Below are 144,179 nucleotides of genomic sequence, written 5' to 3' on the forward strand. Positions count from 1 at the left end.
CAGGATGATAACTACTTTTTCCAATGAAGCCAACAATTTAAGACAAATTATGAAAAAGAACTGGCATATACTCAAAACTGATAATGTGATCGGCTCAGACATTCCAGCCGGCCCTTTAATAACATACAGGAAGGCGAGATCATTGAGGGATATTCTAGTCCAAAGCCACTTCTATACTAGACCTAGTACTAGTGGGACCCTAAGGGAGCTTAGGGGTTTTTATCCTTGCGGCAGATGTAAGGCCTGTATAGGAAGTAGAAGAACTCTTACATATGAAGTTACAGACTCAAAGATATCTAGAACCATAAAGAAATTTATCACATGCAATGCTACCTATGTGGTATATTGCTTGGAATGTCCTTGCGGATTGAAATACATTGGCAGCACCATACACCCTATAAAGATAAGGGTGTTGGAACATATGAGGGCGATAGCCAAAAAAGATAAGACCTACCCAGTCGCGAGGCATTATGCGGAAAAGCACAACAGTAACAGGGATCTGTTGCGGTATTATGGCTTAGATATGATCGTCGCCAGTATTAGAGGTGGGGACAGGATTAGAAGGTTGCGCAGACTTGAATCTAGGTACATTATCAACCTAGAAACCAAGACCCCCAAGGGAATGAATATAGGGGAAGAATTAGCTGTACATTTGGGTGATTAGATCTGAGACCTTATGTTATCAGGAATTCTAAGGTTTTCTGGGTATGATTTGAAAGAAAGACATTTGCAACTGTAATTTTAATTCATTTTGTGTAGTCTTGCAAACATGCTATGTGATTTCTTGATTTGACGGCCTTTGTGATGCATGTAATAATTAAGCGTAGAAGGGACTTTGCCGATACACGGCATGATTGTACTATAGACACGCCCTGGTCTTGGAGATTAAAGGAGATGTTTGCGCAAAGATGCCGATATACGGCTAAATTGTAACTAGCTCAATCTGTTTAAATCATGTCAATGTCCTGATTTCATTACACAATATGTCTAATGACAATCATTGAAAGTACTATATAGTACTTACATCAGAAGGCTTACCCTGTGTTGGACATTTGGATTTAACCTCCCGATATATGTTCCAAGATGGCGCCTGTATTAGAACAGTGAGTGTATGGTCCTATGTCGATTTTGATTTTGATCTTGCCATGACTCGCATCATGTGACCGGACATTGACGATTTCTTTTAAAGTGTCGGTGTTTGGCGCGTAATTTTGTAACATTGGAAAAAGGCAGTAGCCGAAACGCGTCATGTTATTTATGGATTGCATGAATTAAAAACTCTGCCAAACTAAAGACCCCTGTGAGTGCTTTTCCTGATTGAGAAAGGGAAGAAGGAATGAGCATTCATATATATATATATATATATATATATATATGTATATATATATATATATATATATATATATATATTCACTTAAAAAACCATAGGTTTCACACATGTTATATTTAGCTGGACATTTCACTCGTAAAAAACCAATGAAATTCCCCCGTTATAGTTAGTGCAGGCAACTATAACTCACGCGACCGCAATCCTCTGCTGATGACGTCAGATATTACATCACTGTATTTAGACACCTATTTACCCATGTCTTCTTCCATTAATCTTTAGCTATACATATATTACAAATATTTATTTTTCAGAAAGACACATATTTAATCAGTGATGTAATATCTGACGTCATCAGCAGTCAATTGTAGTTTGTTGTTCCGTGCGACAACGAACTACAATTACTGTTGTCCGTCTTCACTGACCTCGCTCCTCATACCCAATGGGGAAGCATAAATGGATATTTAAACGGAGGCAAGGTGACTAACAAACACTAGAGGCATTGATAAAGGCGTAATGCTGAAACCGGTCTGCCTGAAATAAATCCTTGAAGCATGTACAATCCAAGGAGTGCGTTGATTATTCCTGTGGAATTTTGGTGAAGAATATTTACGTGAAAGCCACTTTCACGACAACGGCACCCGCCCGTGAGCTGTTCGGCAGTGAGTGGCATTTGATGAAGAATATATATATATATATATATATATATATATATATATATATATATATATATATATATATGTGTGTATGTGTATATATGTGTATATTTTATAGAATTTTGAAATTAGAAATTCAATTTAAATTACTAGTTTATTGTTTTAATGTAAATATGTATATATATATATATATATATATACATATATAATGATTATTATGTATCTGATGAAGTCAGCAGCAGAGGATTGCGGTCGCGTGAGTTATAGTTGCCTGCACTAACTATAACGGGGGAATTTCATTGGTTTTTTACGAGTGAAATGTCCAGCTAACTATAACATGTGTGAAACCTATGGTTTTTTAAGTGAATTTGCAAGGTTTTTTAAAAGCTAATTCCTAACTATAACGTGTGTGAAACCTATGGTTTTTTCAGTGAATTTGTACGGTTTTTTAAATGCTAAGTTATGGTTTTTTTTTTTGTTTTTTTTTCAGGTTTAACACCGTCCCCCAAGGGAAAAAAAAACATTTTTTTTTTTTTAAATCACGAGGTGCGCGCACCCAGCGCGCACTGCGAACCGTGTGCACTCTGTGGGCACTCGGTGTGCTTCGCGCACCGAGCACCCACTTTTCGCAGTGCACGCTGGGTGCGCGCACCTCGCGATTTAAAAAAAAAATAATAATTGTTTTTTTTTCCCTTGGGGGTCCTTCTGTGACCCCCTGACAAAGGCAAGGGGGTCAGGAACTGTCCACTCTGCCCCATTTTCACGTTCTCCACCTTTGATTTTCACCCCCTCAGACTGCGAGAGACAAAATGGCGGCCGACACTTCCTGGTTTCGACCGATTCGAATGTTTACCGACATCTAACAACCAATCAGAATTGCGCTCGCGCACGGCAGGGTGCGCGCACGGGGCTTGCACAGTGCGCGCACGGAGCGCGCGTATAGATATTGATATGCTTTTAAATGCTATTTTCTCAGGAAATACTGAACAGATTTACACCAGACCTGCAAAAGGCACTTCCTTGACCTTATGGCTACCTCTCTGCCAAATTCCAAGTATTTCTGTTCAGCCGTTCGGGCTGTAGCTGTGTCTAAAGGTCCTATGGAAAAATGCATGGGGAAAACACATTTTGGGACCCCCCTTTTTTCTCGGCCCCCGCTTGACAAATCACCCCGAGACTTTCAGGGTAGGAGCTGAACGGAGCGCCCCATTAGTTTTGAAAATTTCGCGAGGATTCGTCAACCGGCGCCAAAGTTATTCAAAATAGAATTTTGAGATTTCCTATGGAAACACGGTCCTAACTATAACTATCTACTGGCGACCGCCAGTAGATAATATATATATATATGTATATATATATATATATATATATATTCACTGAAAAAACCATAGGTTTCACACATGTTATAGTTAGCGGAAATTTTACTGATAAAAAACCAATGAAATTCCCCCGTTATAGTTAGTGCAGGCAACTATAACTCACGCGACCGCAATCCTCTGCTGATGCTAATACTGTATTTAGACACTTATTTGCCCATGTCTTCTTCCATACATTTTTAGCTATACATATATTACAAATATTTTTTTTTTCATAAAGACACATATGTCATCAGCAGAAGATTGCGGTCGCGTGAGTTATAGTTGCCTGCACTAACTATAACGGGGGAATTTCATTGGTTTTTTATCAGTAAAATTTCCGCTAACTATAACATGTGTGAAACCTATGGTTTTTTCAGTGAATTTGCAAGGTTTTTTAAATGCTAATTCCTAACTATAACGTGTGTGAAACCTATGGTTTTTTCAGTGAATTTGTACGTTTTTTTAAATGCTAAGTTACTTTACGCCATTCGTGGCGTGCGCGCCCACTTAACGCAGTTCGTTCCGTGCGCGCACGGTGCGCTTCGCGCACCGTGCGCGCACAGTAAGCACGCGGTGCGCTTCGCGCACCGCGCGCCCACTTTACGCAGTTAGTGCCGTGCACGCACGGTGGGCACGCGGTGCGCTACGCGCACCGCGTGCCCACGTTACGCTAGATGGGCCATGTACGCACGATGCGCTTCGCGCACCGTGCGCACATGAAGGACATATGATGCACTTCATTTTGAAAGGTAATATTTTAATTTTTCGTAATTTTTATAAGCCATGCACAAATTTGCACACGGGGTGGAGAGAGTGTGGATAATTTTTTTTTTAATTATTTTTAATTTAAATATTATAGTTTATCTCCGGTATAATAAGCCATGCACAATTGGTGGCCTTCAGCCACCAATTGCACACGGGGTGGGGAGAGTGTGGATAATTTTTTTTTTTTTATAATTTTTTACCGTACGCGTACGGTAAGCGTAATCGGCGAAATTAGTGAAAAAATAAAAATTCCATTTTTGGCCTTGGGGGATCTTTGGGGACTCCCTCAACATGGCTATGTGTGTGGGAGCTGTCTAAACAGCCCCTTTACATGTTTTTGTGCTTTATATTTTAAACATCTCTCTCAGTGCGAGAGAGAAAATGGCGGCCGCCGCTTCCTGGTTTCGGCCGATTCGAATGTTTACTAAGATCTAAGAGCCAATCGGAATCGCGCTCGCGCACGCCACCGTACGCGTACGGTAAGCGTACCGTAAGCGCACCGTAAGCTGGCTCAGATATATATATTGATTTAAAGGCTATTTTCTCAGAATCTACTGAACAGATTTACACCAAACCTACAAAAGGCACTTCCTTGACCTGAGGACTACCTCTCTGCCAAATTTCTAGTAATTCTGTTCAGCCGTTCGGGCTGTAGCCCTGTCTAAAGGTCCTATGGAAAAATGCATGGGAAAAACGCGTTTTGGGACCCCCTTTTATCTCAGCCCCCGCTTGACGAATCCCCCCGAGACTTTCAGGGTAGGAGCGGAGCGTAGCGCCCCACCTATTTTGAAAAATTCGCGAGGATTCGTCGACCGGCGCCAAAGTTATTCAAAATAGAATGTTGCGGATTTCCTATGGAAACGTGGTCCTAACTATAACTACCTACTGGCGACCGCCAGTAGGTAATATATATATATATATATATATATATATATATATATATATATATATATATATATATATGCAAAAAAGAAGCAGAGAACTCTGGGTAGTTCTCAAGTTTAGGTGGAAAGCAGTTCCTGTATGGAGCACTCTCAACACCAGCGACCCTCTAAATCTGCTCACCTCAAATGTCTGTATTTCTATCAAAATCTTTAAGCATAGGATTAGCACAGTGCCATCCACGCCGAGATAGAAAAGGACAAAGTCTTTTGCCATTTGTACAGCAAAGTCTTTAACCATAGGACTAGCACAGTGCTGTCCTTGCCGAGCTGTAAAATGACAAAAGCCAATTACCACTCCAGGCACAGTATTACAACTTTGAATTGATAAAAGACCAATCAAGCCGACCTGAAATGATTAAAAGCAACCCCTGACACAGTGTTTCGCTCTAATTAGAGCTCTTCAGGGAGGTATAGCTTTGTCCAGACATAAGGGAGCACCCAGTATAAGTCAAAGAAATACCCTTTCAGGCATAGAGTGACGAATAAATTATGCAAAAAGAAGCAGAGAACTCTGGGTAGTTCTCAAGTTTAGGTGGAAAGCAGTTCCTGTATGGAGCACTCTCAACACCAGCGACACTCTAAATCTGCTCACCTCAAATGTCTGTTTTTCTATCAAAATCTTTAAGCATAGGATTAGCACAGTGCCATGAAAGGGTATTTCTTTGATACATATATATATTCACTGAAAAAACCATAGGTTTCACACAAGTTATAGTTAGCTGTACATTTCACTCGTAAAAAACCAATGAAATTCCCCCGTTATAGTTAGTGTAGGCAACTATAACTCACGCGACCGCAATCCTCTGCTGATGCTAATACTGTATTTAGACACTTATTTGCCCATGTCTTCTTCCATTAAATTTTAGCTATACATATATTACAAATATTTTTTTTTCATAAAGACACATATGTCATCAGCAGAAGATTGCGGTCGCGTGAGTTATAGTTGCCTGCACTAACTATAACGGGGAAATTTCATTGGTTTTTTACGAGTGAAATGTACAGCTAACTATAACTTGTGTGAAACCTATGGTTTTTTCAGTGAATTTGCAAGGTTTTTTAAATGCTAATTCCTAACTATAACGTGTGTGAAACCTATGGTTTTTTCAGTGAATTTGTACGGTTTTTTAAATGCTAAGTTACTTTACGCCATTCGTGGCGTGCGCGCCCAGTTAACGCAGTTCGATCCGCACCGCGCGCCCACTTTACGCAGTTAGTGCCGTGCACGCGCGGTGGTCACGCGGTGCGCGCAGCGCACTGCGTGCCCACGTTATGCGGGATGGGCCATGTACGCACGATGCGCTTCGCGCACCGTGCGCACATGGGGGACATATTATGCGCATCGTTGTGAAATGTATTCTTTATTATTTTCATAAAGTTTATATGCCATGCAGAAATGGTGCTCTTCGGGCACCATTTGCACACGGGGTGGGGAGAGTGTGGATAATTTTGGTTTTTTTTTAAATTTTTACCGTACGCGTACGGTAAGCGTAATCGGCGATTTTTCGAAAAAAAAACCCATTTTTTTTTGGCCTTGGGGGTTGTTTGGGGACCCGTATATCACTGCTGGGTGCTTATGATCTCAATATACTGCCCCTTTAGACATTTTTTGGCTTCATTTATGCTGCCCCACTCAGAGTGCGAGAGAGGAAATGGCGGCCGCCGCTTCCTGGTTTCGGCCGATTTGAATGTTTACTAAGATCTAAGAGCCAATCAGAATCGCGCTCGCGCACGTCACCGTAAGCTCAGATATATATATTGATTTAAAGGCTATTTTCTCGGAATCTACTGAACAGATTTACACCAAACCTACAAAAGGCACTTCCTTGACCTGAGGACTACCTCTCTGCCAAATTTCATTTAATTGTGTTCAGCCGTTCGGGCTGTAGCTCTGTCTAAAGGTCCTATGGAAAAATGCATGGGAAAAATGCGTTTTGGGAACCCCCTTTTATCTCAGCCCCCGCTTGACGAATCCCCCCGAGACTTTCAGGGTAGGAGCGGAGCTCAACGCCCCACCTATTTTGAAAATTGCGCGAGGATTCGTCGACCGGCGCCAAAGTTATTCAAAATAGAATGTTGCGGATTTCCTATCGTAAGAGGGTCCTAACTATAACTACCTACTGGCGACCGCCAGTAGTTAATATATATATATATATATATATATATATATATATATATCCGCCTTATATACATGTATTAAGAATAAGGACGGAATGGGGGCGGTTGAATATTTTTTGATGAATAGGCCAATTGTATTCTCTCAGCACACTAATATGCTTCTCAAGATGTTATCATTCTGCTTGGAAAAAAATTAATTTTTGTTTGATGGAAAAATGTATCAGCAGACTCAGGGGGTTGCTATGGGGGCCAGCTTCTCTCCCAGCTACGCCTGTTTGTTCATGGGGTGGTGGGAGGAGCTGGTCCTCATGCAACAACATGAGCAGATTTTTAATAAGAGTGTGGTAACTTTGCTCCGCTATATCGATGACTTGTTTATAGTATGGGATGGAGATGCTGAAAGTGCAACTGCTTTTTTCTTATTGAGTTATTGAATAACAATACAGTTACCTACATTTTACGTCTGAGATAAGTAAGGATATGGTCACATTTCTGGATGTACGAGTCCAGGTAATTAACAATAGGCTATCTATTACCCACTATAGAAAACCTACGGCAGGCAATACACTACTTCACGCCTCCAGCGCGCATCCGCCTCATATTATTGAAAGCATCCCATATGGGGAGATGCTCCGCATCAGACGGATATGCAGCGAGGAGGTGGATTGCAATATAAAACAGAAGGAAAGTCAAAATAGGTTCCTTGATAGGGGTTACAGCTCAGATGTGATAGAGTCAGCAATTGCCAAGTCCAAGTCTTTGGCTAGACAAGATCTGTTAAAATACAAGGAAAAACAGACTGGCCAAGGTTGGGGAGAGGAACCCATATGGTTGATTCTCGGATTTTCGCGCCAGGAAAAACAAATTAGGGCAATAGTGAGGACGAACTGGCCCATTGTAAAGGATGACCCAGTGATTGGGGGGTCATTACCCAATAATGACCCCCAATAATCCATCAGTAACCGTTAGGAAAGCCAACAGTATGGGTATGTCACTAGTCAGAAGCAACCTCGAAGTGAAAGGAAAGGGTTCATGGCTTATGGCAAGGAAAGGGTTCTTTAAATGTTCTGCATGCAAGGCGTGCCAATATGGTGTTAACACCACGACCTATACAACAGCATTTGGCTCCAGAATTTGCAAAATAAGTCAACATTTTACATGCAAATCTGACTTTGGAACTACGAATCCCACAATGCTGTGATTACTATAATCCTATCAAGCCTAGCCCACTGGCGGCGTGTTTGTCAATTAAAACCTGCTTATGGGAGTGACTTTTCAATGCCGGTTTTCCTTCAGAGCCCATGAAGAAGAGGCGTCCTAGCCTCAAAACGCGTCGGCGACATGATGAAAGTTAAGGCAGTTGATGAGCAAGCTGCAACGAGGCCTACACTTACCTGGTGGTACAAGAACGCCGGTGAGTGCTCTTTCAATGCTGGGGCATCTTTGTTGAACATATATGTATATATATATATATATATATATATATATATATATATCCATACACACAAAGGTTTCCCTCGTTGAATACGCCTGCACACCTTGAAGCGAACCTCCTTTATTGTGGCCAGCAATGAAAAGTGCTCTCAATTGAAAGAGTTTGCCATACGCGTTTCGGGCTCAGAACGCCCTTGTTCACTGGCTGAGCAACTGTAGATCTTGGCAGCATGTGAGGAACACTTAAATACTTAATGGACACGCCTCAGTGGGCTTCCCCTGCCCCGTTGCATCTTGGTTCTTGTGGTTCCTTCATTACCATCAGTGGGTGCCGCCAGAATCTCAACGTGCATAAATATATCCCAAGTGGGTTCTCCTCAATGGAAACATCGTTGTCACTGCCAAATCAGACCCCACAATATTCGGGCTTCAAGGTCCTCGCAGCAATATTTAATGTCAGTGCTGCAGGTCCGCTAACGTCCGCGGCGGGGCATATTCGCGGCGAGGCGCGCCGCTATATTATCCATACACACAAAGGTTGCCCTCGTTGAATACGCCTGCACACCTTGAAGTGAACCTCCTTTATTGTGGCCAGCAATGAAAAGTGCTCTCAATTGAAAGAGTTCGCCATACGCGTTTCGGGCTCAGAACTAGGCCTGGGCAAAAATTTCGTTCCGTTCGCGGAAATTGCGATAATTTGACATTTTTGCGTTCCGCGGAGAGCGCGAAAATGTCAAAAATTCCGGTTTCCGCAGCTTGGCGATAATTTGTTTCTTGCTCGCGCTGTAAAATGATACATTCTCGCGCGCGCGCGATGGCCTTACCTGAATCCCTGCGTTCGCCGACAAGTTTTCTTGATCCGGTCGCGTTCTCCATGAGATGTTGTATTGTTTTTAGCCATTTGCGCTGTCTCGCGACAGTTCGCGCCCGCAGTGACGTCATGCGTCGCGCGATCACGTCTTTCTTCTCGCGATCATGCACCGCGAGAACAACTCAAAACAAGATGGCCGCGCCCGCAAGCAACCACATGGGTAAGTTGGCGACCCGCAACCATGCAGAAAATCTCGCGAACATGCCGGAAAAAAACTTCCGCATCTTCGCGATATTTCTGCTTGTTTGCGATAATTTTAAACATTCTCGCGATAATTTGCGAAGGTTAATTCCGCAAATTCCGCCCACCCCTACTCAGAACGCCCTTGTTCACTGGCTGAGCACTTGTAGATCTTGGCAGCATGTGAGGAACACTTAAATACTTAATGGACACTCCTCAGTGGGCTTCCCCTGCCCCGTTGCGGTTGCCAGTAGGTAATTATAATTAGGACCGAGTTACTATAGGAAAATGGCAACATTCTATTCGCAATAACTTTGGCACCGATTGATGAATCTTCGTGAAATTATCAAAACTAATTCTTTGTTGAGATCAGCTCGTATGTTGAAAGTTTGGGGGTGATTCGTCAAGGGGGGGCTGAGAAAAAAGGGGGTCCCAAAACATGTTTTTTCAATGTTAATTTCCATAGGAAACTTTAGACAAGGCTACAGGTCGAACAGGTGAACGGAATTACCCCAAATTTGGCAGGGAGAAGGGTCTTGGTCTAGAAAGCACGCTTTTGTTTATTTGGTGTAAATCCGTTCAGTAGTTTTTGAGAAATATCAAAATTTACAAATATCGATATTTGGGAATTCTGCCATCTGATTGGCTGAGGCGTTACGAGCATGAGCTTGCTGCTTATTGGCTGCGAGCGCTGCAAGCGTTTGCAACTAGGAAGTGTTGGCCGCCATTTTGTGATTCCGTTGAAGCGAGTAAGGGGGAAAAAGGGCAAAAAATGTGGGAAAGGGGAGAGCAGGAGCACTGTAACCTTTGTGGGGTGTTTAGGGTGTGCTATAGTGGGGGTGCGAAGTGAACTAATCATACCTACCAGTGTGAAAGTTCTAGGCTATGAAAATTAAGTGAGGTATTGGCTAGTGTGTGATGTGTCTAAGGTGAGCTTGTGCGCGACTCGAGGATTAAAGCGTGAGCCCACACTGTGTGTCTTATGCTGTGAAGTCATGTGCCCTGGCCGCTGCAGTACAGTTGTGGAAGTAGTGTCAGCATGTATTTATACCTACTAGGATGAACTACTGACCTGTAGTGGTGTGAAAGTCCTGGGTATGGAAAATATATGAGGTATTGTCTAGAGTAAAGCAAAGTTCCTTCACCAGTGGAAGGTATATCCCAATCAGCACTCCTCTAAACTTCACACTTTAATAACACATAGTCAAGTGTATATATTCAATTGCAACTGTTTTAATTTCACAGTAGTAGATTCAGTATGTTAATTCAACGAATATTGTCATTTTGCGCAGTATATGCTTTTCAATGTTGATAACATAGTACTCGGGTCACAGGGTTTAATCCCAATGCATTTCGGGGTCCGCCCTTCCTCAGGGGAGACTCCCTATAAACAAAAATGTAATCTCTTAGTAGTATCAGCGCCAGAATGTACGTAATAGAGAAAATAACGAAAATTCCGAAAACCAAAAGTGTATTTGTCATGCCGTTAATGAATTGCTCCATGCAACGTATTAGAATCTCTTCTGTTATACTGGCTGTGCGTGATTCGTAAGTAACGCTGTGAATGAATAAACCGAAAAGACTGTGATTTCTTGTTATGGTGACGTGATAGTGTGATTCCATCTAGTTATACAAAAATAACTTGTGTGAATTTGCTTTAAAAAGAGTGCCAAATGAATAGAAGAAAATTAACCAAACTTGAAACACGATACTCGGTTTTACGTGAACACCCCGGTACTGCTAAATCGGTTCCCCGTCAATCGTTACTAAGCTAAAATGGTGCGAAGTGCATAACATCAGTGGTAACAATTAGACTAAGGTGCATACCTGCTTAAACCCGCCATTCGGCCATAACCCTTCCGCGTTCTGTGTTCGCCGGAATCGGAAATGATAATAGTGTGCCCCGGAAGTAAATAAAGGAACGTGCGTGAACTTTACTCATGGCTATGGAAAAAAGACTCTAACCCAAAAAATGTGTTGCTACGTACATCGGCATGAGATAGTATGCTAGTATTGATGGTATACATTGTAACAGCATATTCATTAACTCTTTTTGTTAAATAAATAATTGAAATATGATAAATAAATGTTGCATAAAATACATGACAGAAAAAGACCCCCAAAAATTTTTTTTAAACAAGTCAACAGATAATTATGTCTTGGTTGCTGTACAAGCACATAGATGCTAGGTAATATGGAAGTCGGTTTACAAGTAACAATTATACTCCACCCGATCATTCAGCCCTTTTGGGTGTAGAGAGTCCAATTTGAAAATCCAATAAAGTTCTCTTTGTAAAAGGAATTTTTTGTTGTCACGCCCATTTTGTGGTTGAATTTGTTCAAGGATGAGAAATCGAAGTTGACTGATGTTGTGTGAAAATTTATTGAAATGTGTGGCGATGACAGATTTAGGATTGTTTATTCTTATGTTGCTCTTATGTTCTGTCATTCGAATTTTCATCTTTCGTTCTGTTTTGCCCACGTAAGTGAGTCCACATGGGCACTTGAGGAGGTACACCATGAAACTGGAATCGCAGGTCGCTGTGACACGTAATTTGATTGAGGTGCCCTGGGTTGGGTGTGTCAATGTAGTACCTTTAATGACGTTGTTACAGCTTCCACAGTTAAGGCAGGGCATGGTGCCCTTATATGTATCTGTTGCGGTTTCCTTGTTTTGTTTCAACAGTTGTTGCAAATTCGTTGTGCGTTGGTATGCGAATATAGGACTTTGGTTGAAAATGCCGTTGAACTCCGTTTCAGCCTGTAACATTGGCCAAGCCTGGCTGTAAAAAGCTTGGGGATTCGGTTGGACGCTGACCTATCGATGGCGCCTCAGATCGCGTCGGTGGTAGGCAGCTGTACTAATATCATCCGGCCACTGCGGAAGCTATCCCCTATCCTTTCAGAGCCCATGATGCGCTCAATAGTAACTGCCACTATCATTTTCAGAATTGACTATGGGAATGCCCTCTATCTTGGCCTACCGAAAACCCTTACTAATAGGCTTCAGATTCTAATGAATGATGCTGCCCGACTGATTTTTAGACTCCCTAGGAGGTCTAGAGCCACTCCTCTACTACAAAACCTACATTGGCTTCCAATAAAAGAGAGAGTGGAATTCAAGAGTCTGTGTATAGCCCATAAGGTCATCTACGGTAAGGCTCCGGCCTATATCAAGGAGCGCCTACAACTGTACCGCCCGACGAGATCACTTCGGTCCTCGGACCTGCAGTTGCTGACTTGCTCTCGGTACAGGCTAGTGACGAAGGGAGGCAGAGCCTTCTCGGTATTGGTTCCCCAGCTGTGGAACAACTTGCCTGGAGGGCTACGTGAGGAAGGAAACCTCTTAAAATTTCGAAAGAGCCTGAAAACGCTACTGTTCAGGAGAAGCCTGAGCATGGCTTAATCCAATGCGATCTTTTGTTCTGACCTGTTGTGTTATTGTCCTATTCCATCTTTCCGGGCGCTTAGAGGCCTGCAGGTGATTAGGCGCGGTATAAAATTAAAATAACAATAACAATAACAATAACAATATTTTTTGCTGGTTTGTTTTATTTTTTTACTTTTGGTTGAGTATTTTGATACGAATACATTGTGTTCGTGTCGTGCTCCCGAGTTTTTCACCATTAGTAGTTCCTGTCTGCTTTTTTTGTTCACTCTTTCACTAGCTTGGTGTAACACGGACTCAGGGTATGCTCTTTGTTTGAATTTCATCATCATCTTGTCTTTGTTTACCTGGTACTGAAGTTACCAATTCATGATCCATTATCGTCACTTCAACGTCTAGAAAAGAGATTTTTTGTTAATCAATGGTGTGTGTGAATTGAATGCGGTCGTCGACTTTATTCAACTCTTGTATTGCATTCAGTAATTCCGCTTCTACGCCTTTCCAGATAAGAAAGATGTCATCAATATATCGAGCAAATAAGATGGTATTGTCCGTCCATTGTTTTTGCGATAGAATATGGGTGAGTTCAAAATGGTGCATGAACAAATTTGCATACGCAGGAGCTGCGCAATTGCCCATTGAAGTTCCGTTCAATTGAGTGTAGAATTGATCTTTCCATGTGAAGTAGCTATGGTATAACGTAAAGTGCATTAATTCCATTAAAAAAGCATTGAGATTGTTATCTTTGTCACTTCTTAGAAGAAAATATTCAAGTGCCTCAAGCCCTGAGTTGTGTGGAATCGAAGTGTATAATGCCTGTACGTCCATAGTGCATAGAATGTATTCGATGTTTTCTGCCAATTTGATTTTCTCTAGCTTTATTAGGAAATCAGTTGTATCCTGAATATATGTTGTCATTTGTCGTACAATTGGTTGAAGATGTCGATCTATGTATTTTCCAATTGGTTCGTGAATGGAATTCCGGGTACTCACGATTGGTCTAAATGGGGGATGTCGTACATTTTTGTGGATTTTCGGTATCATGTACAGATAGGGTGTGCTGGGATTTTGTTTGATGAGAAATTTTTTGTCTCTCTCGTTGATGGTTCCCAATTGTAAAGCTTTATCGATGATACATATCAAAACTTGTTTGAAAGATGAGGTCGGATCGGATAGCAATTGCATGTATACATTATCATCCGAAACATGTGAATCAACACTGTTTACATAAAATGATGTATCCAAAATTACTAACGCTCCTCCTTTGTCAGCTTTGCAGCATGTAATTGCCTGATTGTTGGCAAGTGTAGAAATTGCAGTTCTTTCCTTGGTTGTCAAGTTGCTAACTTTTGATGTTTTTGATTTAAATATATCATGCAGTTCTTTACGTACGATTGTCTCAAAGGTGTCAAGTATTTTGTGGCTCACAGGTGCTTGGAACGTACTATCTGGCTTGAGATCCATTAGAGTGCCTTGATTAACTGGTTCTGTGAATGTGCTGACATTCTTAAAAAAATGTTTTATGCGTAGATTCCTCATGAATCTGAACAAACTGACTTGTGACTCCAATTAATTGCTTTGGTAGGTAGTTACGTATGATGTGCCCTTTTGGAGTGTCTTGGTTTGAAAGTTAGATAATTCAGTTGTAGAGATGTTAATTACTAAGTTTTCTGGCTCCTGGTTGATTTGGCAATCGGTATGGTGTTTTGTCCGCCTGGATCTCCGGGTGGGACTTGGCTTCTTCCTAAAAAAGAACTGGGAGTTGAAGATGTTGTGCCCCCATCCCTTGATGTGGTTGGTCGTTTATCCTAGTTACTTACTGTAACGTTTTTGGATTGTAAGTTGGGTTATGATCTCTGTTGAGAATCCTCTGACGATGAAGTATCTTCCGTGGATCGGTTGTCAAATTGTCGTCGCTGTCTACGTATTGCGTATTCTTCTGCCCAGCTGTACACTTCACACAACTTGTAATCTACAGTGTCTCTCTTGAATTTCCGTAATTTTCTCTCATTTATTTCCGTTGTGTGTTTGTCAAGTTGAATGTTGATATCCTCTAAAGTCTTCTGCCAATCTTCTGCAGACATTTTTTCACTTATGTCCTGTTTAAGTTGAGTAACTTCTTTTTCGAGTTCTTCTAATGCTTTTGAGAGCTCCTCGATAATCAATAATATAAGGTCCAATGAACATTTGTTGAGAATACCATACCATCGTTCTGTAAACCGTGCGTTGTTCTTGCACAGTGTGGATTTGAGTGGTATTCTTAAACCTCTTGGTATTCTTTGAACTTTGTGGCAGCGTATCAATGTGCTGGCGTGCAACCTTTGATTAATTTCTCTTTTAGCGGCAAATAATAATTGTTTTATGTTGGATTGTATCGATCCTGTACTTGTCGAAATACATTCTGGCTCCTGAATTCACACACACCATTGACAAACAAAACATCTCTTTTCTAGACGTTGAAGTGACGATAATGGATCATGAATTGGTAACTTCAGTACACATCAAAAGCACAGACAGAAACAACCTGTTACACTTCTCAAGTTTCCACCAAATGAGTCTGAAACAACATTTACCATATTCTCAACTGCTTAGAATCAAGAGAATATCATCGACTGAAGAACTGTACCAGGTAAACAAAGACAAGATGATGATGAAATTCAAACAAAGAGCATACCCTGAGTCCGTGTTACACCAAGCTAGTGAAAGAGCGAACAAAAAAAGCAGACAGGAACTACTAATGGTGAAAAACTCGGGAGCACGACACGAACACAATGTATTCGTATCAAAATACTCAACCAAAAGTCAAAAAATAAAACAAACCAGCAAAAAATATTGGCCAATGTTACAAGCTGAAACGGAGTTCAACGGCATTTTCAACCAAAGTCCTATATTCGCATACCAACGCACAACGAATTTGCAACAACTGTTGAAACAAAACAAGGAAACCGCAACAGATACATATAAGGGCACCATGCCCTGCCTTAACTGTGGAAGCTGTAACAACGTCATTAAAGGTACTACATTGACACACCCAACCCAGGGCACCTCAATCAAATTACATGTCACAGCGACCTGCGATTCCAGTTTCGTGGTGTACCTCCTCAAGTGCCCATGTGGACTCACTTACGTGGGCAAAACAGAAGGAAAGATGAAAATTCGAATGACAGAACATAAGAGCAACATAAGAATAAACAATCCTAAATCTGTCATCGCCACATATTTCAATACATTTTCACACAACATCAGTCAACTTTGATTTCTCATCCTTGAACAAATTCAACCACAAAATGGGCGTGACAACAAAAAATTCCTTTTACAAAGAGAACTTTATTGGATTTTCAAATTTGACTCTCTACACCCAAAAGGGCTGAATGATCGGGTGGAGTATAATTGTTACTTGTAAACCGACTTCCATATTACCTAGCATCTATGTGCTTGTACAGCAACCAAGACATAATTATGTGTTGACTTGTTTAAAAAAAATTTTTTTTGGGTCTTTTTCTGTCATGTATTTCATGCAACATTTATTTATCATATTTCAATTATTTATTTAACAAAAAGAGTTAATGAATATGCTGTTACAATGTATACCATCAATACTAGCATACTATCTCATGCCGATGTTCGTAGCAACACATTTTTTGGGTTAGAGTCTTTTTTCCATAGCCATGAGTGAAGTTCACGCACGTTCCTTTATTTACTTCCGGGGCACACTATTATCATTTCCGATTCCGGCGAACACAGAACGCGAAGGGTTATGGCCGAATGGCGGGTTTAAGCAGGTATGCACCTTAGTCTAATTGTTACCACTGATGTTATGCACTTCGCACCATTTTAGCTTAGTAACGATTGACGGGGAACCGATTTAGCAGTACCTGGGTGTTCACGTAAAACCGAGTATCGTGTTTCAAGTTTGGTTAATTTTCTTCTATTCATTTGGCACTCTTTTTAAAGCAAATTCACACAAGTTATTTTTGTATAACTAGATGGAATCACACTATCACGTCACCATAACAAGAAATCACAGTCTTTTCGGTTTATTCATTCACAGCGTTACTTACGAATCACGCACAGCCAGTATAACAGAAGAGATTCTAATACGTTGCATGGAGCAATTCATTAACGGCATGACTAATACACTTTTGGTTTTCGGAATTTTCGTTATTTTCTCTATTACGTACATTCTGGCGCTGATACTACTAAGAGATTACATTTTTGTTTATAGGGAGTCTCCCCTGAGGAAGGGCGGACCCCGAAATGCATTGGGATTAAACCCTGTGACCCGAGTACTATGTTATCAACATTGAAAAGCATATACTGCGCAAAATGACAATATTCGTTGAATTAACATACTGAATCTACTACTGTGAAATTAAAAAAGTTGCAATTGAAAATATACACTTGACTACGTGTTATTAAAGTGTGAAGTTTAGAGGAGTGCTGATTGGGATATACCTTCCACTGGTGAAGGAACTTTGCTTTATTCATACGCCACATCCCTTTGGACAGGGGACAAGATCCCATAGCACCCAAAGTACGCTAAGAAGGACTACATTCGGATTTATGAGATTAACAAGGAGTGCGACCGACACACAACATTATCCATTTTCCGTATTGTCTAGAGTATCATGGAAGGAGGAAGCGTTGGCCGCCATTTTGTGATTCCGTTGAAGCGAGTAAGGGGAGAAAAGGGTGAAAAAAGTGGGAAATAGGAGGGTAGGAGCACTGTAACCTCTGTGGGATGTTTAGGGTGTGCTATAGAGGGGGAGCGAAGTGAACTAATCATACCTACCGGTGTGAAAGTGCTAGGCTACGAAAATTAAGTGAGGTATTGCCTAGAGTGTGATGCTGCTAAGGTGAGGTGTTGCGGGACTCGGGGATTATGTGTGTGTCTTATGCTGTGAAGTCATGTGCCGTGGCTGCTGCAGTACAGCTGTGGAAGTAGTGTCAGCATTTTTTATAACTACTAAGACGAACTACTGACCCATACTGGTCTGAAAGTTCTGGAGTATGGAAAATATGTGAGGTAGTGTGTAGAGTCTCATGCTGCTAAGCTGAGCTGCTGCCGGACTCGGAGATGAAAGCGTGAGCCCAAACTGTGTGTCATATGCGGTGAAGTCATGTGCTGTGGCCGCTGTGCCACATCTGTGCAAGTAGTGTCAGCATGCAGTTATAGATACTTGGAAGAACCTTTATTTCGAACATTGTAACTTGTGTATGGTGCTTAGGGGGTGTTATATAGGGAGTGCGAAGGTAAATTTGTGTGGATGAAATGAATTTGGTATTTGGAAAGTGGAAAGCACTGATTCCTACGGGTCTAATGGCGCTGGGGGCGTAAGGTGAGGTGCTGCTGGAGTTGGGAATAAAGCTGAACTACTGACCCCTATTGTGAATTTTTAACGTGCACGTGCCGTTGAATGTTCGATAAAATGTTGCAAAAGTTTATCGTTAGGTTAAAAATAAATGATGAACTTTTAACCTGCAGGTGTCCTAGAAGGTCCCAGAAAGTGTGGTGATAAAATAGGTTGAACTTGTGACCTGTATGTGGCGCAGAATAATAAGTAGCTTTTCAGAAGGAAAATTCAAATTAACCAATGGAGGTAGGTTTTGGAATGTCATTGAAGGAATGGAGTATTCTGATTTGTTCTTTACATGTATTTATGTGTGGAGCGACACAGAGAAATTGTGCCATTCCTGGTTTCATTCTTGATGAAGTCGGAGCTTTACATGTACTATGTAAGAAAGAGAGAATTGTATGCGTGTGTCATTTGAAATCTGGATAACAACTTTAAAGATGAGTTAGAAATGAACAAGGTGTGTTATGTGTTTTATAGTATTTGAGGTGATGTTTTTAATTTTGAAAGTGTTTTTTATTTCAAAGTAATATAGTGTTAGTAAAGTGTGGTGTTTGATATTGGTTATGAAATATACATAACATTTGAGCTGTTGTTATATAAGTATTTTATATATGTTTAGGAATTTTTCACAGAGAAGAAGTGTAGTTTGTTTTGAAAATGAGGTACAGTGTTAATTTGAGTTTGTAATGTATTTGGGGAGATAAAGAAAATGTCGTATGTTTGCAATTGATACTTTTTGTGGAAATAGTGGGGTGGGGGGGTGGTAGGAGACATATGTGTTATTAAGTTGAAAGCGATAAAACGAAATGCCGAAATGTTATGTGGGCAGGTTGTGGTCTTATTTTTGATGGTAGGTTTGAATGTAAGTCAGGGTAGGTTGTTGTACAGTGGGGCCGTGTACAGTATTTGGAGATTACATGGAGAGGAGATGGAGATAGGAAAAGTGATACGTTCCTTTTATATGTACGCATAGTTTGAATCAAGTGATCCTAAATTGATATAAATATGAATATGGTTTCTGGTTTGTATTTGGGTAAAGTGAATAGTTTTTGTAGTTTCTGACTCGTGAATAATAAAAAGGTAGATACACTAAAATATATGGTAATAAACATATTAATTATTGTCTGTTCTTATATGTAAATTGATACTTGTATAGCGCACTACTCACCCGCAATAGAAGTAGTTGGGGAGTGCTTCTTTAGAAGAGATGTTTTATAAATGTGTGATAGATAAAAAAATGTAACTGTGCGGTATATTTTCAGTATGAGTTTGTTGACATTAGAGAACTACATGTGATTATAAGTGATACTATTTGTCAGGCTGTGTCGCTGTGGCAGATATATGTAGGTGTTTAAGTGGTTCATGTTTTACTGATGGTGAGCTTCACTATTCCTTTTGAGACACTCGTCAATTTATTCATTCCATTTAATATCTTTAATATAGATACAGTAAAGGGACTGTATATCAAAAGTTTGGGAATTAGAATGTTGTTTACTCTCCCCATGCCCTGCTATACACTCTACAGAGTGTTTAAACGACTTTCGTAACATATAGATGTCTAGCTAGTAAAGGTGGTGCAGTTCGACTGGACCCATTTATAAACCGTGCTACGGGATGGTTTATGTTTTACCCACCAATTTGCATGTTTGAATAGTTTTTGCTGATAAGTGTTCCGGTAGACACATGTTAAAATTCAGCCTGTGTATGGGTATAGTGGCACTACTTGCGGGGTTTCTGTTTGATTTCGTACTGTTAACCAAGGGCGGGTGTGGGTGTAGGGGAGGTAGTTATGTTGCTGTTTGAAATACAGAATATAGTAACGTGCATATGTCGAGCTACTAAAGGTGATCTAGTACCACTAGGAGCACTTATAAAGTGCCCTATGGCATGGTGTATGTTTTACCCGCAAATTTGCATGTTTCAATACGGTTTGCTGATGAGCTTTTCAGGAGACATCTGTTGAAGTTAAGGCTGTGTATGGCTATAGTGGCACTTCTACGTTTGCTTGGGCTCTTTCTTTTCTTGAGTAAAGTTAAGCAAGGGCGGGTGTTGAGGTGGTGTAGTGGTACAGTAACTATTTATAAACCGTCTTATGATATGGTGTATGTTTGAGTTGCAAAATTGTAAGTTTTAATAGCTTTTGCTGATGAGCGTTTCTGCAGACACCTGTTGACATTAAGTCTATCTATGGCTATAGTGGTGGTAACGGGAGTGCAGGAGCTCGTTGTTTGATTTCGTAAGATTAAGCATGGGTATGGGTGGGGGATGTGCATATGTTGCTGATTATAAGACGGACATTTGTAACGTGGGCATGTGTAGTTAGTAAAGGTAATGTACTTTGAGTGGGCCTATTTATTAACCGTGCTATGGTATTGTTTATGTTTTTCCTGTGAATTTGCATGTTTGAATACTTTTTGTTGATAAGTGTTCCGGCACACACCTGTTAAAATTAAGCCTGTGTATGGGTATAGTGGCGCTACTAGGAATGGTGGGGGTTCCTATTTGATTTCGTATGGTTAAGGAAGGGCGGGGGTGGGTGTGGGGGAGGTGGGTATGTTTTTGATTAAAACACAGAATTTAGTAATGTGCAGATGTCGAGCTACTGAAGGTGATGTAGTACCACTGGGAGCACTTATAAAGTGCCCTATGGCATGGTATATGTTTTACCCGCAAATTTGTATGTTTTAATACGCTTTGCTCATGAGCGTTCCGGTAGAAGGTTGTTGAAGTTAAGTTCTTGTATTGGTATAGTGTGTTTACTAGGTTTGGTGTGGCTCTTTCTTTAATTTTGTTTAGTTAAGGAAGGATGGGGAAGAGGCTGGTGCAGTGACAGTGTGCCCATTTATGAATCGCTTTATGGTATGGTATATGTTTTTCTGGCAAATTCCCATGTTTTAAATCGTTTTGGTGATGAGTGTTCCAGCCGACATGTACAGAAATTGCACAACATTTTTGTGGATAAGACATCTTCGTGCTGATAGACACTCTTGTACTGTGGTAGAAGGCTGATAGCGTTGATGGAAAATTATGAAACTTGTTGCATTGTAGATTTTAATGGAAGATAACACTGTTTGTTTGTTACTATGGTGTAGTTAGGGTTCTAAGTGGGAGAAAAAAAGTGGGGTGCTCTAAAAGAGGGGACAAAGCTCTTAAAGGGGTGTGGGCTATGCAAGTTGGGGCGTGGTCTAAATCAAGATAAGTATCATTGTGTGCTTTAGAAAATCCTCTCCAATTATCGTAGGTTCGGAAAAAAACATTATTTAAAGAATGTCCCTTTCTTCAACAACGTGGCTAACCTAGCGTGATGTCTCCAATTCTCAGTAGTGAGCAAAATAAGCATGCGTACATCGATGTGCATGCTGACACTGCAGTGTAATAAATAAAAAATATTGACTATCTTTGAGAGGGCCGAAAATAGAGCCTGGTAGAGAGTCGTTTGAAGGCTGCCTGAAAATAAGTGCCGGTCCCCAGACCCGGCCCAATAAAGCGCAGTATTTATGCATCCTAAGTACTGCGCCATTCAATCATCTTTTAATTGATGGATATATTCCTACTTATATATATACATAAATCTGTTCATCCGCTTATCTTAAGCATCTATGAGCGCACTCGCCTATTGTGAGCACTGTGCCATTCATGCAACGATACGCCTATATATGCATAGATATATCTGTCCCAGAATCAATCTTAAGCATTTATCAGCCCACCCGTCTATCGTAAGTACAGGTCTTTGCATTCATTCATCCTTCCATTCATCCATACATTGATACATTGATCTATGTATCTATCCATTGATGCATCTGGCCATGCATCCACTCGCCGTTTATTCAACTATACGTTCTTATTTACGTGCATCGTCCGCCCCGATCTTAAATTCGACGTATTATACTCATCCAGCTACCCTCTTAAGGTGTTGTAAAGGTTTACAAAAGGCATTGACAGGCAGATTTTTTAATAGAGAATTACAAAGCTTTGAATTACTATTTGTGGAGCATACTTCAACACCCTTCTCTGGTGGTGTTTTAAACAAAGGTACATCTAGCGAAAGAAATGTAAAGGAGCTTTTAAGTGTAATACGTTAATTTAGAAACATAACATTTTGTCAGGTTGTTTATAGGTACACTGTTTTAAAGTGGCTGTGACTGACAGATACTAAATACCTGTACTTCTTATATTTGAGAAAGTATACTAGAGAGCTAATTTGGGGTGGTGAGAACCTTGAGTTCTATATTTCCATGTGAAGTACAGTACAGGAATATAAAAGTAATTGGAAAGCTTTTATGTTCATATTAAAGAGGGGGTGTGAGAACGTAGTGAGACAGGCAAAATGTGTGTTTTTGTAGCACTAAAACAAGAGTGTGTAAGGGGAGAGCAGGTTCGTGCTGGAGTTGCCTTGTTGTGGTTGTTTGCAGAGGTGCAACCAGAGGGAAATTTCGGGGGAGCCTAATTCTTTCAGCAATAGGCAGAGTGGGCATGTAGGGGTTGTAAAAAGGGGTGAAAAAAAACAGAGTCTCCTTTACAAAAAATGATGTTTTGAAGACCGGTGAAGTACTCGGGTGCGGCTCTGTGTGTGCGCCCGGGAAGCTGTGTAAGAGAGTCCGGGGCAATTGGTGTTGCACGCCTGGTGGCCTGTCTGCTAATCACCCCACGATGATGTTGCTGGTGCGTTGCAAAAAGAGAAGGGAAATACTGAGAGAACATGGCTCTCTTTAAAGGATTTCCCTTCTCCTACAATGCGAGTCACTTGGCATGATCTCTGCACTTCTAAGTAGTGAGCAATGTGCATGCAATCACAGTGTCACTGCAGTGCAATAAAGAAAAAGAAAACGGATTACGTTTGTGAGGTCGGAAAATAGAGCCCTATAAAGACCCCTTTCGCGGCTCTCAAAAATAAAGTGCTGCTGGTCACATCTCCACAGTCATTTCCTCCAGTTAAAGCCCTGGGTGCAGCTTTATGTTTGTGAAGTTGTTGATAAAATTGTTATGTAATAATGGACATTTTTATGTGTGCTGTTTGGTTGATAATATCATTTTAAGTACATAGATTAAAATTTTAAAAATTTATAAAGTTGTGTGCGGTGGGTTGCAGAGAAAGTGGTGTGGGGTAGTGGGGTGTGGCGGAGAGGGGAAAAGTATGAGGTAGTGCAGTTATATATAAATTGTAATGGAGTATGTAAATAATGAAATAAATACTTGCTGTATGTTCTATGGCACTACTTGTCATCCTAGTGCTCATCTGTCGTGCTCCATCAAGTTGCAGCACTGGGTCTGGAAGTTGTTAGTGGAAGTTTTGCAATTGTATGTTATTATTTTAACATAGTGAAGAAATGTGAAAAATAATTGAATCTATTTTTTGTTTTTCAGAAAATTATTTCGTTTGGATTGAAATTTGGAAATGCCTAGAAGAAGTGGAAAAAAAGAAAAGAGAAGAAAAATATATATTTGTCAAAAAGGAAAGATCTTGAAGAAGAAAAAAATGCGAGTAGTAGAGAAACTGTTTGTTTGAGTAAAAACATTTTCTTAAATTTTTTTAATATTTTAATTTTTTCATACATGAAGACAATAGTTATGACACATTATACAGCTAACAGTGTGCATTAACTTGACCAACGCCTCTGGTGCAGTAAAAGAAAAAGAAAACCAACACATACGACATTGGAGAACAGAGTCAACATACAGACATTTAGAAGATAAGGAAGAGAGAGGAAATAAAAATATATTCTTCAATCCATTTGGTCAATGGTGCCCACAGCTTCTTACCCCATTCTTGTTTCATACGACCTTTAAGTCTATACACAGCTAGATCCATACTGTATATGGCCAATAATCTTGCTCTCCAGTTGATGAACGTTGGAGGGTCGGGGCTGATCCATTGGGATATAATATTGGCTCCTAAAATAGCCATTGCTACAAATATATATAAACCAGTATCTGACCTGGTCAATCCCAGCATATTTTGGGTTTGATCAGTCCCCAAGATCACTAAACCGCCTGTGATTGACAAAGACTTGCCAAGGACCTGGGTCAGGAAAGCCTCAATATCTCGTAGATATTCGACCAGCTTAGGGCAGCTAAAAAACATGTGTATCGTATCAGCTGCTAAGAGCCCACACCTACTACATGACTTACCCCATGGCCCGACCTTTTAGCAATTTTCCCCGGGTGTAATAAAGGTCAAAGATAGACATGTAATGTTGTGCTCTCAAACTGCCGGTTATTAAAATTTGATTAGCTAATTCAATAGAGCCTTCCATGTCCGTACTCCCCTGTGCCAACTTACTCTCCCATCTCAAAGTCTGAGTGGCTAAGTCGTCGGGAAGCGTAGAGAGTAAAGTTTGATAAATTTTCCCAAGTCTAGATTTAGATACTAGAATATCCAACAGCGGAATCTTAACGTAGTTACCCCTCCCCTGTGTCATAGTTTTTGTCAGGAAGCTTCTAATTTGTAAGAACTTGAAAAAATGTCTTGTGGGGAGTCCATATTTTTCTTGCAGTTCGGAAAACGAAATAATTTGGCCCTCACAAAAAAAGTCTCCCAGAAACTTAACTCCCAAGGCACCCCACCCCCTGGCTGATGGATCCTGAAAAATCGGTGGCATTAAGCCATAAGAAAGCAAGGGGGTATATGCATTTAAATTCGATACAGCTAACTGTCGCCTCATTTTCCTCCATATTGAAAATGCTGATTGAATTATCTTGAATTTTGTTTTCTTGTAATAGCTCGGTTCAATGATTCTAACCAAACAATTGGGCGCTTCCTCACCTAATAAAAGCTCATATATTGTAGGTGTAATTGGTTCAGGGACTACCACCTTGCTTCCGGCCAGCAATGTCCCTATGTGCTGTAACAAAGCTGCCCAATGGTACAATCGGAGAGACGGGAATCTCCAGCCCCCCCTTGATTTTGGAAGGATTAGCCATTTAGCTGCCCTTATAGCTTTATGGTAACTCCACAAAAATCATATGGGTAACATGTTCAGCTCAGGGATTCGCTCAACCACGTTAGTAATCTTTATACCCAGATAAGTTGCCACTGATACTGCTGGGATCTCCTGCGGTCTAGCAGTATCAGAATGTATGACCTGAGTTTTATCGGCATATCGTTTATAGCCTGATGCAAGACCGAATTGTTTCGCTATATCATAAACCGCAGGCAAGGCAGATCTTATATTTTTTGTAAATATAGCTACATCGTCAGCGTATGCTAATGTTTTATTTGAGGTCCCATTTACCATAACCGCTTCGATCCGTTGATCAGAGTCCAACTTACTGAGCAACGGATCAATATACAGGGCAAACAATAGTGGTGAGCAGGGGCACCCCTGGCGAGTTCCTCTGCTGATGAACAATACACTAGATTCCCGCCCAGAGATCCGAACACGGGCCTTAGGCAAGACATATAAAGGCTGCACAGCTGTGACAAATTTCAGCTGGAATCCTTTAGTCCTCAACATCCGCCAATGAAAACCCCAGGAGACCCTGTTGAATGCTTTCTCTGCATCCAACAGGATCATCCCCAGGGTTATCTTCGAGGCCTGGGCCCAGTCAAACAGTGCTATTGCCCGCCTATCATGGTCCGATGTGTCACACCCAGGGATAAAACCGTGTTGCTGTATGGAAACAAGAGGGGCAATAAACCTTCCCAGCCTCAATGCTATTATTTTAGAGTAAATCTTACTGTCAGCACAGATTAAGGAAATAGGGCGATATGAAGAGGGGCTGAGTTCCGGCTTATCCTTTTTTTTTAAACTACAATAGTAGTGTAGTGCCAAGAATCAGGAGTATGGCCACTCTGAGCTTTTAGAAATAACAGCTCAAGTTCCCCAAGTAGAACTTGTCTAAAAGTGCGATAAAATTCCAGGGCCAATGCGTCAGGGCCTGCAGCCTTACCTGCAGCCAGTGATAATATGGCAGATTCAATTTCTTCCCCTGAGATTGGGGCAGAAAGCGTATCCCTCTGTTCAGGAGTAATCTGAGCCGCACCATAGTCAGACAGAAAGTCCTCGCCTGCAGCTGCTACACCTTCTTTTTCTGTAGTATAAAGTCCCTGGTAAAACTCCTGAAAAACCACCAGGACTTTATCCAGGAGATCCTGATCTGTCCCCCTGAGTTTTTTATGCGGCATATTCTATTTGAAACTGCTCTTTGCTGAATTCGTTTACCTAACAGTCTGCCGGTGTTCTCTCCATATTCATATATATCAGCCTTAAATTGCTTAAATTTTATGGCTAGATCTTCCCCAAAATGCTGATGTATAATAGTTTTGGCTATTGCTTTTTTTTTACATCCCTCACTCTTCTGTAAATCCCCCTGTATAAACTCTTCTTCAGCTTCCCTGAGCTGATCTATCCAACCATTAACCATCTCTCTTGTTTTCCTCTGTTGACGCAGAGAATAGCTCAGAGTCTCGCCCCTCACTGCAGCCTTAAAAGTGTCCCAGACTATCAGCACCGAGGCAGTCCCCTGTTCCTCTCAAAAAATTTGACAATCCATTTTGATATATATAGGCAGTATTCTACGTCAAGTAATAACTTTCTATCAAAAGTCCACGTTGTCGTTACTTGTGCAGAGTTTTCAATCGGGAGTTGTATCACTAAAGGATTGTGATCGGAGATCACTCTAGGGAAAAGCTCACATGTGATCCTTCCTGCTATTGTATTAGTAACAAAAAAATAGTCTAAACGTACACATTTTTAATGGGGAGCCGAGAAGAACGTATATCCAAATTCCATTTGGTGCTGACTATGCCAAATATCAATTAATCCGTGCTCCTGACATAACTCTTGTAAAGCCTTAAAAATGTTAACCTTCCATCCGAAATAAGGGTCATTGCTTTGAAGATTAAAGCAGGCATTCAAATGAATGTTGAAATCGCCACCAAACACTATCAACGGAGACCATAAAGCTAACTTTAAATAGTCAAGGCTTGTGGGGTCATCTAAGTTGGAGCCATAAAAGTTGCATATGGTGTATAATGTTCGCCTAATGCCTGCCTCAATAATTACCCACCTCCCTAAATTGTCTTCCTTAACTCGATTACAAGTTAAGAGCCCATGCCTTGCCATTATAGCTGTTCCATATCCTTTAACCACATTCTATTGTTCCAACACATGTGGGTCTCCTGTAGACATACTACATCGAGCCTCATATACCTGATAAGTGTTGCCAATATCCCTCTCTTTTTCCTTTCATTGAGGCCACAGCAGTTTAAAGAGCCAATTCTAATATGTCTATTACTTGCTGCCATACCAAGGGGTTGCTTCTAGCAGCCAATAAAGCACAGAGACTTTGCCACACTCTTTCCCATAAAGGCAAAAGAGCTTAATAGTAAGAGATTTGATCTTGTCACGATTACTGTATTTGTCGTAACTATACAATTGAACACATACTTGAGTGCCGCCCCCTTAACCTCCCCCTCCCCTTTCTACCCCCCATAAGCCCTCCCCAGGTCCCAACCCTCCCCCCAACTCACCCCCATCATACGAGGCATGGGGACCTACTGTCCCTGGTGATGCTGAGCTATCCCAACTCATCCCTCCCAGCAGTGGGACCTTAGCCTAATCTGTATGCCTTAATTATTAGAATTACGTGAACATTTTGAACACCCAAAAGAGAAGAAATAAGATCATGTATAAGGGAGAAGGAAAGCAAAGGAAAAAAAATGAAGAAGACACAAAGGGAAAAGTCCAAGGGGAGGAAAATAGGGGGACTATATTTCTGCGACTGAACTTTCATTCAATTATGCTAACAGAATTTTAAGACACATTCATTGACAAAAAAAATTCTTTGTCTTGAATTTCTGACTGGAAGTACTGCGTACGTCCCTGAAAGACCACCTTCAATTTGGCTGGGTAATGAGAAATGCCTGAGCCCCTTTTGCCTGAAATTCAGATATTAGCTGTCGAAGAAGCCAACGCTTCTCAACCGTCTTCTGGCAAAAGTCAGGGCGAACAAAAAGATCACAACCCTTCCCAGTTCTTTTGCGATCAGGTCTAGCAAGGTCGTATAGAGATTCCCTAGCTAAGAAGTTATTTAGAGAGATCATAATAGCGCGTGGGCAGTTATCATATTGTCCTGTTGATCTCCGTTGATTAAAAGGGAAGCGATGTGCTCTTTGAATTTGCATCTTCCAGTACCATTGCGGTAAGTCTGGAAAGGCCTCTTCGAATATGTCTATAACAAATTGACGGACGTCGGACCCTTCTTTCCCCTCAGGGATGCCCAGTATTCGCAAGTTATTCCGTCTTGTGCGATTTTCTAAATCCGTCAGCTTCGTTAAGGTATCATCCCTTAGCATTTGCATTGACTCAGTCTTCTTTTTCTGCGTGTCTAATTCATCCTCCAATTGGGATATCCTGTTTTCTGCCTCCCCAATTCTGATAGCGGAATCCGCGCAGGTCTTAGCGATTCTTCGGATTACGTTTTTCAGCTTTCTACAGGCCCCTTGCGTCCGAGCGCTCTCCGCCCTGGTCTCCTCACGATGGGCCATAATTACTTGATAAATCGTAGCCAATGTTATTTCTTCCGTGCACTGCATCATGCTGCCAGTCTCTACCGAAGTCTCCCCGTTTCTCTCAATGTCTTGATTTACTCCTAAATTTGTCGCGAAGGAGAAGTCCCATATCATGCTTCCGGTGGCCCCATCAGCTCTACTAACAGTCGAGGGGAAAGTAGAAACTTTATTGATCGTGCCAGGATTAGGCAAGAAATTATCTGCCTCTTCTTCCCATTGCAAACTACTCATATCACTTCCTTTACCTGCCGAATCCTTGCCCAGACTTTCGTCTTCTGAGAAATTAGTATGATCAGAAAGTGAAAAAAACTTATCAATGACATCCTCCTCTCGACAGTTAGTATCATTAGCATCTTTCTGAATAGCAAGGTCTTTCTGCATATCCAAATCTGAGTCATCAATATCCTCTCCCATGCTGTTAATTCTTTGGACTTCCTTTCACAAGATGCACTGGGATTGCAATGTTATTGATAGGTTTGAATCATCATTTGGATCATCTGTTTTTGCCATTGATGCTGTTTGGGCAGGAACAGTCATAGATTTCTAAGCTTCAATGCTGAGGCCCCTTGCAGCCTGATCTCCTACCCCAGGGGGTATGAACGCCCTTGCTACTCCCCCTCCATTAGTGCTATTAACCTGGTTCCGGGGACCTTTCGGCGCATTCTCTCCTTGTAGCTCAGAGCCTTGGGTTTCCCTAAGGATGATCTTCCAACATTGCCTGTCATTTTACCTTTAACCATCTGAGCCTTAAACAGCGTTGGTACTGTTTGCTTACCTCAGGTTATTGCTCCGTTCTTTAAGGTTTTCTGCTGCTCGCCTGTATTAATCATCTCTGCTCCAGGGCAGGGGCTCGTAACCCCGGGGTCACCTCCAGCTGAGTTGCTCGTGGTAACTGATTTAGCGGTGTCTTCAGAGCTCAATGCCACTCCGTGTCCTCTCACCCCCTTGCTGTCTGTCTTCGGCAGCATCCTTATGGCCCCCTCCCTCCAGCTGGGAGACACGAACCAGGCACCCGCAGAACAGCTGAGAGCTCGAGAGACCAGCAAGCAGGGAAGCGGAGTCCTTCACACCGCGTTCCGCGTTCCCCAGAGTCTCCACAGCATCCAGACTGGCCGGCTGAACACCGAAGCCTCCAAGCAGTTTAGAGGATCACGCAAATTGCTTTCCCCCTTAAGGTCAGTGCGGTGCTCAAATCGCCATCGGAATAGGTCTCAACTGGAGGGACTAGCCGGTCAGCTCACTCGGCCGAACAATCTGCCGCCATCTTGCCTCATGCTGCTAGTTTGAGTTAAGCAGTACAAAAGGGGGTGGTGATGGACTGAGCATCAGAACCAATCAAACACTCACACCCAGTCAACAGATCTGGGTTTGATCCATCACCGTTCTTTAGCCCACTCTGCCACCCCAGTTCAGACATGGCCATATGCAAATCAGTCTGACCCTGTGCCTCATGGGAACAGTCCAGCTCGAACTGCCAAGCCATGCCTTCCCTGGACCGGAAACAAGCTTCCTAGGACCGGTTTCTGGCATTTCAGCCGTCTTCAACCAGACTTGCTTGAATCCAGTGACAAAGTGAGCAAGGGACTCACGTCTGAGCATACCCTGCCAACTTATGGCGAACAAAGCAGTACAAAAGGGGGTGGTGATGGACTGAGCATCAGAACCAATCAAACACTCACACCCAGTCAACAGATCTGGGTTTGATCCATCACCGTTCTTTAGCCCACTCTGCCACCCCAGTTCAGACATGGCCATATGGCGAACAAATCACCACCCCCTTTTGTACCGCTTTGTTCGCCATAAGTTGGCAGGGTATGCTCAGACGTGAGTCCCTTGCTCACTTTGCCACTGGATTCAAGCAAGCCTGGCTGAAGACGGCTGAAATGCCAGAAACCGGTCCTAGGAAGCTTGTTTCCGGTCCAGGGAAGGCATGGCTTGGCAGTTCGGGCTGGACTGTTCCCATGAGGCACAGGGTCAGACTGATTTGCATATGGCCATGTCTGAACTGGGGTGGCAGAGTGGGCTAAAGAACGGTGATGGATCAAACCCAGATCTGTTGACTGGGTGTGAGTGTTTGATTGGTTCTGATGCTCCGTCCATCACCACCCCCTTTTGTACCGCTAGTTTGAGTTAAAGCAAAAGACAATTTTGGAGAAAATTATTACGAACATTTAATGAGAAAAACATCACACAAAGCAAAAAGAAGAATTTTTCAAGCAAGGTGAAGCAGAGTTCAATTTCAAATACGAGGAAAAGGAAAGATGATAAAGAAATAGTATCTGGTACTCGGAGACAAAAACAATTTCAAGAAATTTGTCAGAGACTTTTTCAATCTAGAGTGATTCATAATTTATTAAAAACATGCTGCAAATATAAAAGAAGAATGTTCCAATTCAAAGCGAAGCAGTGTATTGAAAGTATAGTGGATACTACTTTCAATTTGAAACAGAAGTTGTTCATTTTGATTTTAAAGACATTGAAAGTATTGGATAAAATAGTCAAAGTATTGAAAGACCAAAGTAGAAAAAAAAGACTTGTAAACAGAACCTACTTTTGTAAAATGTTTAGTGGACATTGGAGACATACTTCTAGTACTGAGCCTTTTTTTAATGAGGAAAGTTACTTCCAGGAAAATAGTTTATCATTTGCAGTTGATACTGGAGGTCATTGCTACGAAGTTCAGGATGCTGTTCCTCTTCCAAAGGAGGAAATGGTTGGTAAAAGTGCAGAAGAGTTAATGGCTGAAGAAGTGCAAGGGAAACGTCCACGAGCTCCTGTGTATAGGTGGAGTTGTAGTAGCATTTGTAGTATTCAACAGGAATCCATTGATATAATGAGAAATTTGCTACGAGAATATACTGAGAAAAGTGTAAAACAGAAGATTAAGTTGTTACAAGGACTAGATCCATGTAATGTAAGAAAATATACAGTTCATAGAAAGTGAAAGTTTGACAATTACAGATGTTGGAGGAGATGAGAAAGTGATTAGCACTGATCAGTTTGAAGAAGAAATTGGAAAGTTTAATGTAGTGTGCTCTGAAATACCAAACTATGTTTATGTTTGTTGTCGATGTACTCATTATAAAAGTCAAAGTAGGAATGTTGATTTGTATTTGAAAAGTGAAAAGGAGAACAATGGTAAGTGGGAAGAATTTGCAACTTACTTGTTTGTTGAAGGTCGATTTGAGTTAGGTAGTGATCAATGTATATGTAAATATTGTTATAACAAATTAGAAGAGAACAAAATGCCTGCTAGAGCAGTGCATAGTAAGTTGGAGTTAGTAGCTATTCCACAGGAGCTGGCCAAATTGAATACATATGAGTCGGTTCTAATTCAATCTGTTCATCCTTTAAAAACTATAATTCGGATGGAGCCTAAAACAGGTAAACTGCCACCAACAGACTTGCAAAGAGGGCTGAACGGAAGAGTGGTGTACTTACCTTTGGATTTTAAGAAAAACATTGAAACTATTGCTGGAGAGAAAGAGGAGGATGAGGCAGTAGTTATTTTAGTAAATGGTGTACCCACAAAGAGTCGAAAAATATGGCGAGAATTTGTGGATGTTAATAAAGTTGAAAAGGCTACCTTATATCTTTTAGAGAACAATAATATTACACAAATGTAAATGTGAATGAACAGGTAATACGTTTAGAAGATGATTTTGAAATTTCAAGTGGTCAAATAGAGAAAGTGGACAAGTCAAGGACTGAAGAGATTTATGAACATTATACAATATGTCCTTTGCATTCAAAAGAAGTGACAGGAAGTAGCATTGAGTTATTTCAAATGAAAAAAGCAAAGCACAGGGAACTCCAATGAGTGTATGGGAGAAAAGCTTGAAAGCTCGTGGTTTTCCACAGTTGTTTCCTACTGGGGAAGGTGGATGATATGATGACCGACCTGTACTGATTCCAGCTTCAGAATATCGGTCAACAAAATTATATTCTGAAGATCCTAGATTTCGACAGTGCATTCCATACATAGTTCACCTTTTGTTTGAAAGTAATCTGTCTTCTCTCTCATATGCAGTGAATCATATACTTAAAACTGAAGTTCATGAATCGCTTCTTTCTGCGAAAGAATTTGTGGAGAAAGTTCAAGAAACAGATGAAAATTTAGAAGCACAGTTAATCAATTTGATGGCATGTCAACGTGGAACAAATTAGTATTGGTATCGTCGTCATGGAGAACTCATGTGTATGTTACGGAACTTAGGTACACCAACATGGTTTGTCACATTTAGCTGTGCAGCGTATGCATGGGAAGATATGCTTGAGTTTTTAAGAGAAGCGAATTCTAATATAAAAAAATTTGAAATAAAAACTCCTGGTGAACTGTGTTCATTGGATCCTGTAAATGTGTGCAGATATTTTAATCATAAGTTTCAAGGTATGATGTCTTTTATCTGTAATAAAAAGAATTCACCTCTTGGAGAAGTTACTAATTTCTTTTGGAGAAAGGAGTACCAAGCAAGAGGTGCACCTCATATACATATGCTACTATGGGTCAAGGATGCACCTAAATTTGGAACTGATTCTGATAAAACAGTATTGTCTTTCATCGAACAGTATGTGACATGTGAGATTCCAAGAGAAGGAGGAGATAGAAGCTTGAGACAGCAAGTTTTACGTTTCCAAAGTCAACGTTGTGGAAAGTACTGCAAAAGAAAATACAAGTCTAAAGGAAAAGTTTACACCAAATGTCAGTTTGGTTTTCCCCGTCCAATCATTTGTAGAGGAAGAGTAAATTCTTTTTTTTCTTCTGTGAGGCACACAATAACTCGGAAATCTCCAAAGAATACCTACAACTTAAAAAGAACAGATGTGTCAAAGTATATCAATGACTACAATCCAGTCATTTTAAAAATGTGGAATGCGAACATGGACATTCAGTATGTTGCGGATAACTCAATTGCTGTTGCACGTTATGTTACATCGTACATAACAAAATCTGAAAAAACAGAGATGAAACACATGTGGGAAGAAATTGCACAAGAGAATAGTCTTAGCAAAAAATTGTACAGGTTTAGTTTGAAAATGCTTTCCCACTGAGAAATTGGATCGTATGAATATTCAGACCGCTTGTGTTCTTCAAGTTTATATTCAAAGTCACGAGGAATCATTTGGGTAAGTTTAGGTCTTGCCTGCAAACATAATAGAGTGTTGAAATCATTGGAAGAAATTGAACAATTAGCAGCAAATATGCCAGATAGTACAGACATTCTTAAAACTAATATGTTGGACACATACTATCCGAAAAGGAGTCAACATCTGGAACAGCTATTTTCTGAATGCAGTACTTCAGCATTACAGCTTCAAAAGAAATGTTAAAGAGAATTTAAAAGAAGGAAAGTTTGCAGTAGTTGGATGTCATGGTTGGTTAGTAAAACATGCAAAGGGTAATCTTATAAACCACAAGAAACTTAGCTGTGAAACTCCAGATAAGCGAGAATTTTACTATTGAGCACTTCTGCAGCTGTTTAAACCATGGCGTAGCGAAAGTGAATTACTTGGAGAGTTTGACCGCTATGAAGGTACTTTTAATGCTTGTAAAGATAGCACTTGATGTCCAATTTTCCCTACATATTTAAAAATGTTGAATGATGAAGTTGAACAGGAAAAGACTATTATAGCTGAAATAGCTCATGAAAGTGCTCAAGATAGTCAAAGTAGTGGTCCATGTAGTCAAGATCCTCTTAGACAACCAATGCTGGAAAATGAAGCAGCGATTGCTATGCATGAAGTCGAAATTGCAATGCAACAAGCACACGAGGAGAATATAACATTGGAAAAGTTAGAAGAACAAGTAAATGTTGAACAGAAAGAAATATATGTGCAAGTGAGAGAATGGATAGAACATGGTTTGTTGCATAAAAAAAAGAATGTCTGTGTTCATCTTTTAAACCTCTTCTGATGTACATCAGTGGTCAAGTTGGGACAGGTAAAAGTTTTTTAATTAAAATTTTGGCCAGTTATCTTCAAAAAACTACTGGTTCACATGTATGTTTTGTGGTAACAACTCCAACTGGATTAGCTGCACACAATGTTAAAGGAGTCACTTTGCATTGATTGTTGATGTTACCAGTGGAGCATGATAATAAATTACAATATCAGAAGTTGTCTGGAGAAGCTTCTCATGAAGTGTTAAGAGTGCTGAAGAAAATTAAACTTTTAATTATTGATGAGGTGAGCATGTTCTCAAACATAATGCTTGCTTTTGTACACTTAAGAATGCAACTTGTATTAATGATAGATTACGACGTACTCTTTGGGGGAAAACATTTAATTGTATTTGGAGATCTGCTACAACTAACCCCTGTAAAAGGAGAACCAGTGTTAAAATACTCTTCTACATGAAGACACTAAGAAATCTTTGGGAAGTATTGGAAATGTGAATTTGTGGTTACATTTTGAATATAAAGAACTCACTCAGAATATGCGACAAGCAAGAGATGAAGATTATGGAAATATTCTTAAAGATGTAAGAATTGGTGTTCTAAGCAAATATGGTAAACAAGCTTTTCAAAGTCGTCTACTAAAGAACTTGTTTACAAATGAAAACACACCAGCAGAAGTAATGTACAAGAAAATGAAAGAAAAAAAGTCTATAGTTTGCTTAATGCCTACAGTGGAAGAGTGTTATACATTTAATAGAGACCTTAAGAAATTGGAAAATCCAGAAATAGTTCACATTGACGGTATTGATAAAATAGAGCATCAAGGATTAACAATTGTTCTTTCAGAAAAACTACAGACTAAATTGGAATCTTTGGAAAAGTCTGTAACAAAAACTGCTGGCTTAGACATTTTTTTAGATGTATGTTTAAACTGTCGGGTATATTTGAAGCGTAATCTGAATGTAGAAGAAGGTTTAGTGAATGGAGAAATGGGGAAAGTTGTTGATTTTGTGAAATATCAAAATAGAAATGGAATTGAATTTTTGAAAGTTAAACTTGATCAGATTGCAGAGGTAAGACAGATTGCACGTTCTGCCGCACGTTTTTTGCTAGTAAAAGACTTGTATGTTAGTAGAAAACAGTTTCCCTTCTGTTTTGCATATGCAATAACTATTCACAAATCACAAGGTTTAAGTGTAGATAAAGCTTTGGTAAATGTTGGAAAAACTGTGTTTAAAGAGGGAATGGTATATGTTGCATTATCTCGAGTTAGAACGATGTCTGGTTTGTATTTAATTGATTTTGATGAGAACAAGGTTAGTGCTGATGTTAATTGTGTAAGGGAAGATAATCGTTTGAGAAGGCTTTATGCTCCCCATTTAGGTGAATATCCTATTTATGAGAAACGTGTTGTGTGTTCAAAACACAAATATGTTGAAGAGCTAACTATGGTTGAAAAGCAGAAAGAAAATCAACAGAAAAGAAAAGATGTAAAGAATCAGAAAATACAAACAAGTGATGATGTTGTTGGATACCAATTAGAAAATGCTTCTGGTGTCAACTGCTATGGTAATGTCATTCTAAATGTTATATTTTATTTTGAAGATGTTTGTGGTGAAATTATGGAAAGTCACTTTATTTAAAGAATTGAGAACTGATAGAAGTGAGATTCATTCTGCTTCTGCTATTCGCCAACTGTTGGATACATGTACTGGATCTTTAACGTTCAGTGCTAATATACAGCTAGATGCACAAGAATTTCTGATGGTTATGCTTAGAGTACTAGAAGATGAAGGAAATCAGATTGAGAGTTTATTTGGATTCAGTTACAAATGGGAATATAAATGTGAACAGTGTTCTTTAACTTCAAGCACTATAGTTGACAGAGAACGATTTTTATATTTAACAATACCTGACTGCAAATCTGTACCATTTTCAAAACTAGTAAAAGAAGCTGATCATGAGATGATGTGTTCTCAATGTAAATCAAGAATGCTATCTGCATTATGCCTACAAAGATATGGAAAATATTTGATTATAATGCTGCAACGCTGTCGACCAAATGGAAGAAAAGTGGAAACCAAAATAATTTTTTTTGTTGCTAATCACATATCTATTTCTGGAAGAACTTTTGCAACAGTTGCTATTGTTTTCCATGCTGGAAGTACTACTACAAGTGGACACTGTACAGCTTATTTAAAGTGTAATAATGGTTGGAGTCACTGTAATGACACACACTTGGAAATGAAACTGAGATTGCCTTATGAATTACCCAACTCATAATTAATTTTCCTGAAACAAAGATTTTAGATACACTATTCAGCTGTAATGGGAAGGTGAATAGATCTTTAAGGAATTCATACTGGATGCTTTCAAAGCGAAATTTTTGATACATTATCTGGCGTATTGGGAAAATGTGCAGAGAAACTATGTAAGATCTTTAAGGAATTCATACTGGATGCTTTCAAAGTGAAATTTTTGATACATTATCTGGTGTATTGGGAAAATTGTGCAGAGAAAGGAGGTAAGATCTTTAAGGAATTCATACTGGATGCTTTCAAAGCGCGATTTTTGATACATTATGTGGTGTATTGGAAAAATTGTGCAGAGAAACTACGTTAGATCTTTAAGGAATTCATACTGGATGCTTTCAAAGCAACATTTTTGATATACTATCTGGCGTATTGGAAAAATGTGCAGAGAAACTACGTAAGATCTAGAAGGAATTCATACTGGATGCTTTCAAAGAGAAATTTTTGATACATTATCTGGCGTATTGGGTAAATTTGCAGACAATCTACGAAGTAAAGGTAAGCTTTGAACATTTGAAGTACTACTGGATGTGTTATTTGTGTTGATTTTGTATTATATTTGAGAGAATTAGGGTTTTATTTTTTTTTAACAATCTAGTTGATTGATTTTTTCCCCCTGCTGTTTATGATGAAACTACACTGGCATCACTGTGAATAGTGAAGTTAAGTAGTAGCTGATGACAGCAAAAAAAGGGAGAAAAATTGTTATCTGAATGTTAAATTGTTTTGTATTATTGAAAAACTCATTGTAATTTGTGAAATGTGTTACGTTACATAGTACTTTTGCAGTTTATTTTATGTAATTCAAAAGTTAGAAAAAATAGTATTAATGACAAATACACAATAGTAGTTCGATATTTAAAAAACCTTTGAAATTCATTGAAAAAAACAATAGGTTTCAGAGACGTTATACTTAGAAATTAGCATTTAAAAAACCTTCGAAATTCACTGAAAAAACCATAGGTTTCAGGCACGTTATAGTTAGAAATTAGCATTAAAAAAACCTTTGAAATTCACTGAAAAAACCATAGGTTTCAGGCATGTTATAGTTAGAAATTAGCATTTAAAAAACCTTAGAAATTCACTGAAAAAACCATTGGTTTCAGGGACGTTATAGGTAGGAATTAGCATTTAAAGTAACCTTAAAAACCATAGAAATTCACCTGTTATAGTTAGTTGAGCTAACTATAACTCGCGCCCCCGCAATGCACTTCTGACGACGTCAAATATTACATCACTCAGGACATGGTCAGTGACATCACTCATGACATCACTTATGCCATCTCAAATGACATCACTCATGACATCACTGATGACATCACCCACTTGAAAATCAGATGCACCTGATCAGACCCTAATATAACACTTGATACACGCGTCTAAAATACAGACTATAATTTTCAAAACCGTGAACACACCAATACCAGTTAGTGCATCTCCACTCTCTAATTTGTAGGTCTACACACATCCATTCATTCACCTATTCACTCACTCATACATACAGTCAGCCATCAATGCAGCATTATCATATCCAGTCACATATCTATACAGACACTCACACACTGCCTCTCATTCTTAGAGTTATTCACACACCTAGTCAGTAATGGAAATAATCAATAACACTTTAATTTACTCACCTGTACAGTTATACACATACCACATCACTTATTTAAACATATACTAACACATACTTACACTCTAATACAATAACGAATACACGCACACACTGATCCATACAGACACTCTCACAATCACTCATTCTCACATATAGTCATTTATATAGTCCAACACTCATAGATACTACCTTTCACATATGGAGTTACTCACATGTACCACTGAGGCATCCATTCACTCACAGAGACACTCATACACAAACTCACTCAGCCAAACAGACCTTCACAGATACAGACTTGAACATATATACCTAGTGAATTAGCCACTCACACATCTATGCAGAGTCACACCCCCCACCCACCCACGCAGACACTCAGGTACTCATACAGGTACTCAGACAAGCAATGAATAGCTTGCTAACCAAACCATGGAACTGCTTACACACCAACTAACAACCGAAACTGTGTGAATGTCTATATCAGTCGTTAACACATGCATTAAGCAAGACACAATTAATTAGTCACTTATACAGTTAGTCACACTCCTACTTAATCATCCATCCTGAGTCTTATACACTCTTTCATTCTTCAATACACCTTGGCATATATATATTTATAAAACATATTTAAACTTTACAGAAACACACATTCACTGGATGATGTCATCAGTGATGTCATTTGAGATGTCATCAGTGATGTCATCAGTGATGTCACTGACCATGTAATGAGTGATGTAATATGTGTCGTAATCAGCAGTGCATTGCGGGGGCGTGAGTTATAGTTGGCTCAACTAACTATAACAGGCGTATTTCTCTGGTTTTATATAAGTCAAATGTCCAACTAACTATAACGTCCCTGAAACCTATGTTTTTTGCAGTGAATTTATATGTATATATATATATGTTTTGAAAAGTTACCCCGCAAGGTGGAGGCACACCCAGGATAGCACAGGTCCCCAACTGACAGCCTCTGCAATCTGTTGCTGCTACGCGTTTCAAGCCATAAGCCCTTCCTTAGGCAGCTGTGTTGAAAATGAAATGGCAAAACGACCACCAGCAATTCCCATCATTTATGTTTATTACTCTTTGATTACCCATCATGGAATTCTGGGACTGGTAGTCCACCAACAATCATCCCAAAATCGGGTGCCATAATTTCTTTTCCAATAAAACAATCACATTTTGAGGAAACAAAGTCATGTGGGAAATGCATAAATTCAGCCAGGTATTCCCGTTTCGCAATGCCGCTCGGTGCTCCAGCGGCGGCGAACCCACACTCAATCTGTAGTGGTGCCGTCCGTGACCGGGGGTCGGTCACTAATATGTTTTGAAAAGTTACCCCGCAAGGTGGAGGCACACCCAGGATAGCACAGGTCCCCAAATGACAGCCTCTGCAATCTGTTGCTGCTACGCATTTCAAGCCATAAGCCCTTCCTTAGGCAGCTGTGTTGAAAATGAAATGGCAAAACGACCACCAGCAATTCCCATCATTTATGTTTATTACTCCTTGATTACCCATCATGGAATTCTGGGGCTGGTAGTCCAACAACAATCATCCCAAAATCGGGTGCCATAATTTCTTTTCCAATAAAACAATCACATTTTGAGGAAACAAAGTCATGTGGGAAATGCATAATTTCAGCCAGGCATTCCCGTTTCGCAATGCCGCTCGGTGCTCCAGCGGCGGCGAACCCACACTCAATCTGTGGTGGTGCCGTCCGTGACCGGGGGTCGGTCACTAATATGTTTTGAAAAGTTACCCCGCAAGGTGGAGGCACACCCAGGATAGCACAGGTCCCCAAATGACAGCCTCTGCAATCTGTTGCTGCTACGCGTTTCAAGCCATAAGCCCTTCCTTAGGCAGCTGTGTTGAAAATGAAATGGCAAAACGACCACCAGCAATTCCCATCATTTATGTTTATTACTCCTTGATTACCCATCATGGAATTCTGGGACTGGTAGTCCAACAACAATCATCCCAAAATCGGGTGCCATAATTTCTTTTCCAATAAAACAATCACATTTTGAGGAAACAAAGTCATGTGGGAAATGCATAATTTCAGCCAGGCATTCCCGTTTCGCAATGCCGCTCGGTGCTCCAGCGGCGACGAACCCACACTCAATCTGTGGTGGTGCCGTAATGGGACTGAGCCTACTAAAGGTAACACTGAAAGTAAGACACTTTAAACGTTACTGAAACAACATGAACTTCTTTTACCAGCATGCAACATATTGTTGTAAATTCAATGTGGCCAATTGAAGAGCTTTAAAAAGTCACGTGCTGGACATGCTTGCTTAAATAATCTGCCCCATTACATGTCTATTTGCCTGTGACCAAGGGGATTGGAAGCCCCGAAACGCGTAAGGCTATGGTATTTACCTTGAACATGAATAAATGCAGCTCTGCCTTGTAATTAAGTTGGTGTGCGAGTGCGCTTTCATTCGAGGATGCTTTGGTTTAAAAAATGATTGATGCGGTGACATCCCAGCCGTGGAAGCGCACCACCTCTAATGACTGAGGGCCATCTGGAGACACAGGAAATATTAGAAGTCTCCGGATTGTGGAATACCAGCTGGCTGTGCAAATAAACTGCAATTTATGTCGAGGGCCCACTGGAGGGTTTTTAAATGGATGAAAGATTGTAATGGGACTGAGCCTACTAAAGGTAACACTGAAAGCAAGACACTTTAAACATTACTGAAACAACATGAACTTCTTTTACCAGCATGCAACATATTGTTGTAAATTCAATGTGGCCAATTGAAGATCTTTAAAAAGTCACGTGCTGGAAATGCTTGCTTAAATAATCTGCCCCATTACATGTCTATTTGCATGTGACCAAGGGGATTGGAAGCCCCGAAACGCGTAAGGCTATGGTATTTACCTTGAACATGAATAAATGCAGCTCTGCCTTGTAATTAAGTTGGTGTGCGAGTGCGCTTTCATTCGAGGATGCTTTGGTTTGAAAAAATATATATATATATATATGTAACACCCAATTTTCGATATTTGGAAAAATGCCAGGACACCTTGGAAATGCAGTGCAAATAATACTGACTGCACCAGCAACGCGTTTCAGCTTTTGCCTTGGTCACGCTGAGGGTCACACAGTAGCAGTATCTTTTTTATTTCTTTCGTGCAGTAAACATAGTGAGAGGACAAGTGTATTATACATTGAATTTCACTCTAAAAACATGTCGGCCATCTTAGTACTGTAAAGTATTCATTGGTAATGCTTATAAGTACCTATACTTGTGAATACAAAGCAAGGCAAAACAAAGCAAAACAAAACAAATCACAATTTGGCCCCAGTGGGCTAATATACCTTGTATATATGTTCCTCATATATTAGTTTAACAAACAATTCTGCCCCAATGGGCGTTGAATTCCACAGTACTGTGTCAAATACCTGGCCTGAATTTGAGAACAATACACCTCACCTGTACAAAAATAAATTTTAGTGATAATAAAAAACTGTTAAAAAGCAGACAATTTCAACAATAATTACAGTGACTATAAAAAAGAAGCTTTTCACTTTACAGTACATTAGCAATGTTTAACTACAAATTGAAGATCACCACGTTACTAATTTTAATTTTGATTTAATAACGTAAATGTACCGCTAACTCTTCACTCGAATTTAATCCCAAAGGGGTCATGGCTTCCAGATCAATAATATATCTAGATTCTAACAGGCGTAATGTCAATTGTCTATTTCCACCCCTTATCTTGATTGGAACCGCATCAATGACCACCATTCTCAACAGTTTTTCATTCTGAAAATGATGCTCAAAGAAATGTCGAGCGACTGGATATTTCCTGTTGTTATGTCGTATCGCTCTGACATGTTCCAATACTCGTTTCTTTTCACAATGAATTGTACTTCCGATATTGGCTTATTGCAAGGACAGATCAATGCATAAATGCAATATGTGGTATTACATTTTAGGGCTTTTTTTATTTTAAATTCCCTCTCACTGCTTGCTGTAATAAGTGTAGTGCAGTCAATACTGTTACTGCATGCCTTGCATTTTTTACAACATCGAAAGCCTGATCGACTAGTGCAAATTCTATCATCCTTACTAGTCACATAGTTAGGGCACTTTTCATCTCGAAGTGATTTGCTTTTCTGAAAAGTAATCTGCGGACAACTATTAAGATGTTTCTGGAGATTAACATCAGTTAACAAGACATGCCAATTCTTTTTCAGTATTTGGCAAATATCTTGAGCTTGCTCCGAGTAAGTGGTGATAAACCTCAATGTTTCAGCATCAGTTTGAAGATTTTTTGGATGTAATAGTTCTGTGCGAGTTACTAATTCCACTCTATTGCATGCCTCTGATATAGTTCTATTGTTATACCCTCTTTCTTTAAAACGATGAATCATAGTTTTCTTCTCCTTTGTATAGGAGCTTTCTGAACTACAATTATGTTTAGCACGCACTAGTTCTCCATAAGGGATACTATAAATGAGTTTCCGAGGATGAGCACTTGCAGCATTTAGAATACTGTTCCCTGCAGTAATCTTTCGAAAAAGTCGTGTCTGAATAGAATCATCCACAATTTGTACCATCACATCGAAAAATTCGATTTCAGTCTTGCTCATGTGTTCAGTCAAGGCGATGTTATACTGATTATTATTAAGCTTAATATTAAACCTTTTGGTTGACTCGATATCACCATTCCATATGATGAAAATGTTGTCAATAAACCGGAGCCACAGGGCACAGCGATCAAAATCTGGGATTGATGACACTACCTGCTCCTCCCACCAGCCCATCACCATATTGGCATAGCTGGGGGAGAAGCAGGTTCCCATCGCTGTGCCCTGTGACTGCCGGTAAATGTCATTGTCAAACATGAAAAAATTGTTTGTCCAGCAGAATTGAATCATTGCTAAAATCATTTCAGAGTGTGACCATAATGAAATCGAACGAGTTTTCAGATAGTGTCTAACTGCTTGTAAACCAAATTCATGATGAATGCATGTATATAAATTGCATACATCAAGAGTAACCAAGATGTAATTAGGTTCCCAATGGATGCCATCAATGATTGTCAGAAAGTTGTATCCCTCAGATAAGTTGGTAAACTGACCACAAACGGTCTAAGATAGTGGTCAATAAAATGAGAAGTATTTTCCAATAAGGATCCAATCGAAGAAACAATGGGTATGCAATTTTGGCAAAAGATAGAGTATGAGGATGCAGGAATATGGGCATCTAAGATAATTATACTCCTCCCATTCCAGTAATCCCTGCTCTCTCCAATCCACACGCAATTCTCCATATTCCATATTTGATTTAGCTATGGCTTTCCTGTCTGAGACACTACTTTATTGGTTAGCTGTCTATAAACCTTCCATCAAGTAAGCTTGTTTGTTCTGTAACACAACATTGCCGCCTTTATCAGACTGGTGTATTACTATGTTCTTATCCTGTTTTAAATCCTCTAGTGTTCATCCACTAAGAAGGGGGACCCCTGAGATAGGATGCGGGCAGGTAAACCAGGGGAACTAAGAATTACCAAAAAGAGAGGAGAATACCTGCCACAAATTGATAAAAGAACAAGGCCCTAAACAGGGTCCAGGTAGTTAATAACCAAGGCCAATGGGCAAACCAAGACAAAGAAAAAACAAGTGAAGATATAGATAGATTTATAGATCTTTTAATTATTTTTTTTCATTTTATCATTTTTGTTTATGTAGATACCGTAATAATTTTATTTAATATGGATGTGTTAGTTAACATCAAAAACCAAAGGTGAATATCAAAACAACACAATTCCTATACATAAATATGCTAACAGTCCCACAAAGCTCCTTCAAAACAACACAATCATACTAGCACTCATTCGACAGCGACATCATTGATACACAGGAATAAAAACATATACGTAGTTGAATGGTAGTTCCACAATTCATATTCAGTGAATAGAGTTTAAACAGCCCGGAGGGCTAAAAAGCGCCAATAAGCACAATTTAAGCAGCCAAAAGATCGGCTTAAGAACGCCAACGCGCGTTTCGGTGTACAAGCCCCAGCAGGGGCTGCACCTTCATCAGGGCGAAGGAGGGCAGGAGTGGTGGGACAGGCACACCTGTAGACATAAGAAAAGATAAACAAAATGGGAAACAAATACATGTACAGATATATGTATGTACAAGTTTGAATATTATTAAGGATCAAAACAATGAATGAATGATACAGTATAAGGCTCTGATTCAAAGTCTATCAGGGGGGCATGCCAAAAAGATCAAAAAAGTCTAAATTTAATAGATCAGTTGTCACGGGAGGTTTGCCATCGGTCAATGGGGTTAAATATGAAATTTTGAGAATTAAATCTAAAAATTGGAAAAAGGTGCAGGAACAGGGAGAGGACAGAACACATATCTATGTGTTTTTTTTATAAAAAACAGTGTGCATATATATATAAGTCAACATGCAACCAATGAGTGGGGATTAGGGAAGCTTCTCCCTAGATCAAGGCAATTACGAAAACACAGAATGCAAGAAACAAGATGAACCCAAATAAAGGACTAATCAGGGCCTGGACAACACCCACAGAAATTAGCCATTAGTAGTGCAACCTTATACCCCATCAGGCAGGGAAAAATTAGCATAATCAGTGAGTGAAGATTACTGAATGCTCTCAGGGTAAGGGAGCCAACCAATACCTAACGGTCAAAGGATTTTCCGCCAATCGACAAATAAGGTAGTTCTCAAATGGAGGGCAGGCTTCTAGTAAAGGATGAAGGCCTGGAGAGGTTATGTATCTGAAAAATTACAAAGGCAACATTCACGAGTTCAGCCCGATAATAGTCTATAATGAAGTTACGGTGATGGGCACTGTCAGTCACCAACCCGTGGGTCGTCTGAGGATCAGTCCATATTAGAGCGGGGGCAGACAGAGACTGGTCACCGAAGGATTAAGGCAAGAGGAGGTTTTTCTTTTGTCGGAGGGAAAATCGGGACACAGCAGTCTCCCCGTCAGCTGAGCAAGATCGGAGATTTTAGAAGCGAGTGATAGAAGTGTCGACGCCTGCGGTGATAAAGGAAATCGACATCAAACCCCCTATCAGTGTATGAGGGGCTAAGAATAGAAATAAGGGAGTCCAGATAGGTAGAAGGCCACTTACCTGTATTCGACGGCAGGAACGGCAAATAAGCTCGGGGCAACGGTCTCTCGGGAGCACAGCGGATAAACGGCTTCCGTGGATGGGAGTGTCAGGGGAGACCGTCTTCTCATAAGTCCATGCCGGGAATCGACTAGCCAATGGACGGACAGGAATGATAAACGCAAGGAAATGTGATAGACGTAAAAATAGGACAGAGGGGAAATTAAAGAAAAGCAAGCGCGGCGGCCATGTTGAGCGAGTAAGATACATCCTATGTAGGCAGACGATTTCTAGCTAATCTCAACCGCAAGGAGGGGGGAGGGTTTAGGTTAGAGGATAACAAAGGTAGAAAAAAGGGAGGGGGGGGCGAAGAATAAAAAATAAAAAATGAGGGAAAACTGAACAAAAGGCATAGCGTCCATCTTATAGGAGTAAGATCACCTAGAATCCAGAACTAGAAGAGGGCCAAATAATCTCAATTACAGAACAAACGGATCAGAAAACCTAGTAGGGATTCATGAAACACAGCGATTAAAAATAGTAGGAGGGATCCCGAAATGTAACAGGGAATGGGGCACAAAATGGACATTTGCCAGTGGGGTTATGTAATAGCATTCTCCCAGGGGCAATGTTCATTTAGGTCTTTATTCACTGCGTTAAGGAGGTAGATCCAGAATACCTCTCTTTTTTTGCGGGTTTGAGCGGGGTCTTTTCCGGGGGGGGTTACAATTCTCTCTAGGATCGACCACTTGAGATCCTGTTCAGTGTGGTTCTTTTCAAGCCAATGCTGGACCAACGGGGCAGACAATTTCCTAGTTCGAATATTGGACTTGTGTTCCCCAATTCTGGTCCTGTATTCCCGCCCAGTCTCTCCAACGTAAATCATGCGACAAGGGCACAAAATGAAATACACAATGTTGGAGGTACGGCAGTTCGTCATTTTAGATAGTTTGATTTGGCGTTCCGGAGTGTCAATGGTATCTCCTGTGATAGCATTGGGGCAGGCCTGACAATTGCCACATCGGTGGTTGCCCAAAATAGGTCCCAGGCCGATGATGGCTTGTTGTTGAGGGGAAGGGGGTCCCTGAAGTTTATCTTTGACCAGATGGTTCTTAAGGTTCTTGTTCCTTTTGAATGCAAAGATAGGTTTCGGGAGTGTGTAATCCTCATTGCCCATATTGAGGAGATACCAACAGGAATTTATCGTCTGTCTCAACTTGTGATCAATGTTGGAGTGTTTGGTCACACAGACCAGTTTATCAGCAAGAAGCTTTTCCTTGGGAAGAAACATGGAGTCTCGGTTAAAGTATCTAGCCCTTTTGAGGGAGTCCTTTATAAGTTTCTGGGGATAGCCTCGATGGATAAGTTTACTCCTAAGTACATCAGCTTGGTCAACGAAGTCCTTGATGTTGGAGCAGTTTCTTCGAATTCGAAGAAACTGACTGAAAGGAATGCTATCCCTTTGGCAGCGGGGGTGATAACTGACGTACTGCAAAAGCGTGTTCCTTGCAGTCGCTTTAGTGAATAGGGATACGTAGAGTTTGTTTTCATTGTGTTTAATCCAGACATCAAGGAACTCCAATTGGAGGTTGCTAGAATGGGCCGTGAACTTAAGATTAATATCAGCCGCATTGATCCACAATAAAAAGACATCCAAAGAGGTTTGGTCGCCCTCCCAAACGAAGAAAATATCATCAATGAATCGGACCCATGTGCGAACATTTTCGTAAAATGGGGCCACTTCATTGTAGATATTCATATGTTCAAAATGTCCCATATAGAGACAGGCAAAGCTAGGAGCGCAAGATGCCCCCATGCTGACTCCCTGAATCTGTTGAAAGAAGCAATGGTTAAATTCGAAATAGTTTTCATAGAGAACTATTTTGAGGCATTGGATAATGAAAGGCGCATTGGTGATCTCGGGCTCGGATGCCAGAATCTCTTGTACAACCACTAGGGCCCCCTCCTGAGGGATGTTGGTGTATAAGGATTCAAGATCCAGTGTTACCAACAATTCGCTATCAGCAGAAAAAGACGCTCCCTCAATTCTGGAGATGAAATGGCCAGTATCTTTAACAAAGGACTCCAGTTTGTTAACCAATGGTTGAAGAAAACGGTCAATGTATTTGGAGAGGGGTTCTGTAGCTGATCCGATAGTAGATACTATCGGTCTCAGGGGGGGATCCAAGATGTTCTTATGGGTCTTGGGGGCCCCATAGATAATGGGCATGCGGGTGTAGCTAGGTGTCAGAAACTCCGCTTCTTTAGAACATATATGTCCTTTGTCAACGGCCTCCTCTACCAGGGTAAGGATGCGTTTTTTCAGGATAGATTCCGGATTCTTGCCAATTTGTTTATAGTGCCTGTCATCAGCCAAAAGGGTATTCATCTTGTCGATATATGTGTGGGTGTCGAGGATCACAATACCCCCACACTTATCGCAGGGTTTAATGGTAAGGTTTTGGTTGGATTTGAGAGCTAGCAACGTGTTGGTTTCCTCACTAGAGAGGTTGCTAGGAGGTTTAGGTACGTATTTGATGATTTTACATATCTTTTTAGTGACGACCTTCTCGAAGATGCCAACCTCCGGGCCAACTACTTCCAACGAGGGAGTGAAGTTGGACGGGGGCTTCAGGCCAGATGGATTTTCTTCAGTTTCAAGGGAGGGTCTGTTGAAGAAATATGTTTTTAATCTGATTTTACGGAAAAATAGATAGAGATCTTTCAAGAGTTCAAATTTACTGAAGTTGTTTGTAGGGACAAAGGAGAGACCCCTGGATAAAAGAGTCAGAGCTTCGGGGCCCACACAGGTATTAGACAGGTTGAACACGGGAATGCTTTTTACGTTTTCCAGTATTGTTGTTGAGGTGTCTGGATGTACATTTGTGGCTGGGGTTGATCCTGACGGTAGTTCCTTTGATGTGGGTTTCGCGTTCTAGGGCGGAAATTCCCCCTGCGATTGCCTAAAAAACGATTAGGCATAGTTGGTCTTTCAAAAGTGTCTTGCCTATGTTGATAGTTGGAGTCATAGTTACTAGGGCCCTCACCTTCAGGGTCAGTGGTGTCTGAGAAGGTGGTGACCCGTCTATTGCCCCATCTGGGGGTATTACTGCCAGAGGTGGGATCTTCTGGGGTGTTATAGAAGTTGGTAGTTAGATAGGGGTATGCGCGTTCTTGAGAGAATGCGCGGATGTCTTTCCTAAGCCTGTCTGTTTTTCTCTTCAAGAGATAATCTGTGAAGGAGTCAAGTTCTAGACAGATTTCCTCTAGTTTCTTCTTCCCCATTTCAACTGGGTTGTCTTTTTTCCAGTTCTTCTATCTCTCTGTTGAGGATAGCTATAACTTCTCTGGCAGTTTCCACGATCAACATCATCCAATCTCTGGAACATCTGTTGGATATTAGAGCCCATCTTTCTAAAAATTGTCTGATCTCTATAAAGAGGCCAGGTATATTCCTGACCCTCAATCCAATGGGGATCGTTCCTGCTTTCAGGTATTCCAACATGAATTTAGCATGGAATTCAGTACGTTTGCTCTTTTTCTTCAAATTTAGGAGTTTGGTCCATTCCCCCTCCAACCCTTTATTTAAGGTGAATTGTTGGTCACTGCCAGCGACTAAACCTATCATTTTGGCAAAGTCTTCATCTGAAAATCTGAAAGTCTTAATACTTTCCATGATGAAGAAGAGCAGGGGTCACACCCCAACAACGGGGTACCAAGCAAACTAGTAATCAAAGGGTAGAAATTTGTGCAGAGAAGTAGTCAGACAAACAGAACAGAACAAAGGGGTAACGAACAATTAAAGCACAATTATTCCAATGAGAGGACCAAATAGCCCCCACAGCACAGGGCTGTAACTAAACATCCACTAAGAAGGGGGACCCCTGAGATAGGGTGCGGGCAGGTAAACCAGGGGAACTAAGAATTACCAAAAAGAGAGGAGAATACCTGCCACAAATTGATAAAAGAACAAGGCCCTAAACAGGGTCCAGGTAGTTAATAACCAAGGCCAATGGGCAAACCAAGACAAAGAAAAAACAAGTGAAGATATAGATAGATTTATAGATCTTTTAATTATTTTTTTTATTATATCATTTTTGTTTATGTAGATACCGTAATAATTTTATTTAATATGGATGTGTTAGTTAACATCAAAAACCAAAGGTGAATATCAAAACAACACAATTCCTATACATAAAATTGCTAACAGTCCCACAAAGCTCCTTCAAAACAACACAATCATACTAGCACTCATTCGACAGCGACATCATTGATACACAGGAATAAAAACATATACGTAGTTGAATGGTAGTTCCACAATACATATTCAGTGAATAGAGTTTAAACAGCCCGGAGGGCTAAAAAGCGCCAATAAGCACAATTTAAGCAGCCAAAAGATCGGCTTAAGAACGCCAACGCGCGTTTCGGTGTACAAGCCCCAGCAGGGGCTGCACCTTCATCAGGGCGAAGGAGGGCAGGAGTGGTGGGACAGGCACACCTGTAGACATAAGAAAAGATAAACAAAATGGGAAACAAATACATGTACAGATATATGTATGTACAAGTTCGAATATTATTAAGGATCAAAACAATGAATGAATGATACAGTATAAGGCTCTGATTCAAAGTCTATCAGGGGGGCATGCCAAAAAGATCAAAAAAGTCTAAATTTAATAGATCAGTTGTCACGGGAGGTTTGCCATCGGTCAATGGGGTTAAACATGAAATTTTGAGAATTAAATCTAAAAATTGGAATAAGGTGCAGGAACAGGGAGAGGACAGAACACATAAATGGATGTTTGATTCTTTATTAGCATGAGTGACTATGTTTGTGAGTAACTCTATGGATGAGTGGCATTGTGTAACAGGATGTATAGGTGTATGAGTACATATGATGAGTGAGTACATATATGAGTGACTGTATAGGACTGTTAGTGAATGAGTGGATGTGTATGTAGATCTTAGAATTACTGAATAGGTTGTTGTAACTGGTATTGGTATGTCCATTGTTTTGAAATTTTTAGTTTCTATTTTTGAATGTGTGTATCAAAGGTTATATTAGGGGGAGAGGAGGTCTGCCACTCCATCACAAGGATGATGTCATCAGTGATGTCATGAGTGATGTAACTGACCATATCATGAGTGATGTAATATGTGACGTCATCAGCAGTGCATTGCGGGCGCGCGAGTTATAGTAAGCTGAACTAACTATAACGGGGGAATTTCAATGGTTTTGTATGAGTGAAAAGTCCAGCTAACTATAACGCCCCTGAAACCTATGATTTTTTTTGTGAATTTCTAAGGTATTTTAAATGCTAATTCCTAACTATAACGTGCCTGAAACCTATGCTTTTTTCAGTGAATTGCAAAGGTTTTTTAAATGCTAATTTCTAACTATGCCTACAGAGATAGGACATGTGAAGAAAGAAGAAAAAACGCACAGAAAGAAAAAAAAGAAATGCAGAAAGAAGCAACAGAAGTCCTCAAAGAGGAAGGAAAGTGCAGGAAGAAGGATAACGTGCAGAAAGAACAAACAGAAGAGCAGAAAGAAGCCTTGTTCAAAATCATCCTGTACCCTCAACTTTTTTAGACGGATACTGGTGGTAACTGAGTCTGACTAACCAGTCCTAGAGCCAGTGCTATGCTTAAAGACACTCAGAATACAGTGAAAACACCTACATACACTAGGGAACACTATGTGTTGGGGTCTCCCTGTGATTAGCATGACCTCCTCTGTAAGCCCCTAGTATATAATAGGGCACTCTTAAAATGTGCCACAGGGCGGATTGAAGGGGAATTATTTCCCCAACTTAAAACGCGCCACAGGGCTTTTTTGCACACGTTAACTCAGGCCCCGTCCCCTCCCTTCACCACTGTGTAAACACGCCCTGTGGCCGTTTTTAGTTGGGAGATTAAGTTCATTTGACTCATGAGGGTACCTAGGGTCCAACTAGCCCACTAGGTACCTCCAGTAAGCGCCACAGAGTTGCGTTGCAGAGAGGTGCAAAAAGTGGCACGGCCAGTACCACCTCTCTGCAACGCAGCTCAGTGGCGCTTACTGGAAGCAACTGGTGGGCTAGTTAGCCCCCAGGGGCCATCAGGATTGAACGGGAATTATTTCCCAAACTTAAAAACGCGCCATAGGGCGTGTTTACACACGTCACCTCAGGCCCCGTCCCCTCCCTACCCAACTGTGTAAACACACCCTGTGGCCGTTTTTTAAGTTGGGAGATTAAGTCCCTTTGAATCCTAAGGGTCCCTAGGGTCAAACTAGCCCACTAGGTACCTCCAGTAAGTGCCACAGAGCTGCGTTGCATAGAGGTGTAAAGGTGTAAAGCCTCAGAACACCTGTCTGCAATGCAGCTCCCTGGCGCATACTGGAGATACCTGTTGGGCTAGTTGGCCCTCAGGGACCCTCAGTATTAAAGGGGAATTAATTCCCCAACTTACAACTGGCCGGGGGGCGTGTTTGCTGAGTGCTGGCAGGAGGGGGCATGGCCTCCAGCGCGATGCCGGTCTTTTATTTATTTTATTTTTTTAAGAAGGAGGGCTCTGTAACCCCCCTTCTTTTTCTAATTACTGGCCCTGGGGACCCCATCCCCCAGGGCCTGCACCCTAATTTTTTTTGTTGAAAAAAATTAATTTGGCCCTCCCAAGGCCTTAATTGGCCCCAGGGGACCCCAACCCCCAGGTCAAGGCCTTTTTTTTTTAAATTATTCTTAAATTATTCTTTAGGAGGGGGGCTGCGTTGCCCCCCTCCTCAGGCCCATTATGGCCCCGAGGACCCCATCCCCCAGGGCCGGCCTTAGTTTTTTTTTTATTTAAAAAAAATATATATTTATAGAAACACCTAGGACATGCTGGACAAACCGTATGTACTTATCACCATGACGATTTGCGTGATATTCATTAAAAGGCGACTATGCATACAATAAATCCAAGTGGAATGTATTTACACCGCTAGTGAAGCTCTGACGTGTCTGACGCCCTACCGTGCCTCATCCCGGCGCCCCCGCTGGTGGGTACTCTCCAAGTAGACACCCTTGTCGTTTATTTATACAAACATGGGTAGCTATTGACAGGCACATTTAATACACACGCACACCAAGCCATTCAAAGGGGATTCGACAAAAATTCGACCAAACTATGCAAGAAACCCCCCTCACGGTTAATAAAACACACATCCACCGCCGGATGTGTAATACTTTTTATTTTACTCTCTGGAAAGGAGACGAACCTCACTTGAGAGTCACAGCATGCGCCTGGCTGAACCCAATGCTGCGTTACACCCACCAGTGCCCGCCGAGTGCCACACACCTCTGTGTTGTATTCCACCAGCTAGTGCGTATGCTATGACACTCTCTAGCCCATGTGCACTGTAACACCACCCCTTGAATATGTCATGCCACACTTGCCTTCGCACGCGTTATATTGCCCCATCTAACGTGCCTTCCTCGATGCCTATGTTATAACGCACAGCGCTATGCCATACATATAACAATCTGGGATCCATATCTTTGTCACAGTGCATATGCAACGTTACACTCCCCAGCACATATTTTTGAGACTAGTTAGGTTACACAACACTGCCCTGTGCATATTACACTCCAAGGCGCATATCGCATAGCACGTGCTAGTGCCTTTGCTATCTCACGCTCTCCAATGAATCTGTCATTGCGCACAATGTATTGCATATTATATTTCACGCCCCGGTTCATCTTATATCACACTTTTTGGTGCATAGTTTATCCCATATACTATATCTAGTTTTCACTTTCAATCGTGCTCTCAGGACTATGTTCTATATATCACTGCGTCCACCTACCCTTTTCACGGGCATTGCATTTTGCGATGGGAGGTGGAGGGTCAGGGGGTGTTTCTGCCAAGTGAGCCCGGAGTCACAGTCTAAAACGTCCTCTTCTTCCTGAATAAAAGTGAGATTATGCTGCATACTTGTTCATATTTTAAGTAGTTCGCACAGACACACATTTTAAAAACAATAAAGTTCCTAATACCCACCGTCTCTGAACAGTTAGCTTGCTGCCCCATCCACCTCCTCCCTATCCTCTGTTGTCTGAATCCATGGACTAGCCTCCTCCCTCCTGCCATGCATGGTTTGATGTGCTGCCACTGCCCTCCATTTAGCATGATGTACCAGTTCACTACTCCTGCCCTCCATTGCCTAATTCTATGGCCCATCATTGACCTCCTGCTTAGCCTCTGTGCTTAGCTTGCTGTCCCTATTCTCCTTCCTCCTGCCCTCCGATGTCTTTGTGCATGCCCCTGCTCCATCCTTTTTGCCCACCATGTTCCATGGACCTGCCACTCCTATCTACTCTGAGTGTGGTGCTGAGCTGCCACTCCCCTCCCACCTGCCTAGCATTGTCAGATGACTGTAACCTGTCCCTGCCACCTCCACCCTGCCTGTCCACATGCCATGCCCCTATTCTCTTCCTCCTTTCCTCCATGGTCCATTTTACTGCCACACCCTTCTGCCCTCCCTGGTCTGTTGTGCAGCAACTGCTCCTCCTGTCTGCCCCACACAGTCTGTTGTAAGGCCCCTTCCCCTGAACTCTCTTGTCTGTGCCCAGGTCCTGACCCTCCCTTCTATCCTCCATGGTCCTTTGTGCATGCCCCTGCACCCTCCTTCTTGCCCATCATAGCCATTGTGCTGCCACTAACCCTCCCGCTTGCCATTCATGGTCTTCTGTGCTGCCATGGCCCCTCCCACCTTCCCTGTGTGGTCAGCTAGCTGCCCCAGACCCTCTCCCACCTTCCCTCCATGGTCTGTGTGCCATCATAGTCTCGTTGTTGCTCTCCATGGTGTGTCTTGCCTGACCTCCATCGTCATCTTGCTGCTCCTACCCTGCCCCCTTGCCCCCAGCCCTCTGCAGACCCCTATTCCCTCCCTCCTGGCGTGTCTGTTCCATTGTAATGACTCTGATCCATCCCTCCTGCCCTTTATGGTCTGTTATGCTGCAGCTTTCTCTCCTGTCTGTCCATTATGGTCAGCTAGCTACCATTGCCTCTTTCCCCTCTGTTCTCTGTTGTCCATGTGCAAGGTCCTGTCCCCTCCCTATTGCTTTCTATGGATTGTTGTGCTGCACTCCCGTCCCGCATGCCCTGTGTGGTGTATTGTGCTGCTGCAAACCCTGATGCCTGCCCTGTAGGGTCAGTTTGGTGCACCTCTCCATGTCCCTCCTGTCCTCTGTTATCCGAGTCCATGTCCCTACCCCAATTCCTCCTGCCTACCATGATCCAATGTACCATACTTGCGAACATTTTGAACTTGGTAAGAGGGAGATTTTTTTTTTTTATTTCAAAAGAGTTTATTATTTTAAAGGAGCAGATGAAAAACATAAAATACAAGCAAAAGTGATACAAATGATATCAGCTGGAGCATACAGTATGGAATAAACTGTATATAACAGAAAAATAATTAGATTATAGAAACATCAAATAATAACTGGAGGAAGTAATTATCAAAAGTATCACCATCAGATATTATTTTAGGTAAGGAAGGAAAGAAAAGATGAAAGCAAAGATAGAAAAAATAGAGTAAGGCTGAGGAAAGACAAGAAGAAGTAAAAGGAGAGAGAAGGATTTCCAAAGGATTCACCCAACATCCAAGAGCGTATTAACCAGACAAATCAAAAGGATACTGTTCCACCAACCCCTCCGAGGCCATTTCCATATACGTATCTAGAGCCTTCCACACACCATTAGATATAGAAGGAGAGAGATGAGCATTATCAACTGAAGTATGAGCACATCTTAAAAAGGAAACCCATGCCCACCAAGTATGATAACAAACTGAAGAGAAAGATTTCCACTCCATGAGAATTACTTTAACAGCAATAGTTAGTAAAAGATCCAACAATTGTAATTCCATGGAATCTAAAGGCAAAGGGACCGAGGCCGCCAATGGGCCTAAAAGAATTAATGGGAAAGAGAGTTGAAACTTGATATTAAAGATAATCATTAGGTGTTTGTGAATTAAACCCCAAAAGGGTTGGAGAAGAGAGCAGTCAAAAAACATATGTTGAAAATCGCCTGGTGCAAGATCACAGCTCCAACAACGATTGTCTTCTTTTAAACTTAGCGAATATAAGCGAGTGGGGGTCCAGTGAAGAAGATTAATAGAGAAAAACTTAGATTGCATTAATGAAGGGGCAATTTTATTACGAAGAGAAAATTTTCCAATATCTTGCCAAGTGTCTGAAGAAATATGGTCGGTAACACCATGATCAAAATGATGCAGCCATTTTTGCTGTGCAACAGTCTGGGAAGGAAGTGTAGAAGACGACAAAAATTTATAAATCCTAGATGCCACATGACCAGACCTAATCCATAATTGAAAAAGCGTAAACAAAGAGGAGGAAGGATGCAGGTGTACCTTACCAAGTGCTACCTTTATCTTAAGAAAGGTATAAAAGTCTAGATTAGATAAAGAAAATTGTTGAGCCAAGTTAGAAAAAGGGAGAGGATGATTGTTGGAATCATAAAGATGTTTGACAAGAGAGATACCTTTCCCAGCCCAGTAAGACATCAAGTCTGAATCAATATTGATTTTAATTTTGGAATTCCGCCAAATAGATGACCAAGTGGTTTTATGCAGTGGGACCGCCAATCTCTTATCAACCTTGCGTATCGCAGCAATAGTGTCTAAAATAATGGATCTAGAAAATGGAATAGAGAGGGTATTCGTGGTTAAAAAAGCGGCGGTCGGAAGAGGGGAGGCCAGTTCCTGTTCAATTAGCCACCAAGCTGGAGCATGAGTAGGGGGAGAGGAAAGCCACAGCGCACCCTGAGAGGCCAGAAAAGCAGATTGATATTTCTCCCAATCAGGAAGATTGCATCCTCCCATATCATACGACTTCCGCAAGAATTTATAGGCAATTCTAGCCCTTTTGTTATTCCATAAAAGTTTGGAAGTTAATAGATCAAAATCATGAAAAAACGCATCAGAGAGCTTTACCAGCAGCATAGAAGAAACAAAATTAACAATGGGTGTTATCATCATTTTAAGAGTTTGAAGTCGGCCCCACCACGAAATATGCTTCGGAGACCAATTATCTAAAAGACTTCGTACCTTAAGAATAGTTTGAGATTCGTTATAAGTAACCGTAGCATAAAGGGTGGAACAAAAATAAATACCCAAATATTTTAGTTGCTTGGATTGCCACTTAAAGCCCGCCGAGCCCATGTGAGAGGAGAAACAATAAGCATTTAGGGGGAACATTTCTGTCTTATCTTTGTTCAGGGTATAACCTGAAACTTTTGAGAAACAAGAAATCATATCAGAAATGGCAGGAATGGCCAGAGCAATATCATCCGAGAAGATGAGGACATCATCAGCATACGCAGCTGTTTTTATCTGATGAGATCCAAAAGAGAACCCCTTAATGTCAGGATGTCCGTCGATCATTCTGAGAAGAGGATCAATGGACAACAAAAATAAAAGAGGAGACAAAGGGCACCCTTGTCTAGTCCCCTGGCGAAGATTAAAAAAGGACGACGTAGCTCCATTCACTCTTATGTTAGCTCTAGGTCAGGAGTAAAGAGACATAACCATTCGAATAAAGGATTCACCAAGGTTGTGTGCGCAAAAAACAGCTCGTAAAAAAGGCCAAGAAACCTTATCAAAGGCCTTTTCAGCATCAAGGGCCAAGGCCGCCGCCGGCAGGTTAGATCGTTTAGCTGAACCTAGAATATGACAAAAAGTACGAATATTATCCCGTGCAAGACGCCCCTTTACAAAACCTGTTTGGGAAGGGTGAACTAATTGCGGAATAAAGGACTCTAAGCGCTTAGCCAAGATTTTAGTAAAAATCTTAGCCTCCATGTTAAGAAGGGAAATAGGACGAAAATTCTTGGGGTCTCGATGATCTTTTCCTTCTTTGGGGATTACAACAATAGTAGCATCAGCAGCAGAGCCAGAAACAGAACCTTCTTTAATAAAAGCGTCAAAAACGGATTGAAGTTTCGGCACAAGCACAGATATAAAGGTTTTATAAAACAAAATAGGATAACCATCAGGGCCTGGAGCTTTACCAGAGCGAGTAGGTTTAATTGCAGAAATGATTTCGTCAGATGTAATCGGACCATTCAGCGAGTTATTATCTTCCACCGATACAACTTTCAAAGGGACTGACTTCAAGAACTCCTGGCATTGTTCAAAAGAAGCTTGAGTAGAAGGGGTATATAACTTATTATAGAAATCGCGGAAGACCTCGAGAATTTCCTCAGTTTGAAATTTTTTCTTACCAAACTGGTCAGTAATAGAAGAGATTTGGGAAGATTTACAAGAGGATTCCTGGAACTTTAATGTGGCTGCAAGGATTTTACCCGCACGATTTTTTAACAGCAACTTCTTAGATTTCTGAGCCTGGAGACCAATATGAGCTCTCTTAGTGACTATAGTATTGTACTTATACTTTAAATTCTTAATAGACTGGAGGCAGGCCTTATCCTGAGAATGACGAAAAAGGGATTCCTGACGTTTAATATCATCTGCTAAATCCATGAGCTCCTTTGTAATCGCTGCATTCCTTCTTGACATACACTTAATGACCTGACCACGGAAAGTGCATTTAAAAGAGTCCCAGAGGACCACAGGGGAGCTGACTGAGCCAACATTTTCAAGAAAAAATGTCTCAATATCATTAGAAAACTCTCAAACCTGGGAATCGTCATATAAAATTTCTGTATTTAGTCTCCACGAACGAGATCTTGCCCTAGGAGCAAAAGACACAAGAGTGAAAGTCACCGCGGCATGATCTGAAACCAAGATAGGATGAATAAGCGGAGAAGAAGAAGATTGAACAAGAGAGGAGTGAACCAAAAGATAGTCAATGCATGAAAAGGACGAGTGAGGGGAAGAAAAAAAGGAGAAGTCACTGCCAGTAGGATTATGAAGACGCCAGACATCCTGAAGATGGATCAGAGAAAACATATTAATCAGATGTTTATGTGCTTGAGGGGGTCGAAAATTAAAGGCAGAGTTGCTGTCCAAAATAGGATTCATTGGTAAATTAAAGTCTCCACCTACAATAAGATTGCCAGAAAGAGGTGTGTCATTAAGCTTTTTAGTGATTGCCTTCCAAAAAGACGGGTCATCCTTGTTAGGGGCGTAAATATTCATGACAAAGAGATCGGCATTACCATCGGACATCTTAGATAGCAACCACCGACCCTCTGTATCCTGCTCAGAAGAAACAATAGACAATCCAGAGTGTTTAGAAACTAAAGTAATTACCCCATTTATTTTACCACAAGCATCTGAACAAGCAACATCAGAGACCCATTCTTTCTTCAGAAATAATGCCTCCTTGGCAGAGACCTTTGTCTCTTGAAAGAGGACTAGATCCCAAGAAAGAGATTTGCAATAGTCTAAAATCTTCGACCTTTTAACTGGGTGATTTAACCCTTTAACATTAAGGGAAAGAATATTCAAACCAGCCATAGAATCAAAAATAGAAGAAAAAGATATTTCATGTATGATATATGAACTACAACATCTAGGAAAGCCCGCCACCACACATTAGCAACCACACCGGAATGAAGGGAATCCAAAGAGGAAATCCGAAGAGAAAAGAAGAAAGAAAAAGAAGAAGAAAGCAAGAAAATAAGCAGAGAGAGAAAGAAAAGGGCCCAAAAGGCAGGTCTGAAAAAGACCAAATTCATACAAGGGGGAACATGGAAAAATGAGCAAGGGGACCAACCAGAGGAGTAAGAAACATCAGCATAAATAGCCCCAACACAATACATAGCTGATTATATGTGTATAAAAGGAAGAACTGTCTAAACAATATGAACTATAATTAATTATAGTATCTGGAAGCAGAAAGCATTAAAATCTATAAAGGCATCACATTGAACCAAATAGGGGTGGGCGGAATTTGCGTAATCGCGTTACGCAAATCTCCGCGAAACGGTAAAAAATCTCCGCGAACACGCAGAAATTCCGCGAACACGCGGAATTGCTTGTTCGCGATACTTTTTTCCTGTTCGCGATCGCTGTTTGCATGCTCGGGGTGAAATATCTCGCGAACACGCATATTGAGAACGCAAACAAGCAAAAAATTTCGCGAAGTCGCGGAACGCAGATTTTTGGGCAATTTCGCGTTCTCCGCGGAACGCGAAATTACCCAAATTCCGTAAATTCCGCGAACGGAACGGAATTTACCGCCCAGGCCTAGAACCAAATTGATAAATAAGTAACAGCTAAGACATATCATAAAAATTGGGAAGGCAGAAAAGAAGAGAGAAAGCAAAAACGAAAACAAGAGCTGATGAAAAGTGAGCTAAGAGCTAATAATAGTATTAGGTAGAGCAGAAAAAAAAAACAAAGCAGGCAGCATGAAGAAGAAAAGAGCAAGAATAAGAGATAAGAAAATACATTCCAAAGCATACTATATGGTACATTATGGGAAACAGTAATTGAGACATAGTAGAGAATAGCATGTAATAAACAGCTCAATGCATCAAACAATGAAGCCCTAGGGCAGATAAATAAGAGAATAATACTATATATAAATATATAGAGAATCTATACATAAGCTTATAAATAATTATCAACAAATATATAGAACCGGATATACTCAAATAACTAAAAGAGATAAGAATCACTTAATTATATGAATATAAAAATAGAAAAACATAAGTCTATCAATTACAAAACAACTATAGAAATCCGACCTAGTCGAAAAATATAATCAATAATTTAAAATAAACTAATCAAACAGTGATATAGCAGTGAAAAAAAGTAAACCACACAATATATGGAAGAAACATATTAACTCTAATTTTAGCAGTACATAAACATCCAGTAAGCAACTACAACTCAGAATGTACGCAAACTAAACATCAATACTATAAAAAAACAGTGGTATGTTCCATACAAACAAGACAACAAAAGACTACCATCAGACAAAAAAGACCAAAAACAAGGAGAGATAAAAACCAAGCCTCACATGAAATTTTGGCGACAAGAAAGAAGTCATACAACGGACTAAGAAACAGATCGGCGAAGGACAAACTGGGAAGGAGAGGGGTGCTAAGAACGACACGCGAGCAGAAGAGAAAACAAACCATCAAGAGATGCTATCACAAAATAGTGGAAGAATCACACAATAAAACTAACGACCATAAAGACCACTACACCATAACGATAGGGAGAAAACACCAGAGGACGACAACAACACAACGAAACCCATGGACACTAAGATCACCACACAGATCGAAAAGCAACTAAGCTTAAGAGATCTGGCAAAGAGAAGAAGACATAGCAGAATATAAACCTCATCAGGTGCCGGAAGAACCAGGCACGAGCGAGGCCTCAGTTTGAAGTTCCATCTGTAGTTCCATCTGATTATCTAAAAACGAGGCCAAGTCAGCAGGTTCATCAAAGATTCTGGAACGACCTTTGAAAGTAATGCGGAATTTTGAAGGGCCCGCAAAAGAAAAGGGGATATTCATCTCAGATAAACGCTTCCGAAGACTAAGAAAGCCCTTCCTCCGAATTACAGTGTCCCTGGCAAAGTCTTGAGAAATGGAAATGCGATGGCCATTCCACGAGACAACTCTAACCTTCCGCATATGGGCCAAAATTTGTTCTGTGTGCTGATGGCGCAGAGGTTTAAAAATTATCGCTCTAGGTTGAGTAGCGGACTTAGGGCGAAAGGTAGGGACACGATGTGCACGTTCCAGCTCAAAATCCCTTTGGAAAGAAATTTGTAGCGTAGAGGGAATCCATTGATAAAGGAAATCAATCAAGGAAGATGCATCCTTCTCAACCTCTTCCGGAAGACCAAAAATGCGCAGATTGGATCTGCGGTTACGATCTTCTTGCTCAGTGAGGTCTTTCCGCAATGCCGCCATTGAGCGCTCTAACTGACAGAGAGATCTAGATTGCTTTTGCACGGAATCTTCAGCGCCACTAATACGTGCTTCTGTGTCTGAAACACGAAGGGAAAGGGCCTTGAAATCATTCCTAATGGCTAACACCTCCACTTGCAGTAAATCTGTGTTAGTCTTAGTAGACTGCGCAATTTCATGCACCTCATTAAGGCGCGACAGGATAGTCTCAAGAGTGGAGTTAGGGTCCTTCAGAACAGACTCCGGTGTAGGGGAAACCTGTTTGGACCTCTTGAGGGACGCTTTAGAGTCCTTAGCGTCTTTAGCATTTGGTGACGGGCCCATATTCGCAGCCATAGAGCACACCACCTCAACAGGAGCCAAATACACCCTTCCGGCAAGAATACGGAAAGGAAATGCCCGAGGTTGTATAAAAACACACAAAGGAAAAAGGAAAAGAGCAAAATAATAATTGCGGCTTTCAAAGACAGAAAAAGGAACCACCTATGCAAGTAATATGCCCTGCAGGCACCAATAGGACTCCTTCCGACCTCAAAAAAACAGCTAAGAAGTAATAAAAAAAACAAAGCCAAGAAACCCCTTACACAGGCCTTGGCGGTGTTCTGAGGAGAAGAAAGCCAAAAATATGCTCACAGACGGCAGCAATGCAGCAGGAAGGAAGAAAAAAGCAAAATAGTCTTAGAAACTGTGAAAAAACGTCACCAGCTCATGGTTGTCTTCAGTTTCGACCAGTCCGCTGAGGAGAAGAAATAACTGCGCCAGTGAGGAAACAAAATGGCGGCCGCTCGTAGAAACACCGAGCGCCACCAACAGACGTCCTAAATACGATCACCGGCAGCACCAAAGTTCAGGAAACCTTCTCAAAGCACACACGACAGCATCGTAGGCATGATGCCACCTTCTGGCGTATACGGGGCCATCCGCAGCGGCAGCAAAACCTCCGTCGGCCGTTGCTCAGCGCAGAGCTCAAGCGCAGACCGCCATCTCGCAGCGGCGCGCAAGCCACGCCCCCCGGTAAGAGGGAGATTTTGAAAAAAAACTGGGGTATTGATTTTCCCCTTTGAGTTACATTGAAAAAGAGGAGATTGTAGATAGGAGACAGATCAAATAAAGCCCATTTGAGCTTAAAAACGTGGACGTTTCCTGGCTGAAAAGGGTCTGTTGGCATGCATGGTTGTACTACCACTGCCTCTTCCTTCTGCCCACAATGGTCTATTATATTGCCACAGCATCTCTTGCCAGTCCTGTATTGTTGGTTTGTTGCCCCTGCCCCCCTTTCCACTGCCCTCCATAGTCTGTTGTGCTGCCACTGCCCTTCCTGCCTGCCCAGTGTGGTCAAATTGTTGCCTCTGCACTCTCCTACCTGCCTTCAATTTTCAGAGTCCGTGCCCCTGGCCTCTGCCTCTCAACAGTATCCCAATGAACAACTAGATTGCTAACATTCTATATTTATTACAAAAGTGTGGAACGCCTGACATCATCTTGATGTAATCAAAACTGTAATACCTAGAGCATTTCCTTTAGAAATTACACATATGAGAGGGTCTTATTTGCATCACAATTATGGTTAGTGCTCTAAAAATCTAAAATGAGGACATATTTCCTGAGTTTTCAAATAGCAACAAAGAACTTTTAAATTATTTGTAATCTTTATGTTTTTTTATCCAGTTGACCACTTGATTAAATGTTGCACCTAGGGGAGAGGATGTGGTGTTACTTCCAGAGCTTCACATTTTGCTACTGGGGAACCAGGTTGGAGTTTCTGCTTCAGCTCAACATTCTGTGGTTCTGGTCCAATCACTTAATCTCCCCATGTCTACAACCAAAATGAATTTGATCTTGTGTGATGTAACCAATGCTCATGTAAAGCACTCCAATACCTGACAAGTCTGCACTATATAAAACTGCAAATACACAAAAAATAAGTGTTTCGCACACTTCTGTCATTGGGCTACATGTGGGCTACATCTGGGTGATATTTGTGCTGCATTTGGGCTCTTTTGTCTCTGGTGGCCATCTTGGGAGATTTATTTGTTATGAAGATTCCTAATTTCCTCATTTACTGCAGTCTCCTCAGTAGGAAATGCTTTCAGTTTTTTACTTTGATTCTATCAAGAAGGTATTCAGATATTTCACACATTTGCCAGAAATTCTGAATGTTAGCACTCTAGTTGCTCATTAGATCACTGTAGTAAAGCTACTGCTCACCACGGAAGTCTGCTGCTGGTATTAAAAGTGCATGTTTCAGTCTGCATATCAGAATATTTTAATGAAATAGAAGAGGATTTGAGAAGTCACTCAAAATGTGCCCTAATTTTTCTTTCTTTAGCACTAATTATAATTTCTATGGCAAAATGAACCCCCTCATTGTGTCCCTTTTTAAATTAAATGTTTTAAGTGTTACCAGTTTATTCCAATCAAGATGGCTTCAGGTGTGCCATACTTTTGTCATAAGTAAGACAGTAAGTGCTCTAGTTGTTCTTAAGAACACTCTGGGACATTCTGTCATTGGGCTACACTTGGCCTACATCTGGGTGATATTTGGGCTACATTTGGGCTCTTTTGTCTCTGGTGGCCATCTTGGGAGATTTATTTGTTATGAAGTTTCCTAATTTACTCATTTACTGCAGTCTCCTCAGTAGGAAATACTTTCAGTTTTTTATTTTGGTTCAAGAAGGCATTCAGATGTGTCACACATTTGCCATAAATTCTGAATGTTAGCACTCTAGTTGCTCATTAGATCACTTTAGTAAAGCTACTGCTCACCAGGGAAGTCTGCTGCTGGTATTCAAAGTGCATGTTTCAGTCTGCATGTCAGAATTTTTTTATGTAATAGAAGAGAATTTGAGAAGTCAAAATGTGCCCTAATTTTTCTTTCTGCAGCACTAATCATACTTTCTATGGCAAAATGAACCCCCTCATTTTGTTCCTTTTTAAATTAAATGTTTTAAGAGTTACCACTTTATTCCAATCAAGACGGCTTCAGGTGTGCAATACGTTTGTCATAAGTAGGACTGTTAGCGCTCTAGTTGTTCTTTAGAACACTCTGGGAAGCTGCAGTAGAACACAAAGGAATCAACTGACAGTCTCTGCCCTTGTTGGATGTACATGTTTTACTGAGAATGTCAGACTTCATTCTCACATGACTGAGAAAGATAATGTGAATTTACAGAAAATATGCTCTCAGTTTAGCTTATAGATCACCTTCCAAACCTCTGTGGGAAAAGCATGAGAAAATAGTTTTCTCTCAAACATGGTTCATGATATCAGAGCAGAAGGCTTTTTCACATGGTAAAATCACCTTAGAACACACCACAATTCCTAAAATGAGTATGGTACCGTCAACAAATGATTTATAATGTAACTAAAGTCTTAAAACCTTCTATTAACTGCAATGCGTTTTAATGATATCATGTATATTGGTCCCAAGATGGCTGCCAACACTTCTTGGATGAAGCACTGACAGCCAATCAGATCTCACGATGAGATGTGGGGTTAGGCTCCTCCCACATATATATATGCTTTCTTTTTAACTCTAATTTTCTCAGAAACTACTGAACAGATTTACACCATTTAAGCAAAAGGCACGAGTCTGAACTGAGGACTACCTCTTTGCCAAATTTGGTGTAATTCCGTTCAGCAGTTCGGGTTGTAGCTGCGTCAACAGGTCCTATGGGAAAATGCATGGGGAAAATAGGTAATATATATATATATATTCAGTGAAAAAACCATAGGTTTCAGGGGCGTTATAGTTAGCTGGACATTTCCCTCGTACAAAACCCTAGAAATTCCCCTGTTATAGTTAGTTCAGCTAACTATAACTCGCGCCCCCGCAATGCACTGCTGATCACGTCACATATTACATCACTCATGACATGGTCAGTGACATCACTGATGACATCACTGATGACATCTGAAATGACATCACTGATGACATCACTGATGACGTCATCCAGTGAGTGTGTGTTTTTGTAAATTTTAAATATGTTTAATATATATATAGGGAAAAACCTATGGAAGAATGGGTGGGTGTATAAGTGTGTGAATGGATGATTTAGTAGGTGCATGACTGACTGTATAAGTGAGTCATTAAACGTATCTTACTGCAGACTAGTGACTAAACTGACTAAACTGTGTGAATGTTTGTATCTGTCTGTCTGTTGGTGTATAAGCGGCTGCATGGTTTTGTGAATAGCTATATGAGTGTCTCTATGGGTTATTGATTGGTTGTCTGAGTATCTGTTTGGGTGCCTGAGTGTTTGTGTTGGCGGGGTGTGTGTGACTCTGTGCATACATGTGTGAGCGGGTGATTCTATGGGTGCATGGTTTTAAGAGTGCATCTGTGATGGACTGTATGGTTGGGTGAGTGTATGAAAGGGTGTGTTAGTGATTGAATGTATATCTCAGTGGTACATGTGTGAGTAACTACATATGTGAAAGGCAGTATATATGTGTGTAAGAGTATATAAGTGGGTATATGTGAGAGTGTGTGATTGTGAGAGTGGCTGTATGGATGAGTGTGTGCTTGTATTAGGCCTGGGCGAAGCACTACGCTACGCTCGCGTAGTTTGTGAAGTTCGCGCTACTTCGCACTACGCGAACTGCACGTAGCACAGTGCGAACACGCGTAGCGTAGTGTTGCGTAGTGCTGCGGTCATTTTTTGCTTGCTCGCGTTCCTCAACGTCAAGTTGGCGACCGCGAGCAAGCAAAATGACATCCCGGTGAGACTTTTTCCTTGTTCGCGATCGCGAGCATGGAAAATAAACCTCCCGGCGAGATTCCCAACGCGAGGAGGTCAGGTTTCTCATTGCGAGGGGTCGCGTATGCTCGCGACCGCTCGCGATGAGAAACTACCAGTTCGCGTTGAGAAAGCTGCCGCTCGAGTAAAAATCTACTCGAGCAGCAGAAAACTACAGCTCGCACTGTGCAAGATGCCATTTTCAATGATTGCACAGTGCCGGTTGCTTGTCCGCACTGTGCAATCATTGAAAACAACATCTTGCACAGTGCGAACATGTTACTACGCAGTTCGCGAAGTGCTACGCGTAGCTCGCGTAGTGCGAACTTCACTTTGCCTACCTTCGCGAAGTGCTACTTCGCGAACTACGCCCACCCTTAGCTTGTATCAGTGATTGTATAAGAGCGTAAGAATGTGGTACTATTTTTATGAGTAAGTGAACTTGTGTGTGTATAACTGCATAGGTGAGTAAATGGGAGTGTGATTCATTATTTGCATGACTGACTAGGTGTGAGAGTACCTCTATGGATGATTGGTGGTGTGTGAGTGTCTATGTAGGTGTATAAATGCATATGATAGTCCTGTACTGAGTGACTGTAAGTATGAGTGACTGTACAGGTGAGTGAGTGGATGTGTGTGTAGATCTAAGAGTCAATGAGTGGGTATGTAGTTATTGGTATTGGAGTATCTATGGTTTTGAGAATGGACGTCTGAAATTTTGATTGAGTATATCAAAGGGTGTGAGAAGATGCACTAATTTATCACATGGATAACGTCATCAGTGTGTCAATTTCATTAATTACATTTCTTTAAAACACTTTTTTATCACCATTTCTTTTTTTTTGATAAACAAGTTTTTATTGTTTTGAGTGATACAACATAAAAACTTTGAGCCTTTTGAACCACCACCGTGCCACAACATAGCATGAGAACACGCCACAATCCCGCCCCCCTGACACCCTCCCCCCGACCCCACCCCCCCGAACAGCTCGCTCATGGTACATTGCCCAACCATTTCCCCCAGACCTTTCGGTATTTCTTTGGGCAGCCCCTTGCCTGATAGAGAGTCCGTTCCTGCGTCGCACACCAGTCCACTCTGGTGCTCCATTTGGCCAGGCTAGGCGGCTGCGGTTGCTTCCTTGCCGCAGCAATGTCACGTTTCGCTACCATTAACGCCGTCGTGAGGAATAACCTCTCCGAGCGTGTGCCGTCCAGGCCCTCAGTGACGCCCAGTAGGGTATGTCGAGGGTCATGTGGCACCTCCCACCCCAAGACCTCCGTGAGCTCGGCTTCAATTCTGTCATTGGGCTACACTTGGCCTACATCTGGGTGATATTTGGGCTCTTTTGTCTCTGGTGGCCATCTTGGGAGATTTATTTGTTATGAAGTTTCCTAATTTACTCATTTACTGCAGTCTCCTCAGTAGGAAATACTTTCAGTTTTTTATTTTGGTTCAAGAAGGCATTCAGATGTGTCACACATTTGCCATAAATTCTGAATGTTAGCACTCTAGTTGCTCATTAGATCACTTTAGTAAAGCTACTGCTCACCAGGGAAGTCTGCTGCTGGTATTCAAAGTGCATGTTTCAGTCTGCATGTCAGAATTTTTTTATGTAATAGAAGAGAATTTGAGAAGTCAAAATGTGCCCTAATTTTTCTTTCTGCAGCACTAATCATACTTTCTATGGCAAAATGAACCCCCTCATTTTGTTCCTTTTTAAATTAAATGTTTTAAGAGTTACCACTTTATTCCAATCAAGACGGCTTCAGGTGTGCAATACGTTTGTCATAAGTAGGACTGTTAGCGCTCTAGTTGTTCTTTAGAACACTCTGGGAAGCTGCAGTAGAACACAAAGGAATCAACTGACAGTCTCTGCCCTTGTTGGATGTACATGTTTTACTGAGAATGTCAGACTTCATTCTCACATGACTGAGAAAGATAATGTGAATTTACAGAAAATATGCTCTCAGTTTAGCTTATAGATCACCTTCCAAACCTCTGTGGGAAAAGCATGAGAAAATAGTTTTCTCTCAAACATGGTTCATGATATCAGAGCAGAAGGCTTTTTCACATGGTAAAATCACCTTAGAACACACCACAATTCCTAAAATGAGTATGGTACTGTTGTAAATTAAAACAGCAATGTGATTAAGCATTTACTGAAGACATTAATGCTTTCCCTTTAGGTTATGTTTTCTCCGTTATGTTGACCGAAGTTCGGGATCCATTTTGTATTATCATGTGCCACGTGTTCGCCACGAGGAGAGTCCGACCTTTGTGTTAGTTGCTCTTGTAATCTGCCTAGTAACAGTTTGTAAATAGCTCTCTCTTGTCCATCTGGCGCATGTCCAGACTTGACCACATCTGTTATAATTAGCCTTGCTTGACCATGTGTTTCGCGGGCTCAAGGAGTGCGTTGGCTCCGCCCATGTATTGATTCAGTATCGAGAATGACCATAAATGGTAATGTTCTTCGGCCTCATGTTGTATCCACCCACTTATGAGCCCCTCTGTTGTGTATAAAAGGGGACTGTGTACGCAAGTTCTGTGTGCTACTCCATGCAATACTGAAGGGTGTTGTGTGGATTGTAGGGCCACCCTTAAGGGTTAATAAATGCTGTTTTTGTACTTTGCAGTTTCCGTGCCAACTTCCTTATAGATTCCGTTACAGGAGAGCGAACCCTTCTTGTGCCTTGCGGGCCTAGCTGGGGCCTGTATTCATCAATTGGCGCCCGTCACGTGGGGCTCATCGGCGACTCGGATGCTCGAAGGACTGGTCGCGACGAAGGTGAGGAGTTTGGCCGGGGACGTGATCACTGCCAGCGGCGTCTTAGCCCTGGCATCCCGAGGTTTTTCTTCCTTCCCTTCCGAGCTGACCGTCTGGGTGGCGCCGGTCATCGACTGAGACCTCTTCTGTCGGTCCTGCCGTGAGAGCCGTTTGGGCGATTGTGGAGCTTGGCAGTTGGAATCTGGACTCTTGATTGGTAAGGACCGTTGTACGGTACTTGCTCCGAGTTTTTGAAGCCTGGGTTGGCTATTTGAGTTTGATTGATGATGACTAGTCATATTTTGTATTTGTCTTTGTGAAAATATATGCGTTGCAACACATATAGGCAGGTAATGTGGAGAGATTTCTCCAGAGCTGTGTAACTTTGAACGGCGCAACGATTAAGTGCCATTTTTTTTTTTTTAATATTGCATATTTTGCATTATTTCTGAGCATGCCTGCTTTCAGCGCACTCCGTAAGTGGTGCTGCTGTTTTGGAAACCGGTTGAACCTCGAGGAATCTGCTCCAGCTCCCCCAGAGGGGACGCCTAATAGGGATATGTATGTGAAGCATGGTCTTTCTTCCATAATGTACAGCACAGTATGGAGGAAATACACGAAGAAGGATCCTGAGTTGCGATGGCCTTTGTATGGATCGTTTGATATACGTAAGATTGAGTATGTGGAACAGTGTATGTGTAAGCGACGTGCTCGTCAGGATATGTTTGAGTGTGTGCGATTATGGGTGAAGGAAGTGCGTGAGCGAGAGAAGCGTGAGAAAGCGCTGTATGATAAAGACCAACGGAAGAATGATCATGTGCGAGCACAGGAAGCGAAGCGTCGGGAGGACAAAGAGCAGGCGGACAGACAAGAGAAAGAGCGTAGGCTACAAGTTTCGGGTCAATATGTTGTTCGCCAGCCACTTTATCCTGTCCTTAATAATCCTGATGATGATTTTTATTTGCTAGATCGCTCTCCGCCCCCTTATGTTGGCGCATCTGCTCCGCGGCCGCAAGATTCTGGCCCGGTTTCGGGTAAGGTAGACACACGGTCCATGTTATCGGCCGAGCATATGGCTGAGCTTCGGAAACTTTCCCTCTGTGCACTTAAGGGCAAGATGTCTAAGGAGGAGTTGTTCCATACTTGGGGGTCGTGGCAAGATAGAGAGAGGGTGTATTTTCTGTCTCATTTCGCGGATGAAGTAATTACTGCTTTCCGAAAATATTCTAGTGTCCTTGAGCCTGACGAAGTGTCTTCGGATGCCGGAGCATTACGTAATGGTGTTTTTTCTCCCCCTAAGGCTCCTGAGGCGGCTCGGCGGTTGTTCGCTTTGCGGGACGAGGTGCTGGCCCTTAGAGAGAAAGCACGCCAACAAACGGAGGAGGAGAAGCAGTCGGATTCGTTTGCAGCAGGGGGCCACTCATCCACCTCCCAGTCAGATAAGGACGACGTAGTGCATGCTAAGCCAATGCGAGAGGCGGCGCCTTTGTATGTTCCTCCTAAAGGAGCGGGGACTAGCTCGGACATTAACTCCGCCGATGCTAGGGGATATTTTGTGTATAATTGGGTTTATACTCCATGGCATAGGGCCGATGTTATGGCGTTAAAGAATGCATTGCCTGACCCCCGCAAGAATCCAGCGGCCTCCTATGAAGAAGTCGAGGGGGCCTTAAATTCTTGCATTATGACCTTAGGGGATATAGACCTGTTCTTTGGTCTTATTCTACCACCGGACACGTGGCGGTCTGTCCGAAAGGTGGATGATGCGGTTGCCTTCAAGGCCCGGTGGTCTGAGCTTGAGGATGAAGACAGGGAGAGGAAGCCCGCACAGAAACCACCCCAGAATATTTTAGATCTCCCTGCTGCTATTGTGGCTAAGTTGAAAACAATTATTCCCCCTAAAAAGATTGACTGGAATATGTTAGCTGCATGTAAACAGAAAGTTGACGAGTCAGTTGCAGATTTCTTCACGCGCTTTGAGGAAACGTTTCATGATTTTAGTGGCCAGTCGCTTACTGACGACACGGGCCGCCACCTTTTCGCGGACAAATATGTGGCTAATCTGCTACCGGCAGTTGCGGCCCGTTTAAAAGCGAGCGAGAGTTCCTGGTCCTCCGCGACGCCGACGGCTCTTCTGACTATCGCTCAGTATTACGAGCGTCAGGAGCACGAGGCGAAGGGCCAGGAGGAAAAGAAATCGAAAGATCTTAAGACTAAGGTAATGTTGGCACAAGTATATGGCCCGCCCCGACGGGGTAATAATAGAGGAAGGGGAGGATCTTATGGTCCCCCTTCGGGCCGATCTGATTTGAATAGGAACCAGTGTGCGTATTGTAAGCAATTGGGCCATTGGGCCAGGGATTGCCCAGTGTTGCGTGCTTCGCGTCAGGGGCATACTCCGGGTGGCCCGAGAGGTAGAGGGGGTTCCTCGAACTTTAGAGGGAATTCTAACGATCATGTTCGTTTCGATACCGCTGGGCAGCACCGAGATAGCTCAAATGTTTTCGATCGCCAGCATCAGTATCACGTATCGGAGATTGATCGATCAGGATATCATGATTCTCAGCATGCATAGGAATGCGTTGGATGGGGGTCTGAATCAGTTGAGGTGCCGGTCGATCAGACGGGTCCTTATGTATCGGCTGAGGTTTTAGGTTCTATTGATCAGTTCCTAGTAGATACAGGAGCGACACGTAGTGCATTGTCTAGGTACTTGGTTCCGGGGGCTCCCCCATCCGGCTCAGTAGTTACATCAGTAGGGTTTGACGGTACACTCTCCCGAAGCCCTCTTTCACAGCCCCTTACATTTAAGGTTGATTCTTTTTCTGCGCCCTGTCCGTTTCTGCTTGCTCCGTATACACCGGATAACATTATGGGCCTTGATATGTTAAAGCACTTTAGGGCTACGATCCGCTGCTCCCCTGAGGGTGTGAGGGTGATCTTAAATGACAACTACCCCCGGTCAGGGCGGATGTGTATGATATCAGAGGATGCGTTGTTGGCCACCCTCCCTCGAGCTTTATGGGCGACTTCGGACACAGATGTGGGACAAATGGTGATTCCTCCGGTCCACATTAGTGTCCAGGAGGGGGCGGTGTTACCGCACCTCCCGCAGTATCGTATTTCCCAGGAGGGCGAGGAGGCTCTCATACAGATTGTGCAAGATTTGATCGCAGTGGGAGTAGTGGAAGAAGTTCCCTATAATATCTGTAACAGTCCGATTCTCCCTATTCTGAAAAAGGACACGGATGCAAAGGTCTATCGGTTCATAATTGATTTGAGGGAGGTAAACAAGATCGTGATACCTCAGTACCCGGTGGTTTCCGATATCACGACGTTGCTTACCTTGGTCCCGCCTACGGCGACCATGTTCTCAGTGATTGATTTGAAAAATGCCTTCTTTTCTATTCCCATTCACCCCGATAGCCGATTTCTTTTTGGGTTCACATTAAACAATAGATCTTATCGTTTTTGTAGAATTCCCCAGGGCTACACAGAAAGCCCTAGTATTTACAGTCAGGCTTTGAAACGACAGTTGGATTCCTTTGTTTTACTCGAGGGGGTCACCCTCATTCAATATGTCGATGACATCTTGTTGGCGGCTGACACCCTGGAATTGTGTGAGAAAAGCACGCTATCCTTACTTTCCTTTTTAGCATCCCACAATCATAAGGTGTCTCGGAAGAAATTGCAATTCTGTAGACCAAAGGTGACTTATTTGGGTCACCTTTTGTCTAAGGAGGGACGTGCACTCACACCGGATCGTATCCAAGTAATTTTGGATACACCGAGACCATCCACACAGAAGGATGTCCGTGCATTTTTGGGCCTTGTTTCTTTTTGTAGACAGTGGATATTGGGGTTATCACACATAGCTAAGCCATTGTTAGCCCTTTTGACAAAGGATACGCCTATCCCAATCCCTTGGTCAGATGAGTGTGATGCTGCTTTTCAGCAACTGCGACAGGCCCTTTGTTCAGCACCAGTGTTAGGGACCCCTGATTATGCAAAACCCTTTTCGTTGTATGTGCATGAGAAAGATGGATGTGCATTGTCAGTTTTAGTGCAGATGCACGGCGACAAGCAGCGCCCTTGTGCATATTTTTCGGCTGTACTTGATCCTGTCGCCCGAGCATTACCAGGGTGTTTTCGCTCGGTTGCGGCGACAGCTGTGTCAATACGCCAAAGCGAGGGAATTGTGTTATCTCATAAGCTGTTGGTATTAGTCCCCCATGCTGTTGATGCCCTGCTTAATCAAACAAAGACGCAGCATTTGACCAGTGCCCGTTTGACGGGATATGAGTTGACGCTTTTGGCTCCTCATATTACGTTGAAAAGGTGCGTAACACTAAACCCGGCAACATTGTTGCCATACCCCGAAACTCAGCCTGAGGCGCGGAAAGCGCATGATTGTATTCTTGTGACTGAGGAACAAACAAAGGGTCGTATTGATCTCCAGGATACGCCCTTTCCAGATGTAGATGGAGAACTGTGGGTGGATGGATCCTGTCTGAAGCTACCAGATGGTACGACTTCAGCAGCATATGCAATTACCACATTACAAACGATAGTGGAGACAGCACGCATACCACAGAAGTCAGCTCAAGCAGCGGAACTGATAGCATTAACACGAGCATGTGAGCTCAGTACAGGATTGTGTGTGAATGTTTACACAGATAGCCGCTATGCCTTCGGAGTAGCGCACGACTTCGGCCTACTCTGGAAGGAGAGAGGGTTTCTAACGTCACATGGGGTGCAGATAATGCATGGAGAGTTAGTTCACAATCTTTTAACCGCATTGACATACCCAAAGAAAATTGCCATTGTTAAGTGTAGCGCCCATAGGAAAGTAGTTGATAAAGTTGGAGAAGGGAATGCGCTAGCAGACCGAGTAGCGCGGGAGACTGCGATGCAGCCCGGTGCTACTGCCATGTATGTAGTAAAGTCACAGGTGGAAAGATGGCGTGATGCGAAGGAGGAAGTGCGCGAAATGCAACGGACCGCTTCCGATAAAGAGCGGGAGCAATGGGCTAGCGAGGGAGAGTTGGATGATGAGGGTTGTTGGAGAAATAAGCAGATGGATAGATGGAAATTACCCACGGCTTTCGTACAACCTATGGTTCAGATGGCACATGGGCTAGCACATGTTGGAGCTTCCGCAATTGTGAAATTGCTTACCCAAGTCTGTGAGCATCCAGAGATTGCTAGCACGGCAAAGAGGGTGGTGCAGACCTGTATGATCTGTCTGAAGTATAACCCAGGAAAGGGTACTCGAACTCCAGCAGGAGGATTTGCGACGCCCACTGCACCCTTTGAGGTTCTGCAGATGGACTATATCCAGCTTGAGCGCTGTAACAATTTGAAGTATGTTCTAGTAGTGGTTTGCGCCTTCAGTAAATGGGTTGAGGCGTACCCTACGAAAGACAATACTGCAATGACCACGGCGAAGCTACTGCTAAAAGAGTTTTTCCCTCGATACGGCGTCTGTAGACTTCTGTGGAGTGATAATGGGCCTCACTTTGTAGCGGATGTTATAAAGTACGTCTTGAAGGGCCTGGGCATCACTCAGAAGTTCCACGCCGTGTTCCACCCTCAGTCTGCAGGACTAGTCGAGAAGTATAATGGTACACTGAAGCTTAAGATAGCCAAAATCCAAGCTTCAACGTCTTTGACTTGGCCAGACGCCCTGCCACTGGCGTTATTGTCAATTAGATCAGTGCCACACACTCGAACCGGCCTTACGCCGTATGAAATAGTATTTGGACGTCCAATGAACATTTGGGGTCCACCAAGGCCTAAGGCTGTGTATGATGTACCTTGTGTAATGATGAGCGATTATCTGGCACAGTTAACGGATAACTTGGTTTCTATTCATCAACAGGTCCGAGAGGCGCTCCCTGATCGGTCTACCGGTGAAGGACATGGTCTCCGGCCTGGTGACCATGTCATGGTGAAAGTCTTCGACAGAACGAACAGTTTGGAGCCGAGATGGGTGGGCCCTGAGCAAGTCCTCCTTGCAACGAGGACGGCTGTGCGAGTCTCGAACAGGAAGAATTGGATCCATTCCTTGCACTGTCGAAAGGTACCGCCCGGATTGGTGGAGTCTGCCGTGCTGACCGATCAACGAGAAATCCTGGCAGCAGAGACAGGCCGTGCTGCGGAGCCGGGTGACACTGAGGAGCTCTTTCCGGACCACGCGACTTCTGGAGGAAGACGATATCATCTTCGACCGAGGAAGTGAGGTTTCCAGTACCGGGACATACTGTCAGAACGGCCCTTGGGTTAGTGAAACGGAGAGCCGATGAGGCAAGGGGGGGGGGATCAGCCCTGCATTAGTGTAGTGACACCCGTCTTGGCCCGCTGGTGAAGAAATCAACCGCTGCCCAAGGGGAAGAGTTCTGACAGACTTTTTAGTTTCAGGAAGATATCAGGGTATTGTTTCCTTTGACATGGAGAAGAAGAAAATCCTTTGTGCGTTGGGGTTCATGCTAACAGTAGCTATTGTTGGAATAACAACATGGTTTGTAGAGGAGGTAACTCCTGCTCGGAAAACACTTGTGCTGACGACTCCGGTGCCTGCGGAGCACTACTTCTATACATTGCCGTATCAAGAGTTGAAGCATCGACAGTCTTATTTGAATAACACTTTTATTCAGATGCTGCATCATACCCACGTTGCTACGAACGCTACGAACTGTTGGATATGTGGGATGATGCCGGCCCATCAGAAGAAAGGAGGTACGCCATTCATACCACTTCCTTTCTCTCATAATGGCTCTTGTAGAGCATGGTACACCTTACTGTTTGCCACTCGGAAACCGACGGTGGGGCGATTGCTTTTCAGACTTAATAAAGAATGTCATCAGGATAAAAATGGATATCCGCAAGCGAATGGGACAATTTGGGAATGGGAAGAGTACCGACCAGACAATGAATCCATTCCCTATATCTTCACGAACACCAGAGACACTGTGGGGAAGGACAAATTCGTGATCCAAGTGGCACAGGCTCAAGCGGACCTGTGTGTCCAGAGTGTGGGTTTTATCCCTGTTGGTGTCAGTGATTGCCTAACTGTCTTGAACATTGATGGATTGAATAACAGTACCTTCCTAGCGTCCCATAATACCTATTTTGTGTGCGGAAATAAAGGTTATTACCGTTTGCCGGCTGGGTGGTCTGGGGTATGTTATGTATCCTTCCTATTACCTCCTGTATTCCTAGCACCAGCATCTTACCATAAGGATTTGAAATTGTTGAATAATGTGACTGTAAATAGGTATAAACGTACTTTATCGATTGATGATGTGGATCAGACTGATACCAGCTTGCAGCAGTATATTGATTTTAACTTAGGACTGTTTTTCTTTGTTGGAGCCGCTTTGAATAGTAGGAAGATCCGAAGATTAACAAGAGTGGTAGAAGCTGTGACAAATCAGACTGCTGCTGCTCTTGGGAATCTTACGGAAGAGTTACAAATAACTAGGATTGTTGCATTGCAGAATCGTATGGTATTAGATGTAATGCTAGCTGATCGAGGTGGAGCCTGTAAAATTATTGGAAGTAGTTGCTGTGTGTTTATCCCTGATCATACGCCATCCGTTTATAACGCCATTAACAAGCTGCATAAAATAGCAGCTGAAATCCACACAGAAAACGGCACTTGGTCCTTTTCTGGATGGTTTTGGGCATTGGTTACTGCCTGGGGATGGAAGGTCTTAACTGGTCTCTGTATTATTATAGCAATTCTGTTCTTTTTCTGTATGTGTGTTCAATGTGGACCATTGTTCTGTTCCGTATGCATTTCATTCTGCATCCCGGATAAGAAAGCTATTGCCGATGTTGCTCATCAGAAGCGTCTAGCTAAAGAGGTTAAAGGAATGATGATAATTGACATATATGATGATTTTTGGAAACCGGATGTCTTCAGTAAATGCTGAAAGGGTCGTCTGTTGTAAATTAAAACAGCCATGTGATTAAGCATTTACTGAAGACATTAATGCTTTCCCTTTAGGTTATGTTTTCTCCGTTATGTTGACCGAAGTTCGGGATCCATTTTGTATTATCATGTGCCACGTGTTCGCCACGAGGAGAGTCCGACCTTTGTGTTAGTTGCTCTTGTAATCTGCCTAGTAACAGTTTGTAAATAGCTCTCTCTTGTCCATCTGGCGCATGTCCAGACTTGACCACATCTGTTATAATTAGCCTTGCTTGACCATGTGTTTCGCGGGCTCAAGGAGTGCGTTGGCTCCGCCCATGTATTGATTCAGTATCGAGAATGACCATAAATGGTAATGTTCTTCGGCCTCATGTTGTATCCACCCACTTATGAGCCCCTCTGTTGTGTATAAAAGGGGACTGTGTACGCAAGTTCTGTGTGCTACTCCATGCAATACTGAAGGGTGTTGTGTGGATTGTAGGGCCACCCTTAAGGGTTAATAAATGCTGTTTTTGTACTTTGCAGTTTCCGTGCCAACTTCCTTATAGATTCCGTTACAGGAGAGCGAACCCTTCTTGTGCCTTGCGGGCCTAGCTGGGGCCTGTATTCATCAGTACCGTCAACAAATGATTTATAATGTAACTAAAGTCTTAAAACCTTCTATTAACTGCAATGCGTTTTAATGATATCATGTATATTGGTCCCAAGATGGCTGCCAACACTTCTTGGATGAAGCACTGACAGCCAATCAGATCTCACGATGAGATGTGGGGTTAGGCTCCTCCCACATATATATATGCTTTCTTTTTAACTCTAATTTTCTCAGAAACTACTGAACAGATTTACACCATTTAAGCAAAAGGCACGAGTCTGAACTGAGGACTACCTCTTTGCCAAATTTGGTGTAATTCCGTTCAGCAGTTCGGGTTGTAGCTGCGTCAACAGGTCCTATGGGAAAATGCATGGGGAAAATAGGTAATATATATATATATATACAGTGAAAAAACCATAGGTTTCAGGGGCGTTATAGTTAGCTGGACATTTCCCTCGTACAAAACCCTAGAAATTCCCCTGTTATAGTTAGTTCAGCTAACTATAACTCGCGCCCCCGCAATGCACTGCTGATCACGTCACATATTACATCACTCATGACATGGTCAGTGACATCACTGATGACATCACTGATGACATCTGAAATGACATCACTGATGACATCACTGATGACGTCATCCAGTGAGTGTGTGTTTTTGTAAATTTTAAATATGTTTAATATATATATAGGGAAAAACCTATGGAAGAATGGGTGGGTGTATAAGTGTGTGAATGGATGATTTAGTAGGTGCATGACTGACTGTATAAGTGAGTCATTAAACGTATCTTACTGCAGACTAGTGACTAAACTGACTAAACTGTGTGAATGTTTGTATCTGTCTGTCTGTTGGTGTATAAGCGGCTGCATGGTTTTGTGAATAGCTATATGAGTGTCTCTATGGGTTATTGATTGGTTGTCTGAGTATCTGTTTGGGTGCCTGAGTGTTTGTGTTGGTGGGGTGTGTGTGACTCTGTGCATACATGTGTGAGTGGGTGATTCTATGGGTGCATGGTTTTAAGAGTGCATCTGTGATGGACTGTATGGTTGGGTGAGTGTATGAAAGGGTGTGTTAGTGATTGAATGTATATCTCAGTGGTACATGTGTGAGTAACTACATATGTGAAAGGCAGTATATATGTGTGTAAGAGTATATAAGTGGGTATATGTGAGAGTGTGTGATTGTGAGAGTGGCTGTATGGATGAGTGTGTGCTTGTATTAGGCCTGGGCGAAGCACTACGCTACGCTCGCGTAGTTTGCGAAGTTCGCGCTACTTCGCACTACGCGAACTGCACGTAGCACAGTGCGAACACGCGTAGCGTAGTGTTGCGTAGTGCTGCGGTCATTTTTTGCTTGCTCGCGTTCATCAACGTCAAGTTGGCGACCGCGAGCAAGCAAAATGACATCCCGGTGAGACTTTTTCCTTGTTCGCGATCGCGAGCATGGAAAATAAACCTCCCGGCGAGATTCCCAACGCGAGGAGGTCAGGTTTCTCATTGCGAGGGGGTCGCGTATGCTCGCGACCGCTCGCGATGAGAAACTACTAGTTCGCGTTGAGAAAGCTGCCGCTCGAGTAAAAATCTACTCGAGCAGCAGAAAACTACAGCTCGCACTGTGCAAGATGCCATTTTCAATGATTGCACAGTGCCGGTTGCTTGTCCGCACTGTGCAATCATTGAAAACAACATCTTGCACAGTGCGAACATGTTACTACGCAGTTCGCGAAGTGCTACGCGTAGCTCGCGTAGTGCGAACTTCACTTTGCGTACCTTCGCGAAGTGCTACTTCGCGAACTACGCCCACCCTTAGCTTGTATCAGTGATTGTATAAGAGCGTAAGAATGTGGTACTATTTTTATGAGTAAGTGAACTTGTGTGTGTATAACTGCATAGGTGAGTAAATGGGAGTGTGATTCATTATTTGCATGACTGACTAGGTGTGAGAGTACCTCTATGGATGATTGGTGGTGTGTGAGTGTCTATGTAGGTGTATAAATGCATATGATAGTCCTGTACTGAGTGACTGTAAGTATGAGTGACTGTACAGGTGAGTGAGTGGATGTGTGTGTAGATCTAAGAGTCAATGAGTGGGTATGTAGTTATTGGTATTGGAGTATCTATGGTTTTGAGAATGGACGTCTGAAATTTTGATTGAGTATATCAAAGGGTGTGAGAAGATGCACTAATTTATCACATGGATAACGTCATCAGTGTGTCAATTTCATTAATTACATTTCTTTAAAACACTTTTTTATCACCATTTATTTTTTTTTGATAAACAAGTTTTTATTGTTTTGAGTGATACAACATAAAAACTTTGAGCCTTTTGAACCACCACCGTGCCACAACATAGCATGAGAACACGCCACAATCCCGCCCCCCTGACACCCTCCCCCCGACCCCACCCCCCCGAACAGCTCGCTCATGGTACATTGCCCAACCATTTCCCCCAGACCTTTCGGTATTTCTTTGGGCAGCCCCTTGCCTGATAGAGAGTCCGTTCCTGCGTCGCACACCAGTCCACTCTGGTGCTCCATTTGGCCAGGCTAGGCGGCTGCGGTTGCTTCCTTGCCGCAGCAATGTCACGTTTCGCTACCATTAACGCCGTCGTGAGGAATAACCTCTCCGAGCGTGTGCCGTCCAGGCCCTCAGTGACGCCCAGTAGGGTATGTCGAGGGTCATGTGGCACCTCCCACCCCAAGACCTCCGTGAGCTCGGCTTCAATTCTGTCATTGGGCTACACTTGGCCTACATCTGGGTGATATTTGGGCTACATTTGGGCTCTTTTGTCTCTGGTGGCCATCTTGGGAGATTTATTTGTTATGAAGTTTCCTAATTTACTCATTTACTGCAGTCTCCTCAGTAGGAAATACTTTCAGTTTTTTATTTTGGTTCAAGAAGGCATTCAGATGTGTCACACATTTGCCATAAATTCTGAATGTTAGCACTCTAGTTGCTCATTAGATCACTTTAGTAAAGCTACTGCTCACCAGGGAAGTCTGCTGCTGGTATTCAAAGTGCATGTTTCAGTCTGCATGTCAGAATTTTTTTATGTAATAGAAGAGAATTTGAGAAGTCAAAATGTGCCCTAATTTTTCTTTCTGCAGCACTAATCATACTTTCTATGGCAAAATGAACCCCCTCATTTTGTTCCTTTTTAAATTAAATGTTTTAAGAGTTACCACTTTATTCCAATCAAGACGGCTTCAGGTGTGCAATACGTTTGTCATAAGTAGGACTGTTAGCGCTCTAGTTGTTCTTTAGAACACTCTGGGAAGCTGCAGTAGAACACAAAGGAATCAACTGACAGTCTCTGCCCTTGTTGGATGTACATGTTTTACTGAGAATGTCAGACTTCATTCTCACATGACTGAGAAAGATAATGTGAATTTACAGAAAATATGCTCTCAGTTTAGCTTATAGATCACCTTCCAAACCTCTGTGGGAAAAGCATGAGAAAATAGTTTTCTCTCAAACATGGTTCAAGATATCAGAGCAGAAGGCTTTTTCACATGGTAAAATCACCTTAGAACACACCACAATTCCTAAAATGAGTATGGTACCGTCAACAAATGATTTATAATGTAACTAAAGTCTTAAAACCTTCTATTAACTGCAATGCGTTTTAATGATATCATGTATATTGGTCCCAAGATGGCTGCCAACACTTCTTGGATGAAGCACTGACAGCCAATCAGATCTCACGATGAGATGTGGGGTTAGGCTCCTCCCACATATATATATGCTTTCTTTTTAACTCTAATTTTCTCAGAAACTACTGAACAGATTTACACCATTTAAGCAAAAGGCACGAGTCTGAACTGAGGACTACCTCTTTGCCAAATTTGGTGTAATTCCGTTCAGCAGTTCGGGTTGTAGCTGCGTCAACAGGTCCTATGGGAAAATGCATGGGGAAAATAGGTAATATATATATATATATTCAGTGAAAAAACCATAGGTTTCAGGGGCGTTATAGTTAGCTGGACATTTCCCTCGTACAAAACCCTAGAAATTCCCCTGTTATAGTTAGTTCAGCTAACTATAACTCGCGCCCCGCAATGCACTGCTGATCACGTCACATATTACATCACTCATGACATGGTCAGTGACATCACTGATGACATCACTGATGACATCTGAAATGACATCACTGATGACATCACTGATGACGTCATCCAGTGAGTGTGTGTTTTTGTAAATTTTAAATATGTTTAATATATATATAGGGAAAAACCTATGGAAGAATGGGTGGGTGTATAAGTGTGTGAATGGATGATTTAGTAGGTGCATGACTGACTGTATAAGTGAGTCATTAAACGTATCTTACTGCAGACTAGATCTCACGATGAGATGTGGGGTTAGGCTCCTCCCACATATATATATGCTTTCTTTTTAACTCTAATTTTCTCAGAAACTACTGAACAGATTTACACCATTTAAGCAAAAGGCACGAGTCTGAACTGAGGACTACCTCTTTGCCAAATTTGGTGTAATTCCGTTCAGCAGTTCGGGTTGTAGCTGCGTCAACAGGTCCTATGGGAAAATGCATGGGGAAAATAGGTAATATATATATATATATTCAGTGAAAAAACCATAGGTTTCAGGGGCGTTATAGTTAGCTGGACATTTCCCTCGTACAAAACCCTAGAAATTCCCCTGTTATAGTTAGTTCAGCTAACTATAACTCGCGCCCCCGCAATGCACTGCTGATCACGTCACATATTACATCACTCATGACATGGTCAGTGACATCACTGATGACATCACTGATGACATCTGAAATGACATCACTGATGACATCACTGATGACGTCATCCAGTGAGTGTGTGTTTTTGTAAATTTTAAATATGTTTAATATATATATAGGGAAAAACCTATGGAAGAATGGGTGGGTGTATAAGTGTGTGAATGGATGATTTAGTAGGTGCATGACTGACTGTATAAGTGAGTCATTAAACGTATCTTACTGCAGACTAGTGACTAAACTGACTAAACTGTGTGAATGTTTGTATCTGTCTGTCTGTTGGTGTATAAGCGGCTGCATGGTTTTGTGAATAGCTATATGAGTGTCTCTATGGGTTATTGATTGGTTGTCTGAGTATCTGTTTGGGTGCCTGAGTGTTTGTGTTGGCGGGGTGTGTGTGACTCTGTGCATACATGTGTGAGTGGGTGATTCTATGGGTGCATGGTTTTAAGAGTGCATCTGTGATGGACTGTATTGTGGTAAATATTCTTTTTACCGAAACTGAATTTCATACGGAATCCTTAAAATAAAGTAAAATAGCTCAGAATAACAAGAGGCAGAATCCGTGGTATAAGAGGTTTTCTGAATGGGCTTTATTCCATTCAAAATGGCCGACTCGAGTCGCGGCCTTCAGGTTCCGTCACCACGAGGGTTCAGGAAGTGAAGTACAATACTTTATTGACAAGAAGTAACTTTTATAGGTCATACATTTACAATGAAACAAGTGCAGAAAGGCGTAACAATTGATAAGATAAATTAACATAGTGATACGTAATTGAAACTAGGCGTAATAAGGAGCAAAAAGAAACATGATTGGCTCTCATTATCTTACATAGGTGGATCTATACGATAATACTTAACATGGATGCGTGCGCAGCAGCATGACGTGTGATTGACGTGCAACTAGGGGGTGAAGGGGACTTGACATTTAGCTCTACATGTGGAGACGAGAAGTCTAGGGGGTCATGTCAACCTAATCCCAAATCATATCTAACATCCTATGTTTAGAGAACTATGTTATCCACAAGGAAGGACTCTCGGACAGAATCTATTCTATACTAACTGTATGTGCGTGTACAGGCGTCTAAGTGTCTATATGAGAAGCGAGGGGCAGAAAACTTTCCATGGCAACAGGGCTATGAATCACTTGCAGGAGGACGGAAAGGCTGAGTCCTTTGCTTGTGAGCTAAAGGAAATGTTTACCTAAATCACTAGACAGGAATGCATCGGCTGAAGAGCAAAATAGATAATTCGAAGGTGAAATACAGCTTCTTGGCAGGCAGGCGAAAACTGGCCGAGGCAGGCACCGTTAGCTGCACAGGGAGTAGGACAAAGTTCATGGATACAGATGCGAGCTCAAGCTGAAACTGTCAGAGACAGAGAGCAGGGAAAGGCTTTGAGGAAAGAATCGGGCCTACTTGCCTGAACTGTAAAAATGGAGTACCTTAGCCATATAAAGTCGGTGGCTTTTCATACTTAGGAATTGAATATCCAGCCCATTGATGGCGGATCTGACAGAGAACATGTCGACGGTAGACACACATATGTTTGCGTCTTGGAAACTGGAACTGGAGGGAACATACATGTACTTGTGACATGCACATAGAATCGTTGGGGTCCAAGATAGGGGACATAACTGATCAGGAAAATCCACATTTCCACATTCCCTCCTTGTCCCCTACTTGCCCTTCAAGAGATATCAATCTTCATTATTCCATCGATTTGCTCATGGAGCATCATTTCTTCTTCCTTCTTTTTCCGGCATTTTGAACGAGAACTTTGATATGGAATGCATGATGTGGCACACAGACCACAAATCGCTGGTCCACATTGCAGGCATAAACAACAACTGAAGAGCATAAGAAGGCCAATACCTAGGAAGGATAGAACTCTCCATCCCCAGGCTGATATCACACTCCAAAACCACCCGGACCACGTCCAAGTGCCTGGATTCTCGTGTATCTGGCTTACAATCTTATGAAGGCGTGTTATAGCTTTATATACAGATGGCGAATTTTCTGGTATGAATATGCAGCAGCTGGATCCGATGACCCTGCAAGCTCCGCCCCTATCGGCCAGGATGACGTCAAGGACAAGACGATTCTGGAGAACAACAATTCTCATCACTGATTGTTCCTCTGTCAGATTGCCTAGGGCGGTTATAGTCTCGTTTACTACAGCTTCAAGAGTCTTGGTGAGTCTGCGTATCAGCTTACTATTTGATATTGTACCTATATAGGGAAAGATACCTTTATTGAAATCTACATACTTGTCCCATGCCGTCTCAGTATAATCGACAACTGGGAGATCTCTACGCTCTCTTTTGTGTACTAAATGAACATTTCGATAATAATCAGGGGGAGCTAGGAAAACAGGTGGCAAAAGGAATGCTATGTAACAGGTACCATCCCAATCTAGAGGCAGACGCATATATGCCGTCTGACCACATATAAAGTAAGAATGGCGAGAAGCTCTAAATGAAGATTTCCCTTGATCACTATATTCTACTGTAGTAACGCATTTGCTATGGCCCATGTGTATGGAACCAACTTTTCTCACACATAATTCACCCTTAACTGGAAATACTGACATAGTGGGCAGAATTAATTCAACTTCGGATTTGACGTTCAAAATCATGAGGTTAGGCGTAAAATTACCTAATTTATACACTTCATTTTCTAAATCAGTTCCTGTTCTACTGGGGTGACCCTCCTTATTAGGGTGACAGACTTTGAATAAAACTAGATTCAGATTTCCCCATATCCAATGTTGTTGATAAACTGCTGTGTCTGGGTCTATGGAATTTAGTAAACTAAACCATGCTCCACAGGAGCCATTGTGTGTGAACGGATGTGGAAAGAAAGGCAGAACTCCTTTGTTATTCTGATAGGGAGGGAGTCGGCCACACACCCAACAATTGGTGGCATTACTAGTCTGATGGGAATGATGTAACATACTAATGAAGGTGTTATTGCGCAGCGCAAGTCTATAAGATAATTCATGTGGCGGTAGGTCACTAAAAGAATGTTCAGCAGTAATATTATAAACATGTCTAGAAATAGGATGATATATGTGCAAAATCACACTCGTAATGATTATTAAAACACTCAATAAAAACAGAATTAATAATATCCTCACACAGTAGCTACGCAGTGATTTACAATACGCCTGTCATTTCAACATTTCTCTGGTATTTTCTCTACTCAGGTCCAAGGGATACATGTCAGAGACAATTCAACCGCTTCACCTTGGAGAGGACTTAAACAATCAAATTGCTCGACTGTTTGGGCCTAAGTTTTAATTTATAGTTCTGAGAGTCATTCCTTTCAACAAAGGGAAGTTTTGAATCAGTCTGTGAGGGAGTGCAGGGCACAGTGTCTATATCCGAGGATAGTCCATGAAATTTCTTAACGTGACTGGAATGTATCCATCCTTTGCGGCCCTCCACTTTCACGGCTGTTCTTGTGGTCAGCAGGACTAGCTTCGGTGTTTTCCACCTGGGCTCCAATTGGGTTTTCCGATCGAAATTCCTCACAAACACCAGATCCCCCGGAGCAACGTCATGGGGTTTCACCTCAGTGTTGTCAGGAAAAGCTGCAGCTACCTGTGAACGACAAGATTGTAGTGCAGACATCAAGGAAGCCAGGTAATCTGTCAGCATATTACAATTAACATCAGTTATTTTACGTGGTACAGGCGTCCCCCACATATTTGGTGGCCTTCCGAAGATCACCTCATACGGGGATAGCCCTGTTCGAGAGTGTGCTACCATTCTTATGTAAAATAGTGCAACTGGTAAGGCTACTATCCAGTCAACACCTTTCTCCTTACATATTTTAGACAATCTGATTTTCAAAATTTGATTATGTCGTTCCACGAGACCTGCTGCCTCGGGGTGTCGGACACAGTGGAACTTCCACTGATATCCCAACAAAAGTGAGACATGTTTCATTAATTCGGATGAGAAAGGCTGGCCGTTATCTGAATATACAACACGTGGTAGCCCGTACCGTGGGAAGAATTCTTGAACTAACTGTTTGGCAGTAGTCGGGGCCGTGTAATCTGATACTGGGTACGCCTCAGTCCATCGGGAGAGAGCGCAGACAACTACAAGAACATATTTGAATCCTCGACATCGTTCCATCTGGATATAATCCATTTGGAGCACTTCAAAAGGATGATCAGGAGTCTGGAATCCACCCTGTTCTACGGGAACACTTTTTCCCGGGTTGAACTGACAACATATCATACAGGTACGGACCTTTTGTTTAGCTGCTGCTCGTAAATGTTTATTGAACCAAATGTGTTGAATGCTATCTAGCATAGCTTTTTCTCCTAAATGCGCCGGGCTGTGAATTGTAGCTATAATGGCTTGGACCATAGAGTCAGGAAGAAACCATACAGATTTCTCCTTCGTCATCCATCCCTGATCTGTCTGGATCCCTCCTAGTTCAGTCCATTTCTTTAATTCTTCTGCAGTAGCATGTGTCTGTATGTCAATTACGTCAAGTGCGGGATCCTTAATTGTCATACACTGTGTTGGTGTCTGAACTATTGGCTTTGTCATGTCTAATGTGCGATTCTGAGCAGTCTGTTTAGCTGTTCTGTCAGCTAAATCATTGCCTTGAGAAATGATATCAGTAACCTTCGTGTGTGCTTTACATTTCATAATCGATATAGCAGTGGGTAGATGTATTGCGTCTAACAAGGCATGAATGAGGGGTCCGTGCTGAATGTGGGCACCATGGGAGGTTAAATAACCTCTCTCTCGCCACAGTACGCCGAAGTCGTGTACAACTCCGAATGCATAACGTGAGTCAGTGTATACATTAACTTTCTTATTTGTGGCTTGAATACAGGCTTGTGTTAGAGCAATAAGTTCTGCTGCTTGGGCTGACAAAGTATCTATACAATTTGTCTCAATAACTTCAGTGTCTGTTGTGACTGCATACGCGGCCACTAAATCTCCTGTACTTGTTCTCATGCACGATCCGTCTACATACAACGTCAGGTCTGGATCTAACAATGGAACGTCTGTCAAGTCTTGTCTAGGTTTCGTCTTTATTTCAATGATTTCAACACAATCATGAGCTAGTGGGTCTGTTCCAATTACAGGTAATAGTGTAGCAGGATTCAATGTATTACACCGTCGGATCTCTATGTGTGGTTGAAACAATGTCAGTTCATAACCGGTAAGTCTTGCTATGGTCAAGTGTTGTGTTTGTGTTCGGTTCACAAGAACCTCTACTGCATGTGGTACTTGTACTGTCAATGGATGTCCTAATACTATGGCATCGCTTTGTCTGATTGCTAAAGCTGTCGCCGCCACTGATTTCAGGCATGCAGGCAAAGCCTGAGCTACGGGATCTAATGTACTGGAAAAATAAGCACATGGCTTGCGTGATCCTGCTTGATCCTGAGTGAGTACTGACAAGGCAGTACCTTCACGTTCTGTAACAAAAAGTGTAAAATGTTTGCTATAACATGGTGTTGCTAAAACAGGTGCTTGACATAAAGCTTCCTTTAGGCTTTCAAAAGCTTGTGTATGTTCCTGAGTCCAAGGGAGAACAGTCGATGTGGCTGCCTCCTGTGTGGTTAGCTGAATGAGTGGTTTTGCTAGAAATGCGTACTGAGGGATCCACTGCCTACAATATGAAGTGAGGCCTATAAAAGCCCGCACTTCCTTTTGTGTCTGGGGTATTGACATGTTAGCAATTAACTGGATGCGATCTGGTGTAAGCTGCCTTCCCTCCTTGGACAGCGAGTGACCAAGATAAATAACTCGCTGGACACAGAATTGCAGCTTAGAAGGAGACACCTTGTGCCCCTTGTCGGCTAGAAAATGTAAAACTGTCAGAGAAGCCTTTTCACATTCAGGTTCGCTTCTCGCGGTGATCAGCAGATCATCGACATATTGAAGCAGTGCAGTATTGACTGGCATGTGGATACTGTCAAGTTCTCGTTTCAGTGCTTGGCTGTAGATGCTGGGGCTTTCTGTGAATCCTTGGGGAGCGCGTGAGAATTTAAAGCTGCGCCCATTTAAACTGAATCCGAACAAATATTGGCTTTCCGGATCTATTGGGACGCTGAAAAAGGCATTCTTGAGATCAATTACAGTAAAGAATGTTGCTTCGGAATCAATTGCTGTCAATAATGATGATATATCAGGGACCACAGGAAATTGTGGTACAATGCACTTGTTTAGTTCACGCAAATCAATAACCAATCGGTATACTGGTGGGGCAGTAGGATCAGTTCGTTTAAGAATCGGAATTATCGGTGAATTACATACATTGGAGTCTGTTTCTACAACTACTCCCTGGGCGATTAGCTCATCAATGATTTTCAGCAAAGCCACTACAGCATCATGTGGTAACTTGTATTGTCGCATTCGTGGTAGTACCACTCCTGCTTTCAATGTGACTCGGTATGGTGTAATGTTCATGCAGCCAACATCCGTAGGGCCTTGTGCCCATAGATGTACTGGTAAAGTCTGTAGTCGGGGATCCATGTCCCTAGACACATAGTGACCTTTAAAATCACGTAGAAACAACCTTACTCCTTCCGGAGAACAACATATTATGGCTCCTAGTGCTTTCAGAGTTTTAATTCCTAACAGATTTTCTGGGCATGATTTAGTAAGCAATAAATCTGTAGTTTGTGTCAAAGGTCCTATCGTAAGTGGGAGAGGCTGTGATACTTCATTAACAATAGGTTTTCCTGAAAAACCAAGGGAAACATTTTGAGAGCCTGAGAGGGGTGCCCCTGGAACTTCACTACGTTTTATAGTTGTTCGACTTGCCCCTGTATCGAGTAAGAATTTTCTATCTTGACCTAATAATTCACTATGTACATACGGTCCTTCTTGATCTACAGGAATCTCGATGAGCGGTAAGTCAACTTCCCTCTCTAGGCTTGTTCATGCGTAACGCTGATACTCAGGATATTCATATTGTGCAGTCTGATACATTTGTCGTGTTGTGGTTTGTGTGGCAGTAGCAGGCAACGGTGGTGCAGCTGGCACAAACTGTATGGGCTGCTGTGAGGCTGGCATGGACTGTTGCTGAACTGGCATGGACTGTTGCTGAACTGGCATGGACTGTCCATGCTGCATAGCTCCTTGTTCATTCTGATCTTGTCTAACTAATCGTGGTCTCTCTTTTGCAATACCTGTAGCTATATTACGTTTCAGGACTGGACAATCGTGTACATAATGGCCTAGTTGCTTACAGTAATTGCAGGTTCCTTTTACAGGAGCTGCAGAATCACCAGAATGTGTCACACCCTTTTTGTGACCCTCTGCTGGTACTGTCTGAGAAACTAGCATTTTCATTTTTGTATCCTTCATGCGTCTATGCTCGTGTTCTTGTTCATCCCTAATTCTATTGTGATGATACTGTAACATTTGTAGCATTTGTGACGGAGTGTTACTTTGCCAGGTACTCTCGAATTTCAATATTCTATTCTTCACTGGAGGCAATGCATTTTCCACTAATTTTGTCACAAATAAATGTGGATATGAGTCACTACTTGCTTTTATACCACTGTTTATACCAAAACATTTTTCAAATCGAGCATAATAATCGCTTGTGTCTTCATCTTGCTTTTGTTTGCAGGCTGTGATTGCACCCCAATCTTCCTTTTTTGTAGTTAATAGACGTGGCAGTACCTGTACTAGTAAACCTGGTAACAGTTTAACTTTATCCCCGAGCCCTGAACCTGCAGTTCGGGCCCTTTCTTCCTCTGCTAATGCTGTCCAGTCTATCTTTTGGTCTCCCACTTCCCACTCTTTTTCTTTCAGTTTTTCATAGATGCCAGCAGGCAAAAGCACCTTTAATATCGTCATAATATCAGGAAAGGTGTACTCTCCCATTAGTAACATGTCTTTAATTTCTCGGTGGAAACCCGCTGGGTCTTTGTCATGACTAGGTACTACTTTCTTCATTTCTAATAATTCCATTTTTGATATGGGTGTGTAAACAAATACACGGTGAAACTCATTGTCTTCGCCTTTTATTGGGTGCACTTCTCGTAAAGGATTTTGTCTATCCATATAGTACGGCGTTCTTTCTCTGTGGGGCAGCGAGAGAGAATCCGGATTTACAACAAGGACATACTGTTTACGTGACACTAATATCTCTTTAATTAGCTTGTTACTAGAACCTCTCCATCTGTTCGTGAGTAGTTCCGTTAATATATCAGGTAAAGGACCAGGGTCAGCATGTTGGCTCTTATATAATATAAGGAGTTGCTGAATCATATAGATTCCAGCTAAACGTTGTTCATCTGCACTGAGATTAAAAAACGTGTGTGCTACGGTCTCATCACCGTATTTTTCAGGACTGTCAATCCAGTGAACAGCTGATCTGGCTAATTCTTGCTCATCCATGGAATCGAGGAGGTGGTAACCCCTTCGTTCTCGTAGTATTTTATCTGCGGCTTGAAACAAATGTTCAGGAGACTTCAGATTTATTACAGGCGTCGGATACGTTCTGCTATTATTTGGGCATACAGAGTGTATGGGATCAGAAAAACATCTAGCATTATCACAGGATCTTCCTCTGCCTACATAGGCTATGGTCTCTGACTGTCTTGCGGAATTCCCTGATTCGGACACTTCATCTTGCTCGAACTCGTCTGTTCCCAATCTTTCTTCATGAATACGCTCTATTTCTCTACGGATTTTTCGGCACATGGCTATTATACAATTTTGCTTATCGTGTCTCCCTTCTGATATATTCTGGCTCCATCTTGTAAGAATAAGCATTGCATTCGGGTCTACCCCCGGACGGTCTTGATTTCTGATCACACAGTTTATGAGGAAACGTAACAGTTCCCCCTGTATCTCTACTTTCTGGAATTCCATAGCTCTGTTAATACATCCTGGATCTCGTCCTGTTTGAACAAAATGGTATATGTTATCTAGATGCGTAGTCATTCCTGGTAACCTTGCTAAATACTCTGCGGCTCGCCTGATGCGTAATGATGCCAGGACCATTTCGTCCTCTTTACCAACCACCGGGTCATATCTACAATTTACAAGGAGTTCCTTAAGCGTACGTTCACTTACGAATTTAGGTGTACGTGAATGCGCTGATTCTTGAAAGACAAGTTTATTTATTCTGGGTGGTGTAAAGGTATTGCTAGCACCTCCCGTGGCCCCATCTGGGGCATCGGGTGTGAATGGGTTCGTTGAACGTGACACAGCAACTATGGGTGTCGATACCTCTGTAGAATCGACTGCGGGGACAGATGTGCTTGCCGAAGCTTGTATCGGGACTTGCTGTTGCACGGGGTCGGATACCTGATCCTGACGTTGAACCCCTCCGCCAGACGGTCTATGTAGTGTGGCGTTAGTATACTCGGGAGTTGCGTCGTCTAGATATGAGGAAAGAAAAGCATCTTCTGCGGTTCTGGGATGCCCTTTTTGATGTACCTTAATTGGAAATAACGGGGGTGGCAAGTCTTTTGGCATCCCTGGAACAGCTTTTGGTAGTCCTTCGGCTAGAAGGGGATACATACCATTCATAAGAGCATTTCTTTGTCTATTTACTTGTTCTGACTTCACTCGGATACCTTCCTCAATTAATAGATTTTCTTGAACTTTATTTGAACTTTCTTTACTCCTCTCTTCTTGTCTACGTGCTTTTTCTGTACGTCTATGAGATTCTTTACGCCATAACTCAACAGCGTCTTTCTGTGACTGTCTGACCTTTCTTTTCCATAACTCTTCCTCCACTTTCATGATGCACTCTGCATCCCAGGTTCCCGCTGCGGGCCACCTTTGATTTTCCGGCAATCCCTTGGTATAATCTACCCATAGTTCAAGAAACAATATGGCATCTAAGCCATGCTTGTGGTACATAAAATGCCCTGGAGTGTCCCTAGGAGGAATAGGAACTGCTTCTTCAAGCACCCCTTTTCTGGTAGTAATCTGTCTTAACTTCGAGAAGAGCGGCATATTGACAACTGATCTGATACTTACTCTTGAATTCACTTAATACGAAAAACACAATAATGAACAGTGAACAAAGAACAATCTTTCATACCACAATATGCAAGACATTTGAACACTTTAAACATTGAACATTAATCATTTTAACAATAACCGACAATGATGACAGTCTGCCTAACTAATCACCACGCTGAATTCTTGACAATAACTGAATACTTCGGAATACTTGATATACTGCTAAACAGTACATATACACTGCTAAACAGTGCAGACCGGATTTGTGTACCCAAATCCGTCTTGACCGGCACAACCTATGTGCGCGTCAACACGCCTCCTCGGCGATGGTACTCACCGAGTAGCTCCTTGAAACGGAAGGCCTCCGAGAATGGACAGGACTCGATGACTGCGGATAGCGGACCCTCTGGACATCGGGATTTCGAAAAAACCTGGTGGGCTTCTGTATACCTCGGATCTTGCTCTCTCAGCTAGGCTCTGGTCGGGATACTTCGCACTTCTCACCGCCTCGTCTGGGTTGATCGCAGCCTCAGTCGCCCCCGCTTGACCGGAGGGAGCTTACAGGAAATCCTGCTGGTACGCGTTTATGGTCCGTCCAGCTGTGGCAGGAGACCGGGCCTGCAACGCACCGCCGGCGCGTGAGATGAGAAAGTGTCCCTGTTCGGGCGCCATTATGTGGTAAATATTCTTTTTACCGAAACTGAATTTCATACGGAATCCTTAAAATAAAGTAAAATAGCTCAGAATAACAAGAGGCAGAATCCGTGGTATAAGAGGTTTTCTGAATGGGCTTTATTCCATTCAAAATGGCCGACTCGAGTCGCGGCCTTCAGGTTCCGTCACCACGAGGGTTCAGGAAGTGAAGTACAATACTTTATTGACAAGAAGTAACTTTTATAGGTCATACATTTACAATGAAACAAGTGCAGAAAGGCGTAACAATTGATAAGATAAATTAACATAGTGATACGTAATTGAAACTAGGCGTAATAAGGAGCAAAAAGAAACATGATTGGCTCTCATTATCTTACATAGGTGGATCTATACGATAATACTTAACATGGATGCGTGCGCAGCAGCATGACGTGTGATTGACGTGCAACTAGGGGGTGAAGGGGACTTGACATTTAGCTCTACATGTGGAGACGAGAAGTCTAGGGGGTCATGTCAACCTAATCCCAAATCATATCTAACATCCTATGTTTAGAGAACTATGTTATCCACAAGGAAGGACTCTCGGACAGAATCTATTCTATACTAACTGTATGTGCGTGTACAGGCGTCTAAGTGTCTATATGAGAAGCGAGGGGCAGAAAACTTTCCATGGCAACAGGGCTATGAATCACTTGCAGGAGGACGGAAAGGCTGAGTCCTTTGCTTGTGAGCTAAAGGAAATGTTTACCTAAATCACTAGACAGGAATGCATCGGCTGAAGAGCAAAATAGATAATTCGAAGGTGAAATACAGCTTCTTGGCAGGCAGGCGAAAACTGGCCGAGGCAGGCACCGTTAGCTGCACAGGGAGTAGGACAAAGTTCATGGATACAGATGCGAGCTCAAGCTGAAACTGTCAGAGACAGAGAGCAGGGAAAGGCTTTGAGGAAAGAATCGGGCCTACTTGCCTGAACTGTAAAAATGGAGTACCTTAGCCATATAAAGTCGGTGGCTTTTCATACTTAGGAATTGAATATCCAGCCCATTGATGGCGGATCTGACAGAGAACATGTCGACGGTAGACACACATATGTTTGCGTCTTGGAAACTGGAACTGGAGGGAACATACATGTACTTGTGACATGCACATAGAATCGTTGGGGTCCAAGATAGGGGACATAACTGATCAGGAAAATCCACATTTCCACATTATGGTTGGGTGAGTGTATGAAAGGGTGTGTTAGTGATTGAATGTATATCTCAGTGGTACATGTGTGAGTAACTACATATGTGAAAGGCAGTATATATGTGTGTAAGAGTATATAAGTGGGTATATGTGAGAGTGTGTGATTGTGAGAGTGGCTGTATGGATGAGTGTGTGCTTGTATTAGGCCTGGGCGAAGCACTACGCTACGCACGCGTAGTTTGCGAAGTTCGCGCTACTTCGCACTACGCGAACTGCACGTAGCACAGTGCGAACACGCGTAGCGTAGTGTTGCGTAGTGCTGCGGTCATTTTTTGCTTGCTCGCGTTCCTCAACGTCAAGTTGGCGACCGCGAGCAAGCAAAATGACATCCCGGTGAGACTTTTTCCTTGTTCGCGATCGCGAGCATGGAAAATAAACCTCCCGGTTTTAATTAATTAATTACATTTCTTTAAAACACTTTTTTATCACCATTTCTTTTTTTTTGATAAACAAGTTTTTATTGTTTTGAGTGATACAACATAAAAACTTTGAGCCTTTTGAACCACCACCGTGCCACAACATAGCATGAGAACACGCCACAATCCCGCCCCCCTGACACCCTCCCCCCGACCCCACCCCCCCGAACAGCTCGCTCATGGTACATTGCCCAACCATTTCCCCCAGACCTTTCGGTATTTCTTTGGGCAGCCCCTTGCCTGATAGAGAGTCCGTTCCTGCGTCGCACACCAGTCCACTCTGGTGCTCCATTTGGCCAGGCTAGGCGGCTGCGGTTGCTTCCTTGCCGCAGCAATGTCACGTTTCGCTACCATTAACGCCGTCGTGAGGAATAACCTCTCCGAGCGTGTGCCGTCCAGGCCCTCAGTGACGCCCAGTAGGGTATGTCGAGGGTCATGTGGCACCTCCCACCCCAAGACCTCCGTGAGCTCGGCTTCAATGCCCCTCCAGTACCCCCCCAGGTCCGGACAAGACCACACCATATGGATGAAGTCGGCCGGCTCAAAGCCACACCGGGGGCAGGCTGCATCAGCAGAGAGGCCCGCACGGTGCAGACGAGCCGGTGTGAGGTAGGCAGTGTGGAGGTAATAAATCTGAATAAGCCTCAGTTTGGCGGAGGCCGACACCAGCCTGGGGGCCATAAGGGCATCCCGCCAGTCGGCCTCGTCCAGGGGACCCACCCACCCCTCCCATCGTTCCTTGAGGCCTTCCGGGGACATGGGGGTATTGTTAATAAGAGAACGGTATATCCTGGAAATACACCCCCTCCCCAGGTTGCCCAGCATGACTTGAGCCTGCGGGGGGGCTGTGGTCCGGCAGCCTAATGTCCAGTGGGGTGTAAGTGCGTATGGCGTGTCGCAGTTGGAGGTACTTATAAAATTGGGATGAGTGGAGGGAGAAGTGTGCCTGCAATTCTGGGTATGAGCACATGCGTCCCCCCCGCCAGACATCTCCCAGCTGGGAAATGCCGAGTAGATCCCACGATCGAAAGCCCTCCAGTTCCGCAACGCCCCGCAACCATGTCCCGTGCCAGAGGGGGGTGGCGCGAGTCAGCTTCCCGGTCCACCGGGTGTGGCGAAGCACCGCTCGCCAAGCCAGGAAGATCGCTTTGGTGATGTCTGGGCAGGAGGCGGGGACAGGAGCGCCGTACAGACGGTCCTGAATACGGGAGAAACCCAGGTCCTCTAATTCCACTCTGTAGGCCGGGTCGGACCATCCCCCCCAAACCAATCATGGACAACCAGGAGGCGGGTGGCCAGGTAGTAGAGGTAGAGATTGGTCATGCCCAGAACTCCATCAAAGGTGGGCAGGCAACATACCGACAGGGCCAACCGTGGTCTCCCACCACCCCGGAGAAATCTCGTCGCCATCCCGTCCAGCTCGCGAAACCAAGGCCTTGGAAAGGACAAGGGAGTGTTTTGCAACACATATAGGAACCGGGGGAGAATCATCATTTTGTATAGGGCCACCCTCCCCAGCGGGTTGAGTGGAAGTGATTGCCATCTCGCCAGATCTACCTTGGCTTTCTTGACCAGGGGGGTCACGTTAAGCGCCCAGCTCAATTCTGGGAGAATCACCATTTCTTAAACTTATTATTTTTCAATTAATTCTTTTAAAAATTAAAAAATATTATTTGAACTTAATGGGTTGTTCAAACATATTTTTTAATATTTTTCAAAATATTTTTTTAACTATATGTGCAAAACTTTATTTTATATATTTTTTTCAATGTTTTTGGATCCGCGCACCCTAAGCGCACCGTTCCCGATCCCTACGCGGTAGCATCCGCGTTTGGTATGCGTTGGGTACGTGTTTAGTGCGCGATCGCAATGCGACCGGTACGAGACTCCCAGCATATACGCGACACGTTCGATGTACGTAACGCGACGTTTACACGCTTCCGCGATGCGTCATCTGCATCGATGACGCAGTAGGTGCTCGGATCCCGTGAAATATTTAACATTTAAAAACACATATATATGTATTTCATGTGAATATTAATTGAAGACAAACTCTAAACTAGTCTTAAAACTAATATATTTTTACATCTAACCCTATAATTTTTTTTAATTCAATTTTGCGGATGCGCGCTGGGTGCGTGCTGCGTAAGCGCAGGGTGCGCGGATCCCATGTGACCTGGAAAAAAAGAGATTTGATTGGCTCATTACACTTCCTCTTCTAACTATTGAAAGACCCCACCCATTTCAATCATTCTTCTTTGACCTCCTTTAGAGCACTATCTCTTTGGAGAGAAGAAGATTTTTTAGACAAAGTTTACACTTAGCTCTAACTTTTTTCAACCAAAAATGGCTTCAGGGCAGCAGGCATCACCTGCATCACCTCATACTTCTGAGGATGAATTTTTGGCGGAGGCACCACCGAAAGAATGTTTTTCTTCAGTGGTGTGGAAATTTTTTACTTTTCCCGAGGGGCAGAATAAGACCTTGGTAACGTGCAAGATATGCAAAAGAGTCCTGTCGCGAGGGGATCCTAACAAGAAATACTCTTGCGGCACGGCAAGTATGATGAAGCACATGAGGACCCTTCATCCAAACAATCTTGCACGAGAAGAGTGCCGACAGATGAGAAACACTCCTGCTCCTGCGCCATCCACCTCATCACAGCCGAGCACATGAAGAGTGCATCCATCAGCCCAAACCTTGGACATCCATCCTCAATTTCAATTTTTAAAAGTGCTCTGCACTAAGTGCAATGCGACTTTGTGCTATGGTGAGCAGTCGATCGATCTGATCTGCCGCCGCCAAGAAAGTCACATTTGCTAGTTTTTTGTTTTTTTTTATTGTTCCCTGAAGTTCATTGTTTGGTTTCTCCTGTTTTTGTTTTTTGGGTTTTTTTTTGCAGAAAAACCCCAAAAAATTAAAAATTGTTCAGAAACCCCAAAAAAAATTATAAAAGAAGAAAGAAAAAAAAAAAGTTCTTGTAAGAACTAACTTTCCTGGTTAAAAAAAGAGCTAAATTTCTTTGTTAGTGTTAGTTCAGATGAATGTATGTGTAGTACGTAATTGACTGAATGAATGCATTAGTAACGTATGGTTAATGTATAAGTGCAGAAGTATTAGGAAGTGCTGCAGCATCACACAGTAACCTCTTTAACTGCAGTGTGCTGTAGTACTTCCGAAGCACAGGGATGCAACATATGTACATAAATATGTTGCAAATCTATGCTTCTGTCTGCACGGCTGCTTAAACTTCAGCCATGTGGTGACACAGGCACCCTTGCACCATAGTGCAAGGATATCTGTGTCATGTGCTGTTTGTTTTTCTGCCGGAAGACACACCTTCCTGCACAAAATCAATGAGAAAATGCATTTTTCTCCTTCAATGTATGCTGAACATTTCAGCATGCATTGAAGATATAAAAATGTGGAGAAATGAAAACAATTCTCCTTGTTGTGCTTTCCTACACCAATTTTAGAATGGTGCCCCATTCACACACATATCGAGATTCATGATTTCTGATCAATCTAGACATGTGTCTTGTTCTATGAGTATTCAGTGCAATCTTGCACAACAACACTTATAGAACACCTTTCAAAACAAAGTCTACATGATGAGGTTGTATTTACATGGAGTATAAAAAGTGCACAGAGTGCCTTTTCCTCTCTTTGTAAATATGAAAGAGTATCTTACACATTAACTATGTTACAAAAAGTGACATATTTCCGTTTTTAAAATTCCTTGCGAATGATAAAAGGTAAGCACATAGTTTTGTCTGCAAAGATGTTCAAAGAAGAATGATTGAAATAATTGCGGTCCTTCAATAGCTAAAATAGGAAATATTATGAACCGCTCAAATCTCTTTTTTTGCAGGTCACATGATATCTGATTGGGGTCAGATTTCAAAACTACATAGGTATAAACAGAGTGTTTTTAGAAACATGTTTCCACTTTGTAGCCTCTTGCAGACCTTCTCATTCAGCATATTGAGACTTAGTTAAAGGTACCTTCACAGTAATAGGAATAAAAAAATGGTACACATTACACTAAATTCTTAAAAATTGCTTATTTTAAAATTTGGATCTGTGAAAGAAAAGGAAAAAAAATATATAACATGTAATAATACATTTCTTACAACACAGCATAATTTCCACAAAGTAATTTTTTTGCCTTTTTTGCTGTTCTCAGAATATATTAAATTTCACTAAAAATAGTGATTTCAATCGTACTCATCACTTAACAGCGGGCAAAAAAAACACAATCTCAAAGATTGTTAAAAGAAACCCAACATGCTATTCTCAAAAAAAAACAAGATACAAATCACAGATATATAAAATGCACACAGATAACAACATTTTTTAACTTTAACTTACAAAAACTGTAAATGATGTCACTTTAAAATATTCACCGAATCTAAAGATGAATTTTTGGAGGATGCACCACGCCCACAACGTTTTCCTTCAGTGATGTGGAAATTTTCTACTTTTCTCGAGGGGCAAACAAAAACCAATGCCACCTTTGTCACGCGCAAGATTTTCAAAAAAGTTCTGTTACGAGGGGATCCTAACAAAAAATACTCGTGCGGCACAGCAAGTATGATGAAACACCTAAGGATCCTTCATCCAAACAATCTTGCACAAGAAGAGTGCAAACAGATGAAAAACACTCCTGTTCTGTATCTGTAAAAAAGAATCACAAATAAATGTATATTGATAACTTTCAAATTTATACTATTCCATTACTGTACAAATACATTTTATATAAATACTGACTAAGAAACTATAGCCCTGAACCAAAATTGCTTATTTTAAAATTTGGATCTGTGAAAGAAAAGGAAAAAAAAAATTATAACATGTAATAATACATTTTTTACAACACAGCATAATTTCTACAAAGTAATTATTTTGCCTTTTTTGCTGTTCTCAGAATATATTAAATGTCACTAAAAATAGTGATTTCAATCATACTCATCACTTAACAGCGGGCAAAAAAACCCCAATCTCAAAGATTGTTAAAAAAAAACAACATGGTATTCTCAAAAAAAAAACAAGATACAAATCACAGATATATAAAATTCACACAGATAACAAAGTTTTTTAACTTTAACTTACAAAAACTGTAAATGATGTCGCTTTAAAATATTCACCGAATCTAAAGATTCATTTTTGGAGGATGCACCACGCCCACAACGTTTTCCTTCAGTGATGTGGAAATGTTCTACTTTTCTCGAGGGGCAAACAAAGACCAATGCCACCTTTGTCACGCGCAATATTTTCAAAAGAGTTCTGTTACGAGGGGATCCTAACAAAAAATACTCGTGCGGCACAGCAAGTATGATGAAACACCTATGAACCCTTCATCCAAACAATCTTGCACGAGAAGAGTGCAAACAGACGTAAAACACTCCTGTTCTGTATCTGTATAAAAGAATCACAAATAAATGTATATTAATAACTTTCAAATTTATACTATTCCATTACTGTACAAACACATTTTATATAAATACTGACTAAGAAACTATAGCCCTGAACCAAAATTGCTTATTTTAAAATTTGGATCTGTGAAAGAAAAGGAAAAAAAAAATTATAACATGTAATAATACATTTTTTACAACACAGCATAATTTCTACAAAGTAATTATTTTGCCTTTTTTGCTGTTCTCAGAATATATTAAATGTCACTAAAAATAGTGATTTCAATCATACTCATCACTTAACAGCGGGCAAAAAAACCCCAATCTCAAAGATTGTTAAAAAAAAACAACATGGTATTCTCAAAAAAAAAACAAGATACAAATCACAGATATATAAAATTCACACAGATAACAAAGTTTTTTAACTTTAACTTACAAAAACTGTAAATGATGTCGCTTTAAAATATTCACCGAATCTAAAGATTCATTTTTGGAGGATGCACCACGCCCACAACGTTTTCCTTCAGTGATGTGGAAATGTTCTACTTTTCTCGAGGGGCAAACAAAGACCAATGCCACCTTTGTCACGCGCAATATTTTCAAAAGAGTTCTGTTACGAGGGGATCCTAACAAAAAATACTCGTGCGGCACAGCAAGTATGATGAAACACCTATGAACCCTTCATCCAAACAATCTTGCACGAGAAGAGTGCAAACAGACGTAAAACACTCCTGTTCTGTATCTGTATAAAAGAATCACAAATAAATGTATATTAATAACTTTCAAATTTATACTATTCCATTACTGTACAAACACATTTTATATAAATACTGACTAAGAAACTATAGCCCTGAAACACAAGTGTGACGATGGTTAAAACACTACATGCATAGTGCATACTACTTTGAAGCAGTTCATGCCCTAAAGCCTACCTCACTAAAACACTACATGCTAACTGACTAAACGATTACAGTACTATAAGGAGACACACTGGGTGAGTGACAGGGTGTTTGCTAGAAGTGTATGAATACTAACTAGGGAATTGAAGGTGTGAAACACAACTGTGTAGGTGATTAGAGGACTGCATCCATACTGCATAGGCATTTAAAGCAGTCCATGTGGTAAGGCCTGGCTCACTGCATGACTACTTGGGTTCTGACTGAATGATTAGAGTACAGCAAGGAGAGTGCCTAGGTGAATTTATAAGTGGTAGGCTTTTTGCACAGGGAATGGATTAGTACTTGGTACTGAAGGGGTCACTAGAGGAGTGCAAAGGCAGTGACAGGATGTTTGCTGGACTGTATGGATACTGACTAGGGAATTGAAAGTGTGAAAGACAAGTGTCTAGGTGGTTAGAAGACTGCATACATAGTGGATAGGGGTTTGAAGCAGTCCATGTGCTAAGGCCTGACTCAGTGCATGGATACTTAGGCACTGACTGAATGATTGGAGTACTGCAAAGATAGTATCTTGGTGAATTTATAAGTGTTTGAGTTTTCGCACAGTGAATGGATTAGTACATGATGCTGAATGGGTCACTAGAGGACTGCAAAGGGAGTTACAGGGTGTTTTCTGGAAGTGTATGGATACTGACTAGCGAATTGAAAATGTGAAAGACAAGTGTATAGTATGTTAGAAGACTGCATGCATACTGCATAGACATTTGAAACAATCTATGTGATAATGTATGGTTCACCACATGAGGACTTGGAAACTAACTAAATCATCAGACTACTACTAGGTTACTGCCTGGGTAAAACTTTTAAATTTTCAGTTCTGGCACAGTGAATAGAATAGTACATGGTACTGCACTTTAGTGTCAAACCCTGACTCATTTTATCAATGCATAAGCAAAGAATAGCTTCTAAAGCTACTAAAACTTGACAACATGACCGATTTTAAAACAGTTATCTGTCATCAAATACACTATGTTACCAAATGCTTCTCTCACAATCCTTACCCAAATGTACACAGACTCACAGTGTGATTTTAGACAAGCAACACTATCCCTAGCAGTTTACCAAAACTCATTCACTAGTCTAGAAGAGTTAATGGTACTGCACACAATCTACATATTTAAGTACAGCACATTAGTGTCAAAGCATGACTCATTTAATCAACGCATAAGCATAGACTGGCTTCTAATCCTACTAAAACTTGACAACATGACAGGTTTTAAAACAGTTATCTGTCAGCAAATACATGATGTTACCAAATGCTTCTCTCACAGTGATCCCAAATACACACTAACTCACAGTGTGATTCTAGACAAGCACCACTATCCCTAGGAGTTTACCAAAACTCATTCACTACAGTGCAAGTGGTAAGGGAACTGCACACAATCTACATATTTCAGTACTGCACTTTACTGTCAAAGCAAGACTCATTGTATCAATGCATAACCAAAGACTGGCTTCTAATGCTACTAAAACTTGACAACATGACAGATTATACAAGAGTTATCTGCTAAAAAATACACGATGTTACCAAATTCTTCTCTCACAGTGGTTCCCAAATGCACACAGACTCACAGTGTGATTCTAGACAACAACCACTATACCTAGGACTTTACCAAAAATCATTCACTACTGTGGAACTGATAAGGGAACTGCACACAATCTACATATTTCAGGACTGCACTTTTCTGTCAAAGCCTGACTCATTTAATAAAAGCATAAGCAAAACCTGGCTTCTAATTCTACTAAAACTTGACAACATGACAGGTTTTAAAAAAGTTATCTGTCAGAAAATGCACGATGTTACCAAATTCTTCTCTCACAGTGATCCCAAATACACACTAACTCACTCTACATATTTCAGGACTGCACTTTTCTGTCAAAGCCTGACTCATTTAATAAAAGCATAAGCAAAACCTGCCTTCTAATGCTGCTAAAACTTTAAAACAAGACAGGTTTTAAAACATTTATCTGTCAGCAAATACACAATGTTGCCAAATGCTTCTCTCACAGTGGTTCCCAAATGCACACATACTCACTGTATGATTCTAGACAAACAACACTATCCCTTGCACTATACCGAACCACATTTCCTCATCTAGAAGAAGTACTACATTTTAGTATAGAAACATAACATAACTCATTTCACAAATTCATAAAACATAAAAATATAAAAACTGCACAGTTATCTGTCTGCAAACACATGAAAACACAAATGCTTATCACAGAATGGTTTCTACATGCACACAAACTGTCAATAAGGTTGTAGAGAAAAAAAAGTACTCCCTACACTTTAGCAGGAGAAAAACATTAGTCTGATTAAAATCAAAATAGTCTACATACATCCCCTCACAATTATTAAGAAATATATCAGTCACTCACCATATTTTCTTTTACAGAATCTCTGCACTGTGCACCTCTCAGCAAAAACAAAGAATGGAAAAGATTCCCTTTCATTTTCCACACATATACATGTAAACATCAAATCACAATCCTTCACACATAAACTCAAAAGCAAACACACATTTCTATTGGTTAAACATTTCAACCCTTTCCAACTGAAATACATTTCAACCCTTCCCCCAATCTGCCTTCTGCCTGTTACCATAGAAACAGGTCATGGAACACTGCACTGAGCACACAGGTCAGAAGTTCAGCACATAATGTTGCTAAACAAGAGAGGAAGTGTGCTTCACTTTTCAACATATCAGCTTATCATATATAATGTTCCTTACAATCTGTTTTTGTTAACCAATAAGAATCATACCTTTAAAAACCAGAAATATACACCCTACCTTTCAGTGTACAAAGTAGTCATACAATCAATGATTTCTTGTCTTTTAAAAAAAAATATTCTGTGGATCCGCTCACCCTTTAAAAAAGGGGGCCCCAGGGGGTCCTTCTGGGACCCCCTAAGCACCTCTAGAGGGTCAGAGTATTTCTACTCTGCCCTCTTTATATGTTTTACACACTTATTCCCCTTGCTTCTTCAGCCTCGCTTCTACCGAGGCAGAAAAGGGCCACCAACAGTTCCTGGTTTCGAATGTAGACAGACACTCGACAGCCAATTAGCATTCAGTGCGCGATCGGGAGGGTGCGCGCTCGGTTCGGGGAGGGTGCGCTTACGGTGCGTGTAGGGTCCGCGGAACCTCCCCGGCCATAGATATTTATGTACTTTTAACTCTAATTTTCTCAGGAACTACTAAACGGATTCACACCATTTATGCAAAAGGCACGAGTCGGAACTGAGGACTACCTCTTTGCCAAATTTGGTGTCATTCCGTTCAGCGGTTCGGGCTGTAGCTGCGACAACAGATCCTATGGGAAATTGCATGGGGAAAACACGTTTGAGGACATCCCTTTTTTTTCGGCCCCCGCTTGACGAATCACCACGAAACTTGCAGGGTAGGAGCGGAGCGGAGCTGGCCAAAAGTTTGGAATATTTCACGAGGATTCGTAAACCGGCGCCAGACTTATTGGGAATAGAATGTTGCGGATTTCCTATGGAAAATAGGTCCTAACTATAACTATCTACTGGCGACCGCCAGTAGATAATATATATATATATATATATATATATATTTGCTCCTGAGTTAGCACCAGCCCAGCGCACACATGAACGGTGCTAGTCACGGCGGGGGTGCTCCCGCCTTAAAAATCAGCTCCACACTGCCAATCGGTAATCGTACCGAAACACAGACGACAGCACTCACGGGGGAGAGTTCCAAGAGATAATTTATTTGGGAACTCTGGGCGCTCAAAACAGACGCGTTTCGGCAACTCGCCTTTCTCGATGTTAAGCTCGGAACGCCAACATCGCCATTGTTTTAAATTCATGGTTCGCGCTTGCATTGACAATCAACATAGTAGAAAGACTAACAAAACCCTGAAATCAGGGTGTTAACATTCCGCCATCTTAGAACGTTCCAAATGGTAACATGAAGCAGGGTGTGCGCATAGTGAAAAACCAGAAAAAAAAATAAAAAATAAATACATAACTTAGCATTTAAAAAACCGTACAAATTCACTGAAAAAACCATAGGTTTCACACACGTTATAGTTAGGAATTATCATTTACAAAACCTTGCAAATTCACTTAAAAAACCATAGGTTTCACACATGTTATAGTTAGCTGTACATTTCACTCGTAAAAAACCAATGAAATTCCACGTTATAGTTAGATCAGGTAACTATAACTTGCGCGACCGCAATCCACAATGTGTAATTTCAGATGTCATCATTGATGTCATGAGTGATGTCACTGACCATGTCATGAGTGATGTACTATGTGACGTCATCAGCAGTTTATTGTGGGCGCTCAAGTTATAGTTACCTGATCTAACTATAACGTGGAATTTCATTGGTTTTTTACGAATGAAATGTACAGCTAACTATAACATGTGTGAAACCTATGGTTTTTTAAGTGAATATATATATATATATATATATATATCAAACCAAGCGCTCACCTTTGAAGTTAAGTAAGCGGGACACAGCTCCGGGCACAAACAAAGAATTTATTGCAGAGAATTCACAGAATTCACAGCGCAGACCTTGCATTGCATGTCCCATTCAGGCAGACGCGTTTCTGGCCTCATTGGCCGTCATCAGTGCCGATCTCACACGTTGAAAGGAATGTCTTGGGTTTGACTCGGAGACCACTCCCTCTAAAGCTGTCTCTCGACTCCTCCTCCTTAATGCAGGTGTGTTGTATATATATATATATATATATATGTATATATTTGTTTTTTCACAGAAAAAATCAGAGGTTTCAGTGACATTATAGTTGGAAATTAGCATTTGAAAAACTGCAGAAAATCACTGAGAAAACCACAGGTTTCAGGGACGTTATAGTTAGTTGGACTTTTCAATCGTACAAAACCAGAGAAATTCAGCCGCTATAGTTAGTTGGGCTAACTATAACTCGCGCCCTCGCAATGCACTGCTGATAATGTCACATATTACATCACTCATGACATGGTCCGTGACATCACTGATGACATCTCAAATGACATCACTGATTACATCACTGATGACATCATCCAGTGACTGTGTGTTTTTGTAAAGTATAAATATGTTTTTTATATATGTGTATATATATATATATATATATATATATATATATATATATATATATATATATATATATTCACTTAAAAAACCATAGGTTTCACACATGTTATAGGTAGCTGGACATTTCACTCGTAAAAAACCAATGAAATTCCCCTGTTATAGTTAGTTCAGATAACTATAACTCGCACGCCCGCAAGCCACTGCTCATGACGTCACATATTACATCACTCATGACATGATCAGTGGCATCACTCATGACATCACTGATGACATCATCCTTGTGATAGAGTGGCGGTCGCGCGAGTTATAGTTATCTGAACTAACTATAACGGGGGAATTTCATTGGTTTTCTACGAGTGAAATGTTCAGCTAACTATAACATGTGTGAAACCTATGGTTTTTTTAAGTGAATTTGCAAGGTTTTTTAAATGCTAATTCCTAACTATAACGTGTGTGAAACCTATGGTTTTTTAAGTGAATTTGTACGTTTTTTTAAATGCTAAGTTATGTATTTATACATTTTTATTTTTTTTCAAGGTTTTTCACCGTGCGCGCACCGTGCGTATATATATAAAATCTAAAGATTTGACCACCTTTTGTAGAAGTTACCCGCTGTTTAAGCTACAATCTTCAGATGCATAACACATGGAAGACTACATATACAAGTAGACATATACCTCAGTCATGAGAGCACGCAGACCTTTAAACTTGACAGCTTGCACTTCCCATTTGAGTACAGAAGGAGGCAAGAGAAGTACAGAAACAGGCAAAAGAGGTGCAGAATGAAGCACCTCTATGCCAAGGTGAATTGAAGAATGAGTGGGTGTATGAGTGTCTGAATGGATGATTTATTAGGGGCGTGACTGACTGTATAAGTGAGTAATTAAACGTGTCTTACTGAATTCATAAGTTAGTGACTAAACTGTGTGAATGTCTGTATCAGTCTGTCAGTTGATGTGTAAGCGGCTGCATGGGTTGGTGAGTAGCTACATGAGTGTATATATGGGGTTATAATCAGGTTTTTGTGTGGATTTTCAGAGACACGGTTTTCTATCTTAAAGTGTCTACTTCTAAAGCAGTAGCTGACTCGAAAGATTCTTGCTTCACCCTTATTTAAACCTGTAGACGGAATTTGTCCTTTCAGCGCCGGTTTCCCTGGGGGTGAAGTATTTTTTGAATTTCTGGGGGCTTTTCCGCTTTTCTTGCCCCTCCCCCTACCTCTTACCGGTGTCATACAGAGGCTGCTCTCCTTCTCTTTCCCTGTTTTGCATTGGTTGCCACCACCGTTTTCCCAATCCTTCTTTCCCCTCTCCTTGTCCTCCGTTACTCCCAGCTGGCTCCCAACGCGGACAGCTAATCCTCAATGCCAAATTCTGGCCACATTTCCTCGCGAGGACTTCATCCCCTCTGCTGCCTCTGTCCACAAACTGCAGCGATGTGCATGCACTCGTGTGAGCTCAGCGGACTCGGCGCTCGACTCGCCAGATTGCCGGATGCAGAGACCCGAGCAGAAACCTGAGTTCCACACAACCATTTGACTCCTTTTGCCGTGAAGCCGGGACCGCCACTTCTCCACCGCAGGTCAGTGCAATAATTCCCTCATTCCGATCGTGCCATTTCCCAGCGCTCGGGAACATAATTTAGTATATTTTTGCGGCTCACTCACTCGGACAGGTGAACGCTCGCAGCCGAACACGTCAGTCAGCCGCCATGTTCTTCCGAGCAGTGTAAACTCCAACGATTAGGAGCAGCACGGAGGGGAACAGGAGGGTGAATAGAAGATGGGGGGAATTACTGCAGCACTGCCTAGCCCAACCCCAAGTCAAGGTAAACAGGACAAAGAAGGGGTGAGAATTCAAATTACCCCTTCCCTCCGTACATACTTTAAAATCCAAAATAAACAATCAACACAAAATGTGCTCCCCGGCGAGTCAAAGACGGTGGGAGGGGCTGAGCGAAGCGATACAATAACTAAAATGCAAGGTGATTCCCATAAAGAGGAGCTGACCACTAGTAATAGATTTCAAGCTTTAGCCTCAGTAGATACTGAAGTAGTTACTCCACATGTAAGTAGAGGGCCAATGGAGAGCCCAGTTACAGAAAAAAATTTAGAAGGTGGATTAAGTCAGATTTCAGATCAACCTGCTGAAACAGAGATGATGAAACGTATGGGTACCCTAATTGTGGAAATGAGAGCAAACTTTGCGAAATCTGAAAAAAATCAGGAGAGGATACAGGCAACATGCGATGCTCTCGAATCGAAAGTGAACTCCCTGATGGAACGTGTACAAGCAGTGGAGGATACAGTAGGGAAACTTAAAAGAGATACAATCGAGAACCAAGGGGAGATCCGCATAGTAAAGGCGAATGAGAGGGAGCTGAAAGATAAAATCGAGTCATTAGAAAAGAGCACAAGGCGCAATAACCTTTGAATCTTGAATATAACAGAAGGAGAGGAAGGACAAAATGTCAGGAATTTTGTGATTAATCTCCTCAAAGATTTTATCCTTGGAATGGTTGTCAGGACATTAGAAGAGGACATTCATAGGGTTTATAGAGATCCCTTTAAGCTAGGAAAACCCAGAACAATTCCAAGGAGAATTTTAATTAATTTTAAGACCTACACAATCAAGGAGAAGATTTTGAATGAAGCACTGAAAGTTGGTGCATTCACCAAAGGAGACTATAATGACAGAATTCGCTCTGACATCTCTAAAGCTACCCAGGATAGACACTAAGAACTTGGGAATCACATGCAAGAACTCAGATCGCTGGGGGCAGCAGCTCAGATGAGATTCCCAGTCTCACTTAAAATGATGTGGAGGAACCAAATGCATAATGTTCGGGATCTCAACGAAGTTGTAAAACTGATAGACCAGTTCAAATCACCTCATAAATAATGAGATTGTTAGGGAACACGCAAAATTGATAGACCTCGGCTCAGTTAGGAACGGGTGCATCTCAAATAGGGCAAATCTGATCTGCCCAACAGTAAAAGGGAGGGTTCTTCAGGGAGGGGAGGAGGGGCACGCACATAAATCAACTCAAGTGGTGTGGGAGCATATGGGGAAAAAATGAAGAAAATGAATTTTGTCCATCCTACATCATTGATAAAATCACCGGGTCCGAATTTTTGAACTTGGGAGGTAACAGGATTTTAGCCGGGGTTGTGAAGGGAAGACAAATAATAAAATAAATCAGTTAAACCTCATGTCTTGGAACGTGAATGGCCTCAGAGTAAAGAGGAGATGGGAGGACATTTTAGAATACCTTAAAGTAATAAATTGTGATGTGATAATTTTACAAGAGACACATCTTGTGAAACAAGAATGGGTTAAACATATGAAACCTAAATAATGGATTGATAGTTTTGTTTGTACAAACCAGTCTTGTAGTGTTATGGGAGCGGCAATTATATTAAAAAAAATCAGCAAAAGCTACAATTTTAGAAGAGGTAACAGATTCAGGGGGAAGTTTGGCTATTGTAAAAATCAAGACAGGGAGGAACGTATATACAATTGTGGGATAGTAAAGTCCAAACTCGGATGATCCAACTCCCCTACAAGCTCTATATTCCCAGTTATTGGAGACGTCATCACCAACTATTCTGGGGGGGGACTTTAATATTCTAGTTGGCCCTAGGCAGGATAGATCCCCACTGAGTAAAGGGTTGAACCTCCCAAAAATGAGGGCATGTTTGAAAAGATACATGAAGGACCTGGGGATGGTGGACATATGGAAGACTAAAGAGAAAAATAAGACAGGGAATAGGTTTACCTATAGGAATAAAAAATATAGACATGCATCTAGAATTGATTTTTTCCTGACAGACAACCCTCTTAGTAACAACATAATTAGTGTGGAACATAACCCAGCCCATTTGTCAGACTATTCCCCAGTTACATTGTCATTAAAGATTGATAGGGGCCAGGTAACATCCAGATGGACCTTAGATAGTACACTACTCTTAGATCAGGGGGTGATTGACAAGCTCAAAGTAACTACAGAGGAATATTTTAAGGATAATAGCAATAAGGAAACACCAATTCAGATAGTTTGGGATGCTTACAAGGCAGTAATTAGGGGGAACCTTAATGACCCTGTCGGCCTTTATCAACAAAAGCACAAGAATCAAAATTAATCAAATAGAATCAGAAATTTTGGAATGGACCAATAAATTGGAGGGACGGGAGCCTAACCAAGATCAGGAAAGTATTGAGAGTGAAATACTGACTTGGAAACCTGAATTAATCGATATACTAGCGTCCAAAATTAGGATGAGGTGGGAAGCTAGTGAGCTGTCCAATTACGAATATGGGGAAGGCAGTGGGAAACTGCTTACTTGGAAACTCAAGACCAATCAGAGTAAGAATAGAATAGCAGAAATGCAGTTAGAGAATCAAGCAGAACAGACAGTGGACGAGGATGAGATTGAGAATGCCTTCTCGGAATTCTTCCCGTCTTTATATGCAGAGGATTTAGAGCTGTCAGAGGGTCAGGTAGAATCTTATTTGAGCAAAATAACAGTTCCAAGTTTAGAAGAAGACAAAAGGGAATCGCCTAACACAGAAATAACAATCGAAGAGATAGACTGGGCTCTGTCTAGGTTAAGGAAAGGGAAGGCATCTGGCCCAGATGCTTTTCTGAATGAGCTATATATCCACTTGAAAGATCTATTGGGCCCTGTATTAGTAACGTTACTGAATAAGATTTTCTACAAAGGTTCAAAATTACCTGAATCTTAGAATGACGCTACCATTAACATACTTTTAAAACCATGGAAAGACTCCACGAGATGTGAATCGTACAGACCCATTTCCCTCCTGAACAATGATTATAAAATTTACTCACAAATTTTAGCAACAAGACAGGGGCAGGTGTCAAATAATCTTATCCATACTGATCAAAAGGGCTTTATTAAGGGCAGACAACTACATGAAGCTACACAGGAACTGATAGGAACAATTGATATAGCTACCCAAGAGAATATCCCTCTTGCGATTCTTGCCTATGATGCCGCTAAGGCATTTGACCGAGTGAACTGGGTATTTCTTGGGAAGGTAATCAGCAAATACAACCTAGGTGAAAAATTGTGGATGGCAATCAAGAATATTTATGACTCTCCGGTGGCAAAAATATTGGTAAATGGAGTCCTGACCAAACAAGTCAAGATTGAAAGAGGAACACGTCAAGGCTGCCCACTTTCTCCAATATTATTTAATTTTTATATTGAGCCGTTTGCTTATACATTAAGAACATCACTGGGAGTTGGGCCATTTTGCTATCAAGGATGGGAGAAGAGAGTGGCGTTATACGCTGACGATCTGATGGTTTTTACTAATAACCTCACAACATCTTTACCAATTATCAATAATTTATTAGATGATTTTGGGAGAGTTTCAGGATATCAAGTCAACCATCTAAAAACCAAAAGTATTGAATGGAACTCCCCATTCCCACACCCAGCAGCAAAAAATAGAATCAGATATTTAGGAATAGAAATGCTACATGATATTGATGTAAAGACGAAAGAGGCTATGAAACTCCTGAAAACCTGGAGTGGACTTCCATTGTCATTTATGGGGAGATCGAATGCAATAAAAATGATGATCCTGCCAAAATTCCCTTTTATCTTTAACACTATACCTCTCGAGTTTAAGACAAAATGGTTTAAGAAAATACAAAGCGAGATTAACAGCTTTATCTGGGCATCAAAGGGAGTGCGCATAGCGTGGAAAAAATTATGCAGGGAAAAAGAACATGGGGGCATAGCCAGTCCAGACCTGCTGTTCTACTGAAGAGCGATCCAATTTAAAAGTTTTAGAGTTTTTTTAAAAGAACATCACTCTTATCCCTTTTACTATAAGTCAATATTAATGGATGATTTCTATTTGTATAAATTTGGTCACCCACATTTTTAAAAAAAGTTAAGCTGAGGTCCTATGAGGTGCTTGCCTCATTTGGCACCAGATCACGAAGATATTACAAATGCCTTATTTCAGCACCTTTGCTCCAATCTGAGACTTGCCTGGTACTCCAGAATACCTAAGGGACATGATAGCAATCCCATTAAACAAGCAGGAATAACAAAATGGGGTCAACTGATACAAGCTGGGAGATTGGTCAGTTGGGAATCTCTGGAAAAGAGCATGGATGAGAAACTATCAAGGTTCAAATATTACCAACTGACAAGCTGGGTCAAGAGCATGGGGAAAGCATTAGGTGAAGAAGCGGAAGCAGATGAGGAGATTCAAAGAGATCCACCAAAGAAGGAGATCTCCACATGGTACTAGCTTTTAATTTCGGCAGGAGAAGATGACTTCACACTTCTTCTGAAGCTCTGGGAGAGAGACTTTCCTTCGAGGGATCTGAGTCATTTATGGCAAGTATCTATGACTGCTTTATGGCGTGTTACACAATCTGCACCCCTTAGGAAAAGCCATCTCTTTACATTACACAGGGCTTGCTGGACACCGGGGAAGTTCTCCAAGATAAATAAGCACACGGAGAAAAGTTGCCCGAGATGTGGAGAGTTAAAAGCAGACAATACATACGTTTCGGGAGTGCCCCCAGTTGCAACAATTCTGGTCTGAAGTGGGTAAGGTGTTAAATGAAATAATGGGACAAAATATAGAGGTAAGCGTGGACTTAAATATTTTTGGGGTGACGAATAATAACGGGGGCTCTGTAAATTAAAACAACAGGCAGAAAGATCTTTTGTTTGTATTAATTCTACTTGCCAGACTGGAGATATGCTTAAAATGGATCATAGCAGCCCCCCAACTGTGAACGAGTGGTTGACATCAGTGTGTAGGATTAAGAGGTTGGACTTGAGTAGAAAAGGAAGAAAGCGGAGGAAGTTCTGGGAGGAGTGGGAGAAGAATGATGCTTAGATTAGTCGGTGAATAAGGAAAGGTAGGAAGGGAGTCCGATGATTAGTCATACCGCAATTACAAATTCTGGATTCGGTGCTGTGGTGGTTCCACGAGTGGCCAATTCAAAGAATTTGGAGATTTAAGACAACATTCCACCTCAGCCCAAGAAGGTTTCCACAGTTCCGGGAAAGGTGAGAATGAATCAGGTTGGTAAAGCTTCCGGTTTGGGATCCGGGTCTTTTTTATATCTCATCTTTGCATGATATGAGGACAAAAAAAAATGAGTGTCTATATGGGTTATTGATTGGTTGTCTGAGTATCTGTATGGGTGCCTGAGTGTCTGTGTGGGTGGGTTGGGGATGTGTGACTCTGTGCATAGATGTGTGAGTGGGTGATTCACTGAGTGTACGGGTTCAAGAGTCTATCAGTGAAGGGCTGTATGGGTGGGTGAGTGTTTGTAGGGGTGTGTTGGTGAGTGAATGGGTATGTCAGTGGTACATGTGTGAGTAACTACATATGTGAAAGGTAGTTTATGTGAGTGTTGGACTATATAAATGACTATATGTGAGAGTGAGTGATTGTGAGAATGGCTGTATGGATGAGCGTGTGCTTGTGTCAGTGATTATATAAGAGTAAGTGTGTGTTAGTATCTGTATGAATAAGTGAGGAGGTGTATGTATAACTGTATAGGTGAGTAAATGGGAGTGTGATTAATTTTTTGCAAGACTGACTAGGTGTGTGAGTAACTCTATGGGTAAGTGGCGGTGTGTGAGTATCTGTACAGGTGTATGAGTGCATATTTCAGTGGCTATATTGTTGAGTGACTGCATGTATGAGTGACTCTATGGGTGAGTGGATGTGTGTGTAGACATATGAATCAGTGAGTGGGTATGTACTAACTGGTATAGGTGTGTTAACGGTTTTGAGAATGGTAGTCTGTATTTTAGAGGGGTGTAACAAAGGTTATATTAGGGTTTGAGGAGGTGCATCAGATGATCACGTGGATGATGTCATCAGTGATGTCACTGATCATGTCATGAGTGATGTAATATGTGACGTCATCAGCAGTGCATTGTGGGGGCTTGAGTTATGGTTAGCCCAACTAACTACAAGTCCGAATTTCTCTGGTTTTGTACGAGTGAAATGTCCAACTAACTATAACGTCCCTGAAACCTGCGTTTTTCTTCTGAAGCTCTGGGAGAGAGACTTTCCTTCGAGGGATCTGAGTCATTTATGGCAAGTATCTATGACTGCTTTATGGCGTGTTACACAATCTGCACCCCTTAGGAAAAGCCATCTCTTTACATTACACAGGGCTTGCTGGACACCGGGGAAGTTCTCCAAGATAAATAAGCACACGGAGAAAAGTTGCCCGAGATGTGGAGAGTTAAAAGCAGACAATACATACGTTTCGGGAGTGCCCCCAGTTGCAACAATTCTGGTCTGAAGTGGGTAAGGTGTTAAATGAAATAATGGGACAAAATATAGAGGTAAGCGTGGACTTAAATATTTTTGGGGTGACGAATAATAACGGGGGCTCTGTAAATTAAAACAACAGGCAGAAAGATCTTTTGTTTGTATTAATTCTACTTGCCAGACTGGAGATATGCTTAAAATGGATCATAGCAGCCCCCCAACTGTGAACGAGTGGTTGACATCAGTGTGTAGGATTAAGAGGTTGGACTTGAGTAGAAAAGGAAGAAAGCGGAGGAAGTTCTGGGAGGAGTGGGAGAAGAATGATGCTTAGATTAGTCGGTGAATAAGGAAAGGTAGGAAGGGAATCCGATGATTAGTCATACCGCAATTACAAATTCTGGATTCGGTGCTGTGGTGGTTCCACGAGTGGCCAATTCAAAGAATTTGGAGATTTAAGACAACATTCCACCTCAGCCCAAGAAGGTTTCCACAGTTCCGGGAAAGGTGAGAATGAATCAGGTTGGTAAAGCTTCCGGTTTGGGATCCGGGTCTTTTTTATATCTCATCTTTGCATGATATGAGGACAAAAAAAAATGAGTGTCTATATGGGTTATTGATTGGTTGTCTGAGTATCTGTATGGGTGCCTGAGTGTCTGTGTGGGTGGGTTGGGGATGTGTGACTCTGTGCATAGATGTGTGAGTGGGTGATTCACTGAGTGTACGGGTTCAAGAGTGTATCAGTGAAGGGCTGTATGGGTGGGTGAGTGTTTGTAGGGGTGTGTTGGTGAGTGAATGGGTATGTCAGTGGTACATGTGTGAGTAACTACATATGTGAAAGGTAGTTTATGTGAGTGTTGGACTATATAAATGACTATATGTGAGAGTGAGTGATTGTGAGAATGGCTGTATGGATGAGCGTGTGCTTGTGTCAGTGATTATATAAGAGTAAGTGTGTGTTAGTATCTGTATGAATAAGTGAGGAGGTGTATGTATAACTGTATAGGTGAGTAAATGGGAGTGTGATTAATTTTTTGCAAGACTGACTAGGTGTGTGAGTAACTCTATGGGTGAGTGGCGGTGTGTGAGTATGAGTGCATATTTCAGTGGCTATATTGTTGAGTGACTGCATGTATGAGTGACTCTATGGGTGAGTGGATGTGTGTGTAGACATATGAATCAGTGAGTGGGTATGTACTAACTGGTATAGGTGTGTTAACGGTTTTGAGAATGGTAGTCTGTATTTTAGAGGGGTGTAACAAAGGTTATATTAGGGTTTGAGGAGGTGCATCAGATGATCACGTGGATGATGTCATCAGTGATGTCACTGATCATGTCATGAGTGATGTAATATGTGACGTCATCAGCAGTGCATTGCGGGGGCTTGAGTTATGGTTAGCCCAACTAACTATAAGTCCGAATTTCTCTGGTTTTGTACGAGTGAAATGTCCAACTAACTATAACGTCCCTGAAACCTGAGTTTTTTTCTGAGAATTTCTGAGGTTTTTTAAATGCTAATTTCTAACTATAACGTCCCTGAAACCTCTGATTTTTTCAGTGAATTTCAAAGGTTTTTTAACTGCTAATTCCTAACTATAACGTACGACGTGCAGAAAGATGAAGAAAGGCGCAGAAAGAACCAACAGAGGTGCAGAAAGAGGTCTACTTTGACTATACCTTACAACAGACTCATACAAAGTACCCTAATTGCTAATCCTTCTCCAAAGATGTCTTAAACCTCACTTTTCTCTTGAAGGTTCACTATTAATGGACTGCTCAGAATGTTAGGCCTACCAAATATAAAACAGCAATCCTAAGCATATCAATGTTGTAAGTCTGACCAAGTTTGTAAAGGTACACATGCGTGTATATGCTTTTACCTAGTGACATGTTAAATTAAAATAAACATACAAACACTTAAATACCTGCGTTTCAAACAGCATACTCTGTAAATCTGTGTAAAAGAAGGTGTATGCATTTCTTTCTGCTCACAATACAGGGCACATGGGTATTCAATAGTTTATTTGAGGGGCTCTATAACACATATAAACCTAAGACATGTCTGCCAGTGCAACTGAATGACAGAGCAGAACTGAGAAGATTTGACCACCTGTTGGAGAAGTTACCCGCTGTTTAAGCTACAATCTTCAGATGCATAACACATGGAAGAATACATATACAAGTAGACATATACATCAGTCACTAGAGCAAGCAGACCTTTAAACTTGACAGCTTGCACTTCCCATGTGAGTACAGAAGGAGGCAAGAGAATTACAAAAACAGGCAAAAGAGGTGCAGAAAGAAACAAGAGCAGTGTAGAAAGAACCAACAGAGGTGCAGAAGGAGGCAAGAGGGGTGCAGAAAGAGGCAAGAGGGGTGTCAGAATTTGCAAGAGAGGTGCAGAAAGAAGCAACAGAGGTGAGGAAGGATACAACAGAACTGCAGAAAAAGGGAAGAGAGTTGCATAACAGGCAAAAAGGGTACAGAAAGAGGGAACAGGTGAGCAGACTGAGGCAAGAGAGGTGCAGAAAGAGGGCAGATGTGTGCAGAAAGAGGCAAGAGGGATCCAGAAATTTGGAACAGAGGTGCAAAAAGAAGCAAGAAGGGTGAAGAAAGGGGTAGGAGAGGTGCACAAAGAGGCAAGTGGGGTACAGAAAGAGGCAGGAGGGTGCAGAATGAAGAAAGAGAAGTGCAGAAAGAAGCAATCGAGCTGCTGAAAGGGGTACAAAGGGTACAGAAAGAGGCAAGAGAAGTGCAGAAAGAAGCAACAGAGGTATATAAAGAGACAAGAGTGGTGCAGAAAGAGGGAAGGGAGGTGTAGAAATAGGCAAGAGAATTGCACAAAGAGGGATGAGGGGTGCAGTAAAAGGCAAAAGTGGTGCAGAAAGAAGCAAGTGAGGTACAGAAAGAGGTAGGAAAGGTACAGAAAGAGCCAAGAGAGGTGCAAAAACAGGCAATAGAAGTGCAGAAAGAGGCAAGGGAATTGCTGAAGAAAGCAACAGAGGTGAAGAAAGAAGTAAGAGAAGTGCAGAAAGAGGCAAGTGAGGTGCAGAAAGAAGCAAGAGAGGTGCAGAAAGAGGGAAGACGAATGCAGAAAGAGACAACAGGGGTGCAGAAAGAAGCAAGACAGGTGCAGAAAGAAGCATGAGAAGTGCAGAATGAAGCAACGTGGTGCAGAAAGAGGTAAGAGAAGTGCAGAAAGAAGCAAAAGAGGTGCAGAAGGAGTCAAGATAACTGAAGAAAGAGGCAAGAGACTTGCAGAAACAGGCACAAGATGTACAGAAAGAGGTAAGAGGGGTGCAGAAAGAGGCATGACAGGTGCAACAATTTGCAAGAGAGGTGCAGTAAGAAGCAAGAGCAGTGCAAAAGAACCAACAGAGGTGCAGGAAGAGGCAAGTGAGGTGCAGAAGGAGGCAAGAGAACTACAGGAAGAGGCAAAAGAGTTGTAGAAATAGGGAAAAGGGGTGCGGAAAGAGGGCACAGGTGGGCAGACTGAGGCAAGAAAGGTGCAGACAGAGGGAAGAGGGGTGTAGAAAAAGGCAAGAGGGATGCAGAAATTTGGGACAGAGGTGCAGAAAGAAGTAAGATCAGTGCAGAAAGAACCAACAGAGGTGTAGAAAGAGGCAAGAGAGATACAGAAAGAGGCAAGTGAAGTGCAAAAGAAGTAAAAGTAGTACAGAACGAGGCAAGAGAAGTACAGAAAAAGACAAGAGGGGTGCAGAATGAGGCAGGAGAGGTGCACATAGAGGCAAAAGGTGCACAGAAAGAGGTAAGAGGGGTACAGAAAGAAGCAACAGAGGTGCTGAAAGAAGCAAGAGGGATGCAGAAAGAGGCAAGAGAAGTGCAGAAAGAAGAAACAGAGGTACAGAAAGCATCAAAACAAGTGCAGAAGCAGGCAAGAAAGGTACAGAAAGAGGGTACAGGGGTGCAGGGCTGCAGAAAGAGGCAAGAGGGATACAGAAATTTACAAGAGAGGTGCAGAAAGAAGCAAGAGCAGTTCAGAAAGAAGCACGAGAAGTGCAGAAAGAAGCAAGAGAAGTGGACAAAAAAGGAAGAGGGGTGCAGAAATAGGCAAGAGAGATGCAGAAATTTGCAAAAGAGGTGCAGTGCAGAAAGAACCAACAGAGGTGCAAAAAGAGGATTATGACATATTGATCCATGCAGTACCATTTGGTTCTCTGTAATCTTAGGATTCACTACTGACATGCTTGCTGCAGGGAGTGGAGACATACACTGTGTGGGCACATATGCGCTGTGAAATGCCGGGCTGTCTTCAAGTCCCTTTGACCCATGACGTGAGCCTTGTAAATCATTGCAGAAGACTGTGCTGCGGTACTGTCACTTGCTAAGCATCTACATGCATTGTACCAAACAGCTCGGGGACAAGATGGTATGACTTCACAAATGTTTAGAGTTAGGTACAAAACAAGCGGGAGAATTAGAAAAAAATATATAAAATGAGAATAAAACAGGAACATATAGAAAAGGTAAGGGGGCGTGAGGTGTCTGACAGTTGGAGTGTTCGAAAAAAGGCAAGTAAAGTAGAAAACAGAGATGAGCCACACATGGAAAATGGGAAAAGATGGGCAGCAGGGGAAAAGAGACAGAGTGGTCAACTGTCACAAAAGGCAGGCAGAAAAGATTAAGATAGATAGAAAATGAGAAAACACAGACAGAAACAAAGGTAACAAGGGAAACATGCAGATAAGAAAATTACAATCACAACAAAGAGACAGTTACAGTGAGCTATGGCTAAAGTGGAGGCAGGCAGATAGAAAAAAAGGCAAAAGAATGAACGAATATTCAGACGGACAGGTGCCACACAGCAAAGAGACACAGGAAGGCAGATAAAAGGCAGAGAAAAGCTAGCTATGGAAAAAGTAAAAGCAAATAGAGAATGACCGCAAGGGAGGCAGACTTTTAATTAAGGGATACACACAAGTAGACCAAGAGGGGATAATAAAGAAAGGCAGGATAAGAGACAGATACAAAAAACAGGCAAGTAAAAAAAGCCAAAAAATACGTTTAACCAGGCAGACAGACAAATAAAAAAATTATGAAAGGCAGACTGAAAAGTAAAACAACCATTAAGCAGTAGAACAGAGAATGGGCAAACTGCACACAGATGCAAGAGGGTAAAAAAGAAGTTCGGCAAAAGACAAATGGAATGACAAGTGGATGGGAACTCAGACAGAAAATGGCAACCACACATTCGGGCAGCCATGCACAGCTTGAACATAGGAGGGTGGGGCAGACAGAGAGACACTCATGTACCTATTCACCAACCCATGCAGCCACTTACACCCCAACTGACAGACTGATACAGACATTCACACAGATTAGTCAGTCAGTGATAACTTTATTTCGGCCATAAGACCATAAAAGTGCACATAAGTACATCATCAAGTACAATAAAACAATAAATAATGTTACATTTTAAAAAGAAATTAAACAACAAGTTATCATGAGGAAAGTGGATACAAAAATTAATTTAAAAAGATTCGTCTCCTGCGCCACATGCCATATAAATAGCGAGATACTGCAAATACAATAGGGGGGTGGGTGTCATAAGTTAGAGTCCTAAGGGCCTGCTTAAAGTGACGAAATCCCAAATTCCTACAAATGGGAATTAACCAACATTTTCTAATTGCAGAGTATACAGGGCAGAAGAACAACACATGTGAAACAGTCTCCAATTTGTAATTACATGCGGGACAACTTTCCTGGTTCTGCGTCTGCCACTTAGCTGAAAAGGACCTAACTGGTAAAGTACCATGTCTAAGCTGGATATATAATTTTCAAGCAAGCGGGGGTTCGATTAGGTCCATGAATTCCTCGAATTTTGACTCATATTTAACTGTGAGGAACTCAGAAGTCAATCTACCCACCATTATAGAGCTCGATAATATTTGGAAATTCCGTGTACATATCAGGGAAAATAATTCTTTCTTTGATAGCCCGGTACAAAATATTTCTGGGGAAGCCCAGAGTTCCGGGAGTCCCAGACAGGCACTGGCTCCTTTGATATGTTGGAGCCAGGGGATCTTTTTAGATTGAAGGAGAGACCAGATCTCAATGAATTCAGCTCTGTATGAGGCCAGTTCGGGAACCGACCACAACCTTTTCCAATACAAGATTGGTCTGGCACTTACAATCTCATCTATTGAGACTAGGCCAAAATCAAATTTCAAGGGAGTCAGAGGCGTACTAGAGGGGAGCCCTACCAGTGTTCTTAAGAAGGACTGCTCAACCTTGGTAAGGGTCTCTATTTGCTTATGTCCCCACAAATCAGCCCCATAAGTTACGGCCGCTCTGGCCTGTCGACAAAAAATCTCCAAAACAGGTGACACTGGTTTGTAGGTCGATTTTTTGAAAACTTTATTGAGACCCCCCACCAACTGGGAAAGCTTAAGCGTCGACTTGGCTATCTGCTTATCCCAGTTAAAATTCTCAGTTAGAGTAAGACCCAGGTAGACAAAAGTTTTAACCCTTTCAAGGGGAGTGCCGTATAAAACTGGATTTGGGCGTACCCGCTTAGGGGGGTTGAAAATCATAAATTTTGTTTTCCCCAAGTTGATTTCCAATCCCCGCTGCTCGCAGAACTTTACAAAACCATCAAGTGTGTTTTGAATGCCCGATGATGTTCTAGACAACAACAGAGTGTCGTCTGCGAACATCAGAGCGGGCACTCGACCTGTTGCCAATTTTGGGGCTTCATTGTTTATCACACAATTCAGATGGTCCACAAGACCATTGATGTAGAGACTAAATAGTGTGGGAACCAACACACACCCTTGGCGGACACCTTTGTGGACAGGAAATCGATCAGTAAGGGCACCATGCTTGCCACATCTCACCTGGGCAAAGTTATTTTCATGGAGCCTAAATAAGACTGCTAACAAATAGGACGGAAGGCCCAGATCAGCTAGAACCTGCCACAATTTAGCTCGTGGGACTAAGTCGAAAGCTGCCCGCAGGTCCACAAACACAAGGTAGAGGCTGCCACCCTCCACCTTGGCTGTTTTCCAATACAGGACCTGCAGGCGAAAAATCTGATCGACAGTAGAAATGCCAGCCCTAAAACCTGCCTGGAAGGTAGAAAGGATCCCTTTCTCTTCAATCCACTCCAGGACCCTATCCAACAAAATCCTCCCCATTAATTTTTGGGAAGTATCGATTAGGCTAATGGGCCTGTAGTTGGAAGGGGTCAATGGGCAACCCTTTTTAGGTCTCGCCTGACCCAGCGCATGCGCTGGTCTGGCGAGACTTATTGAGAGGGCTCCAAAAAGTGCTACCAGGCCAGCCTAGAGCTACAGTGCATGTGCGCGGGCACGCGCGCCTCAGTTTACCGAGATTACTTTCACTTTCGCGGCCGCACAGCCGTTTTGATGTTGGATCGCGATTGCGATCACTTTCGCGGCTGCACGGCCGCTTGGCATTGCCAATAGGTCTCGCTTTTGGGACCTTATAAGTATTTAGTTATGCAACTGTTGCATGGCTAAACACTTGTAAGGTCCCAAAGGCGAGACCTATTGGCTATGCCAATGTTTGTTTGATCTTGAGTACGTGTAGTAGACAGAACCTAAAACATGAACATTGTTATGACTACAAGAGTGCGAATGTAGCACAGAACACAGCCGGAAGAAAAATGGTGTATACCCAGAGCGTACTTGGGTGTTAGGCGCATTATTGTTATTTAAACACTAGTTGTGGCATCCAAACTATTAATTTTTTTCTTTTTAGAAGAAGAGTTCATTTTACAGAAGTGCACCTTATTTTGTAACTTTTGTATTTCTTTTTTAAGCGCTGCTGCAGTCGAGGTTTTACAGTGCTGGCAGTGTCCTACGGCTGGGCATCATTAAGCGGTGTCGAGGGGGAAGAAAGTGTCATGTGGCTGCATTAAAACTCGTATGCGTTAAACGCCCCATGATTTGACCTGTCTGACTTGTGTTCTTTTAAAAGAAAGTGTGTGTTTGGCTTCATCTAAGTTAGTATCTGGTTGTCCGTATTATTACTGATTTATTTTTTCTTTTGTTGCTCTGCAGCTCCAGGTTTTCAGTACCCGGGGGATGTATGGCCGAGTACAAACAATCTTTTCCTTTTGAATTTGGTTATTTTTGTTGCCTAGTCTTAGGCGTATGAACCGGGTCTTTATACCTCATTAGAGTATTAAGTGTGGTAGACATTTATCTCTAATATGTTGTGATGACACTTCATACGGTGTTTCAATGAGTGGGTGGCGTCAATCTGCTATTGGAATTTATTTGGTGAAACAAGATCGCTGCTTCTGGAACTGTTTAATTTTAGTACAGTATTGTTGTCGACTGTTCTTGCCCAGTTAAATATTTTTTCTGTCTGGTACCCAGTGAAGGGCCTGTATATGGGATGAAGTACCTCCTGACATACATTATGGGGATATTGCAAGTCACTGAGGAGTTCCTTGATCATGTCGAGGCTGAGGACAGAATTCACATATAAGGTCATTTAATTCCAAAGTGACTTGTAATCTACCTATAATGTATGGTAGGCGATACTTTATTCTGCATAATACACAGTCACACCATCACCTTTACCGCAAACCACTTAAATCCTTGGTGCGATGCTCTTTCAAATGAGAGGCCACATATTTACAAGTATGAGGAATACATGTGGAATCTCTAGTGTCAAATTAAATATACCAAAAAGCAGTTCAATTTTTGTTACGAAAATATATTCGAATCCGTTTAATATCGGTCAGATTTAAAAAAAAAATATTGCACTGTAGTGAAATGTGTAGAAACATGCGAAGAGAGTCTATCTTTTGTACTTATTAACCAAGGGGTGCAAAAAATAAACCTGTTGCCATAAATATCACCTTTCTGCCTACTGTTACAATCGACATGCTCGTAATGTGGATGTTAGACGTTCATTTGATCCATCTAATACGGTTCTGGTGTTCGCAACTTCTAGTAGATTTGAATGAACTTGGGGAAGGTGCTGGCATTGTCTATGAAAAATGAAAATGAGGTCCGACGTGTTGGGCCTGCTCTTTTTCAGTACTTTTGAATGCTGATTTCCAGTGACACTGGATGGTGGTATGTATCAACAAGCATTGGCATAGCCAATAGGTCTCGCCTTTGGGGCCTTATAAGTGTCTAGTTATCCAGCACAATATCCTTGGTGCAACACCATCAAGTGTTGCATGGCTAAACACTTATTAGGTCCCAAAGGCGGGACCTATTGGCTATGCCAATGCTTGTTTAGGATGGGGACAATTTCAGCTCCAAGCCAAGTTGGAGGCACGTTGTCCCCCTGCAAGATGCAGTTAAATAGGGTAAGCAAATAGGGGGCCCAAATCTTTGGATGTGCCCTGAACAGGTCTCCAGGCAATTTATCAAGGCCGGGAGCCTTGTTGGGAAGCATCTTCCCTATCGCTGTTTCCACCTCAGTCAGAGTAAAAAGATCAGCTGAGTCACAACATCCGGAAGGTGGTAAAGGTTCGAGGGTGCCAATAATTAAACCATCCTGATCGGGCATACCGTATAAGTCACCAAAGTGACTTTCCCAGATTGAGGAGGCAATATTAGGTGCAGGAGCGTGGTGTTGCCCACCAACTCCAGTTGCTACAATGGACCAAAAAGATTTGGCATCATTTCGGCTAAGTGCCAAACCCAGTTCTTCCCACATTGAAACCTCCCTTTCCTTCTTCGCATCACTAATTGCTTTTTTATATGGGGAGCGATTTACCCTAATGACTTCTCTGACGTTGGTTTTAATGGCCAGCAACAGAGCTTTTTTGGCCATGCGACAAGTCATATTAAACCAGCGAACAGTTGTGGTCTGAAGCTGAGTTACCTTTTTTACCGGAAACAATGTATCTTTTAAAGCCGTAACCAATTGGCCATGTATATCGATAGGGCTGACCGATGTGCCAGTTCTCCCCATTTCTTCAAGAAATGGTATAATAATCTCGTAAAGTTCCGCAAGTTTACTATCGGACATTAGGAATTCAGACCATTTGACCCTCCTTCTGCAATTTGTAATAATCAGTGGACTAATTACTTTATTTACGTCCGATGAAGGATTTATTAAGCCAAAGCTCCCCGGTTTTAGGGTCAGTGCTAAGGCATTATGGTCACTATCAAACCTCTCAATGACCTCAAATTTATGAATCCTATCCCAATACCTAGCTTCAATAAAAATATAATCAATTATTGAAGTATGATTTAGTCTGTTAAATGTTGCCTTCCCAGGTCTATCTGGATTCACCCTGCCATTGCATGCTCGCAGTGATGCTGCTAGGGCCAGCGACTGCAATTGCAAGACAGGGGGAGTCCAGACTTTAACCAACGGCATCAACGGATCTGGGATATTCCATAATAGATCCACTTCATCAGCATCTCCCAAATTTGGGTCCCAAAGGGGCTCAAAGTGACAATTAAAATCCCCACCCAGTAATATCACAGTGGAGGGGTCAAGTGGCTGCATAAGTTTGGACAGTTCAGCAATAGTCTCAGATTCATGGCCCCGCTTATTTGGCCTTGCATAAACATTAATCAATGCAATTTTAGGGCCATTTACTGGATCCAACAGAACCAGTTGAACATCCCGAGAATTGGTTTGAATTTCCAGTGCCTTTACTCTTAGGCATGTGCCAACCCATATGGACAGACCACCCGAAGGTCTGCCCCTAGTGCTCATACTTGCCAAGATATCATATGTTGCAAAGCCCGAGACCACACTCTCATTAAGCAGCCAAGTTTCCTGGAACAAACAGATATCAAAGGAGGCAATAAACGCACCCCAATCAGCAATAGGAAGCTTGTTTTTAAGGCCCGCCACATTCCTTGAAAGGATTCTGACATGGTCAACAACCATGACGTTCTTAGATGGTAAAAAGTCCAGAGAACCATTGGAATTTTTCAAGGTGGGGATACCAACACCAGCCCCTTGGACAGGTATAGAATTTATGGGGAGACAAGGAGTAAAAAAGGGGATAGAGGGGAATTCAACAGGGGGTTCTAGAATCTGGGTCCCCATACACTGTTCGGATCGTACAATTAGGTCAGGTTTGCCAATATCCATTGGGCTGAAAATATCATTTGGATTAGGTTGGGCAAAAACAGGGGGTGAATTAGTCGGTGACCACATATGTCAGTCGCATCCGTCGAGGCCAGAAAGAGCTTCATATCTATTTACAGCCTCTAGCGGCGTGAATGGTATCAAGTGGTCCATCCTCCTGTTTCTATTCCCATAATTCCTAGGCGGTATAGTATCCCACCTTGAGGCATTATCCAAAACTTTTGGAATAGGATTTGGTTCTAAAAATGTATAGCCATCGTCTGGAGGTGCACATAGGTTGGTCTGGGGGAAGTCACAAACTGCGGGGTACCCAACTCTAATCCCTTGGGTTCTGGGATAGAAATAAGTAAGTTCGAGGGGGACAATAGAATAACCAGGATTCCCTAGTGGCCAATTTAGGATGTGTATAACAGCCTTGGGATCTCTAAAATTTATAACAATTAGGTCCCCCTTGATATCCTTCGCCCTGCTTCCTAGCCAAGGGAGTCGGCGTACATGGAGGATCTCACCATTAATGTTATAAGGAAGGGGACGATACTGTCTCAGCCAGTGTACTGTTTTATTTTTGAGTTGAAAAAACCCTTCCCTCCTGCCATCTGGTAGTTTAGGAACTCCCGCTAGTATAACTACGTAAGGAACCGATTCAGGAGGTAATTCAACTTGGGGCTCCTTACATTTTGTATCCTTAACAGTACTAGAACTCCTATCAACACCCATATTTCCCACACCCTGAATTTTTTCAGCCCCATATGTTTTGCTAAAAGCAGATGGGACTGAATGCCTTACAGGTTTGGGTGATATACGCCTCTGTTGCCTGAGATCTGGAATTGTACTACCTGCAGTTGGGCATTCACTTGAAGCAGGAATAGACAAAGGCGTAATGGCTACAGGAGGATGGGCTAGGACCGGTAGGTCCTTAGCCTGCCCCACTTTACTACAAGTAGCCAGCTCTAAATTCCGTAGCCTTTCCTCGACCCTCTTCAGCCTCTCAATGATTGGTAGAATAAATGACCTTATGAGATGTTCAATATTTGCAAGCTGGTCAATATGCTGTATTTCCTTAGATGGACAGTGTGAGGAAGCGACCAATTCCACCGATGTCGGAACTGTATTAGAGGCGACCTTTATAGTAGGTGTGATTACTATGGGGGCCTTAAGAGTAGATGCATCTAAATTAGTGCCATTAATTTTTTTTTTCCCAAATTCGGTGTGGCTTATCCTAGGTCTGCTTGGGTCTCCCCCCTTTTTCCTCCTTTTGTTTAGTGGTGGACCAGGAACTTTAGAAAACAATAATTTCCTAGTCTTCTTTTTAGCTATCACCGTGTTTGGCAAAGGGGAGTTAGCAATCTCTTCTATGTCCACTAGAGAATTAACATGAGTGGAAATAGAATTCGTATGGGCATTATCATGTGAGTTAGGTGGAAAACTTCGGGGGGAAAACTCCAGCAGAAGTACAGGAACGCTATCTAAAGACAACAAGTCATCACTTTCATTACAGGGGCTGACATCAGGCAAGGTAGCTTGTTGAATTAAGTCTATCAAGGGCCTGTTCTTCAGGTATTCCACTGACTGGCGACGCTCAGCCCGTCGCTCAGCTAGAATATCTTCCTTCCCTCCATCTATGGAAACTTTGCTAAAATAGCGATCTAGTGTACCTTTCGAGGGACCCCCTACCTTACTCAATGTCGCAGAATCGTGACTCTCGGCCATGGTTGATGAGTGGTATAATGTACTGTATATGACCCTCACACAAGACAGAGTATGACCCCAGCCCGGCCTCCTCTGGCCTCTGAGGGCCACAGAGGGCCCGCCCTTTGCCCGGGCTTAGCCCGGCGCCGCCCGCACGCGGTCCCGCGACGCGGGGAGTGTCCTCCAAATTTAAATGCCTCCTGGCGCCAAATCGGTGGTGTCGATGACGGCTTCCTGCCGCAAGGGATCTTGGGGGTGGTAGTCCCTCCCGCTCTGCGGTCGCGCCGATGCAAGGAGACGCGGCGGCGGGGAGAGACCCACAGGGCAGCAGGAGAGCGCGGAACAGCAGTGGGCACAGCAGTCTGGTAGGGTTAAAGTATTTTTCTACAGCACGCCCGCTCTGCCGAGAGTGTCCTCCAAATTTAAATGCCTCCTGGCGCCAAATCGGTGGTGTCGATGACGGCTTCCTGCCGCAAGGGATCTTGGGGGTGGTAGTCCCTCCCGCTCTGCGGTCGCGCCAATGCAAGGAGACGCGGCGGCGGGGAGAGACCCACAGGGCAGCAGGAGAGCGCGGAACAGCAGTGGGCACAGCAGTCTGGTAGGGTTAAAGTATTTTTCTACAGCACGCCCGCTCTGCCGAGAATGTCCTCCAAATTTAAATGCCTCCTGGCGCCAAATCGGTGGTGTCGATGACGGCTTCCTGCCGCAAGGGATCTTGGGGGTGGTAGTCCCTCCCGCTCTGCGGTCGCGCCGATGCAAGGAGACGCGGCGGCGGGGAGAGACCCACAGGGCAGCAGGAGAGCACGGAACAGCAGTGGGCACAGCAGTCTGGTAGGGTTAAAGTATTTTTCTACAGCACGCCCGCTCTGCCGAGAGTGTCCTCCAAATTTAAATGCCTCCTGGCGCCAAATCGGTGGTGTCGATGACGGCTTCCTGCCGCAAGGGATCTTGGGGGTGGTAGTCCCTCCCGCTCTGCGGTCGCGCCGATGCACGGAGACGGGGCGGCGGGGAGAGACCCACAGGGCAGCAGGAGAGCGCGGAACAGCAGTGGGCACAGCAGTCTAGTAGGGTTAAAGTATTTTTCTACAGCACTCACCCACACATTCACCCGGATATGTATAATCACTCACTTATACAGTCAGTCACACACTGACTGAATCATCATATATATAATCACATTCTTAAACCTTTCAGAAACACTCACAGTCACTGGATGATGCTACTCCTGCCCTGCCCTCTGGCCCCCTGCCCTCTGGTTTCAATGTGAAGACCCATATTCCCTCCCTCCTTGCTTGTCTGTTCCATTGTAATACCCCTGATCCCTCCCTCCTGCCCTTTATGGTCCGTTATGCTGCAGCTTTCTCTCCTATCTGTTCATTATGGTCAGCTGGCTGCCATTGCCCCTTTCCCCTCTGTTCTCTGTTGTCCATGTGCATGGTCCTGTCCCCTCCATATTGCTTTCTATGGATTGTTGTGCTGCACTCCCATCCCGCATGCCCTGTGTGGTGTATTGTGCTGCTGCAAACCCTGATGCCTGCCCTGCAAGGTCAGTTTGGTGCACCTCTCCATGTCCCTTCTGTCCTCTGTTATCCGAGTCCATGCCCCTACCCCAATTCCTTCTGCGTTCTATGATAATAATGTATTATACTTGCTAACATTTTGAACTTGGTAAGAGGCAGATTTTGAAAAAAACTGGGGTATTGATTTTCCCCATTGACTTACATTGAAAAAGAGGAGATTGTAGACAGGAGACAGATCAAATAAAGCCCATTTGGGCTTAAAAACATTGGGCGTTTCCTGGCTGAATCGGGACTGGTAGCATGTATGGTTGCACTACCACTACCTCTTCCTTCTGCCCACAATGGTCTATTATAATGCCACAGCCTCTCTTGCCTGTCCTGTATTGTTAGTTTGTTGCCCCTACCCCCCTTTCCACTGCCCTCCGTAGTCCGTTGTGCTGTCAGTGCCCTTCCTGCCTGCCCAGTGTGGTCAAATTGTTGCCTCTGCACCCTCCTACCTGCCTTCAATTGTTCAGAGTCCATGGCCCTGACCTCTGCCTTTCAACAGTATCCTAATCAACAACTAGATTGCTAACATTCTATATTTATTACAAAAGTGTGGCACGCCTGACGTCATCTTGATGTAATCAAAACTGTAATACCTAGAGCATTTCCTTTAGAAATTACATAGACAAGAGGGTCTTATTTGCATCAAAATTATGGTTAGTGCTCTAAAAAACTAAACTGAGGACATATTTTCTGAGTTTTCAAATAGCGACAAAGCACTTTTAAATGATTTGTTATCTTTATGTTTTTTATCCAGTTAACCACTTGATTAAATGTTTCACTTAGGGGAGATGATGTGGTGTTACTTCCAGAGCTGTAGACTTTGCAACTGGGGAACCAGGTTGGAGTTTCTGCTTCAGCTCGACATTCTGATATTCTGGTCAAATCATTTAATCTCCCCATGTCTACAACCAAAATGAATTTGTCCTTGTGTGATGTAACCAATGCTCATGTAAAGCACTCCAATACCTGACCAGTCTGCACTATATAAAACTGCAAAAACACAAAAAATAAAAAGTGTTTTGCACACTTCTGTCATTGGGCTTCACGTGGGCTACATCTGAGTGATATTTGTGCTACATTTGAGCTCTTTTGTCTCTGGCGGCCATCTTGGGAGATTTATTTGTTATAAAGTTTCTTAATATCCTCATTTACTGCAGTCTTATCAGTAGGAAATGCTTTCAGTTTTTTCCTTTGATTCCATCAAGAAGGCATTCAGATGTGTCACACATTTGCCATAAATTCTGAATGTAAGCACTCTAGTTGCTCATTAGATCACTGTAGTAAAGGTACTGCTCACCAGGGAAGTCTGCTGCTGGTATTCAAAGTACATGTTTCAGTCTGCATGTCAGAATTATTTAATGAAATAGAAGAGGATTTGAACAGTCACTCAAAATGTGCCCTAATTTTTCTTTCTTCAGCACTAATCATAATTTCTATGGCAAAATGAACCCCCTCATTGTGTTCCTTTTTAAATCAAATGTGTTAAGTGTTACCAGTTTATTCCAATCAAGATAGCTTCAGGTGTGCCACACTTTTGTCATAAGTAAAACTGTTAGCGTTCTAGTTATTCTTTAGAACACTCTGAGACATTCTGTCATTGGGCTATACGTGGGCTACATCTGGATGATATTTGTGCTGCATTTGGGCTCATTTGTCTCTGGAGGCCATATTGGGAGATTTATTTGTTAAGTTGTTTCCTAATTTCCTCATTTACTGCAGTCTCCTCAGTAGGAAATACTTTCAGTTTTTTACTTTGATTCCATCAAGAAGGCATTCAGATGTGTCACACATTTGCCATAAATTCAAAATGTTAGGACTCTAGTTGCTCATTAGATCACTGTAGTAATGCTACTGCTCACCAGAGAAGTCTGCTGCTGGTATTCAAAATACATGTTTCAGTCTGCATGTCAGAATTTTTCAATGAAATAGAAGAGGATTTGAGAAGTCAAAATGTGCCCTAATTTTTCTTTCTGCAGCACTAATCATATTTTTATGGCCAAATGAACCCCCTCATTTTGTTCCTTTTTAAATTAAATGTTTTAAGTGTTACCACTTCATTCCAATCAAGATGGCTTCAGGTGTGCCATACTTTTGTCATAAGTAAGACTGTTAGCGCTCTAGTTGTTCTTTAGAACACTCTGGGACATTCTGTCATTGAAATATACGTGGGCTACATCTTGGTGATATTTGTGCTACATTTGGGCTCTTTTGTCTCTGATGGCCATCTTGGGAGACTTATTTGTTATGAAGTTTCCTAATTTCATAATTTACTACAGTCTCATCAGTAGGAAATACTTTCAGTTTTTTACTTTGATTCCATCAAGGAGACATTCAGATGTGTCACACATTTGCCATAAATTCAGAAAATAAGCACTCTAGTTGCTCATTAGATCACTGTAGTAAAGCTACCGCTTACCAGGGAAGTCTGCTGCTGGTATTGAAAGTGCATGTTTCAGTCTGCATGTCTGAATTTTTTCATGAAATAGAAGAGGATTTGAGAAGTCACTCAACATGTTCCCTAAGTTTTCTTTCTGCAGCACTAATCATAATTTCTATGGCAAAATGAAACCCCTCATTTTGTTCCTTTTTAAATTAAATGTTTTAAGAGTTACCACTTTATTCCAATCAAGATGGCTTCAGGTGTTCAATACTTTTGTCATAAGTAAGACTGTTAGCGCTCTAGTTGTTCTTTAGAACACTCTGGGAAGCTGCAGTAGAACACAAAGAAATCAAGGACAATCTCTGCCCTTGTTGGATGTACATATTTTACTGAGAATGTCAGACTTAATTCTCACATGACTGAGAAAGATAATATGAATTTATAGAAAATATTCTCTCATTTTAGCTTCTAGATCACCTTCCAAACCTCTGTGGGAAAAGTGTGTGAAAATAGTTTTCTCTCAAACATGATTCATGATATCCCAGCAGAAGGCTTTTTCACAGGGTAAAATCACCTTAGAACACACCACAATTCCTAAAATGTATATGGTACCATCAACAAATGATTTATAATGTAACTAAAGTCTTATCACCCTTTATACATTACTGCAATGCTTTTAAATGAGGTGCTATCATGTATATTGCTCCCAAGGTGGCTGCCAACACTTCTTGGATGAAGTGCTGACACTGACAGCCAATCGGATCTCACAATGAGATGTGTAGTTAGGCTCCGCCCAGATATATACATTTCTTTTTCCTTTAATATTCAAAAAGCTACTGAACGGATTTATACCATTTACCAAAAAGGGCTCTTTCTGAACCAAGAGCTACCTTTCTGCCAAATTTGGTGTAATTTCGTTCAGCAGTTCGGGCTGTAGCTTTGTCTAAAGTTTCCTATGGAAATTTACATGGGGAAAATTTCGCAAAGATTCTTCAAACGAAGCCAAAGATATTGGGAAAACAAAAATGCTTTTTGAATAGGAACGAGGTCCCAACTATAACTACCTACTGGCAATCGGCAGTAGGTTTTATTTTTATATATATATATATATATATATATATATATATATATATATATATATATATATAAATATATATATATATATATATATATATATATATATATTCACAGAAAAAACCATAGGTTTTAGGCACGTTATAGTTAGGAATTAGCATTTAAAAAACCTCAGAAATTCACTGAAAAAACCATAGGTTTCAGGGGTGTTATAGTTAGCTGGACTTTTCACTTGTACAAAACCATTGAAATTCCCCCGTTATAGTTAGTTCAGCTAACTATAACTCGCGCGCCCGCAATGCACTGCTGATGACGTCACATATTACATCACTCATGACATGGTCAGTGACATCACTCATGACATCACTGATGACATCTCAAATGACATCACTGATGACATCACTGATGACATCATCCAGTGAATGTGTGTTTTTCTGAAAATTAAATATGTTTTATATATGTATATCTCAAGGTCGATGGAAGAATAAATGGGTATATAAGTGTCTAAATGGATGATTTGTTTTTGAAAAATTGATTGTGTAACTGACTGATTAAGTGTATCATAGTGAATACATGGCTTAGTGATAATTCATTTGAATCCCTAGCACACGTGAGTAAGTATTTATAACATAATTTAGAAATTAAGAAGTATGCACATTTAGTAAGTAATTGCAGAGGACATGAGTCAGATCTTCATTCTTTCTTTAATATAGACGTGTTCTTTAGAAACTCCACAGCCAACACGTGTTTCGTCGTTACGGGAAGAATGGTCCCACGACTTTCTCAAGGCTATTCTTTCTCGTTTCTCGTTTTCGAAGCGTGGTACAAATTCCGGACCACACGGGGTTCTGTTCGTGGACGATGTAATGAAATAATTTCATGCAGATCCCTCCTTCGTTACGAGGTCTATTGATCGTGCTTTGAGTGCAGATAATTTCTCGTTTTCCAATTACACCGTCCCTTCGACAAATTCCGTGAAGCGAACGAGCTGAGTGCAGCTACCTCTTCCCGAGTGTCGACGGCCAGTGTGTGTTTTCCCGCCAGCCGCAAAAGCCACTCCCTGGGAGTGGCTTTTCATTATATGTATTTCATTACATCGTCCACGAACAGAACCCCGTGTGGTCCGGAATTTGTACCACGCTTCGAAAACGAGAAACGAGAAAGAATAGCCTTGAGAAAGTCGTGGGACCATTCTTCCCGTAACGACGAAACACGTGTTGGCTGTGGAGTTTCTAAAGAACACGTCTATATTAAAGAAAGAATGAAGATCTGACTCATGTCCTCTGCAATTACTTACTAAATGTGCATACTTCTTAATTTCTAAATTATGTTATAAATACTTACTCACGTGTGCTAGGGATTCAAATGAATTATTGTTGGTTTTCTTTGTAGAGTTTGTGGTTCCTCTACACCCAGTAGCACCGTCATAGAATAGCGTACGAAACACAAGTGCCAATCAGATGAGGCGCCAGTACACCTTTCGCCAATACCACATAGTTACCGATTTAACATGGCTTAGTGAGTAATGTTTAAATATGTAAATATCTGTATCAGTCTCTCACTTTGTGTATAAGTGGCTGCATGGGTTGGTGAGTAGCTACATGGGTGTCTATATAGGTTATTAGTTGGTTTTTTGAGTATCAGTCTGAGTGTCTGCATGGTTCGGTGGGGGGTATTACGTAGTGCATAGGTGCATGAATGAGTGACTCACTGTTTTATGTGTTGAAGACAGCATGTGTGCAGGACTGTATGGGTGTATGAGTGTGTGTATGGTGTGTTAGTGAGTGAATGACTGTCTCAATAGTGTCTTTATGAGTAACTACATATGCTTTAAACTAGTATATGTGACTATTGGTGTATATAATTGAGTATATGTGAGAGTGAGAGATTGAAAGAGTTCCTGTATGAATAAGTATGTGTTTCTATAAGTGATTGTTTAAAAGACTAAGTATGTGTAAGTTTCCCTAGAAGTAAGTTTGGTGGTGTGTGTATAACTGTATATGCAAGTAAATGTATGTTTGATTCTTTATTAGCATGAGTGACTATGTGTGTGAGTAACTCTATGGATGAGTGGCATTGTGTAACAGGATGTATAGGTGTATGAGTACATATGATGAGTGAGTACATGTATGAGTGACTGTATAGGACTGTTGGTGAATGAGTGGATGTGTATGTGGATCTTAGAATTACTGAAGAGGTTGTTGTAACTGGTATTGGTATGTCCATTGTTTTGAAAATGTTAGTCTCTATTTTTGAATGTGTGTATCAAAGGTTATATTAGGGTGAGAGGAGGTCTGCCACTCTATCACAAGGATGATGTCATCAGTGATGTCATCAGTGATGTCATTTGAGATGTCATCAGTGATGTCATGAGTGATGTCGCTGACCATGTCATGAGTGATGTAATATGTGACGTCATCAGCAGTGCATTGCGGGCGCGCGAGTTATAGTTAGCTGAACTAACTATAACGGGGGAATTTCAATGGTTTTGTACAAGTGAAAAGTGCAGCTAACTATAACACCCCTGAAACCTATGGTTTTTTCAGTGAATTTCTGAGGTTTTTTAAATGCTAATTCCTAACTATAACGTGCCTAAATTTCTGTGAATTTCAATGGTTTTTTAAATGCTAATTTCTAACTATGCCTACAGAGATAGGACATGTGAAGAAAGAAGAAAAAATGCACAGAAAAAAAAAGAAGTGCAGAAAGAAGCAACAGAAGTCCTCAAAGACGAAGAAAAGTGCAGGAAGAAGGATAACGTGCAGAAAGAACAAAAAGAAGAGCAGAAAGAAGCCTTGTTGCAAAATCATCCTGTACCCTCAACTTTTTCAGACGGATACTGATGGTAACTGAGTCTGACTAACCAGTCCTAGAGCCAGTGATATGTTAAAAGACACTTAGAATACAGTGAAAACACCTACATACACTAGGGAACATTATGCGTTGGGGTCCCCCTGTGATTAGCATGACCTCCTCTGTAAGCCCCTAGTATATAATAGGGCAGGGGGATTAAAACTACCTCTTAAAACAGGCAACAGGGCGTTTTTGCACACGTTAACTCAGGCCCCGTCCCCTCCCTTCAGCACTGTGTAAACACGCCCTGTGTCCATTTTTAGTTGGGAGATTAAGTTCATTTGAATCCTGAGGGTCCCTAGGGTCCAACTAGCCCACTAGGTACCTCCAGTAAGTGCCACAGAGCTGCGTTGCAGAGAGGTGTAAAAAGTGGCACGGCCTGGACCACCTCTCTGCAATGCAGCTCAGTGACGCTTACTGTAAGCACTTGGTGGGCTAGTTAGCCCCCAGGGGCCCTCAGTATTGAAGGGAAATTATATCCCCAATTTAAAACGTGCCATAGTGCGTGTTTGCACACGTCACCTCAGGCCCCGTCCCCTCCCTTCACCACTGTGTAAATGCGCCCTGTTGCTGTTCTAAGTTGAGAGATTAAGTCCCCTTGAATCCTAAGGGTCCCTAGGGTCAAACTAGACCACTAGGTACCTCCAGTAAGCGCCACAGAGCTGCGTTGCAGAGAGGTGTAAAAAGGGGCTTGGCCTCAGAACACCTGTCTGCAGCGCAGCTCCCTGGCGCATACTGGAGATGCCTGTTGGGCTAGTTGGCCCTCAGGGACCCTCAGTATTGAAGAGGAAATAATTCCCCAACTTACAACTCGCCAGGGGGCGCGTTTGCAGAGTGCTGCAAGGAGGGGGCGTGGCCTCCGGCACGATGCCAGTCTTTTATTTATTTTAATTTTTTAAGAAGGGGGGCTGTGTGGTTCCCCTTCTTATTCTAATTTATTGGCCCTGATGACCCCATCCCCCAGGGCCTGTCTCCTAATTATATTTTTTTGACCCCAATCCCCAGGGCCAGCCACTGTTTTTTATTATTTTAAAAAAAATATATATTTATAGACACACCTAGGACATGCTGGACAAACCGTACGTACCTATCACCATGACGATTTGCGTGATATTCATTAAAAGACGACTATGCATACAATGAATCCACGTGGAATGTATTTACACCGCTAGTGAAGCTCTGACATGTCTGATGCCCTACCGTGCCTAATCCCGGTAAACACCCTTGTCGTTTATTTATACAAACATGGGTAGCTATTGACGGGCACATTTAATACACATGCACACCAAGCCATTCAAAGGGGATTCGACAAAAATTCGACCAAAACTATGCAAGAAACCCCCCTCACGGTTAATAAAACACACATCCACTGCCGGATGTGTAATACTTTTTATTTTACTCTCTGGAAAGGGGACGAACATCACTTGAGAGTCACAGCGCGCTCCTGGCAGAGCCCAATGCTGTATTACACCCAACATTGCCTGCTGAGTGCCACACACCTCTGTGTTGTATTCCACTAGCTAGTGCATATGCTATGACACTCTCTAGCCCATGTGCACTGTAACACCACCCCGTGAATATGTCATGCCACACTTGTCTTCGCACAGGTTATATTGCCCCATCTAACGGGCCTTCCTCGATGCCTATGTTATAACGCACAGTGCTATGCCATACATATTACAATCTGGGATCCATATCTTTGTCACAGTGCATATGCAACGTTACACTCCCCAGCACATATTTTATATTACAACTTTAGAGACTAGTTAGGTTACACAACACTGCCCTGTGCATATTACACTCCAAGGCGCATATCGCATAGCACGCGCTAGTGCCTGTGCTATCTCGCGCTCTCCAATGAATCTGTCATTGCACACAATGTATTGCATATTATATTTCACGCCCGGTTCATCTTATATCACACTTTTTGGTGCATAGTTTATATCATACACTATATCTAGTTTTCATTTTCAATCGTGCTCTCAGGACTATGTTCTATATACCACTGTGTTCACCTACCCTTTTCACGGGCATTACATTTTGCGATGGGGCGTGGAGGGTCAGGGGGTGTTTCTGCCGAGTGAGCCCGGAGTCACAGTCACAAACGTCCTCTTCTTCCTGAATAAAAGTGAGATTATGCTGCATACTTGTGCATATTTTAAGTATTTCACACAGACACACATTTTAAAAACAATAAAGTTCCTAATACCCGCCTTCTCTGAACAGTTAGCTTGCTGCCCCATCCACCTCCTCCCTATCCTCCGTTGTGTGAATCCATGGACTAGCCTCCTCCCTCCTGCCATGCATGGTCTGATGTGCTGCCACTGCCCTCAATTTAGTATGATGTACCAGTCCACTCCTCCTGCCCTCCATTGCCCAATTCTATGCCCCATCATTGACCTCCTGCTTAAACTCTGTGCTTAGCTTGCTGCCCCTATTCTCCTTCCCCCTGCCCTCCGATGTCTTTGTGCATACCCTGCTCCATCCTTTTTGCCCACCATGTTCCATGGACCTGCCACTCCTATCTACTCTGAGTGTTCTGTTGAGCTGCCACTCCCCTCCCACCTGCCTAGCATTGTCAGATGACTGTAACCTGTCCCTGCCACCTCCACCCTGCCTGTCCACATGCCATGCCCCTATCCTCTTCCTCCTGTCCTACATGGTCCATTGTACTGCCACACCCTTCTGCCCTCCCTGGTCTGTTGTGCTGCAACTGCTCCTCCTGCCTGCCCCGTGCGGTCTGTTGTGAGGCCCCTTCCCCTGAACTTTCTTGTCTGTGCACAGGTCCTGACCCTCCCTTCTATCCTCCATGGTCCTTTGTGCATGCCCCTGCACCCTCCTTTTTGCCCATCATAGCCATTGTGCTGCCACTAACCCTCCCACTTGCCATGCATGGTCTTCTGTGCTGCCATGGCCCCTCCCACCTTCCCTGTGTGGTCAGTTAGCTGCCCCTGACCCCCTCCCACCTTCCCTCCATGGTCTGTGTGTATGCCATCACAGTCTCACTGTTGCTCTTCATGGTGTGTCTTGCTTCTAGTGCCCATCCTGCCTGACCTCCATGGCTATCTTGCTGCTCCTGCCCTGCCCCCTTGCCCCCAGCCCTCTGTTTACATGTGCAGACCCCTACTCCCTCCCTCCTGGCTTGTCTGTTCCATTGTAATGCCCCTGATCCGTCCCTCCTGCCCTTTATGGTCTGTTATGCTGCAGCTTTCTCTCCTGGCTGTCCATTATGGTCAGCTAGCTACCATTGCCTCTTGCCCCTCTGTTCTCTGTTGTCCATGTGCATGGTCCTGTCTCCTCCCTCTTGATTTTTATGGATTGTTGTGCTGCACTCCCGCATGCCCTGTGTGGTGTATTGTGCTGCTGCAAACCCTGATGCCTGCCCTGCAGGGTCAGTTTGGTGCACCTCTCCATGTCCCTCCTGTCCTCTGTTATCCAAGTCCATGTCCCTACCCCATTTCCTTCCATGATCCAATGTACCATACTTGCGAACATTTTGAACTTGGTAAGAGGGAGATTTTGAAAAAAGAACTGGGGTATTTATTTTCCCCTTTGAGTTACATTGAAAAAGAGGAGATTGTAGACAGGAGACAGATCAAATAAAGCCCATTTGAGCTTAAAAACATTGGACGTTTCCTGGCTGAATCGGGTCTGTTGGCATGTATGGTTGTACTACCATTGCCTCTTCCTTCTGCCCACAATGGTCTATTACATTGCCACAGCCTCTCTTGCAAGTCCTGTATTGTTGGTTTGTTGCCCCTGCCCCCCTTTCCACTGCCCTCCATAGTCTGTTGTGCTGCCACGGGCCTTCCTGCCTGCTCAGTGTGGTTAAATTGTTGCCTTTGCACCCTCCTACCTGCCTTCAATTTTCAGAGTCCGTGCCCCTGGCCTCTGCCTCTCAACAGTATCCTAATGAACAACTAGATAGCTAACATTCTATATTTATTACAAAAGTGTGGAACGCCTGACGTCATCTTGATGTAATCAAAACTGTAATACCTAGAGCATTTCCTTTAGAAATTACATAGACAAGAGGGTCTTATTGGCATCAAAATTATGGTTAGTGCTCTAAAAGACTAAAATAAGGACATATTTTCTGAGTTTTCAAATAGCGACAAAGCACTTTTAAATTATTTGTTATCTTTATGTGTTTTTTATCCAGTTGACCACTTGATTAAATGTTGCACCTAGGGGAGAGGATGTGGTGTTACTTCCAGAGCTGCAGACTTTGCAACTGGGGAACCAGGTTGGAGTTTCTGCTTCAGCTCGACATTCTGTGATTCTGGTCAAATCACTTAGTCTCCCCATGTCTACAACCAAAATGAATTTGTTCTTGTGTAATGTAACCAATGCTCATGTAAAGCACTTCAATACCTGACAAGTCTGCACTATATAACACTGCAAAAACACAAAATAATAAGTGTTTTGCACACTTCTGTCATTGGGCTATATTTGGGCTACATCTGGGTGAGTTTGGGCTACATTTGGGCTCTTTTGTCTCCGGTGGCCATCTTGGGAGATTTATTTGTTATGAAGTTTCCTAATTTCCTCATGTACTGCAGTCTCCTCAGTAGGAAATGCTTTCAGTTTTTTACTTTGATTCCATCATGAAGGTATTCAGATGTGTCACACATTTGCCATAAATTCAGAATGTTAGCACTCTTTTTGCTCATTAGATCACTTTAGTAAAGCTACTGCTCACCAGGGAAAACTGCTTCTGGTATTGAAAGTGCATGTTTCAGTCTGCATGTCAGAATTTTTTAATGAAATAGAAGAGGATTAGAGAAGTCAATCAAAATGTGCCCTAATTTTTCTTTCTGCAGCACTAATCATACTTTTTATGGAAAAATGAACCCCCTCATTTTGTTCCTTTTTAAATTAAATGTTTTAAGAGTTACCACTTTAATCCAAGCAAGATGGCTTCAGGTGTGCCATACGTTTATCATAAGTAGGACTGTTAGCGCTCTAGTTGTTCTTTGGAACACTCTGGGAAGCTGCAGTAGAACACAAAGGAATCAACTGACAGTCTCTGCCCTTTTTGGATGTACATGTTTTACTGAGAATGTCAGACTTCATTCTCACATGACTGAGAAAGATAATGTGAATTTACAGAAAATAAGCTCTCAGTTTAGCTTATAGATCACCTTCCAAACCTATGTTGGAAAAGCATGAGAAAATATTTCTCTCTCAATCATGATATCCCAGCAGAAGGCTTTTTCACATGGTGAAATCACCTTAGAACATACCACAATTCCTAAAATGAGTATGGTACCATCAACAAATGATTTATAATGTAACTAAAGTCTTAAAACCTTCTATTAACTGCAATGCTTTTTAATGAGGTGCTATCATGTATATTGGTCCCAAGATGGCTGCCAACACTACTTGGATGAAGTGCTGACAGCCAATCAGATCTCAGGATGAGATGTGTGGTTAGGCTCCGCCCACATATACATATGCTTTTAAATGCTATTTTCTCAGGAAATACTGAACAGATTTACACCAGACCTGCAAAAGGCACTTCCTTGACCTTATGGCTACCTCTCTGCCAAATTTCACGCAATTCTGTTCAGCCGTTCGGACTGTAGCTGCGACTAAAGGTCCTATGGAAAAATACATGGGGAAAACGCGTTTTGGGACCTCCCCTTTTTCTCGGCCCCCGCTTGACGAATCACCCCGAAACTTTCAGGGTAGGAGCTGAACGGAGCGCCCTATTAGTTTTGAAAATTTCGCGAGGATTCGTCAACCGGCGCCAAAGTTATTCAAAATAGAATTTTGAGATTTCCTATGAAAACTAGGTTGTAACTATAACTATCTACTGGCGAACGCCAGTAGATAATATATATATATATATTAGGCCTGGGCGGTAAATTCCGTTCCGCTCGCGGAATTTGCGGAATTTCGGTAATTTCGCGTTCCGCGGAGAACGCGAAATTGCCCAAAATTCTGCTTTCCGCGACTTCGCGAAATATTTTCTTGTTCGCGCTCTCAAAATGCGTGTTTGCGAGATATTTCTCCCCGAGCACGCAAACAGCAACTGTGAACAGGAAAAAAGCATCGCGAACAAGCAATTCCGCGTGTTCGCGGAATTTCTGCATGTTCGCGGAGATTTTTACCGTTTCGCAGAGATCTGCGTAAAGCGATTACGCAAATTCCGCCCACCCCTAATATATATATATATATTCACTGAAAAAAAACATAGGTTTCACACATGTTATAGTTAGCTGGACATTTCACTAGTACAAAACCATTGAAATTCCCCCGTTATAGTTAGTTCAGATAACTCGCGCAACCGCAATCCACTGCTCCTTTTAGACACTTATTTACCCATTTACTCTTCCATTAACCTTTAGATATACATATATAAAAAATATTTATTTTTCAGAAAGACACATATTCACTGGATGATGTCTTCAAAGATGTCATCAGTGATGTCATTTGAGATGTCATGAGTGATGTCATGAGTGATGTCACTGACCATGTCATGAGTGATGTAATATGTGACGTCATCACCAGTGGATTGCGGTCGCGCGAGTTATAGTTAGCTGAACTAACTATAACGGGGGAATTTCAATGGTTTTGTACGAGTGAAATGTCCAGCTAACTATAACATGTGTGAAACCTATGGTTTTTTCAGTGAATTTGCAAGGTTTTTTAAATGCTAATTCCTAACTATAACGTGTGTGAAACCTATGGTTTTTTCAGTGAATTTGCACGGTTTTTTAAATGCTAATTCCTAACTATAACGTGTGTGAAACCTATGTTTTTTTTAGTGAATTTGCAAGGTTTTTTAAATGCTAATTTTTAACTATAACGTGTGTGAAACCTATGTTTTTTTTAGTGAATTTGTAAGGTTTTTTAAATGCTAATTTATGTATGTATTATTATATTTTTTATATATTTATTTTAAAATAAACTACCTATGTATATAGTTATAGATTGACTGTATCCTGTAATATGGAATGGCTCAGCTCTTTTTTTTTTAATTTGGATAAAGTTGAACAGCATAGTTAATATCTTCTATAAACTTATAAACAGTTTAAAATGTTTTTTTTTTTTTAAGGGTTTTTCACGGTGCGCGATTTTTTGAAAAAAAATAAAATGTTTTTGTCACCCTTCGGGGTCCTTCAGGGACCCCCTGACAAAGGCTAGGGGGTCAGGAACTCTCTACCCTGCCCCCTTTTCACGTTCTCCACCTTTCTTTTCACTGTCACACAGAAAATGGCGTCCGACACTTCCTGATTTCGACCATTTGGAATGTTGACTGACATCTAACCACCAATCAGAATTACGCTCGCGGACATTTGGTGCGCGCCCCGTGCGCGCACGGTGCGCGCATATAGATATTTATGTACATTTAACTGCAATTTTCTCAGGAACTACTGAACAGATTGACACCATATATGCAAAAGGCACATGCCTGACCTGAGGACTACCTCTTTGCCAATTATCAAGTAATTCTGTTCAGCTGTTCGGGCTGTACCTTCGACTAAAGGTCCTATGGGAAAATGCATGGGGAAAACGCGTTTTGGGACCCCCCTTTTTTTCTCAGCCCCTGCTTGACGAATCACCCCGAGACTTTCAGGGTAGGAGCTGAGCGGAGCGCCCCATTAGTTTTGAAAATTTTATGAAGATAAGTCAACCGGCGCCAAAGTTATTCAAAATAGAATTCTCAGATTTCCTATGGGAACTCGGTCCTAACTATAACTATCTACTGGCGACCGCCAGTAGATTATATATATATATATATATATATATATATATATATATATATATATATATATATATATATATATCCCAAAAACATAAAATCACTCGGAGAGGCATAAATTACTATTCCCACTCCAGCGGGTGCAACAGTAGGGAAAGTGTTGGATAGCAGAGGGGTAAAAATTACTATTCCCACTCCAATGAGTGCAACAGTAGGGAAAGTGTTGGATTGTGTAGGGCTCACAATTACTATTCCCACTCCAATGAATGCAACAGTAGGGAAAGTGTTGTCTAGCGGAGAGGTACACTTTACTATTCCCACTCCAGTCAGTGCAACAGTAGGGAAAGTGTTGGATTGCGTAGGGCTAACAATTACTATTCCCACTTCAATGAATGCAACAGTAGGGAAAGTGTTGTCTAGTGGAGAGGTAAAACTTACTATTTCCACTCATGTGAGTGAAAAAAGTAGGGAAAGTGTTGGATTGCATAGGGGTAAAAATTACTAATCCCACTCCAATGAGTGCAACAGTAGGAAAAGTGTTGGATAAAGGAGGGGTAAAACGTACTATTCCCACTCCAGTGAGTACAACAGTAGGGAAAGCGTTCGACAGCAGAGGGTAGAACCTACTATTCCCACTCCAGTGAGTGTAACAGTTGTGAAAGTGTTGGATGACAGAGGGGTAAAAAATATTATTCCCACTCCAGTGAGTCCAACAGTAGGGAAAATGTTGGATATTGGCAGGATAAAATTTACTATTCCAACTCCAATCAGTGCAACAGTATAGTAAATGTTGGATTGCAAAGGGGTAACTATTAATATTCTCACTCTAATCAGTTCAAAAGTAAAAACAAACAAAATATTAGTAACACAAATATTTTAAAAACAAAATAAATAAAAAAGATAAATATATTTAAAATTTAAATACAAATATATTTAACATTACAAATTTTGAAAAAAAATATAATGTTAAATGCATATGACAAATACCTACAAATAGTATATTAAATCAAATAAAAAATAATTTTCAGGCAAATAAATATTTGTAATAAGAAATCATTTAGAATTAAAAACATTAATTATTACATAAATAAATGTATTTCCTACCCCATAACACCACAAAATTCACAACCCACATCTAAATTATATAAACAAATGTGCTTGCATAATTAACATAATTAGTTACCTATATAAGAAATATTATTAATTAAAAAACTAATTAAAATTCATAATAATGAATAAACTTCCCATACTTTACCCCTATAATCTCCACAAACCACTGGTAAAATTAAACTGTTAAAAAATAATTACACTATTAAAACTTATTTTCA

This window comes from Triturus cristatus, chromosome 2_1, assembly GCF_964204655.1.
Source record: "Triturus cristatus chromosome 2_1, aTriCri1.1, whole genome shotgun sequence".
In the NCBI taxonomy this organism is placed as follows: Eukaryota; Metazoa; Chordata; class Amphibia; order Caudata; family Salamandridae; genus Triturus; species Triturus cristatus.